Source organism: Bos javanicus, chromosome 28 (genome assembly GCF_032452875.1).
Source record: "Bos javanicus breed banteng chromosome 28, ARS-OSU_banteng_1.0, whole genome shotgun sequence".
NCBI lineage: Eukaryota > Metazoa > Chordata > Mammalia > Artiodactyla > Bovidae > Bos > Bos javanicus.
The window spans coordinates 12,955,271-13,099,449 of record NC_083895.1 but is presented as its reverse complement, the minus strand read 5'-3'; the positions used below and the strand labels follow the sequence as shown (position 1 = coordinate 13,099,449).

Sequence of the window (144,179 nt, the reverse complement as noted above, 5' to 3'; positions counted from 1 at the left end):
ATACTATCTTAATGGACTTCCCAGGGGTGCAGTGGTAAAGAATCTGCCTGCCAATGCAGGATATGCAAGAGACATGGGTTCAATCCCTGGGTTGGGAAGATCCCCTGGAGAAGGGAGTGGCAGCTCACTCCAGTATTCTTGCCTGGAAAATTCCATGGACAGTGGAGCCTAGTGGTCTATAGGCTATGGGGTCAAAAAGAGTCAGACATGACTGAGCAACTAAGCCCAAGCACAAGAACGAAACACAATACTCTCTTAATAGGGGATAAGGTGGGACACAGGGGAGAACAAATAACTTATTTGTAGGAGGGAAAAGGGTCACTTATGAAAAAACAAACAAACAAACAAACAAAAATTGGGGATATATAAATAAGCCCTTATAAGAAAAGATAGGTGATATGGTAGTTTTGTGACAATGTCTGTTTGGGTATAGCACTGATTTATCTTTGGGAAGAGAAAACTGAAGTTATTCTGAGGAAAGAGTTTTTGACAACTGAGTTGATTTGGAGTCTCTGCATTTAAGCAGTTAAGGATTTCAGGAACTCAAATCCCTTCAGCTCAAGGTAATTTTTATGCCAATTGGCTTATTCAGGACCCTTTCACAAGTCTTTCTATACCACACCATTAAAACAATTAAAATTGGATAGGGCTTTGCTGGTGGCTCAGCCATAAACAATCTGCCTGCCAATACATGTGAATGCAGGAGATACAGGTTCGATCCCTGAATCAGGAGAAACCCTAAAGAAGGAAATGGCAACACAATCCCATATTGTTGCCTGGGAAATCCTATGGGCTATAGCCCATGGACTCACAAAGAGGACATGACCTAGCGACTAAACAACAACAACAAAATGTTAGAGTAGCAACAATGACACGTATTGAAACTGGCAAAGAATACAAATGACCTCTGTAGAGAAAATAAAAATTAAAACTCCATACTCTCTACACAATTTTACACACCAATAATATAAAGTTTGAGATATCAAAATGGTGTAATTCATTAAATTGGCTGACAAGAGAAAGATGTATTCAATGTATTAATACATCTACTTTGGAAGGGATTATTTCTTTTCTGGTTCAGTTCCCTGCTGGCTCAGATGGTAAAGAATCCACCTGCAATGCAGGAGACCTGGCTACAATTCCTGAGTTGGGAAGATCCCCTGGAGGAGGGCATGGCAAGCCACGCCACTATTGTTGCCTGGAGAATCTCCATGGACAGAGGAGCCTGGTGGGCTATAGGCCATGGGGTTGCAAAGAGTTGGACATGACTGAGTGACTAAGCACAAAATGTGGTCCACTCCATGAAAATATGAAAAGGCAAAAAGATAAGACACTGAAAGATGAATTTCCCAGATTGGTAGGTGCCCAATATGCAACAAGAGATCAGTTCAATTCAGTTCAGTCGCTCAGTCCTGTCCGACTCTGCAACCCCATGAATTGCAGCATGCCAGGCCTCCCTGTCCATCACCAACTCCCGGAGTTCACTCAAACTCACATCCAACGAGTCGGTGATGCCATCCAGCCATCTCATCCTCTGCCATCCCCTTTTCCTCCTGCCCCCCGCCTTTTCCTCCTGCCCCCAAACCCTCCCAGCATCAGAGTCTTTTCCAATGAGTCAACTCTTTGCATGAGGTGGCCAAAGTACTGGTTTCAGCTTTAGCATCATTCCTTCCAAAGAACACAAAGGGCTGATCTCCTTTAGAATGGACTGGTTGGGTCTCCTTGCAGTCCAAGGGACTCTCAAGAGTCTTCTCCAACACTACAGTTCAAAAGCATCAATTCTTCAGTGCTCAGCTTTCTTTACAGTCCAACTCTCACATCCATACATGACCACTGAATGAACCATAGCCTTGACTAGACGGACCTTTGTTGGCAAAGTAATGTCTCTGCTTTTCAATATGCTGTCTAGGTTGGTCATAACTTTCCTTCCAAGGAGTAAGCGTCTTTTAATTTCATGGCTGCAATCACCATATGTGGTGATATTGGAGCCCCCCAAAATAAAGTCTGCCAGTGTTTCCACTGTTTCCCCATCTATTTCCCATGAAGTGATGGGACCAGATGCCATGATCTTCGTTTTCTGAATGTTGAGCTTTAAGCCAACTTTTTCACTCTCCACTTTCACTTTCATCAAGAGGCTTTCTAGTTCCTCTTCACTTTCTGCCATAAGGGTAGTGTCATCTGCGTATCTGAGGTTGATATTTCTCCTGGCAATCTTGATTCCAGCCTGTGCTTCTTCCAGCCCAGCGTTTTTCATGATGTATTCTGCATATAAGTTAAACAAAAGATCAGTCGAGAAATAACTCCAGATAGAATGAAGAGATGGAGCCAAAGCAAAAACAACGCACAGCTGTGGATCTGACTAGCGATGGAAGGAAGGTTCAATGTTGTAAAGAGCAATATTGCATAGGAACCTGGAATGTTAAGTCCATGAAACAAGGCATATTGGACGTGGCAAACAGGAGATGGCAAGAGTGAACACCAACACTTTAGGAATCAGTGAGCTAAAACGAACTGGAATGGGTAATTTTAACTCAGATGACCATTTTATCTACTACTGTGGGCAAGATCCCTTAGAGGAAATGGAGTAGCCATCATAGTCAACAAAAGAGTCTGAAAAGCAGTACTTGGATGCAATGTCAAAAATGACAGAATGATCTCTATTACTTTCCAAGGCAAACCATTCAATATCATGGTAATCCAAGTCTAGGCCCCAACCAGTAACGCTGAAGAAGCTGAAGTTGAACAGTTCTATGAAGACCTACAAGACTTTTAAAATTAACACCCCCAAAAGATGTCTTTTTCACTATAGGGGACTGGTATGCAAAAGTAGGAAGACAAGAAACACCTGGAGTAACAGGCAAGTTTGGCCTTGGAGTACAAAATGAAGCAGGGCAAAGGCTAATAGAGTTTTGCCAAGAGATCGCACTGGTCATAGCCAACACCCTCTTCCAACAACACAAGAAAATGCTTTACACATGGACATCACCAGATGGTCGACATCAAAATCAGATTGATTATTCTTTTTGGCCAAAGATGGAAAAGCTCTATACAGTCAGCAAAAATAAGACTGGGAGCTGACTGTGGTTTATATAATGAACTCCTTATTGCCAAATTCAGACTTAAATGGAAGAAAGTGGGGAAAACCACTAAGCCATTCAGGTATGACCTAAATCAAATCCCTTATGACTATACAGTGGAAGTGAGACATATATTTAAGGGACTAGAACTGATAGAGTGCCTGATGAAGTATGGGTGGAGGTTCATGACATTGTACAGCAGACAGGGATCAAGACCATCCTCAAGAAAAATAAATGCAAAAAAGCAAAATGGCTGTCAGAGGAGACCTTAAAAATAGGTGTGAAAAGAAGAGAAATGGAAAGCAAAGGAGAAAAGGAAAGGTATACCCATTTGAATGCAGAGTTCCAAAGAATAGCAAGGAGAGATAAGAAAGCCTTCCTCATTGATCAGTGCAAAGAAATAGAGGAAAATAATAGAAAGGGAAAGACTAGAGATCTCTTCAAGAAAATTACAGATACCAAGGGAACATTTCATGCAAAGATGGGCTCAATAAAGGACAGAAATGGTATAGATAACAGAAGCAGAAGATATTAAGAGGAGGTGGCAAGAATACACAGAAAGAATATTCAAACAGAATATACAAAAAAGATCTTCATGACCCAGATAACCAAGATGGTGTGATCACTCACCTAGAGCCAGACATCTTGGGATGCAAGGTCAAGTGGACCTTAGGAAGCATCAGTACAAACAAAGCTAGTGGAGGTGACAGAATTCCAGTTGAGCTCTTTCAAATCCTGAAAGATGATGCTGTGAAAGTGCTGCACTCAATATGTCAGCAAATTTGGAAAACTCAGCAGTGGCCACAGGACTGGAAAAGGTCAATTTTCATTCCAATTCTGAAGGAAAGGTGGCAAAGGAAAAGAATGTTCAAATTACTGCACAATTGCACTCATCTCACACACTAGCAAAGTAATGCTCAAAATTCTCCAAGCCAAGCTTCAACAAAATACATGAACTGAGAACTTCCAGATGTTCAAGCTGGATTTAGTAAAGCCAGAGGAGATCAAATTGCCAACATTCACTGGATCATCAAAAAAGCAAGAGAGTTCCAGAAAAACATCTATTTCTGCTTTATTGACTACGCCAAAACCTTTGACTTGTGGATCTCAATAAATTGTGGAAAATCTGAAAAAGATGGGAATACCAGACCACCTGATCTGACCTGACTCTTGAGAAATTTGTATGCAGGTCAGGAAGCAACAGTTAGAACTGGACATGGAAAAATAGACTGGTTCCAAATAGGCAAAGGAGTAAGTCAAGGCTGTATATTGTCACCCTGCTTTTTTAACTTCTATGCAGAGTACATCATGAGAAACACTGGGCTGGAGGAAGCACAAGCTGGAATCAAGATTGCTGGGAGAAATATCAATCACCTCAGATATGCAGATGACACCACCCTTATGGCAGAAAGTGAAGAGGAACTAAAAAGCCTCTTGATGAAAGTGAAAGTGGAGAGTGAAAAAGTTGGCTTAAAGCTCAACATTTAGAAAACTAACATCAAGGCATCCGGTCCCATCACTTCATGGCAAATAAATGGGGAAACAGTGGAAACAGTGACAGACTATTTGGGGGGCTCCAAAATCACTGCAGATGGTGACTGCTGCCGTGAAATTAAAAGACACTTCTTCTAAGGGAAGTTTTGGCCAACCTAGACACCATATTAGAAAGCAGAGACATCACTTTGCCAACAAAAATCCATCTAGTCAAGGCTATGGTTTTTCCAGTAGTCATGTATGGATGTGAGAGCTGGACTATAAAGAAAGCTGAGCGCCAAAGAATTGATGCTTTTGAACTGTGGTGTTTGAGAAGACTCTTGAAAGTCCCTTGGACTGCAAGGAGGTCCAACCAGTCCATCCTAAGGGAAATCAGTCTTGAATATTCATTGGAATGACTAATGCTGAAGCTGGAACTGCAATACTTTGGCAACCTGATGTGAAGAACTGACTCCTTGGAAAATACCTTGATGAGGAGAAGGGGATGACAGAGGATGAGTTTGGATGGCATCACTGACTCAAAGGACATGATTTTGAGTAGACTCCAGGAATTGGTGATGGACAGGGAAGCTTGGCATGCTGCAGTCCATGAAGTCCGAAAGAGTCGGACATGACTGAGCGACTGAACTCAATTCAACTGAGCAACTAAGCACACATAGTATAAAGTGGATAAAATTGCTTAAATGAGAAAATGCCTTTGTTTATAAATGAGGAAAGAATAAAGGAAGCAAAAGCATGACCAAATAATAATGCTGTAAGATGTTACATTAGTTATGTTTTCATACCTCTTTGATCCTAGAATACCAAAGAACTACTTAAGTGATTGTATTTGGATTTCCTGTCAGTTAGCAGCAGCAAAATAGAGACATGGTATATCAGAAATGGAAGAATCTGAAGCATCATTTAGGCCAACTGCTTCATTTCACAGGTAAGCAAATCAAGTTCTAGGGAGGCTAAGAAAGATCCATGAGGTGCCTCAGTGTGCTCAGATGCCCCAGGTGCTTAAAATCAAAGATCCAGTTCCCCTGCCTTTGGCTAGATTGAATCAGTTTTTAGGAAGAGTGTGTGTGTGTGTGTGTGTGTGAAAGTCACTCAGTTGCATCTGACTCTTTGCAACCCCATGGACTGTAGCCCACCGGCTCTTCTGTCCATGTGATTCTCCAGGCAAGAATACTGGAGTCAGCTCCCATAACCTCCTCCAGGGGACCTTCCCAACCCAAGAGTTGAACCCGTGTCTCCTATGTTTCCTGCATTGCAGATGGATTCTTTACTCCTGAGCCACCAGGGAAGTCCATTGTATGTAAGAAACACTCATTTTCTTTTAATGTTTTTGCTTTGATATATTCTGACATTTATATCTGTGATACTTTTGTCATCATATTCATCTTTTATACATTTACTGATAGGATCATATAATCTAACCTTTGAGTTTTCAGTTCAGTTCAGTTCAGTTCAGTCGCTCAGTCGTGTCCAACTATTTGTGACCCCATGAATCGCAGCACACCAGGCCTCCCTGTCCATCACCAACACCAGGAGTTCACTCAGACTCACATCCATCGAGTCGGTGATGCCATCCAGCCATCTCATCCTCTTTCGTCCCCTTCTCCTCTTGCCCCCAATCCCTCCCATCATCAGTCTTCCAATGAGTCAACACTTCGCGTGAGGTGGCCAAAGTACTGGAGTTTCAGCTTTAGCATCATTCCTTCCAAAGAAATCCCAGGGCTGATCTTCAGAATAGATTGGTTGGACCTCCTTGCAGTCCAAGGGACTCTCAAGAGTCTTATCCAACACCACAGTTCGAAAGCATGGAATTCTTCAGTGCTCAGCTTTCTTCACAGTCCAACTCTCACATCCATACATGACCCCTGGAAAACCATAGCCTTGACTAGACAGACCTTTGTTGGCAAAGTAATGTTTCTGCTTTTCAATATGCTGTCTAGGTTGGTCATAACTTTCCTTCCAAGGAGTAAACATCTTTTAATTTCATGGCTGCAGTCTCCATGTGCACTGATTTTGGAGCCCCCCAAAATAAAGTCTGACACTGTTTCCACTGTTTCCCCATCTATTTCCCATGAAGTGATGGGACCAGATGCCATGATCTTTGTTTTCTGAATGTTGAGGTTTAAGCCAACTTTTTCACTCTCCACTTTCACTTTCAAGAGGCTTTTTAGTTCCTCTTCACTTTCTGCCATAAGGGTGGTGTCATCTGCATATCTCAGGTTATTGATATTTCTCCCAGCAATCTTGATTCCAGCTTGTGCTTCTTCCAGCCCAGCGTTTCTCATGATGTACTCTGCATAGAAGTTAAAAAAGCAGGGTGACAATATACAGCCTTGATGTACTCATTTTCCTATTTGGAACCAGTCTCTTGTTCCATGTCCAGTTCTAACTGTTTCTTCCTGACCTGCATATAGGTTTCTCAAGAGGCAGGTCAGGTGGTCTGGTATTCCCATCTCTTTCAGAATTTTCCACAGTTTATTGTGATCTGCACATTCAAAGGCTTTGGCATTTGAGTTTTATCAAACTAATAATAATTATATAAAAATATTATGTTATTTTTCATGGGATTGTGATAAAAATGCAAAGGAATTTCAGAAGAGTTGTAACATTTAAATCATCTCTCCTTTCCATTATGTAAAACATAGCATCCCATGTAATTGTCTCCTATATTTCTAAGAAATCTGTTATTTCATACACTTAAATGTACCACTAAGAAGTATTATTTACTCAGTATTTAATTTTTATTATGAAAGATACCTCATTTTTTGGTTATAATTTGTACCTGGTGATCAGGAGAGTAAGGAAATTTCATACATATATATTTTATATTTTACAATTATATATATAACATACAATTATTTCATTATCATTTGAGGAGAAAATATAAAGATTAGTATCTTAGACTTAAAAGGCAAAGCAAAAATACACGTGGATTTGATTCAAATTGTTTATTGTTGCTACTAAATCCCCAGAGTGTGTGTGTGTAAGTGTGTGTAAATGTGCATGTGCTCAGTCGTGTCCGACTCTTTGCAACCCCACGGACTGTAGCCCACCTGGCTCCTCTGTCCATGGAATTTTTCAGGCAAGAATATTGCAGTGGGTTTCCATTTCCTTCTCCAGGGGATCTTCCCCACCTAGGGATTGAACCCACATTTCTTGAATCTCCTGCATTGGAAGGTGAACTCTTAAACCAGTGAGCTACCAAAGAAGACCCCATGGTATGATACCACGCCTATTAGGGGAAAATAGGAATACTAGATGTGTCATGTTTCTCTAGCTCACTATCTTCAGTGAAATGAGGATAGTTATATACAGTATGCAGTCCGTAATGACTGTGTTTTTTTCATTTAACTTCATATACTTGAGATTCATCTACAGTATTTTGTGTATATTTTTAATCATTTTTACTATAATAAAATATTTCTTTTTGTGGATATACTACAATTTATTTATTCTAATGTCAATGGACTACTTTGTGGTTTTCAATTTGGAGCTATTTTGATAATATTTCTGTGAACATATTTGTATGTATACGTTGTATACATTTTTACACATTTCTGTTGGTTTTTACTCAGGAATAGCACTGCTGAATCAAAGGTTAGGCATATGTTTAGCTTTAGGAAATTCTGCCAAGAAATTTGCTAAAATGATTTAACAATTTTGTTTCACAAATAATGTTATTCCACATCCTTACCAACACTACCATACATTTAAAATAGATTTTGTGTGTGTATTGTGTGATGTAGGGGGTCAAGGTTTGTGGTTTGTTCATTTTTTTCATATGGGATCCAAGTTTCATTACATCATTTTATAAAAACTGTTCTTCCTTCACTCTGTAGTTCACCTATGTCAAAAATCAGATGTTCAAAATATGTGTGAAACTGGTGTTGAGCCCTCTTTTATGCTCTTTTATACCTATCAACATTGCATTTATATAGCTTTGTCATAAACAATGGTTTCTGTCAGCATTAAATGTAAGTTCTCCAACTTTGTTTTTTAAAATCCTGGGCCATAAATCTAGCCTTTGTAAATTCAAAAAAATAGAAACCATTCCAAGCATCTTTTTTGACCACAATGCAGTAAGATTAGATCTCAATTACAGGAGAAAAACTATTAAAAATTCCAACATATGGAGGCTGAACAACACGCTGCTGAATAGCCAACAAATCACAGAAGAAATCAAAATTTGCATAGAAACAAATGAAAACGAAAACACAACAACCCAAAACCTGTGGGACACTGTAAAATCAGTGCTAAGGGGAAAGTTCATAGCAATACAGGCATACCTCAAGAAACAAGAAAAAAGTCAAATAAATAACCTAACTCTACACCTAAAACAACTAGAAAAGGAAGAAATGAAGAACCCCAGGGTTAGTAGAAGGGAAGAAATCTTAAAAATTAGGGAAGAAATAAATGCAAAAGAAACAAAAGAGACCATAGCAAAAATCAACAAAGCCAAAAGCTGGTTCTTTGAAAGGATAAATAAAATTGACAAACCATTAGCCAGACTCATCAAGAAACAAAGGGAGAAAAATCAAATCAATAAAATTAGAAATGAAAATGGAGAGATCACAGCAGACAACACAGAAATACAAAAGATCATAAGAGACTACTATCAGCGATTATATGCCAATAAAATGGACAATGTGGAAGAAATGGACAAATTCTTAGAAAAGTACAACTTTCCAAAACTGGACCAGGAAGAAATAGAAAATCTTAACAGGCCCATCACAAGCACAGTAATTGAAACTGTAATCAGAAATCTTCCAGCAAACAAAAGACCAGGTCCAGATGGCTTCACAGCTGAATTCTACCAAAAATTTATCCTGCTCAAACTCTGCCAGAACATTGCAGAGGAAGGTAAACTTCCAAACTCATTCTATGAGGCCACCATCACCCTAATACCAAAACCTGAAAAAGATCCCACAAAAAAAGAAAACTACAGGCCAATATCCCTGATGAACATAGATGCAAAAATCCTTAACAAAATTCTAGTAATCAGAATCCAACAACACATTAAAAAGATCATACACCATGACCAAGTGGGCTTTATCCCAGGGATCAAAGGAGTCTCAATATCTGCAAATCAATCAATGTAATATACCACATTAACAAATTGAAAAATAAAACCATATGATTATCTCAATAGATGCAGAGAAAGCCTTTGACAAAATTCAACATCCATTTATGATAAAAACTCTCCAGAAAGCAGGAATAGAAGGAACATGCCTTGACATAATAAAAGCTATATATGACAAACCCAAAGCAATATATCCTCAATGGTGAAAAATTGAAAGCATTTCCTCTAAAGTCAGGAACAAGACAAGGGTGCCCACTTTCACCATTACTATTCAACATAGTTTTGGAAGTTTGGGCCACAGCAATAAGAGCAGAAAAAGAAATAAAAGGAATCCATATTGGAAAAGAAGAAGTAAAACTCTCACTGTTTGCAGATGACATGACCCTCTAAATAGAAAACCCTAAACATTCCACCAGAAAACTTCTAGAGCTAATTAATGAATATAGTAAAGTTGCAGGATATAAAATCAACACACAGAAATCCCTTGCATTCCTATACACTAATAATGAGAAAATACACAAAGAAATTAAGGAAACAATTCCATTCACCATTGCAAAGAAAATAATAAAATACTTAGGAATATATCTAGCTAAAGAAACTAAAGACCTATATATAGAAAACTATAAAACACTGGTGAAACAAATCAAAGAGGACACAAATAGATGGAGAAATATACCATGTTCATGGATCGGAAGAATCAATATAGTGAAAATGAGTATACTACCCAGAGCAACTTATAGATTCCATGCAATCCCTATCAAGCTACCAACGGTATTCTTCACAGAGCTAGAATAAATAATTTCACAATTTGTATGGAAATACAAAAAACCTCGGATAGCCAAAGCAATCTTGAGAAAGAAGAATGGAACTGGAGGAATCAACCTGCCTGACTTCAGGCTCTACTACAAAGCTACAGTCATCAAGACAGTATGGTACTAGCACAAAGACAGAAATATAGATCAATGGAACAAAATAGAAAGCCCAGAGATAAATCCATGCACCTATGGACACCTTATCTTTGACAAAGGAGGCAAGAATATACAATGGAGAAAAGACAATCTCTTTAACAAGTGGTGCTGGGAAAATTGGTCAACCACTTGTAAAAGAATGAAACTAGAACACTTTCTAACACCATACACAAAAATAAACTCATTATGGATTAAAGATCTCAACGTAAGACCAGAAACGATAAAACTCCTAGAGGAAAACATAGGCAAAACACTCTCCGACATAAATCATAGCAGGATCCTCTATGACCCACCTCCCAGAATATTGGAAATAAAAGCAAAAATAACAAATGGGACCTAATTAAAATTAAAACCTTCTGCACAACAAAGGAAACTATAAGCAAGGTGAAAAGACAGCCTTCAGAATGGGAGAAAATAATAGCAAATTAAGCAAATGACAAAGAATTAATCTCAAAAATATACAAGCAACTCCTAGAGCTCAATTCCAGAAAAATAAATGACCCAATCAAAAAATGGGCCAAAGAAGTAAATAGACATTCCTCCAAAGAAGACATACAGATGGCTAACAAACACAAGAAAAGATGCTCAACATCACTCATTATCAGATCAGATCAGTCGCTCAGTCGTGTCTTACTCTTTGTGACCCCATGAATCGCAGCACGCCAGGCCTCCCTGTCTATCACCAACTCCCGGAGTTCACTCAGACTTACGTCCATCAGGTCAGTGATGCCATCCAGCCATCTCATCCTCTGTCATCCCCTTCTCCTCTTGCCCCCAATCCCTCTCAGCATCAGAGTCTTTTCCAATGAGTCAAATCTTCACATGAGGTGGCCAATGTACTGGAATTTCAGCTTTAGCATCATTCCTTCCAAAGAAATCCCAGGGCTGATCTCCTTCAGAATGGACTGGTTGGATCTCCTTGCAGTCCAAGGGACTCTCAAGAGTCTTCTCCAACACCACAGTTCAAAAGCATCAATTCTTTGGTGCTCAGCCTTCTTCACAGTCCAACTCTCACATCCATACCTGACCACACGAAAAACCATAGCCTTGACTAGATGAACCTTTGCTGGCAAAGTAATGTCTCTGCTTTTAAATACGCTATCTAGGTTGGTCATAACTGTCTTTCCAAGGAGTAAGCGTCTTTTAATTTCACGGCTGCAGTCACCATCTCCAGTGATTTTGGAGCCCAAAGAAATAAAGTCTGACACTGTTTCCCCATCTATTTCCCATGAAGTGATGGGACCGGATGCCATGTTCTCCGTTTTCTGAATGTTGAGCTTTAAACCAACTTTTTCACTCTCCACTTTCATTTTCATCAAGAGGCTTTTTAGTTCCTCTTCACTTTCTGCCATAATGGTGGTGTCATCTGCATATCTGAGGTTATTGATATTTCTCCTGGCAATCTTGATTCCAGCTTGTGCTTCTTCCAGTCCAGCATTTCTCATGATGTACTCTGCATATAAGTTAAATAAGCTGGGTGACAATATACAGCCTTGATGTACTCCTTTTCCTATTTGGACCAGTCTGTTGTTCCGTGTCCAGTTCTAACTGTTCCTTCCTGACCTGCATACAGATTTCTCAAGAGGCATATCAAGTGGTCTGTTATTCCCATCTCTTTCAGAATTTTCCACAGTTGATTGTGATCCACATAGTCAAAGGCTTTGCATAGTCAATAAAGCAGAAATAGATGTTTTTCTGGAACTCTCTTGCTTTTTCCATGATCCAGCGGATGTTGGCAATTTGATCACTGGTTCCTCTGCCTTTTCTAAAACCAGCTTGAACATCAGGAAGTTCACGGTTCACATATTGCTGAAGCCTGGCTTGGAGAATTTTGAGCATTACTTTACTAGCGTGTGAGATGAGTGCAATTGTGTGGTAGTTTGAGCATTCTTTGGCATTGCCTTTCTTGGGGATTGGAATGAAAACTGACCTTTTCCAGTCCTGTGGCCACTGCTGAGTTTTCCAAAAATGCTGGCATATTGAGTGCAGCACTTTCACAGCATCATCTTTCAGGATTTGGAATAGCTCTACTGGAATTCCATCACTTCCACTAGCTTTGTTCATAGTGATGCTTTCTAAGGCCCACTTGACTTCTCATTACAGGATGTCTGGTTCTAGGTCAGAGATCACACCATCATGATTATCTGGGTCATGACGGTCTTTTTTGTACAGTTCTTCTGTGTATTCTTGCCATCTCTTCTTAATAGCTTCTGCTTCTGTTAGGTCCATACAGTTTCTGTCCTTTATCAAGCCCATCTTTGCATGAAATGTTCCATTGGTATCTCTGACTTTCTTGAAGAGTTCTCTAGTCTTTCCCATTCTGTTGTTTTCCTCTATTTCTTTGCACTGATCGCTGAAGGAGGCTTTCTTATCTCTTCTTGCTTCTTTGGAACTCTGCATTCAGATGCTTATATCTTTCCTTTTCTCCTTTGCTTTTCGCTTCTCTTCTTTTCACAGCTATTTGTAAGGCCTCCCCAGACAGCCATTTTGCTTTTTGCCTTTCTTTTCCATGGGGATGGTCTTGTTCCCTGTCTCTTGTACAATGTCATGAACCTCATTCCATAATTCATCAGGCATGCTATCTATCAGATCTAGGCCCTTAAATCTATTTCTCACTTCCACTGTATAATCATAAGGGATTTGATTTAGGTCATAACTGAATGGTCTAGTGGTTTTCCCTACTTTCTTCAATCTAAGTCTGAATCTGGCAATAAGGAGTTCATGGTCTGAGCCACAGTCAGCTCCTGGTCTTGTTTTTGCTGACTGTATAGAGCTTCTCCATCTTTGGCTGCAAAGAATATAATCAATCTGATTTCGGTGTTTACCATCTGGTGATGTCCATGTATAGAGTCTTCTCTTGTGTTTTGGAAGAGGGTGTTTGTTATGACCAGTGCATTCTCTTCGAAAAACTCTATTAGTCTTTGCCCTGCTTCATTCCGTATTCCAGGGCCAAATATGCCTGTTACTCCAGGTGTTTCTTGACTTCCTACTTTTGCATTCCAGTGCCCTATAATGAAAAGGTCATCTTTTTGGGGTGTTAGTTCTAAAAGGTCTTGTAGGTCTTCATGGAACCGTTTAACTTCAGCTTCTTCATCGTTACTGGTTGGGGTTAGACCTGGATTACTGTGATATTAAATGGTTTGCCTTGGAAACGAACAGAGATCATTCTGTTGTTTTTGAGAGTGCATTGGAGTACTGCATTTCAGACTCTTTTGTTGACCATGATGGCTACTCCATTTCTTCTGAGTGATTCCTGCTTGCAGTAGTAGATATAATGGTCATTTGATATAAATTCACCCATTCCAGTCCATTTTAGTTCGCTGATTCCTAGAATGTCAACATTCACTCTTGACATCTCTTGTTTGACCACTTCCAATTTGCCTTGATTCATGGATCTGACATTCCAGGTTTCTATGCAATATTGCTCTTTACAGCATTGGACCTTGCTTCTATCACCAGTCACATCCACAGCTGGGTATTGTTTTTGCTTTGGCTCCATCCCTTCATTCTTTCTGGAGTTATTTCTCCACTGATCTCCAGTAGCATATTGGGCACCTACTGACCTGGGGAGTTTCTCTTTCAGTATCCTATCATTTTGCCTGTTCATACTGTTCATGGGGTTCTCAAGGCAAGAATACTGAAGTGGTTTGCCATTCCGTTCTCTAGTGGACCACATTCTGTCAGATCTCTCCACCATGACCCGCCCATCTTGGGTTGCCCCACGGGCATGGCTTAGTTTCATTGAGTTAGACAAGGCTGTGGTCCTAGTGTGATTAGATTAACCAGAGAAATGCAAGTCAAAACCACAATGAGGTATCATTTCATGCCAGTCAGAATGGTTGTGATCCAAAAGTCTATAAACCATAATGCTGGAGAGGATGTGGAGAAAAGGGAACCCTCTTACACCATTGGTGAGAATGCAAACTAGTACAGCCACTATGAACAGTGTGGAGATTCCTTAAAAAACTGGAAATAGAACTGCCTTATGTCCCAGCAATCCCACTGCTGGGCATACACACTGAGGCAACCAGAATTGAAAGAGACACGTGTACCCCAATGTTCATCGCAGCACTGTTTATAATAGCCAGGACATGGAAGCAACCTAGATGTCCATCAGCAGATGAATGGATAAGAAAGCTGTGGTACATATACACAATGGAGTATTACTCAGCCATTAAAAAGAATACATTTGAATCAGTTCTAATGAGGTGGATGAAACTGGAGCCTATTATACAGAGTGAAGTAAGCCAGAAAGAAAAAACATCAATACAGTATACTAACGCATATATATGGAATTTAAAAAGATGGTAACAATAACCCTGTATACGAGGCAGCAAAAGAGACACTGATGTATAGAACAGTCTTTTCGACTCTGTGGGAGAGGGAGAGGATGGGATTATTTGGGAGAATGGCATTGAAACATGTATATTATCATATATGAAATGAGTTGCCAGTCCATGTTCAATGAACCATACTGGATGCTTGGGGCTGGTGCACTGGGACGACCCAGAGGGATGGTAAGGGGAAGGAGGAGGGAGGAGGGTTCAGGGTATGGAACACATGTATACCTGTGGCAGATTCATGTTGATATATGGCAAAACCAATACAATATTGGAAAGTTAAAAAATAAAATTATATTGACTATTCTTAGGTATTCATACTTTTAAATTTTGAAATGAATCTTTTATCTTCCATTTTTCAGTGTGACATTGTGATTGAACTAACTACAGATCAATTTAAAATAATTGAAGATTTTTAATATACATTATTTCCATTTGTGAACATAGTCTAGTTCTCTAATTTTTTTTCTTAATTTCTCAAAGTAATATTTTATAATTTTCCCATACAGGCCTGAGGTGGGCAAAATTCAATGACCTTTACCCTTGCATAATAATTTTCTCATCATGAATGTAGGCAAAATCTGTATATATGATGAAAAATCACCTCTGTGGTTATGTTACACGGTATGGTAAAATGAATTTTTAAACAATTAAATTCCAAACTGTTAGACCTTAAAATCATGAGATCATTCAGAGGGGAATGATCTAATCACATCAGTGTTTAAATCTGGATCTAGAAGTCAGAAAAGGAGAAAGTCATAGATTCAAAGTTGGCTTCAGGTTCGAATGGGGACATGTGGCAAGATACGTGTGTGGCCTCTAGAAGCTGAGTATACATCCTGGCTGTCAGTCAGCAATGAAATATAAATCTGTTTTACAATCACAATGAGCAGAATTCTGAAAACAAAAATGGGCTTGGGGATGAATTTTCTTTTAGAGATTCCAGACAAAAATCCCACCTGGCTGACACCTTAATTTTGGCCTTGTTGGTACCATTAGAAAAGAAACCAGTCATGTCTATCCAGCTTTCAATAGAACTGTACGCTAATAAATTTGTGTTGCGTCAAGCAATGGCACCCCACTCCAGTACTCTTGCCTGGAAAATCCCATGGACGGAGGAGCCTGGAAGGCTGCAGTTCATGGGGTCGCTGAGGGTCGGACACGACTGAGCGACTTCACTTTGACTTTCCACTTTCATGCATTGGAGAAGGAAATGGCAACCCACTCCAGTATTCTTGCCTGGAGAATCCTAGGGACGGGGAAACCTGGTGGGCTGCCATCTATGGGGTCACACAGTGTCGGACACGACTGAAGTGACTTAGCAATAGCAATAGCAAGTTGACACTTTGTCCCTCAGCAATAGAAAAATGTGTACAAGACTTTTGAACATACCTTGTTAGATTTATTTCTGTTTATTTTAGTTTCTGAAAACATTTAGTTAATTTGAAATGGTATCATGCTTTTAAAACTTTATTATCTAAATGTTTATTATTGGATCTAGAAATACATTGACTTTTTATAATGATCTCATATCTACTGATCTTGTTTAATTTACCTATATATTCTAATACATTCTCTTCTATTTTTAAACCTTCTACATGTAAAGTCATGTCATTTATGAATAATAAATTTATTTGCTTCTAATTTATATACCATTTTCCTGAAAATGAACAAAGAATTGATGACAGCAGGTACTTGCTTAATTCATCTTACAGAAGGAAGTGTCAAGATTTTAACATTAAGCATGAAGTTTACTGTAGATTCCTTCTAGCAGAAGGAAATTCTATTTCTATTAGTTTTTTATTCTTCTATTTTGCTAGGAATTTTTTTAAAAAAAACATGACTTGGTATTGAAATGTTCACATACTTTTTCAGAATCTATCACAGGGAGGACTCCTATTACTCAGCAGATAATCGTACTCACAGCTGTTGTTTATTACAGTGAAGGATACAAAGAAAAGTCAGCTAAAGGAAAGGATACGTGGGGCAAATTCCAGATGAATCCAAGAACAAGTTTCCAGGAGTCCTTCCCAGTGCAGTCACACAGACATGCTTGATGCCTCCAACAACAAGTTGTGACAATACACATGAAATGTTGTCTACCAAGGAAGCTAATTAGTTATCAGTGCCCAGGAATTTTACTGGGGACTGGTCATGTTGGCATCCTCTACCCAGCATATACTAAACTGCCAGACTCCCAGAAAGAAAGCAGATGTTCAGTATAAACCATATTTTTTGTACTAACTGTTTGGACATAACAAGTCATTGTTATCAGAGAATGGTGGAAACCCTCTTGAAATGTAAGATCCTGGACATCAGCCAAGCAAAGACTAGACTATAAACAGGTGATCAGTTTTAGGCTTGCTATGTTAACTTCTTTCTCCACAAATGTTATAGATTCCTGGATTTGCTTTCCTAATATCTGTATAGGATTTTTTGCATTTATGTGTATAAGAGATAGGAGTATAATTTTCTTTCTTAACATATATTATCAAGTTGTAAATATCAAAGATATATTTATCTGAAGTCACTGGAAAGTGTTTCCATATTTTCTATCTTCTTAATGAATATATATGAGAATATGTCAACAGACTGCTGAAACAAGAAGCCAATGTCTGTCTTATTAATGGTCTTTTTGAGATAATTTTTTCTTTTTAACTTTAGTTGCTTTTAGGATTCTCTCATTCTCATTTTCACTTGTTTAACTGTGATATTTATATACATGGTTTCTTTCTTTTCATAATTCTATTTGATTTTTAACTCTTTATTTTCTTACTTAATGTATATATTTAGTTCAGGGAAATTCTTGAAAAATTATATTATTAATATTATAACAATTATTATTCTACCTAATTCTTGAAAATAATGATCATTTCTACTGAATTTCAGTCTCTTCTTTCTTTCTGATACTCCAGTTGCACATTGATTAACCTTTTCAGTGAGTTGAAATATCTCTTAATATCTTCTTTATATTTTCTTTCTTTAATATTTTTTCTTTGTAGTCTAAGTATTTTCTACTAACTTATCTTCCAATTCACTAATCATCTTTTCAACTATATCTAATTTTCCAGGTAACTGTCTAAGGATTTGGTTGTTTTAGTTATCACATTTCTCTGTTCTAGATTTTTTATTAGATCTTTATCACAGACTTCAGTGCTGAAATTCTTGATGTTTAAAAACCACTAAATTAGTTTTGATATGAGAAAAAGATATGAATTAGAAACCACTAAAACAGTTTTGATATGAGAAAGAGATATGAATATACGACATAAAAAATGTGGGGAGTTTTTAAGAATGCCAATGTCAATTTTCCATTTAGACAAACCAGATCAGAATTTCCACGAAAAGGGTTAAGGCATTTACATGCTCAACTGCATCCATTATGTGACTTAAGAACACACTTGGCTTAGATTAACTCTAATATATACTACATGTTGCTGTCAGGGTATCTTTCTAAAGCTTGGAAGAGATTTTGCTATTGACCTACCAAAATTTTTTCAAATCTTCCCATTTTCCATGTGAAAAAGATCAGTTGCTTTTGCAGGTTATCTATATTCTCCATAATCTGTTTTACTAGGGTTCTTTTTTCCTTTAACACAATCAGAGCCTATACCCCAGCTAATACAATCATCATGTTTCTCTAGCTCTTCTTAGCATCCCACAAGCTCTCCATACTCATATTTACAATATTTAAATTAACTGTGAAATCTTTTCTGAAGTTAACAAACTTTTTCTTTAAAGATCCAGATAGTAAGTATATTTGTAGTCCTGGCCTTGGTCCCAATTACTCAACTCTGATATTGCAGTACGAACACAGGTTTAGATAATATGTAATTGAATGGCTATGGCTCCCTCCCTCTGCATTCAACAGATTTAAAGAAACATTCTAGCTTATGTCAGATACTTTTATTCTACATTACCATCTCACTTTCAGATCCTGACACTTGAATATACTGTTGCTCTCCATCCATCCTTAAGGTATCTTATTTATAAGACTGTGGTTCCCTTGTCCCTTGGGGGATTTTGGTTATTCCCCTACCACCTTGCAAAGACTCCAGCCCTATTCAAATTCATGTTTGTTTATCCAACAAATAGATAATGGATGATTACTATTGCTTAGTTATGGTTAGAACTGTGGACAAAGTTGAAATAAGATCAGTATATTTCCCAAGCTTATGGACCCATGACATCTTTCCCTCTAATTGAGAAGTGAGGTTAGGTATATTAATTTATTCGTTCAAATCACTATTCGGACCAAAGTGCTTGGATTTATTAAATACTCTGTTGAGGCTCAAGTTACATATTTTCTGTGCTCAGAGGACGCTTACAGTTCAGGCTGGCAGTCAAACAACAAGAGGAAAAATTGTGGCCTGGTTTAGTAGAAGCAATATTGGGTGATACTGGATCATAAAAGGGTAAATGCTGGGTAGTGTTAATGATTATTCAATAGAATAAAATTTGACTTAAGACTTATAGAACAATTAATTAGGTGTTATCAATATGAGGAAATGAGAACACAGTTGAAAACTTGAAATACTCTTACTGTTCAACACATTATTCCATGAGGCTGAAGAGGAAATACTAACAGGAGATGAATCTAAATTATGTGCATTAACTAAACCACCAGGATGCCAACTGAGTGATTTATAAAATATATTATCTGTAGTAGGTAAATTATAAACACTCTTATATCAAAGAGACACCTTTTAGCTCCCCAAATTTACCATTTCTCTTTATATATTATAGAGCTGTTAAAAACAGCTTCCCATCCAGAGACTAAATTCTGAATTCTCCTTTAAATCTAGTTGATGCTATATAAGTACTTCTTACTACAAAACAGTAGTTGAGGTGATATGGGTCACCTTAGACCAAAGACTTAGTGCATGTTCATATTCACCTTCCATCACCCATCGCAGATGCAGAATATCCTTAATCCATTTGGTCACTTTAGACCAAAGAGTTAGAAAGTGCATGTTCAGTTTCACCCTCCCATCACTGATCCCTTTGATCAGTGATCCCTTTGGGGCAAGGTCACAGAGTAGGAGGAGCCTATGTCCCTAAACCACCACATGGAGGAGAACAGCAATGTCAACCACAGCTTTTGCTCTTACTAAATGGTATCTTAACACATATGTTATTTGGTGAGTCTATATAATATTCTAAATAAGTTAAAAGATGTGCTGCTGCTGCTAAGTCACTTCAGTCATGTCCGACTCTATGTGATCCCATAGACAGCAGCCCACCAGGCTCCGCTGTCCCTGGGATTCTCCAGGCAAGAACATGTGCAGATCAGATCAGATCAGTCACTCAGTGGTGTACGACTCTTTGCGACCCCATGAATCACAGCATGCCAGGCCTCCCTGTCCATCAGCAACTCCCAGAGTTCACTCAAACTCACATCCATCGAGTCAGTGATGCCATCCAGCCATCTCATCCTCTGTCGTCCCCTTCTCCTCTTGCCCCCAATCCCTCCCAGCATCAGAGTCTTTTTCAGTGAGTCAAGTCTTCGCATGAGGTGGCCAAAGTACTGGAGTTTCAGTTTTTGCATCATTCCTCCCAAAGAAATCCCAGGGCTGATCTCCTTCAGAATGGACTGGTTGGATCTTCTTGCATTTCAAGGGACTCTCAAGAGTCTTCTCCAACACCACAGTTCAAAAGCATCAATTCTTCGGCGCTGAGCCTTCTTTACAGTCCAACTCTCACATCCACACATGATCACAGGAAAAACCATAGCCTTGACTAGACGAACCTTTGTTGGCAAAGTAACGTCCCTGCTTTTGCTAAATAAATAGCAAGATATCAGTTCAGTTCTACATTCCATATCACTGCATAGTTCTTCTCAGAAAAGAAGGTATTCAGTTTCTTTTCCATGTAAATGCTATGCTACAAAACTAGAGTTCCTAATTACAGTGAAAATACATTTTTTTTTACCTATTTGTCCTCACATTTTCTATGCATCACATTGACCAATACTATTGCCTTCAGTGCAATAAACACTTGGGGATCCACAACCTTTACTGACAACCTCATACTTGAAAAGATTTAATATCCCTATATGAGTGATTTGGATTATAGCTGAAACTGAAAATATTTTTTGCTTTAAAAATTTTGTCTTTCCAAATAATTGTTAAGAGTCTATAAGGATATGAGTTTGGTATGCACTGGGGCAAGAATGGTTGCTTTGCACATCTCCAAATCATTATTCTTTATACTCTAAACAAGAATATCCTAGAAATGAGGATAAGTAAGCAATTTCCAGAACAGAAAGTACAAGTGGCTAATAAATATGAAAAAGGTTCAACATCATGAACTATTAGTTTCTAGACAAATTAAAATAGAAATGCAATTCCACATGTAACAAATTGGTATAAATACTGAAAATCTTATGTGGAAGTGTAGAATGCTCTGATAATTCTGGTGGGAGTATACACCGGTTCAACCACTTTGGAAAGCAATTTCCCAATATCAGGTCAACTTAATAAAGACATGAACCTCTTGAGTCAAGAAGTCCTGGTTTTTAGTATATACACTATAGAAACAATTGTACACAGCAATGCAGGTGCAAGAATGTATATTAGAATGTTATTGGGAATACAAGAAGGAAGGAAGGGAAATAAAAATTCTTCAAAAATAAATTGAGTAATTAAATAATGATATATTTACAAATGGAACACTAACCAACAGTATTGATAAAGTAAATTAATATATATGTTCCCTGATCCAAATTTTTAAAACAGCAAAAATATGATACATTAGTTGTGAATACATACCTATGTAGGAAAAGTATGAAAACACAAATAGAAAGAATAAACAATAAATTTAGTCCACTGATTATATATCTAGGAGGAAATAAAGGTTAATGAATTAGTCAAGTGGCCTCAATTTAACTGTAATGTAGTAGTCCTTTAAAAAACAGTAAAGTTTCTGAGATGCATTTTAAAAATATTAACGTTAAAAATTTCAATGTGAAGTACATGTCTGTGTCATTATTTTCTGCTATTTTTGGTTTATTTGCTTATGTCACTTAGCAATACATCTTTATAGTTTAAACATTCATGACAGATCCCATTTTTAACATAGATCTTTGTTTTTAAACTTAGTTACTGCTTAAACCATTTCACATCTTCCTAAGTGATACCCAAATTAGAGAGAGTCTGCTTGAGAAACTACTTGGATATTCACCATCTGTAAGCTCAGTAAGCTCTTCAGAGTGAAGAACTGTGTCCTTTTTATGCTGTGTAGCTAGCCTCTATCTAACAAAGTAAAAGCTTAGTTAAAAACTATTTCCAAGTGAACTCACTGATAACTGGTAGTCTCAACCAAGTGTTCATACTGTAATGGAGAGTTGATTAAATTTATCCCATTTCAAATATTTTTTAAACCAATTTCACAACATTCATTGTTATGTACTTCTGGCATGTGACAGACAAGGATCTGTGATGAACTAAAATGCATCAATATTTGAGATATTTATCCACTCCTGAATAAATGAGATAGAAACATGTATGTGCATGTGTCCTAAGTCACCTCAGTCATGTCTGACTCTTTGTGACCCTAAGGATTGTAGCCCACCATGCTCCTCTGTCCGTGGGATTCTTCAGGCAAGCATACTAGAGTGGGTTGCCATGACCTCCTCTAGGGGATCTTCCTAACCTAGGGATCAAACCCATGTGTCTTATGCTTTCTGCACTGGCAGATGGGTTCTTTACCTCTAGGGCCACCTGAGCAGCCCAGAAACATATAACGACAAAATACCTGCATGTGACACCTACTTGTTCTCCTATTTACTGTCAAACTCTCTTAACTGGGAATTCAGTCTTCTGTTGATAACTAGCTAGAAATCAGCTTTCAGGCTGCACCAGAGCCTGGCTGACTTTGCTTCATTTTGCCCTCTGGTTGGATTCCATGCTTGTCTTGGCAGGTCATTGCCTATTCATGTAGACATCTCTAAAGATGAACTGGCTGCAGGGATGCTGCAGGGGTTTAAGGCTTCAAATTGCAAAGCTTTCTGCCTAAAAGGCTCTTGCATCTATCCTGCTTCCACCTACCTCTCCAACTCATCTCTCACACAATCCACCTCACTCATGGTTTATGTTCTAGCAATACACACTACTTCAAATTCCCTGACAACTGTATTGATTCTTAACTCTGCACCTTGGCACAAGCTTCTTCCTATGCCAGGAATGCCATTCTCTGTTTCTTGTTTCTTTGTCAAGTATCTAAACCTACCTGGCAAGGCCGTACTCAGACATCACTCCTTCTCTCATAATGTCCCTGAGTTTTGCAATCCAGAATTCTCATGACCTAAAACAAAAAAGGACAAAATCCATTCAACTCATGCTAACATTCAGTATCTTCCACAAGATGTCCAACATATTAATTCATCAATTTGATGGAGTGTTTCTAAGTTTTAAGCAACATACAAGGTATTAAAGATAAAACGATGTCACCAATATGATCTGTCAATAAAGACCTTTGCTTGGTGTAGGTGAATCCAGCATCTTAGATGCACCATTTTGTTGTTGTTTTAGTCCTAAGTCATGAGTCACAGTTGTGGCTCAGTGGTAAAGAATCCACCTGTCAATGTAGGAGATGCCATTCAATCCCTGGGTTAGGAAAATCCCCTGGAGAAGGAAATGGCAACCCACACCAGTATTCTTCCCTGGGAAATCCCATGGCCAGAGGAGCCTGGTGGGCTACAAGTACATGGGATCTCAAAGAGTTGAACATGACTGAGCAACTACCAAGAATAAGGAACTCACTGGATAATGGAAAAGGCCAAACACCAAACAAGCAAGCAAAACACAACCTGTATAGCATAATGGGTTCATATATAAATTTAGTCTATGAGGCAATAAAAGAATACCAAGGATTAAGTAAAAAACAGACTGAATCATATATGGTTTTCAACAAAGGGAGGGAAGGAAGAATAGCAGGAGCAAGGCGACAAAGGAATGGGGAAGAAAGAAAAATAAAAGGAAGATATCTTTGAAAGGGAAATTTTCACGGAAGAGTTTTAATTTTAGAGTTAAGTTTGTACAATAGAAGACATTCACCAGGCAAGTAGTAACATCCAGAATTACCGAAAAGATTGGGAAAAATACATATTAAAAGAAAGGTTGGGACCAGGTATACCATTCACAATACATAAATAGGTAGGGCTCAGATCCTAGCTTTCACACAGGATTCTGTATATATGGCTCTGCTCTAATACTGACATAAAATGTGGAAACCAAAACCTTAGTGGACAATGACTACTTGGTCGGTGCCATTTTGCATGTGTGAAACTAAGTAAACAAAATGGCCAGAGATGACCACAACAAGGTAGCAAGAATGTACAGACTGACATTATCTAACACAGTGTGTGAATACTAATCTAGAGTGGAAGTTCTTGAGAGCAGATTTTTTTTTAATTTTGTTCAATGCTGAATTATTAGCCTCTATAATGAAAACTGGTATATAAAATGAATTTCAGAAATATTTATGAAAATAAATATAGCATGAAAAAAATACTAGCATGAATATAGCCAGTGGAAAATAAAAAGGAAACAAAAGTAAATATATTCATGTATATTATCCGAGAGTAATAACTGTAGTGCTTCCTTTTTTAAAATCCCTTTTTCCCATCTTTATTCAGATATAGTTGACACATAACATTATGTAAGTTTAAGGTGTATTACACTTTGATTTGACATACTAGTATTGCAAAATTACTATCACCATAGCTTTAGCTAACACCTGCTATTACACCACATAATTAGCATTTCTTTCTTGTTGGAACTTTTAAAATTTACTTTCTTAGCAACTTTCAAGTATATGACACAGTATTACTAACTATAATTACCACACATTATTAGATCACCAGCACTAATTCATCTTATAACTGAAATCTGTACTCTTTGACCAACATCTCCTCTTCTCCCCATACTACATTCCCTGTTAACCACAATTCTTGTCTCTGTTACTATGAATATGTGATTTTTAAAAAATTCCATACTGTCTTGATAACTGTGGCTTTGTAGTAGAGCCTGAAGTCAGGTAGGTTGATTCCTCCAGTTCCATTCTTCTTTCTCAAGATCGCTTTGGCTATTCGAGGTTTTTTGTATTTCCATACAAATTGTGAAATTATTTGTTCTAGCTCTGTGAAGAATACTGTTGGTAGCTTGATAGGGATTGCGTTGAATCTATAAATTGCTTTGGGTAGTATACTCATTTTCACTATATTGATTCTTCCAATCCATGAACATGGTATATTTCTCCATCTATTAGTGTCCTCTTTGATTTCTTTCACCAGTGTTTTATAGTTTTCTATGTATAGGTCTTTAGTTTCTTTAGGTAGATATATTCCTAAGTATTTCATTCTTTCCGTTGCAATGGTGAATGGAATTGTTTCCTTAATTTCTCTTTCTGTTTTCTCATTATTAGTGTATAGGAATGCAAGGGATTTCTGTGTGTTGATTTTATATCCTGCAACTTTACTATAGTCATTGATTATTTCTAGTAATTTTCTGGTGGACTCTTTAGGGTTTTCTATGTAGAGGATCATGTCATCTGCAAATAGTGAGAGTTTTACTTCTTCTTTTCCAATTTGGATTCCTTTTATTTCTTTTTCTGCTCTGATTGCTGTGGCCAAAACTTCCAAAACTATGTTGAATAGTAATGGTGAAAGTGGGCACCCTTGTCTTGTTCCTGACTTTAGAGGAAATGCTTTCAATTTTTCACCATTGAGGATAATGTTTGCTGTGGGTTTGTCATATATAGCTTTTATTATGTTGAGGTATGTTCCTTCTATTCCTGCTTTCTGGAGAGTTTTTATCATAAATGGATGTTGAATTTTGTCAAAGGCTTTCTCTGCATCTATTGAGATAATCATATGGTTTTTATTTTTCAATTTGTTAATGTGGTGTATTACATTGATTGATTTGCGGATATTGAAGAATCCTTGCATCCCTGGGATAAAGCCCACTTGATCATGGTGTATGATCTTTTTAATGTGTTGTTGGATTCTGATTGCTAGAATTTTGTTAAGGATTTTTGCATCTATGTTCATCAGTGATATTGGCCTGTAGTTTTCTTTTTTTGTGGGATCTTTGTCAGGTTTTGGTATTAGGGTGATGGTGGCCTCATAGAATGAGTTTGGAAGTTTACCTTCCTCTGCAATTTTCTGGAAGAGTTTGAGCAGGATAGGTGTTAGCTCTTCTCTAAATTTTTGGTAGAATTCAGCTGTGAAGCTGTCTGGACCGGGGCTTTTGTTTGCTGGAAGATTTTTGATTACAGTTTCAATTTCCATGCTTGTGATGGGTCTGTTAAGATTTTCTATTTCTTCCTGGTCCAGTTTTGGAAAGTTGTACTTTTCTAAGAATTTGTCCATTTCTTCCTCGTTGTGCATTTTATTGGGATATAATTGTTGATAGTAGTCTCTTATGATCCTTTGTATTTCTGTGTTGTCTGTTGTGATCTCTCCATTTTCGTTTCTAATTTTGTTGATTTGATTTTTCTCCCTTTGTTTCTTGATGAGTCTGGCTAATGGTTTGTCAATTTTATTTATCCTTTCAAAGAACCAGCTTTTGGCTTTGTTGATTTTTGCTATGGTCTCTTTTGTTTCTTTTGCATTTATTTCTGCTCTAATTTTTAAGATTTCTTTCCTTCTACTAACCCTGGCTCTACTACAAAGCCACAGTTATCAAGACAGTATGGTACTGGCACAAAGACAGAAATATTGATCAATGGAATAAAATAGAAAGCCCAGAGATAAATCCACGCACATATGGACACCTTATCTTCGACAAAGGAGGCAAGAATATACAATGGATTAAAGACAATCTCTTTAACAAGTGGCGCTGGGAAATCTGGTCAACCACTTGTAAAAGAATGAAACTGGACCACTTTCTAACACCATACACAAAAATAAACTCAAAATGGATTAAAGATCTAAACGTAAGACCAGAAACTATAAAACTCCTAGAGGAGAACATAGGCAAATACTCTCCGACATACATCACAGCAGGATCCTCTATGACCCACCTCCCAGAATATTGGAAATAAAAGCAAAAATAAACAAATGGGACCTAATTAACCTTAAAAGCTTCTGCACATCAAAGGTAACTATTAGCAAGGTGAAAAGACAGCCTTCAGAATGGGAGAAAATAATAGCAAATGAAGCAACCGACAAACAACTAATCTCAAAAATATACAAGCAACTCCTACAGCTCAACTCCAGAAAAATAAACGACCCAATCAAAAAATGGGCCAAAGAACTAAATAGACATTTCTCCAAAGAAGACATACAGATGGCTAACAAACACATGAAAAGATGCTCAACATCACTCATTATCAGAGAAATGCAAATCAAAACCACTATGAGGTACCATTTCACACCAGTCAGAATGGCTGCGATCCAAAAGTCTACAAATAATAAATGCTGGAGAGGGTGTGGAGAAAAGGGAACCCTCATACACTGTTGGTGGGAATGCAAACTAGTACAGCCACTATGGAGAACAGTGTGGAGATTCCTTAAAAAACTGGAAATAGAACTGACTTATTATCCAGCAACCCCACTGCTGGGCATACACACTGAGGAAACCAGAAGGGAAAGAGACACGTGTACCCCAATGTTCATCGCAGCACTGTTTATAATAGCCAAGACATGGAAGCAACCTAGATGTCCATCAGCAGATGAATGGATAAAGAAAGCAGTGGTACATATACACAATGGAGTATTACTCAGCCATTAAAAAGAATACATTTGAATCAGTTCTAATGAGGTGGATGAAACTGGAGCCTATTATACAGAGTGAAGTAAGCCAGAAGGAAAAACATAAATACAGTATACTAACGCATATATATGGAATTTAGAAAGATGGTAACAATAACCCGGTGTACGAGACAGCAAAAGAGACACTGATGTATAGAACAGTCTTATGGACTCTATGGGAGAGGGAGAGGGTGGGAAGATTTGGGAGAATGGCAATGAAACATGTAAAATATCATGTAGGAAACGAGTTGCCAGTCCAGGTTCGATGCATGTTGCTGGATGCTTGGGGCTGGTGCACTGGGATGGCCCAGAGGGATGGTATGGGAAGGGAGGAGGGAGGAGGGTTCGGGATGGGGAACACATGTATACCTGTGGCGGATTCATTTTGATATTTGGCAAAACTAATACAATTATGTAAAGTTTAAAAATAAAATAAAATTAGGAAAAAAAATAAAAAAATAAAAAATTCCACATATAAATGAGATCATGTTTATTTGTGTGAGACCTATTTTTCTGTCTGACTTATTTCATGTAGCATAATGCCCTTAAAGTCCATCTGGGTTGTCACAAATAGAAGGATATCCTTCTTGCTCATGTCTGAAAAATATTCTGTAGTGTATATAAACTGTGCTTCTCAGGTGGTGTTAGTGGTAAGGAACCTGCCTGCCAATACAGGAAGACAGGAGACTCAGGGGTCCTATCCCTGGGTCAGGAAGATCCCCTGGAGGAGGGCACTGCAACCCACTCCAGTATGCTTGCCTGGAGAATCCCATGAGACAGAGGAGCCTGGCGGGCTACAGACCTTGCCGTTGCAAAGAGTCAAACATGACTGAAGCAACTTAGCACGCACACATCTGTAAACCGTGTCTTTAATATAATTCATCCATTCACACACACTTAGGTTGTTTTCATAACCTGGCTATTGCAAATAATGCTGCTATGACTACAGGTGTGCAAATGTCTCAAGTTTCTATTTTTATTTCCTTTGAGTACGCAGTACTCCTACCTTATCCACGGTTTCACTTTCTTCAGTTCCAGTAACTCTTAGACAACCATGGTCAGAAAATATGGAAAATCCCAGAAATAAATACGTCATAAGTTTCACATTGCATGATACTCTGAGCAGCACCACAAAAACTCAGACTGTTCGGCTCCACTCTTCCTGCATGTGACTCAATCCCTTTGCCCCGGCACATGCCGCCTGTTAGTCAGTTAGCAGCCACCGGGTTATCAGATAGTCCAGGTCTCACAGTGCTTGTGTTCAAGCTGCCCTTATTTCATTAAATTGTCCCAAAACTCAAGAGTAGTGACACAGGTAATTCGCATACACCAAAGAGAAGCAATTAAGTGCTTCCTTTAAGTGAACAGGTGAATATGTTACTAGCAAAGGGCATTAACTCCTTGGGAATAAAAATAGAATCTGGGAAATAAAAAAGTCTGACTTTTTCTTTTTTTCAATTGTGCCACATGCAGAGGCCCCACACCTGGCACTTGAGACCAAAACTCCTTTGGCAAAATGGCAGTGCCTGATGCCTCAACAGGCAGGCTGAAAACCTGACTCCTCAGCTGGCAGGCTGTTCAAGCTCTGCGCATGACCCCTCAATCCAAGATGGCGGCAGCAAGCTGTCTGCCCGGACATTAAGACCTTGCATGTGGATCTTCAGCCATTAGCTACCCGTCTGCAAGAGCTGCGTGAGAACCCCGCCCCCTATCCCCGCTGTGGAGAAAGCTATAAAGCGGCTCTGGTGGCTGCCTACTCTACCCTGAAGAGACTGTGCTCTGGAGCAAGAGTTCGCAGGTGTCCACTTTTCATTCTTCTATCAGCAATGACAGCTTTCCATAATTTCTAAAGCGAATTCAGTCTCGTTCTATTGGATCCAAGGACACAGGCAGAAGGACCCTTGTTGGAGACCAACTCAGTAGGGTCCATAATAAAAGTCCTCGTCTGAATAAAGACGGGGGGGGGGGGGGAACAAAAAACATACCCTGAAGTAGCAAAGATTTCCAGTAAGAAAGAATCGTTCTATTGCTGAAATTGTGAGAAAGGAGAAAGAAATGGGTCCTAGTTTTTCTGTTGCACCTCACACCACAGAAGTTACAGCCACAGTGTGTGATAGCGCTTAGTTAACATAGAAAGGCATTCAATTAGTACAGTAAGGTATTTTGTGAGAAACTATATTCACATGGCTTTGCCCATAGATCAGTCAGTAAAAGAATCCACCTGCAATGCAGGAGTGGCACCGCAAATGCAGGAGTCCATTTGCAATGCAGGAGTTCACTTCAGTCATTCAATCGTATCTGACTCTTTGCGATCCCATGAACCGCAGCATGGTAGGCCTACCTGTCCATCACCAACTCCTGGAGTCTACCCAAAACCATGTCAATTGAGTCAGTGATGCTATCCAACCATGTCATCTTCTGTCGTCCCCTTCTCCTCCTGCCCTCAATCTTTCCTAGCATCAGGTGGCCAAAATATTGGAGTTTCAGCTTCAACATCAGTCCTTCCAAAGAACACCCAGGACTGATCTCCTTTAGGATGGACTGGATGGATCTTCTAGCAGTACAAGGGACTCTCAAGAGTCTTCTCCAACAACACAGTTCAAAAGCATCAATTCTTCAGTGCTCAGCTTTATTTACAGTCCAACTCTCACATCCATATATGACTACTGGAAAAACCATAGCCTTGACTAGATGGACCTTTGTTGACAAAGTAATGTCTCTGTTTTTAATTATGCTGTCCAGGTTGGTCATAACTTTCCTTCCAAGGAGTAAGCATCTTTTAATTTCATGGCTGCAAGCACCATCTGCAGTGATTTTGGAGCCCCTCAAAATAGTCAGCCACTGTTTCCCCATCTATTTGCCATGAAGTGATGGGACCAGATGCCATGATCTTAGTTTTCTGAATATTGAGTTTTAAGCCAACTTTTTCACTCTCCTCTTTCACTTTCATCAAGAGGCTCTTTAGTTCTTCTTCATGTGCTCCCATAAAGGTGGTGTCATTTGCATATCTGAGGTTATTGATATTTCTCCCGGCAATCTTGATTCCAGCTTGTGCTTCATCCAGCCCAGCATTTCTCATGATGTACTTTGCATAGAAGTTAAATAAGCAGGGTGACAATATACAGCCTTGACGTACTCCTTTTCCTATTTGGAAGCAGTCTATTGTTCCCTGTCCAGTTCGAACTGTTGCTTCCTGACCTGCATACAGATTTATCAAGAGGCAGGTCAGGGGGTCTGGTATTCTCATCTTTTTCAGAATTTTCCACAGTTTATTGTGATCCACACAGTCAAAGTCTTTGTATAGTCAATAAAGCAGAAATAGATTTTTTCCTGGAACTCTTTGATTTTTTGATAACCCAGCGAATGTTGACAATTTGATCTCTGGTTCCTCTACCTTTTCTAAAAGCAGCTTGAACATCTGGAAGTTCACAGTTCATATATTGCTGAAGCCCGGCTTGGAGAATTTTGAGCATTACTTTACTAGCGTGTGAGATGAGTGCAATTGTGCGGTAGTTTGAGCATTCTTTGGCATCGCCTTTCTTTGGGATTGGAATGAAAAGTGACCTTTTCCAGTCCTGTGGCCACTGCTGAGCTTTCCAAATTTGCTGACATATTGAGTGCAGCAGTTTCACAGCATCATCTTTTAGGATTTGAAATAGGTCAACTGGAATTCCGTCACCTCCACTAGCTTTGTTCTTAGTAATGCTTCCTAAGGCCTGCTTGACTTCACATTCCATGGTGTCTTGCTCTAGGTGAGTGATAACACCATCGTGATTATCTGGGTCATGAAGATTTTTTTGTGTGTAGTTCTGTGTATTCTTGCCACGTCTTCTTAATAGCTTCTGCTTCTGTTAGGCTCTACCATTCCTGTCCTTTATTGAGCCCATCTTTGCATGAAATGTTCCCTTGGTATCTAATTTTCTTGAAGAGGTCTCTAGTCTTTCCCATTCTATTGTTCTTCTCTATTTTTCTGCATTGATCTCTGAGGAAGGCTTTCTTATCTCTTGTTGCTATTCTTTGAAACTCTGAATTCAAATGGGTATATCTTTCCTTTTCTCCTTTGCGTTTTGCTTCTCTTCTTTTCACATCTATTTTAAAGGACTCCTCAGACAGCCATTTTGCTTTTTTGTATTTCTTATCCATGAGCATGGTCTTGATCCCTGTCTCCTGTACAATGTCATGAACCTCTGTCCATGGTTCATCAGGCACTATCAGCTCTAATCCCTTAAATCTATTTCTCACTTCTACTGTATAATCATAAGGGATTTGATTTAAGTCATACCTGAATGGCTTTGTGGTTTTCCCCACTTTCTTCCATTTAAATCTGAATTTGGCAATAAGGAGTTCATGAACTGAGCCACAGTCAGCTCCTGGTCTTGTTTTTGTTGACTGTATAGAGCTTCTCCATTTTTGGCTGCAAAGAATATAATCAATATAATTTCGGTGTTGACCATCTGGTGACGTCCATGTGTACAGTCTTCTCTTGTGTTGTTGGAAGAGGGTGTTTGCTGTGACCAGTGCATTCTCTTGGAAAAACTCTATTAGCCTTTCCCCTGCTTCATTCTGTATTCCAAGGACAAATTTGCCTTATACTCCAGCTATTTCTTGACTTCTTACTTTTGCATTCCAGTCCCCTATAATGAACAGGACATCGTTTTTGGTTGTTAGTTCTACAAGTCTTGTAGGTCTTCATAGAACCATTTAATGTCAGCTTCTTCAGTGTTACTGGTCTGGGCATAGACTTGGATTACCATGATATTGAGTGGTTTGCCTTGGAAATGAACAGAGTTCATTCTGTCGTTTTTGAGATTGCTGCATTGATTGCTGATGGTCGTTTTTGAGATCCAAGTACTGCATTTTGGACTTTTTTGTTGACTATGATAGCTACTCCATTTTTTTTTTCCTAAGGAATTCCTGCCCACAGTAGTAGCTATAATGGTCATCTGAGTTAAATTCACCCATGGACTGAGTTAAATTCAGTCCATCTTAGTTCACTGATTCCTAGAATGCCAACGTTCACTCATGCCATCTCCTGTTTGACCACTTCTAATTTGCTTTGATTCGTGGACATAACATTCCAGGTTCCTATGCAATATTGCTCTTTACATCATTGGACCTTACTTCTATCACCAGTCACATCCACAGCTGGGTGTTGTTTTTGCATTGGCTCCATCCCTTCATTCTTTCTGGAGTTATTTCTCCACTGGTCTCCAGTAGCATATTGGGCACCTACTGACCTGGGGAGTTCATCTTTCAGTGTCTTATCTTTTTGCCTTTTCATACTGTTCATGGGTTTCTCAACACAAGAATACTAAAGTGGTTTGCCATTCCCTTCTCCAGTGGACCACATTCTGTCAGACCTCTCCACCATGATGCCTCCATCTTGGGTGGCCCCAAGTGGCTTAGTTTCATTGAGTTAGACAAGCTGTGGCCCATGTGATCAGATTGGCTGGTTGTCTGTGATTGTGGTTTCAGTCTGTCTGCCCTCTGATGCCCTTTCTCAGTGCCTACTGTCTTATTTGGGTTTCTCTTACCTTGGACGTGGGGTATCTCTTCATGGCTGCTCCAGCAAAGCGCAGCCACTGCTCCTTACCTTGGACGTAGGGTAGCTCCTTTTGGCTGGTCCTGCAGCGTCGTATTGCAGGAGACTGGGGTTCAATTCCTGGGTCCAAAAGATCCTTTGGAGAAGGAAATGGTAACCCACTCCAGTATTCTTGCCTAGAAAATCCCATGAACAGAGGAGCCTGGCTGGCTACGGTCCATGCAGTTGCAAGAGTTGAACACGACTTAGCAACTAAACCACCACCATATTCACATAGCTTTTATTACAATATATTGTTATAATTGTTCTAGTTTATTATTAGTTATTATTATGAATCCCTACAATACCTAATTTATGAATTAAATTTTCTTAAGGTATGTTTGTATAGAAAAATATTATATATAGACAGTTTGGTACTGTTCTTGGTTTCGGGCATCCACTGGGGGTCTTGAAATATATCCCACACAGATAAGGCCACTACTGTATACCCAGAAGTGGAATTGCTAGATACTATGGCAGTTCTATTTTTAAGTCTCCGAGGAACACCCAGTGCTTTATAGTGACTGCACAAATTTATGTTTTCACCAATGGTGCAAAATTTGTCTTTTCTCCACAGCTTTGTCAACTCTTCAGTTCAGTTCAGTTACTCGGTCAAGTCCTAATCTTTGTGACCCCATGGACTGCAGTAAGGCAGATTTCCCTGCCCATCACCAGCTTCCAGAGATTACTCAAACTTGTGTCCATTGAGTCAGTGATGCCATCCAACCATCTCATCCTCTGTCACCCCCTTCTCCTCCTGCCTTCAGCATCAAGGTCTTTTCAAATGAGTCAGTTCTTTGCATCAGGTGGCCAAAGTATTGGAGTTTCAGCTTCAGCATCAGTCCTTGCAATGAATATTAAGGACTCAATTCCTTTAAGATGGACTGGTTTGATCTCCTTGCAGTCCAAGGGACTCTCCAACACCACAGTTCAAAAGCATCAATTCGTTGGCTCTCAGCTTTCTTTATAGTCCAACTCTCACATCCATACATGACTACTGGAAAAACCAAAGCTTTGACTAGATTGACATTTGTCAGCAAAGTAATGCCTCTGTTTTTTAATACACTGTCTAGGTTGGTCATAACTTTTCTTCCAAGGAGTAAGTGTCTTTTAATTTCATGGCTGCAGTCACCATCTGCAGTGATTTTGGAGCCCCCCAAAAGAAAGTCTGTCACTGTTTCCATTTTTTCCCCTTCTACTTGCCATGAAGTGATGGGACCAGATGCCATGATCTTATAAGGTCAACTTTTATTATCTGCTATTATTTTGATAATAGTCTCCCTGTACCATCCCTCTGGGTCGTCCCAGTGCACCAGCCCCAAGTATCCAGTATCGTGCATTGAACCTGGACTGGCGACTCATTTCATTTTGAAATAAAAATTTATTAAACATTTTTTTTTGTTTTTGCTTTAAATTGCCATAATGTTTTGTATTGGAATTTGGGGTCATTATTAAAATTATTAACTTGATAGAACACAAAGTAAAGAAGAAAATAGAAATAAGGTAGGAGGGACAGTATTTTCAAGAATAATGTGGATTATGGGTTAAATGTACTCCCGTGCACAGATTCATATACTGAAGTCTTAATCCTCAGTTCAATGGTATTTGGGGAATACTGAGATTTAGATGAGGTCATGAAGGTGAGGCCCTATGATGGGATAAGTGTCCTTATAAGAAGAGAGAGAGAGGGGGGGAAAAAAAAAAAAAAAAAAAAACAGAGCTCACTAATGTGCCCATGCTCACTCACTTGCTTTCTCTGATCTCTGCCAAGTGAGGACATAGCAAGAAGGCAGTCTTCTTCAAGCCAGGAAAAGTTCCCTCATCAAAAACTAGACCATGCTAGTACCCTGAACTCAGAAGTCCCAGTCTCTAGAACTGAGCAATAAATGTTTGTCGCTCAGTTTATGGTGTGTTGCTGTAGTAGCCAGAACTGACTACAACAGTGCCTGGAGATCCCTCAGAATTAATGAAAGAAACAAATTCATGGGTACAGGAAGTACAGAAGACACAAAGAAGGAAAGATAAACAATCCTTTCCTCACACATTGTATTGAAATCTCAGCAAACTACAGAAAAAGACCTATTTTAGGTAGCAGTATCAGGGAAGCTGGTTGAAGGAGGCTTTGACATTTGAATCACGAACTAAATGGTCAGAAAGAGGGAGCCATGCAGCCTACCTCAAGAAAGAGCTGCTGCTGCTAAGTCACTTCAGTAGTGTTCAACTCTGTGCGACCCCAGAGATGGCAGCCCACCAGGCTCCCCCTGTCCCTGGGATTCTCCAGGCAAGAACACTGGAGTGGGTTGCCATTTCCTTCTCCAATGCATGAAAGTGAAAAGTGACAGTGAAGTCACTCAGTCGTGTCCAACTCTTAGTGACCCCATGGACTGCAGCCTGCCAGGCTCCTCCGTCCATGGGATTTTCCAGGCAAGAGTACTGGAGTAGGGTGCCATTGCCTTCTCTGCAAGAAAAAGCAAGAAGCCAGTAATGTGGAACACATTTTCAGGAGAAAAAGGGGTGGGAAATGTGCTTGGAAATTTAGGTCAGTCGTGTAGATGTTAGAGGTTCTGCAGAGGAGGTTGTATTATTTTTCCCTAAGTGTGATGAAGTTACTGGAGAGTTTTGAGCATGTGGATGGTGTGAATGTTTACTGTTTTAAATGCCCACTCTGTCTTTTGAGGACTGCACTGTATTGGATCAAGTACTGTATTGGAGGTGCAAGAGCTGCTTGTATCAGTGGCATTGCCATCATCTGATGAGAATGGATTGGAATAATGTGAAAGCAGTAGAGAGGTGGCAAGGAGTAGAATTGGGGATAAGTTTTAAATGTATGGCATATAAGGCTTGTTCTTGATTTGGATGTGAGTATTGAGTAAATCACAGGAAAAAGAATAGCTCCTATGAGTTAGGAAGATTCAGGGGTACAGAGCAAGAATTCCCTTTGGAGTAATGCATTTGAAATTAATATTAAAGATTATTATATTAAGTTTGGGACTCTGGGTTTCTTGGACTTGGGTGATTATTTCCTTCCCCATTTTAGGGAAGTTTTCAACTATTATCTCCTCAAGTATTTTCTCATGGTCTTTCTTTTTGTCTTCTTCTTCTGGGACCCCTATGATTCAAATGTTGTAGCATTTAATATTGTCCTGGAGGTCTCTGAGATTGTCCTCATTTCTTTTAATTCGTTTTTCTTTTATCCTCTCTGATTCATTTATTTCTATCATTCTATCTTCTAATTCACTAATCCTATCTTCTGCCTCTGTTATTCTACTATTTGTTGCCTCCAGAGTGTTTTTAATTTCATTTATTGCATTATTCATTTTATATTGACTCTCTTTTATTTCTTCTAGGTCCTTGTTAAACCTTTCTTGCATCTTCTCAATCTTTGTCTCCAAGCTATTTATCTGTGATTCCATTTTGATTTCAAGATTTTGGATCAATTTCACTATCGTTATTCGGAATTCTTTATCAGGTAGATTCCCTATCTCTTCCTCTTTTGTTTGGTTTGGTGGGCTTTTATCCTGTTCCTTTGTCTGCTGGGTATTCCTCTGTCTCTTCATCTTGTTTAAATTGCTGAGTTTGGGGTGTCCTTTCTGTATTCTGGCAGTTTGTGGAGTTCTCTTTATTGTGGCATTTCCTCGCTCTGTGTGGGTTTGTACAGGTGGCTTGCCAAGGTTTCTTGGTTAAGGAAGCTTGTGTCGGTGTTCTGGTGAGTGGAGCTGTATTTCTTCTCTCTCCTTTCGAAAACTTGGGTTGCTTTTCTGGGTGCCTGATGTCCTCTGCCGGCATTCAGAAGTTGTTTTGTGGAATTTACTCGGTGTTTAAATGTTCTTTTGATGAATTTGTGGGGGAGAAAGTGTTCTCCCCGTCCTACTCCTCCGCCATCTGAGCTCCTCCCTCGTGGCAGGATTCTTTACCAGCTGAGCTACTAGGGAATTCCAGTTACTGCTTTTTGTCCTTTGTGCTCAGTCCAGTTTCACTCCCTCCTAGGGCGCTACATGCAAAGGCCTCCCAGCGGGAAGTTCAAATGAGAGTTTCTGGTGAAAACTGACTCTGCTTGAGCCCAGCAGCTGGAAAGAGAAACAAACTCACAATGCCTCCACTCAAGATGGCGGCAGCGGCATCGGGCCATGTGTACAGGGGATGCGCCCGCGCCGAGATCCATAACATGAGTCCCAAACAGGATAAACCCAAGGCGAAACACCCCAAGACACATATTAATCAAATTAACAAAGATCAAACACAAAGAACAAATATTAAAAGCAGCAAGGGAAAAACAACAAATAACACACAAGGGAATTCCCATTAGGATAACAGCTGATCTTTCAATAGAAACTCTTCAAGCCAGGAAGGAATGGCAAGACATACTTAAAGCGATGAAAGAAAATAACCTACAGCCCAGATTATTGTACCCAGCAAGGATCTCATTCAAATATGAAGGAGAAATCAAAAGCTTCTCAGACACGCAAAAGCTGAGAGAATTCAGCACCACCAAACCAGCTCTCCAACAAATACTAAAGGATATTCTCTAGACAGGAAACACAAAAACAGTGTATAAACTCGAACCCAAAACAATAAAGTAAATGGCAACGGGATCATACTTATCAGTAATTACCTTAAATGTAAATGGGTTGAATGCCCCAACCAAAAGACAAAGACTGGCTGAATGGATACAAAAACAAGACCCCTACATATGTTGTCTACAAGAGACCCACCTCAAAACAGGGGACACATACAGACTGAAAGTGAAAGGCTGGAAAAAGATTTTCCATGCAAATAGGGACCAAAAGAAAGCAGGAGTAGCAATACTTATATCAGATAAAATAGACTTTAAAACAAAGGCTGTAAAAAGAGACAAAGTTGGTCACTACCTAATGATCAAAGGATCAATCCAAGAAGAAGATATAACAATTATAAATATATATGCACCCAACACGGGAGTGCCGCAATATGTAAGACAAATGCTAACAAGTATGAAAGGAGAAATTAACGATAACACAATAATAGTGGGAGACTTTAATACCCTACTCACACCTATGGATAGATCAACTAAACAGAAAATAAACAAGGAAACACAAACTTTAAATGATACAATAGACCAGTTAGACCTAATTGATATCTATAGGACATTTCATCCCAAAACAATGAATTTCACCTTTTTCTCAAGCACACATGGAACCTTCTCCAGGATAGATCACATCCTGGGCCATAAATCTAGCCTTGGTAAATTCAGAAAAATTGAAATCATTCCAAGCATCTTTTCTGACCATAATGCAGTAAGATTAGATCTCAATTACAGAAGTAAAACTATTAAAAATTCCAACATATGGAGGCTGAACAACACGCTGCTGAATAGCCAACAAATCACAGAAGAAATCAAAAAAGAGATCAAAATTTGCATAGAAATGAATGAAAATGAAAACACAACAACTCAAAACCTGTGGGACACTTTAAAAGCAGTCCTAAGGGGAAAGTTCATAGCAATACAGGCATACCTCAAGAAACAAGAAAAAAGTCAAATAAATAACCTAACCCTACACCTAAAGCAACTAGAAAAGGAAGAAATGAAGAACCCCAGGGTTAGTAGAAGGAAAGAAATCTTAAAAATTAGGGCAGAAATAAGTGCAAAAGAAACAAAAGAGACCATAGCAAAAATCAACAAAGCCAAAAGCTGGTTCTTTGAAAGGATAAATAAAATTGACAAACCATTAGCCAGACTCATCAAGAAACAAAGGGAGAAAAATCAAATCAATAAAATTAGAAATGAAAATGGAGAGATCACAACAGACAACACAGAAATACAAAGGATCATAAGAGACTACTATCAACAATTATATGCCAATAAAATGGACAATGTGGAAGAAATGGACAAATTCTTAGAAAAGTACAACTTTCCAAAACTGGACCAGGAAGAAATAGAAAATCTTAACAGACCCATCACAAGCACGGAAATTGAAACTGTAATAAAAAATCTTCCAGCAAACAAAAGCCCAGGTCCAGACGGCTTCACAGCTGAATTCTACCAAAAATTTAGAGAAGAGCTAACACCTATCCTGCTCAAACTCTTCCAGAAAATTGCAGAGGAACGTAAACTTCCAAACTCATTCTATGAGGCCACCATCACCCTAATACCAAAACCTAACAAAGATCCCACAAAAAATAAAGATTATTATATTAAAAGTCATTTGGAAAGGGTATGTAGACAGTTGGGTAAATGTGTCTTAAGTTCAGGTCAAAGTCATGGCTAAACATTCATATTGTGGAAGTTTCACCTTATTTATGCTATGCGTACATGTGTGTGCTCAGTTACTCAGTCATGTCCAACTCTTTGTGAGCGGACTGTTGCCAGTTCTTCACATCTTGTGGCCAAAGTATTGGGAGTTTCAGCTTTAACAACAGTACTTCCAATGAATATTCAGGGTTGATTTCCTTTCAGATTGACTGGCTTGATATCTTTGCAGTCCAAGGGACTGTCAAGAGTCTTCTCCAACACCACAATTTGAAAGCATCAATTCTTCATCACTCAGCCTTCTTTATAGTCCAAATTTCACATCTGAGCATGAGTACTGGAAAAACAATAGTTTTAACTATACAGACCTTTATTGGCAAAGTAGTTGCCTTGTAAAACAGACCCAGGAGAGAGCTCCACTGCCCTTCTATATGAGATACAGTGAGAAAATGTCCATCTATGAACCAAGCCTTCACCAAATGCTGAATCTGCCTGTGCATGATCTTGGACTTCCCAGTCTCCAGACCACGAAAAATAAATTTCTGTTATTTGTAAGCCACCCGATCTGTAGTATTTTGTTATAGCAGCTTGAAGGAACTAAGATAACAACTGAAAACGATTTCTGTGAGAATCACCTTGTTTCAACCTGATATTTCTGATCATGCCTTGCAAGTATACTGAGGGCTACAAGGTAATTTAATTCAAATATTAAATATCAGTTTTACATTACAACTGTTTTATTAAATAGTTAATTAATAAGGTTCTGCTCTAATATTAAATATTTATTAATGTTTGTCTACTTCAAAATTCCCTTCCCAGTGGGCTTGGAGTAGTCTATGGAATTAGTTACAAAGAGACAGGGGAAGAAAAAAAAGAAGACCAAGCTTTCTATTCCCATTTTCTTATCCCTCAGAGAGATTGTCTGCTTTACTTTTCCTTTTAGCCAAGTTAATAAAAATGTAGCAAAATATTGAGTTTGTGAACCAATGTCATCTCCAGCTGGCATGGGGAGCATCTTTCTGTGGCCTCACTGCAAAATGACACAGGGAAGCTGTCCATTCTCATTAACTTTACAAGCCAGTCTGCTATAAGCATCTGGTTGTAAATTTGCCAATAATGAACAAGGCTGGGATATACCTCCTGGAAGCATCACTTTAAACATATTGGGTATTCAGTATACTCTTTCCTACATTTCTGATCTTTTGCCAGCATTCTAATTTTTAAAGAAGAGCAAGGGATGTCAGAAGGTAAAATGACAGGAAGTAATATTGGATTTTTTACAGACTAGTGTAGCACATTAGAACAGTTCAATTTCTTTACTTACAACAAAGTGTATCCAATGACTGATGAGCCTGGCAGCAACAAATTTTGTACTGGAAACCTTAGATTTCCTACACATCCAAACCAATCATCTGCTTGGATATCTTCACTATAATATCCATCATTGGTATTTCTGTAAATCGACTTCATCCCTCTTTTGGTAAGCCTATTCATTAGCAGTGAAATGTTTCATTCACAGTAAATGTTCATTGATGTTGAACTTGCAATCACTTTTAAATCCTATAATTTGACTGGGGACACTTTTATTTCAAATATAAGTAGATATATGGGTTTTCCTAGTGGCTCCATTGGTAAAGAATCCACCTGCAATGTTGGAGACCTAGATTTGATTCCTGGGTTGAAAAGATACTCTGGAGGAGGGCATGGCAACCCACTCCAATACTCTTGCCTGGAGAATCCCCATGGACAGAGGAGCCTGGTGAACTACAGGCCATGGGGTCACAAAGAGTTAGACATGACTGAGCAACTAAGCGCACACACACACACACACAATTTCATTGCAACAATGTTTACAGTAACCAAGATATGGAAACAACCTAAGTGAACAATGGAGAGATGAATGGATAAAAAAATATGATGTGACATATATGTATTTTCTCTCTTATATGCAAAGTTTAAAAACAAAACCAAACAGAAACCAAGCTTATCAATACAAAGAACAGATTTGTGGTTGCCAGAGGAGTAGGGTGGAGGTGGGCAAAATGAGTGAAGTGAAGGTAAAAGTTACAAACTGTTAGTTATAAAATAAGTCATGAGCTGTAAGGTACAGCATGGTAACTACAACTACTGTATTGCATATTTGAATGTTGCTATGAAAGTATATTGTAAAAGCCTTCATCACAACAAATGTTTAGTGTTTGTGATATCACTATGTTTAGTGATGTTAACCAGATCTGTTGTGATCATTTTGCAATATATACAAATATTGAATCATTATGTCATACACTTGAAACTAATATAATATTGTATATTGTATATGCCTCAATTTAAAAATATAATTCTTTTTGTTGCAATGGTGAATGGGATTGATTCTTTAATTTTTATTTTCAATTTTTCATTGGTAGTATATAGAAATGCAACTGATTTCTGCATATTGATTTTTTATCCTGCAACTTTGCTAAATTCACTGATTAGCTCCAGCAATTTTCGGATACTATCTTTAGGGTTTTCTATGTACAGTATCATGTCATCTGCAAACAGTGAGAGTTTTACTTGTTTTCTGATCTGGATTCCTTTAAATTATTTTTTTTTCTTCTTCTCTGATTGCTGTAGCTAGGACTTCCAGAACTATGTTGAATAATAGTGGTGAAAGTGGACACCCTTGTCTTGTCCCTGATCTTAGGGGGAATGCTTTCAGTTTTTCACCATTGAAAGTAATGTTCGCTTTAGGCTTATCATATATGGCTTTTACCATGTTGAGGTAGGTTCCTTCTATGCCCATTTTTTGAAAAGTTTTAATCATAAATGGGTGCTGAATTTTGTCAAAGGCTTTTTGGCATCTATTGAGATGATCATATCGTTTTTATCTTTCAATTTGTTAATATGGTGTATCACATTGATTTGCATATATTGAAAAATCCTTGCATTTTTGGAATAAACCCAAATTGATCATGATGTATGAGCTTTTCAATGTGCTGCTGAATAATGTTTGTTAAAATTTTGTTGAGGGTTTTTGCATCTATGTTTATCAGTGATATTGGCTTGTAGGTTTGTGTGTGTGTGTGTGTGTTGTGTGTGTGTGTGTGTTGTCTTTGTGTGGTTTTGGTATCAGGGTGATGGTAGCTTCGTAGAATGAGTTTGGAAGTGTTCCTTCCTCTTCAATTTTTTGAAAGAGTTTTAGAAGAATAGGCATTAGCTCTTCTCTAAATGTTAGATAGAATTCTCCTGTGAAGCCATCTGGTCTTGGGCTTTTGTTTTTTGGGAGATTTTTTTTTTTTTTTTTAATCACAGCTTCAATTTCAGTGCTTGTAATTGGGCTGTTCATAATTTCTATTTCCTCCTGATTCAGTCTTGGAAGATTGAACTTTTCTAAGAACCTGTCCATTTCTTCCAGATTATCCACTTTATTGCCATATAGTTGTTCATAATAGTCTCATATAATCCTTTGTACTTCTGCATTGTCTGTTGTAACCTCTCCTTTTTCTTTTCTAATGTTGTTAATTTGATTCTTCTCTCTTTTTTTCTTGATGAGTCTGGCTAAAGGTTTGTCAATTTGTTTATCTTCCAAAGAACCACCTTTTAGTTTTATTAATCTTTACTATTGTTTCTTTCATTTCTTTTTCATTTATTTCAGCTCAAATCGTTATGATTTCTTTTCTTCTACTATTTTTTTTCTTCTTTTTCCAGTTGTTTTAGGTGTAGGAATAAAACCACCATATGACCCGGCAATCCCACTCCTAGGCATATGCCCTGAGGAAACCAGGATTGAAAAAGACACATGTACCCCATTGTTCATTGCAGCACTATTTACAATAGCTAGAACATGGAACCAACCTAGATGTCCACTGACAAATGAATGGATAAAGAAGTTGTGACACATAGCACAATGGAATATTACTCAGCCATAAAAAGGAATGCATTTGAGTCAGTTCTGATGAAGTGGATGAAGCTAGAACAGAATGAAGTGAGTCAGAATGAGAATTCTAACACACATATTTAGAATATAGAAAAATGGTACTGAATAATTTATTCACATGGCAGCAATGGAGAAACAGACATAGAGAATAGACTTATGGACATGGGAGAAGGGAGAAGAGGGTGAGCTATATGGAAAGAGTAACATGGAAACTTACATTACCATATGTTAAATATATAACCAACAAAAATTTGTTGTATGGCTCAGGAAACTCAAACAGGCGCTCTGTATCAACGTAGAGGGTTAGGATGATGAGGAAAATAGGAGGGAGGTTCAAAAGGGAGGAGATGTACCTATGGCTGATTCATGTTGAGGTTTGATAGAAAACAACAAAATTCTGTAAAGCAATTATCTTTCAATAAACACATAAATTTTATATATATATATATATATATATATATATATATATATATATACACATATAATATAGTATAATGTGGGCTTCCCTAGTAGGTCAGATGGTAAAGAATCTGCCTGCAATACAGGAGACCCAGGTTCAATCCCTGGGTTGGGAAGACATCCCTGGAGAAGTGAATGACTACTCACTCCAGTATTCTTGCCTGGAGAATTTCATGGACAGAGGAATCTGGTGGGCTACAGTCCACGGAGTTGCAAGGAGTCAGACATGACTGAGTGGCTAACACACTTTCATAATAATAATGTAATACAATTTCTTAGCTTTTAGCAATATTATAGTAAACCAGGGCCAATGACTTGATACCAGAGGAAGCTGAGATGAATTCAGGCACAAGATAAAATTTCCATATAGGTGTTATGTTACTAGTACTGAAGAGTCATAATCAAAGTATCACTAAGAATCTCTTAGATTCACATGTCAAGCTGCTTTATCCAGGCTATTTTTTTTTAATCTTCATAATTCATTTTTTTTTCCTTTTCTTTCTGGCCTTGTAGGATAGCTTGCAGTATAGCTTGCATATCTTAGTTCCCCAACCAGGAATCAAACCTGGGCACCCTGCAGTAGTTCAGAGTCTTAACCTTTGGACCATTGAGGTACCCAACAAATTTCATAATTCCTAAATTAAATATAATACTGAATTCAAATCACATAAATCAAAAATTATATTTTAAGATAGAAAAATAAAACATAGTGCTTTTTGTACACTTTGTGCTTTAAGTGCTTACAATTGCAGTCTAGAAACTCTGATTTCTGCTAGTCAAAAGATTATTGCATATCATGAAAATAGAAGTTACACACAATCAAGAAACCACACCTAGTTATATTATTCATCTAGGTTTTTCTTGAGTGAACACAGAATAAAAAAATATATTCTCAAAACCAGAACCAAATACTCATCTGCTAAAAGGCATAGATAAGTTACTACTTCCTAATATTTAAAAATGCTTTCAAATATATCACATAACTGATTATTTTCAATAGACCTTTGAGATATATACTATTATATTCCTTTTAGAAATGAGGTTAAAAGAGATTCATACACATTGTAAATGTAAAAAAAAAAAAGTAGTCTCAGATCTTGTAGTAGCAGTTGTTCCCCATAACAAAGCTTCCATCGCTGGAGAATAGACATAATTTTATAAACCTTGATTATATTACTGACTCACTATTCTTGAAAAGTCTTAGTCACTTAGTCATGCTGATTCTTTGTGACCCCATGGACTATAGTCTGCCAGGCTCCTCTGTCCAAGGGATTCTCCAAGCAAGAATACTGGAGTGGGTTGCCCTTCCCTTCTCCAGGGGATCTTTCAAATCCAGGAATGGAACCCGAGTCCCCTGTATTGCAAGCAGATTCTTTACCATCTGAGCCACCAGGGAAGAGTAATATTCTTGAAACACAGACTGAATTGCTTTAGTTAATGTGGGTGTATGGATGATTTTTTACTATTCTATCCAGATATCTTACCCTGTTCCCTTATATCCAGCAATGCAAGGGGCATGGGGGAAACGAAGCTAATGCTATTGGGACAAGCTGTGACTATATTTTTAATTATTTATTTTGTAAATTAATTAATTTATTTTAATTGGAGATTAGTATCTTTACAATACTGTGATGGTTTTTCCATATATCAACATGAATTGGCCAAAAAGCTTATTTCCATGGTAACTGGAAAATTTTAAATTAAAACACATTCATATACATCCTAAGATAGAATGTTTGCCAATATTTGAATTATTCTGTTAATATATAATTATATTAGCTAATATAATTCCTTCCCCAAATATGAAATCTGTGAGCATCATAAGGAAAGATTCCCCACAGCAAATGTGTAGATCAGATTGAAATTGAAGATAAAATAGATCCACACATAACTTCAAATCCAGAGCTCTTTCCACTATGCAGTTAAACTCAAATATTAAAGATGTCATGAGTCCATTCAAATATTAAAGATTATGTCTTAGTTGAATCAGCTAAGAGATTTGAAAAGACTATGAGCTATATAAAAATATATGCAGTGCCAACTTTTCAATATTTCAAACTTGGTCATTCTGCTCAACCCATTTTAATAAGATTTAAAAACTTTTAATGGTCACCTCTGTTACTCCATTTTTTATTGTTTTCTCTGATGATTTATACCAAAAAGTGGGACAGATGGATATCATCAGTATTTCACCCCATAGGGATCCAGTGAAAATATTGTTTTTTGAGACACTTCTAAAAGTTATGGACTACTGGCAATTCTAAACACTTACTAGATTTGTTAAAATAAGTTGAATTGATCACCAAGTTAAGAAGAAAAGGCAATCATTGTTATATCTGGTATATCTTGGATTGCTGAATTTCTGCGTTTTTGAGCTTCTTAACATGAAAGATAAAATAGTGCTTGGCAAAAACAGAAAAACAAGACAGCATATTTTCTATATAGAAAACCTGGCATTATGCCCCATCTTGGAAAAATAAAAAAATGAGTATAATTAACCACATATAAAAATACAATTGCAAAAAAAAATTAGAAGTGAATCTTTTAAACCTCTAAACTTATAACTGTTTCTGTTTCCAAACTTACTAGGAAATCTTGAAAAAATGCATTTGCCTTACATTCCACTTCTGTTTATATCTCTAGTACTTAATCCACTACCTGAAATACAGTGCTTAAAAACATTTTCTCAATTTTAATGTTTCATAATGAATAGTATTGATTGCCACAACTTAAAACTGTAAGGTACTGAAAAGAGCATTACAGCCCAAACATAAAATGTTCCAAATGAACACTTTGCCATCCTGATAAAATCCTTCCAAGAAGGGGAAAATATCCATATGTTTTGTGATCCATTGGCTGAAAATATTACTTTGTGCTTTGTCATAACAGGCTGTTCTGCTGTAGAGACTTATGAATACTGGCTTATGTCCAGTTTGTATAAGAGATTAACTTTATCAAAGTCTCTGAAGATAAAAGGCTTAGGCCAATTCATGTGACTGTGGGCACATAGCATATCCAATATGAACAAGCTTACAAAGGAACAAAGACTGCCTCATTCATGGTGGAAGATATATGTACAGAACTACTGCAAGCCTCAGCAACACAAGGAAAATTTGGCACTTATTTCAATGTGGTCACCAAAACCAATTCCTTTTTTTTTTTCCCCTAAATGAAACTTCTGAACACTGATTAGATAAGTAGAGAAATACTGCCAGGACTTGGAGAAAAACATTCTCCATCAATTAATGGTGAAACAGGGCTAGAGCATGAAATACCCTTCTTTCTAAGAATATGCCTTTCAGTGGAGCAGAATCTCTTATCTCTTCCCATGATTCATTTCTTTGGTACTTCTCTTCTCGTTGGGGGGCTTTTCTGCAGCAGGATTTTGGCCATTGTGTATCAAGACTGTGAAGGGGAAAATGGAGCCAGATTTGGCAGAAGCTGTTAGGGCGGTGGCATTCATCTTAACCTTATGTTTAGAAATAGGTAATCAGGCTAAATGCCAGACATATTTGTTTGGTTTGTAGGAAAAGCCACTCAGTCACACAGTGGTGTTGGAAAGAAGGATGACATATCTGTCTTTTGGGGAGAATAAGGAGGGAAGAAGTCATGTGTCAATAATTCATAATTTGCTTTCTCAAAAATTAAAAATTTATATTTAAAGTCAAGTTCTTAGAGGAAAATCTCACTTCAAATGTGTATATATTAAAATGCAGAAAGCAAGATTTTTATTTTTTCCAAAATTCTCCATATTAATGATTGAGAATTCTGTCCTTTCATTGTATTTTCCCCTTTTACATTTATTAGGATATTGCATGATTATAAGAACTCCCCCATTATAACTACAAATTATATCCTTTTTATTTTACTTTGTGAAGACCCTAAAATGTATTTCTCATGACAAAATACATGTAAACTCTTAAGAGAAGGCCAAAATAAAATAATACCAAATTAGTTCAATTTTTAAATTTTTCTTTCCTTTTGTCAAATAAACTCCAAACTTGCAAAAACAGAGTTTTAGTTCAGGAGCCCTATTTAGCATACATATAAATGCAAAGATTGTCTTTTCTAGTGAAAATAATCTGAGTACTGGAAAATCTACCATCATAAATATTTGGTCCTTAGTCTCATGTATTTTATGTGGAATTTCTTCTATTGTATCTTGTATTTCACTTTTGCAAATCAAATCCTTCAGCAAATAACTCAGTTCCCACTCTAAGCAGTAAATACTTGAAGTATTGTAATGATGGATATCATAAACTTATGATATTGTTAATTATGAAGGAAACTTGCTCAATGATCATTTAGATTTAGGATTAGAATATCTTTTTAAAAATCATCTTCACTCTGATTCTAATTTTCACTTGAGAATTCTTGTGTAAATAATTTCAAGGGAAGCATAAAAAAGCAATTTTATTCCCTTGTTTGGTTAATGTATAAGGTAAACATATCTGAAAAATCAACCTTTAATGAGTGGGCACAAGTACTGTTAACTAAGTATGTAATTTTTATAAATTATTGCACTTTACTCTTATAGGAAGAAAGTTTTAATATTCTTATTTTACAGATGGAGAAGATTGTACATAATGATATTAAATAACTTACTTGAAGTAACACAACACAAGTGAATACTGGATCCAGAATACTGAAAATCTTTTATATCATATTTTGAACACCATTAAACTGATGGCAGAATTTCTCCTGTTCAGTGTCTTAGTGACAAACAGAGCTATCTTGTCCGCTTTTGAAATTACTTTCTCTGTAGTTTAACTCCCAGGACCTTTGTTACTTTTATGAGCCTTAAAGCAGTGTACCTTTATTGTAGACATTACAAGCTCGTCTTAATACTATTGGAGATTGTAAGTTTACATCAGGACCCATGCCTTTTTTATGTTAATAACAGTAGGTAATCAATAGTGAATGAATGTTTGTCAAAAGTTATTATCTTTTGTAAAGCATCACAAATATTTTCTAACACCCTGTTCATTGTATAAAGGCGACTTTTTAGATTAGTAAGCAAACATTGGATCAGTAACTCACCATATATTAACCATAATATTTTAAACTATTGCTTCTCTTTGCTCTATCACATTAAGACTTCTAAATTTGATCTCTTGGTTGTCCTATTTTGAAGATTTCCATTCAATTTTTATAAACATTTATTTCATAATTATTGTTTTACCATACTTAGGCTCAACAATCACCACCGCCTCTGCAGAGAAAGGCTTGTTTTCATCCTTTGCAATATCTATTTTCATTTTTTTGTTTTTTTAAATTTTTTATTTTATATTGGAGTATAGTTAATTTACAAAGTTATGTTAGTTTCAGGTGTATAGCAAAGTGATTCAGTTAAACATACACACACACACATATATATATATATGTGTGTGTGTGTATATATATATATTCTTTTTCCATTTAGGTTCGTACAGAATACTGAGTTCCCTGTGCTATACAGTAGGTCCTTGTTGGTTATCTATTTTAAATATAGCAGTGTGCACATCTCAATCCCACATTCCCAATCTACCTCTCACCCTTCCCCCATGGTAACCACAAATTCATTCTCTACATCTCTAGGTCTGTTTTATATTATAAATAAGTTCATTTGTATCATTTTTAAAATATTCTGAATATAAGTGATATCATTATATGAAAGACAAATATCTTTCTCTTTCTGACTTACTTCACTTATTATGATAATCTCTAGGTCCATTCATGTTGCTTCAAATGGCATTGTTGCACTATTTTTAACGGCTGAGTAATATTCCAGTGTGTGTGTGTGTGTGTGTGTGTGTGTGTGTGTGTGTGCATGTATCACATCTTTATGCATTTATCTGCTGATGGGCATTTAGGTTGCTTCCATGTCTTGGCTACTGTAAGCAGTGCTGCAGTGAAAATTGGGGTGCATGTATCCTTTTGAACCATGGTTTTCTCTGGATATATACCCACGAGTGGGATTGCTGGATCATATGGAACTCTATTTTTAGTTTTTTTAAGGGACCCCAATACCGTTCTCCATAGTGGCTATATTATGCTATGTTCTTGGATTGGAAAATGCAGTATCTGCTTTCAGTTACTCAAAACCCAATTTTAGACTTTCTGACCCCCATCTCAGTTATCAGTTTGGCTTCCCTTCAAACAAAAACATATGTCTCTATCTTTATCCATATTTCTATGTAAATATGTCCAATTCTTCCATATGTTTAGTTCTTGTCTAAACAAGACTCAAAATTTCTGAACGAGACATGATCTATCTTTTACATGCCCTTAATATTGATCTAAACTTGTAGTACTAGTAGAGGGTAGACCACTGGGAAATATTAAGCAAACATGGAAGTAGAAAATACTAAAATGATTAATTTCTATTGTTAGGCAAATTAGTGCCAGTTGCCCAGGCTTAAGAGCTCTATCACTTTTTTGCCAATGTTCTGAGTCAGTTACTCTAAATGTGTTTTATTAACATACTACATGATCAGCAGATGTTCACTTATACTGAATTGACAACAGGCTCATTCATGTCAAGGTTTATTTGTATAACCATCTTGTCCAACCATATGCATAACCATTTGATCTGTGGGAGTTATTAGTTCACTTATATTATTCTCAGGATGGTAGACAGCTAAAATAATGCTGGGCTTTTATGAAAGTGCTCCAGATGTTTAGCACCAAAAATTTAGAATTTGAAATTCAAATAGCACATTATACATTATTAGGTCTGTTAAGATCTGCTTCCAGAGGCTGTTAAATACTTGCTCTTTTCTTTCTATCTCCCTAGTGCACTATATTTCTTTGCCCCAAATGGAAATACTTCATTGACATTTGTAAGACATTAATGGCATTAATTCTTATTCTAAAATATATAATGCATTCATATAGAGTGAAATAGAACTACCAATTATTACTCACTTATATGAACCAATAAAACAAGTGTGAATAGTTTTAAAATAAGTGACATACAACTCTATCAAAATGCTGAGAAGCAAGCTACCATATTGCTAGGTTTCTAAAAATTGTATGTAAAAGCAAAATGATTATACTATAACCAGAAATTTGGGCTCATTTATATAAGGAAACTAGATGATATCTATAATTGGACACAGCTGGACATAACTGGACAGGTCATGGGTTATAATCCAAGGGAAAAAGCTTCCTGTTGCTACTTTGAATATCTAAAGGGAAGTTGGGAGAGGACAAGAAGCACTAGACTGGTTAATAACTTTCTTCTTTGGTTAGAAAGCATTGTTGAAGAGAGGAGCATCCTCTATAAAACAACACAGTTGCTACTATTTAAAAAAAAAATCCTGAGTGAGCGCTTTCCTGGTAACACAGGTCATTGCTGAGAAGGGGTCAAGGGGAATGGGGAAAACATAGCATAGCAGGAACCACTGAGCACCTTGTCTCCTCACCCAGCAGAGAAGGCTAACAAGGTGCAGAAGAAGAGGTGAGAAAAAAGCAGAGTGGAAGGTGGAAATTCTTCTTGATATACTGTATGCATCAAAGTTTGATCACTTACGCATAAAAGTTTGATCACTGTATGCATATACTGTATGCATAAAGTTTAATCAGTTAGTCAAGATTTTCCAGACAAAAATTACTTATTGTTTAAGTCTGCGTGTTCCCTCCACTGGGAGATCCTAGCTACCTTTTGCCTGTGGAGATCAGGGCAACCACCTGTGTGTTAGTTCCCATTCTGAAGAACAATCTTACAAAGACTAGCACCACGCATGGAGCTGCTTCATGTATTAACATGGTACATTGTATCATTAGTTTGCTTACTTGGCCTCCTTACATTTCTGTGGATATTCTAATGTCATTAATTAATGCCCAGGTAGTCAAAAGATTATAAATGACATCTATTATTACACAAGTAATAGATGCTCATTCTAAAAGAGAACTTTTAATGCAGATAAGATCACCTGATATCTTAAAGACAGATTCCCAAATGAAGTCAGTGGCGGAGGGGTCCCTTAGGCTCACAGCACTATTGGAATGTCTAAGCTACACCCAGGCAGACACTCACACAGCAAATTTCAATGGACTAGCTGATTGGCAGCTTAATCAATTTAAGGTATGCTATACTCTTTTGGAGAAGCTAATTTAAAACAATGTTTTTATGTGCATGTGATGCAAACTCAGAAAATATGTTAATATCAGACCTTTAACTCTATGCACAAATAACTTCCTACAGTGGCATTATTGGGAATAAGATATGAACATAAGAACAGATATGCACATTTCCTGATAGTAATCAGGCGATAATTTCCTCAAGGAAAAAAGTAGACCTAGGTTAACATAATATTGTTGGTGGATTCATTTCGATATTTGGCAAAACTTACACAATATTGTAAAGTTTAAAAATAAAATAAAATTTAAAACACACACACACACACAGGAACTGGATTGTATCTTTCTAATATATACATGTTGAAGTTCTAACCACTAGTGCTGAAAAATGTGACTGTATTTGGAAACAGAGCCTTTAAAAAAGTGATTCAGCTGAAATAAGATGGGACTTTCCTGGCAGTCCAGTGGTTAAGCCTTTGCCTTCCAATGCAGGGGATGCAGGTTTGATCCCTGGTTGGGGAACTAAGATCCCACATGCCTCATGGCCAAAAACCAAAATATAAAAAATAAGCAATACTGAAACAACTAAAGACTGTAAAAATGGTCCACAAAAAAATCTTTATAAAAAAATAAATGAAACAAGGTTATAAGGATACCTGGAGTAAAGTAAGTACTTTACTTAGAGAGTAAGGGACCAGTAAAGTTTGGTCTCAGAGTACAAAATCGCAAAGGCTAACAGAGTTTTGTCAGAAGAACACATGTCATAGCAAACACTCTTTCCCAACAACACAAGAGACGACTCTACACGTGGACATCATGAAATGGTCAATACTAAGATCAGATAGACTACATGTTGTATTCTTTGCAACCGAAGATGGAGAAGCTCTATGTAATTAGCAAAAACAAGACTAGAGGTGACTGTGGCTCAGATCATGAGCTCTTTACTGTAATAATCAGGCTTAAATTGGAAAAATTTAGGGAAAACCACTGGGCCATTCATATATGACCTACATCAAATCCCTTATGATTACAGTGGAGGTGACAAATAGATTTAAGGAATTAGATATGATAGAATGCTTGATGAACTATGGATGGAGGTTTGTAATGTTGTATGGGAGGCAGTGACCAAAATCATCCCAAAGAAAAAGAAATGCAAGAAGGCAAAGTGGCTGTCTGAAGAGGCTTTACAAATAGCTGACGAAAGTAGAGAAGCAAAACCAAGGGGAAAAGGGAATGATATACCCAACTGAATGCAGAGTTCTAGAGAATAGCAAGGAGAGATAAGAAAGGATTCTTAAATGAACAATAAAAAGAAGTAGGGGAAAATAATAGAATGGGAAAAGCTAGAGATCTTTTCAAGAAAACTGGAGGTATCAAGGGAACATTTCATGCAAAGATGAGCTCAATAAAGGACAGAAATGATATGGACCAAATAGAATCAGAAAGATTAAGAAGAGGTGGCAAGAATACCCAGAAGAACTATACAAAATAGTTCTTAATGACTGAGGTAACTATGATGGTGAAGTCACTCACCTAGAGCCAGACATCCTGGAGTGTGAAGTCAAGTGGGTCTTAGGAAGCACTACTACAAACAAAGCTAGCGGAGGTGATGGAATTTCAGTTGAGCTATTTCAAACCCTAAAAGATGATGCTGTGAAAGTGCTGCACTCAATATGCCAGCAAATTTAAAAAACTCAGCAGTGGCCACAGGATGGGAAAAGTCAGTTTTCATTTCAATCCCAAAGAAGGACAGTGCCAAATTTTTTTCAAACTACCAGACAATTGTGCTCAAAATCCTTCAAGCTAGGCTTCAGCAGTATGTGAACTGAGAACTTCCAGATGTACAAGCTAGGTTTAGAAAAGGCAAAGATATCAGAGATCAAATTGTCAATATTCGTTGGATCACAAAGAAAGCAAGGCAATGCCAGAAAAGCATCTACTTCTGCTTCTTTGACTACGCAAATTTTGACTGTGTGCATTACAACAAAATGTGGAAAATTCTTAAAGAGATGAGAACATCAGACCATAATACTTGTCTCCTGAGAAATCTGTGTACAGGTCAAGTAGCAACAGTTAGAACTGGACACGGAACAATGGACTTGTTCAAAATTGGGAAAGGAGTAAGACAAGAGTGTATGTTGTCATCCTGTTTATTTAACTTATATGCAGGCTACATCATGGGAAATGCAGAGGTGAATAAATCACAAGCTGGATTCAAGATTACCAGGAGAGATATCAATAACCTCAGATATGCAGATGATATTATTCTAATGGCAGAAAGTGAAGAACTAAAATGCCTCTTGATGAAAGTGAAAGAAGAAATTGAAAAATCTGGCTTAAAAGTCAACATTCTAAAAACAGAGATCATGGCATCTGGTTCCATCACTTCATGGCAAATAGAAGGGGAAAAAGAGGAAGCAGTGACAGACTTCGTTTTCTTGGGCTCCAAAACCATTGTGGATGGTGACTACAACCATGAAATTAAGATGCTTGATCCTTAGAAGGAAAGCTATGACAAACCTAAATGGTGTATTAAAAACCAGACATCACTTTGTCAACAAAGATCTGTATAGTAATAGCTGTAGTTTTTCCAGTAGTTATGTATGGATATGAGAGTTGGGCCATAAAGAAGGCTGAGCACTGAAGAACTGATGTTTTTGAATTGTGGTGCTGGAGAAGACTTTTGAGAGTCCCTTGGCCTGTAAGGATATCAAACAAGTCAATCCTAAAGGAAGTCAACCTTGACTATTCATTGAAAGTAATGATGTTGAAGCTGAAGCTCCAATATTCTGGCCACCTTTTGAGAAGAGTTAACTCATTGGAAAAGACCCTGATGCTGGGAAAGATTGAAGTCAAAAGGAGGAGAGCTGGCAGAGGCTGAGATGGTTAGATAGAATCACCAACTCAATGGACATGAATTTGAGCAAACTCCGGGATGTAGTGAAGGACATGGAAGCCTGGAGTTCTGCAGTCCGTGAGGTCACAAAGAGTCAGACAGAACTTAGCAACTGAACAACAACAACAAGGTTGTAACGATGGGTCCTAATCCAATCCTACTGGTGTCCTTGGAAGAAGAAGACCTCTGGACCTACATACCTACAGAAAAAAAAGGTAATTTGAATATACAGGGAGAAGATAGCCATCTACAAGCCAAAATCAGAAACCTCAGAAGAAACCAATCCTGCCAATTCCTGGATGTTAAACTTTTAGCCTCCAGAGTTGCGAGAAATTAATGTCTGTTGTTTAAACCACCCAGTCTGTGATATTTAGTTGTGCCCTCTCAGACTAAGGCACATGCTAGCACCCCAGTGGCTGGAGTGTATGAAGCCATATATGCCTTCTGTTCAGATGACTCAGAAGCTTTCCTGGGTCAAGTCAGTTCTCTCTGAGGTGCTGTATTGGTGTTTGAGTTTTCCATGCCAAAAGTACAAAGAAATATGGGACTGAGCCTTACATAATGACTTTGAATTGTCTGCTGATCTCAGGGAGTTGTGCCACCTGAATTCTAGGATTACAGCCAGGTTTCTGCCTGTAGGCAGATGCTATCTGTTATAGCTCTGCATGGCTATGGTTCAGCCCTTGTTAATAGATTTATTACTTTTGCCTCTCTGTTGATGACAGGGAAACAATTAAAAAGAGAATATCATTATGTTCTGCGAAAGGATTCATAGGGATCTGCGTATGCTTGACCCCCATGGTGGTAGACTGTGAAACAGGCTTACTAGAAACCTTATGCTACTGATTCAAACCAAAGTCCCAGTACTACCAAGGAGCTTCTGATCAGGAATAAGATGTTACTCGATAAATTTGGCATGAAGTGAAGTGAAGTGAAATTCGCTCAGTTGTGTCTGACTCTTTGCGACCCCATGGACTATACAGTCCATGGACATTTGGCATAGCAAATGTGTTTGTAAACTCGTTTCAACTCTGAAAGTTGGAGGAGAAGATATGACAAACTATTGTAAGTAAAATTCACTAAGTACCCTGGGAAGGCACCTAGGAGCATCCCTGATCTTGCCAAGGGATGCTTTCATAGGAACCTTTGTGTGTGTGCTTAGTCGCTCAGTCGTGTCTGACTCTTTGCAACCTTGTGGATTGTAGCCTGCCTGGCTCCTCTGTCCATGGGATTCTCCAGGCAAGAATACTGGATTGGGTTGCCATGTTATCCTCCAAGGGATCTTCTTTACCCAGGGATCAACCTGTGCCTCCTGCATTGCAGAAAGGTTCTTTACCTGCTGAGCCATCAAGGAAGCCCATAGGAACTTGAAGCAGGGTCAAAGGGACACAGTGTCAGGCAGATTCCATCCAGCTAAGGAAGCCTTATCTCTCATGGCAGGAGGATTGAGGAGAGATGATAGGAACTCATAAATCAGGGTTTGTGGATCTTCTAGGCTACTGGTGGCACAGGCTTCCTGGTTTGTTTCCAGGATACATAGAACTTCAGTAGTAAGCAAATAAAATGGAAAAACAGAAAGGGTGTCAGAGAGCTGATCCAGTTGGAAGCCACTAGAAGTGGTACTAGTCAAGCCAGGATACATAAGTGCACATTTTATGCTTGGCCTGTCATAACATTCTACACTCACAGGGAAAATAATAGCAATTCATAGCACAGGCAACTCAAGGAAACCTTGTGCAAAGAAATCATAAATTAATATAAACCTTTTGTGCGGCTAAAGAAAATGGTTACTGCTACTCAGGGTTAGAGATAATAGCAGTAGCAAAGCCACAAAAACAAACAGAGAAAGGCATTAAATAAGTGTCGTGTGTGGGTGCCTAGCTACTCAGCTGTGTCCTACTCTTTGTGACCCTTTGGACTGTAGCCTTTCAGGTTCCTCAGTCCATGGGATTCTCCAGGCAAGAATACTGGAGTAGAGTGCCATGCCCTTCTCCAGGGGATCTTCCTGACCCGGGAATGGAACCCAGGTCTCCTGTGTCTCCTACATAAATAACTGCCATCAACCTATTACCTGAGCATGGTTTGAATACACATCACGCTTGTAGAAATATTCGGGAATGACATAGATTTTTTTTTTCCCTGCACACTGTCCCTGAAAGGAGCAGTAACTATGGCCTTTCACCTTGTGAGGGTACTATTATCACCCAGGCCCCATAAACTAAAGTATAATTAGAGATCCACAGGCCAGAGAGTCTAGAATGTAATAAAAGTTAAGGCTACCATTCCAGTTAATGTTGCCTCTGAAGGAATTCATTATTTATGGCCCATTTAGGGCAAAGTAATCATAACCACATTAATAATTTTCTTCTTATAGCTCATTGGGCAGTATTCTTCTATAGGTTAATACATTTAAAGGACAGTGTGCTAATTTTTTAGTATCAAAGATAAAGCTAATAGCTGGTTATTTTCCTCTAACAGAATTGACCTTTGAACACAGAAAATATCTCCAGGTATTTTTCAAACTGAATCATTTTTCATTACTACCTCTCTGAACCTTGGGCCAACTGGGGAGAAAGTTGAGTTTCCTAGTCCTGTGAGCATAAAGTTTGTATTTCTCAAGTCTCCAGCAATATGGTACATGTTAGTCATACCTAAATATGAAATTGTGTCACATCACCCAATCAGAGGAGGAAGTACAGTTATGTGAGTTGATTAAAGCATAGATAAAAACAAAAATTTGAACTAAAGTATGCATCCATTATATCAGGGCACATCATATGACATGGTTAGCTAGTCATAGGCCTTATCATGTAAGGTATACTTTACAGGTTACACTTTCAGCATAATTTCCTAAATGTCTCAAGTTCTATCATCAAAACCCAATGACAATGACATTACCATAAAATGGTAAGGTAAAGGCCTTTGAAAATGAGCTTCTGCAAAACAAAAAATTTTTTGAATATAAATATTGTTTATTTCAGAACTCTGAAAATCAACCAAAGATTTGCAGCAATCCATGCAAAATTTATTCAAGAAAATCAGTTGACTCTCAGTTAAGCACAGCTTTTGGGGCATTTTAACTTGTCCGATTCCCATTCCTTGCTCTCCAGCTCTGTGGCAGCCTTGAAAAATAGCAATCCCAGTGCAGCCTGGTAGCCATTGGAGGGAGCAGAACAGGACTGCATTACTTTCAAAGCCTCATTACCAAAGAACTGTCATTATTTAATTTGCTGATAGTTCCCTAGAAGATCCCACTTACAAGATTGCCTGTATTGACCTAATTTGGAGCTCACTCGGAGCAAAAAATTCTTCACCTAGGGGATGTTTGTCAAAAGCAATTACAGGCAAGTGTCTTTACTTCATACCCCTTGGCATAACATAGGATAATGGCTGATGCAGACAACAGACCAATCAAAAAGATCAAAAAGAAAGCTGAGGAATGAGATGTCCATAATATTTCTGAAAAGTTGTGCCATATTCTGAGAACCTAGGAGACCATACACAGATGTACTTGCCCAGGCAAGACTTGGGAGAACCTAAGCTGTCATATCTAGCTAACTTTGAAGCTCTACATAAGCATGCAATGAAGGAAAATGCAGAAGAGTTAACTGCTTTATGGTGTGCTGAAAACAGGCCTGGACATAAACACAAAGCCACTCAGCAAAGACTGGGAGATTTGTTGGTTCATGACATTTAAGGAAATATCTGTTCAAACATTAGCCAAGCCAAAGTAAAGTTAACAGAGTAGAGATATCAGTGATCACATACAAGAAAAAATACTGAATTTACAGAGTTAATTCAGAAGTCCCTACCGATAAAAAAAAAAAAGATAGCAATAACAGCAGACTCTGGAAAAGGGAGAATTTGGTTTCTAGAGTTACCACACTGTATTATTTTTAAATTTCCAGTTAACCACAACAACAACAAGAAAAATAGAGACATGCAGATAAATGGATAAACATGTTATCCATATATAGGGGGGAAAAATCAATAAATAGATATGACTCTTAAGGATGCCTAGACATTGGGATATCAAATAGAGAATATCATTAAATATTATTAAAACACAAAAATTACATATAGACATACACATATACGTATGTATTTTTGTGTTTTAATAATATTTAATATATATATGTATGAATATATTTTTGAGTGTGTATATATATATATATATATATATATAGTAGAAATTTTTAATTTCAAAGTATGATAGCTGAAGTAAAAACATTCACTAGAGGGGCCCAAGAGCATGTTGGGTAAAAGAAAGAATTGAGGAACTCGAATGTAGCCCATTTGAGATTATCCTGTCTGAGGAATCGAAACAAAATATGATGAAGGAAATTTGCCAGAGTCTCAGATATGTGTAAGAGCACATTTTCAGTTTTCAGTTACACAATGGGATTCCCAGAAGGAGAGAAAGGAGGGAAAGGGGCAGAGCCTTTTGAAAGGATATTATGCCTCAGTAAATTGAGTATAAAAATTATACAAATTGTATACTTTAATCACAGTGTATTCCAAATCCTGAAAGATGATGCTATGAAAGTGCTGCACTCAATATGTCAGCAAATTTGGAAAACTCAGCAGTGGCCACAGGACTGGAAAAGGTCAGTTTTCATTCCAATCCCAAAGAAAGGCAATGCCAAAGAATGCTCAAACTACCGCACAATTGCACTCATCTCACACACTAGTAAAGTAATGCTCAAAATTCTCCAAGCCAGGCTTCAGCAATATGTGAACCGTGAACTTCCTGATGTTCAAGCTGCTTTTAGAAAAGGCAGAGGAACCAGAGATCAAATTGCCAACATCCTCTGGATCATGGAAAAAGCAAGAGAGTTCCAGAAAAACATCTATTTCTGCTTTATTGACTATGCCAAAGCCTTTGACTGTGTGGATTACAAGAAAGTGTGGAAAATTCTGAAAGAGATGGGAATACCAGACCACCTGACCTGCCTCTTGAGAAACCTATATGCAGGTCAGGAAGCAACAGTTAGAACTGGACATGGAACAACAGACTGGTTCCAAATAGGAAAAGTAGTACATCAAAGCTGTAAATTGTCACCCTGCTTATTTAACTTATATGCAGAGTACCTCATGAGAAACGCTGGACTGAAAGAAGCACAAGCTGGAATCAAGATTGCTGGGAGAAATATCAATAACCTCAGATATGCAGATGACACTACCCTTAGGGCAGAAAGTGAAGAGGAACTCAAAAGCCTCTTGATGAAGGTGAAAGTGGAGAGTGAAGAAGTTGGCTTAAAGCTCAACATTCAGAAAACTAAGATCATAGCATCTGGTCCCATCATTTCATGGGAAATAGATGGGGAAACAGTGGAAACAGTGTCAGACTTTATTTTTCTGGGCTCCAAAATCACTGCAGATGGTGACTGCAGCCATGAAATTAAAAGACACTTACTCCTTGGAAGGAAACTTATGACCAACCTAGATAGCATATTCAAAAGCAGAGACATTACTTTCCCAACAAAGGTCCATCTAGTCAAGGCTGTGGTTTTTCCTGTGATCATGTATGGATGTGAGAGTTGGACTGTGAAGAGAGCTGAGCACCAAAGAATTGATGCTTTTGAACTGTGGTGTTTGAGAAGACTCTTGAGAGTCCCTTGGACTGCAAGGAGATCCAACCAGTCCATTCTGAAGGAGATCAGCCCTGGGATTTCTTTGGAAGGAATGATGCTAAAGCTGAAACTCCAGTTCTTTGGCCACCTCATGGGAAGAGTTGACTCATTGGAAAAGACTCTGATGCTGGGAGGGCTTGGGGGCAGGAGGAGAAGGGGACGACAGAGGATGAGATGGCTGGATGGCATCACTGACTCAATGGACGTCAGTTTCAGTGAATTATGGGAGTTGATGATGGACAGGGAGGCCTGGCATGCTGCAATTCATGGGGTCGCAAAGAGTCGGATATGACTGAGTGACTGATCTGATCTGATCTGAACAAAGTTTGAAATCAATAATAGAAAAAAAGTTGAGAACTTACAATATTTAGTGTAAATTAAATATATCCTCCTAAATAGCCAATGAATCAAAGAAAAAAAAATTGAAAATATCTTGAGATTAATGAAAATGAAAACAGAGGCAAAGCTTATTCTAAAACTACACAAAACTTATGAGATGGAGTGAAACAGGATTTAGAAGGAAATTAACATCTGTAAATGCGTATATCAAAACATTAAGTTCCTCAAGAAAAGAAGTTGAATTTCCACCTTAAAAAGATTGAAACAGAAAAGCAAATAAATTCCAAACCAAGCAGAAAGAAGGAAACAATAAAAATAGAACAGAAATTAATGAAATAGGAAATTAAAAAATAGAGGAAAAAAAGTCTTTTTCTTTAATTTTAATTTTATATTGAAGTATATTTGATTAACAATGTTTTGTTAGTTTCAGATGTTCAACAAATTAATTCAGTTATATATATGCATGTATCTATTCGTTTTCAAATTAGTTTCCCATTTCTGTTATTACAAAGTATGAATCAGAGTTCCTTGAGTTAGGCATAGGTCTATATTGGTTATCTCTTTTAAATATAGCAGTGTGTACATGTTAGTCCCTTAGACAAAGACAGGTATCAATGATATCACTTATATGTGCTCTCTCAAAGAAATGATACAAATGAACTTATTTACAAAATAGAAACAGACTCACAAATTTAGAGAAATTTTTGTTTTAAAGGAAAGTGTCCCGTTGAAAGAATGAATGGTGGATAAACTTTAGTTAGACTAACTAAAAAAGGAAAAAGTGAAGAGATACCAATTATTATGATGAGAAATGAAAGAGGGAGATTATAACCAACCTTAAAGGGAAAAAAATGAATTATAAAGAAAGAGTAGTTAACCTGGATATAATAAGTAAATTCCTGGAGAGACACAAACTACCAAAATTGATTCAAGAAGACACGAAAAATCCAAGTAGCTATAACAAGTATTCTACTGGGCAGCAAACAAAAACTTCCAACAATGAAGAGGTCAGGACTGAATACATTCTCTGGAATTCTACAAATGTTTAAAAAAGAATTATACCAATTGGTCTTAAAATATTCCAAAAAGAAAAAAAAAAGAAGAGCAGGGAACTTGTCATAATTTATTCTAGGAGGCTGATTTTGTCTTAATACCCAAACCAGAAAATACCTTATTTTTACTTATAATAGCATTGAGCATTGAATCTCTGGCCTACCTCATATAAGAATTAACTCAAAATTGATTGAAGACATAAATGTAGGGGGTAAAACAATAAAATTATTAGAAGGGAAAATAAGTATAAATATTTGTGAGTTTAAATTAGGCAATGATTTCTTAAATATGACATCAAAGCACAGGCAATCAAGAATAAAATATAAATTGGATATTTTCAAATTAAAAAAAAAGTGTGCTTCACAGGACACTCTCAAGAAAGTGAAAAGATGACACACAGAGAAAGAGAATATATTTGCAAATCATGTATCTGATAAGGGTCTAATATTCAGAATATAAAAAAATCTCATAACTCAGTGTTAAAGAGAAAACTAGATTACAAATAGACAAAGATTTGATTAGAAATTTTCCCAAAGATTTTATACAATGGCCATGAGCAGATGCTCAACATTATTAGTCACTAGGTAAATTAAAATAAAAACCAAAATGAGGTATTTTATAGCTGCTACAATAGCTATAATCAGAAATGGAAAATAGCAAGTGTTGAGGAGGATATGGACAAGTTGGTCCTGAGAAACTGATGGTAGGAATGTAAGTTATTGTAGCAACTTTGAAAAGCAGTTTGGCAATTCCTCAAAGGTTAACAACAAAATAACCATGTGACTTAGCAATTTCACACTCAAATATGAATCCAAGATAAATAAACATATATTTGCACAAAAAACTTGTATACGATGTTAGAGCGATATTATTCATAATAACCAAATATGGAAACTACCCAAAAAGGATAAATGGATAAATGATACATGCTATATCTATATAATGGAGTATTACTCATTCATAAAAAGGAGTGAAGTATTGATATGCTACAACATGGGTGAACCTTGAAAATACACTGCTAAAATAAAGAATCCAGACATAAAGGCCACATATTGTATGTTGTCATTTATATTGAATGTCCAGAACAGGAAAATCCATAGAGACAGAAAGTAGTTTACTGGTGTCCAGGGGCCAGAGGAAGGCAGAAATGGAGAGTGACAGATAATAGGTATAAGGTTTCTTTTTGAGGGTAATGGAAAATACTCTGGGTAGTGGTGATGATTGCACAACTTTTGGACTGTACAATAGACCTCTGAATGGTTTAAAGGGTGAATTTTATGATAGGCTAATTAAATTTCAATTAAAATATCTACACACAATGTTTTAAAAGGCCAAAGCAAAAAAATCATGGGAACTTTTTCCCATTATTTCCAAAAAATAATTTTTAAAAGGTATAGCTATTAACCCAATGAATGAATTGCATGGTATATGAATTATATCTTCATAAAGCTGTTTTTTAAAAGTATAAATACGTGAAAGTAAAGAAAACAGAAACAATGTGGATGGACAAGGTTTGTGAACAAATTTTTGAAGATTAGACAGCTGGCAAAAGAAGGCAACTAAGTTAACTGTAAAAAAAAAAAAAAAAAAGCTGAAATCTAAGGGCTTGCAGAAGGCAATATAAAGAGAAGCAAACTAATCCATACTATGAATCTAGGAAATGATCAGGAATAGGGACATCTAGTTACCCTAGAAGGGATAGGGGAACTGTGGCACTGAAAATAAGATAATTGATTAGACTTCTGTATAAAGGACCAGCCAAAGTTTCAAATTCCTTTTTACACCCTAGCAGAGACCATCTTTAATCCTTTGGAGAAACTGAACTGAAAGTCTCCAGAGATAACACACGCAGAGAGTGTGCATGAAGGGCTGCACGAAAAACAGGGAGATACCCAGAAATTCTATGCAATATTGGTGACAGCATGTTCCCCAGCCCTTGATTAGCTCCCAGACTAAAGGGACACTTGCTAACTGTCTTCAGGCAAAAGATTAGAGAGCTTTCCCCTGGAATAACTTCAGTAAAAGAAAGAATACTTACTGTTTGTTACTTATATTTAGGTATCCCACTGTGAGGCTTAATTTTATGTGTCAATTTTGCTGGGCCATAGCTAGTCAAACATTTTTCATTATTCAGATATGTCTGTGAGGATGTTTTAGATGAAACTAACATTTTATTTGGTGGACTAATTTAAAAGCAGATTTTCCACCATAATGTGGATAGGCCTTATACAATGAGTTAAAGGCTTGAATAGAACAAAAGACTGACCTTCCCATGGGCAAGAGGAAGCTGCCAGCAAAGGCGTTTAGACTTAACTACAGCACTGCTCTTCTCTGGGTCTCCAGCCTCCCAGGCCATCCTGCAGATTTCGGATTTGCTAGCCTTCATAATATCTTGAGCCAATTCCTTAAAATAAATCTATCTCTGTCTCTCTGTTTCTAATTATATATAATGTGTGTGTGTGTGTGTGTGTGTGTGTATGCACGTGTGTGTGCTTAGTTGCTCAGCTGTGTCCGACTCTTTGCGACCCCATGGACTATAGCCTGCCACATTCCTCTGTCCATGGGATTCTCCAGGCAAGAATACTAGAGTGGGTTGCCATGCTCTCCTCCAGGGGAGCTTCCCAAACCAGGGATCAAACCCAGTTCCCCCGCATTGCAGGTGGATTCTTTACCATCTGAGCCACTGGGGAAGCCCTATATATATATAATATACTTATATATTAATATACTGATATGCTAGTATACTAATAATATGATAAAAAATGTATATGTGTTATATATATATATATGTAATATCTTTACCAATGGCTCAATGGTAAAGAATCCACTTGCAGTTCAGGAGCCACAGGAGATGCAGGTTTGATCCCTGGGTTAGGAAGATCCCCTGGAGGAGGAAATGGCAATGCTATATATATATATATATACACACACACACATATGCTAATTCTCTCTAGAGTAATCTGACAATACTTCGCTGAAGAAAAGCCCAGATCATCATCCTATCTATTATGATGAGGATATGTTAGCCGTATGTTGCTTTGTTTCATTGTTTTTTTAAACTGAGTAGCTACATAATTGTTCATATTATCCTCTATACCTCTAGGTATACTAGAATTATTTTTTTAATTTTGAAAAATGGGTAAGTAGATGATGAAGAAATTGATATTTGATGGATTAATGTAAATGTATGGCAAAACCAATACAATATTGTAAAGTAATTAGCCTCTAATTAAAATAAATAAATTTATATTAAAAAAAAAAGAAATTGATATTTGTATCAAACCAATCTGAAAAGTAATGAGATGGAAGGACAGAGTGGGATGAGATTGAAGTAGATTGAAAGGGAAAAATGAGCTAATGAAATAATATGAAGTTCAGTGAAAAGGCAGGTGAACATTTCAGACCAAGAAGAACACAATGTGGGAATCAATAGGAAATGGCTCCAAGGTCTCAAGTGTTGGAGTGAGACTTAGGAAGATGCAAACTAATTTCCCCTCAACAATGCCTTTGGTGACAGAAGAATCAGGGACCTGAGTTCTTCTCATGGCTCTGGCCTTCTGTAGGGAGGTTAGTGGGCTTACCTGATAGCTCAGCAGGTAAAGAATCCACCTGCAATGAAGGACACAGAAGAGAAAAAGAGAAGCGGGTTCAATCCTTGGGTCAGGAAGATCCCCTGGGGGAGGAAATGGCAACCCACTCCAGTATTCTTGCCTGAAAAATCCCATGGACAGAGGAGCCTGGTGGGCTACAGTCCAAAGGGTCACAAAGAATTAGACATGACTGAGAGACTAAGCACGCGTGCAGGGAGGTTAGCATGAGTCAGTGTCTGCCCCACGACAATTTCTTCATCTGTAAAAGACTAGAACTACATACATTTCAGTCACATTTTCATCAAAAGCTTTGGTGAAAGCTTTTACTTCTATAGTGCATAGGATTACTCTTGTTTTCTAGTTGTAATATTTTATTCTTAAAAATAAAATAGAAAAAGTCTCCCCCTACCCAAGCTACGATGGCATTTTACCTTTCATGTATCTCGGATCAACATCTTTGGACCTTTTTTTTTTTTCTTTAATATTCTGGTCTCTCTTAATTTTCAAACATTTCCTTTAATTCTTAGTTTTATCACACTAAACACAATCCATTTTCCTATTCTTTTGCTAAATGTTATTTTCCAGTGAATTTCATTCATTAATAAGAGAATTTCCAGGAATGTCTGAGAAAAAAAAATGTAAGAAACAGAGTCAAAATATGATTATACTAATTATCACTGCTGAAATTTACTCAGATTCTCTAATCCGTAGCTAAAAAAGAACCATAAACACTTGTTATATTTACATAAGGTGTTTCCCATTTCAAAGGTAAAATAAGAATCAGGAAAATAAAAGTCCTAATAATTTATTTGATTCAAAAGTAAAGCAAAATCACTTAAACATCAAATAACTTAAATAACATTAGAAGAAATGTCTTTTACAACTGAAGTATTGTTCAGGACTAGACCATTTTACTTGGGAAAGCCAACTTAGGTAATGTAATAGAGAATCTTGACAGAATTTTCCCCAAAGTTTCATTTTAATAATTGCTTTACATTAAATATTTACCAAGTCAACTGTATTGTTCCGGTAATGCTCTTTTACTAGAATATATATATATGTGTGTCTGTGTGTCTGTGTGTGTGTGTACATATAGTTATGTATGTGTATGGGTGTGTGTATGTGTGTAATATACAAAAGTATTTAAATATATGTATGCCAGCCTGCTAGAATGCTTCAGTCGTGTCCAACTCTTCGCAACCCTATGGACTGTAGCCTACCAGGCTCCTCTATCCATGTGATTCTCCAGGAAAGAATACTGGAATGGGTTGCCATGCCCTGCTCCAGGGGATCCTCCTGACCCTGGGATTGAACCCATGTCTCCCTCAATGTAGGCAGATGCTTTACTGCTAAGCCACCAGGGAAGCCCCATATTTAATATTTAATTTAGCTGTGTTAAATGTCAGTATATTTATCTAGTAAGCTTTTTGTAGAGTTCTGCTTAGAGTTTTCACATCTCCAGTGTTAGGCACTTTGGAAATCAAAAGCAAAGAAGTGAAAAAAGAGGAAATACAAACTAATAGGATGAAAGGATGAATGAAGCCTTTGAATAGAGGCTAAACCCCAATGAAATAAATAAAAATAAGTAAAAGTAAAAAGTCCAAAATTCTGTATAAACATGTTATTTTTACATTCCTTTGTTTTGGTAATCATGAGAAAAAGATATGAGTTTAATATATCAAATCCTTCAGATTGTATCATCGTAGTGCAATGCCTTCCAACTTAACTCCATGTCTCTTTAAACATCTGTCCATTAGCAACAGTAAGCACCTCACTGAAAAAACTGAACTATTAGGTAAATGAATTAAAGAGAAACATAACTGTAAGTTGGATGTAAAATGAGAAAAGTAGTAAATTGTTAAACAAATAAAAATAAAAATACTCTTCACTGCTGAATATCACATCAACTCAGCCTTCAGGAATACTGACCATCAAACAACTCTTGGAAAAACAGACAATGTGTTCATTCAGGACACTCAGAGAACTTATAGAGTTGGGAGCCAGTTAGGTGGCCTAATACCAATCTTAGTTATATTCTAGCATGTCTGATCTTTTAGATGAAACAAAAGACCAGGAATCTCAGGGCAGTGACAATCCTTAGGAGGATTGTAACAAAGGTTATTTGTTTCAGAACAGAACCTACCCATAGCCTGGTAATACAAGGGAGAGAATCAGCCAAGTTAACTACAGCTGCTCTTGTCCAGTACAGCAGCCGCTAGCTATAGGTGAATTTGAATGTTTTAAAAATAAATAAAATAAAGATGCGGTTCCTCAGTAGCTCTTGCCACATGTAAGTACTCAGTGGCTGATGTACTATACAACACAGATATGGGACATTCACACCATCTCCATGAATAAACAGCATTGGCATCACTCAGAAGTTTTCAGAAATGCAGGAACCTGGGTCCTAGTACATCTTCATGTGATCTGTGTGCACAGTCAAAATTCCAAGGAGCTCATTCCAGGGGTCTAGTCATTAAAACATAAATGGAATACAAGTCAGAAAGCTGAGACAGAATAGCTCAGTAGATGACTGTTCAAGAACTATCTCGATTCATCCAAATAGCCTTGGTTGTGTAATCTCTTTTTGTGGAGATAAGATGACTAAAATTATATTCTAGTTAAGATTGGGTAGATAACAAATATACTGGCAAATGAATATCAATAACAAATTCTAATAGTACTTACTATGTGTCTGACACTTTGCTGGGTATATTAGATATTTTCTAAATTATTCCACATAAGTGATCTTTAAATGTTTTGAGTGATGATATAATTTAGCCTCAACAAGTATAAAAATCATGCTCAGGGTCACACAGCTAATAAATAAAAGCCAAATTTGAAGAAAATGAGAATAAAGGATTTTTTCCGTTAATCAACAGAAAATTAAGAAATATGTGCTGTTTTTTTATTTCAAGACTTAGAACTTTTAACCATAATTACTACTGTGGCAGCAATTATCAATAAATAAATCTTATCTGAGATTCAACTAAGAGAATATGACTAAGAAAGATTTTTGCCCAGACTCAGCAGTGGTGAAAAGAAATATTTATAATTTCCTTAAAAGCTTTTAGTCTTTTGGAGAGGCTGTAATCTACATTAGCAGAGGTTGTACCCTTGACGTGACATTAAGTGTTATCCTCTATGCATTTGGAAACCTGAACTTCAGTTTCTTTCTGCCTCGCTTAGTTGAAGGACAATTTTCTGCATGCAGTATTAACTGTTAACTCCTACTGTTGCTTCCCCAGAATCAGACAGCTCTATGATCTCTCGTTAGCTATGAGAACAAGCTGCAAATTTCTTAGTAAAGCAGGAAAAATTGAATGTTCTACTGATACACATAGAATTCCATAGTGCATCGAAGCTATCATATCAAGGCAACAGTTAAGAAAACATGATTTGAACAGTTTCTATACTGACCAGCACAAGCAGCTGCTTGTTCACTAGATTTATTGCCACAGGCTGCCCATACACAAGTTAAAGTATATGAATTCTTTAAATCATATCCAAAATTGCAAAAGCAGCAGAAAACACTGGTATTTAACAAGGGAATTTTTCATTTTAAGCAGACAATGCAAGCAATTCTTTCCTTAGTGTAGATTTTAAAGAAAATTGTAGCCTAGAGAGTGAAAAGAAAATTCAATGAAGATTAGCCAAAAGCAACTATTCTCCAATAAAATTAATAAAAATGAAAGAAAAAATGTTAGTCAAAGGAATTCTCATTAAGTATATAGACTAGTTCCATGTATAGTCCTTTGATATCAACTATTTATTACTTATTTACCAGTTTGCCCTATCTTAAAAATTTTAACACATTTCCTACATTCTAAGTTGGCTTATGTATTTAAACAGGCTGCAAATATCTATTTAATATTTAAATACAAATGGATGATTTGTATCAAAAAATGATAAAAGAGCACATATACTTTCACATTTTGTTCAGTTCAGTCACTCAGTCGTGTCTGACTCTTTGTGGCCCCAGGGAGTGCAGTACACCAGGCTTCCTTGTCCATCACCAACTCCCAGAGCTTGCTCAAACTCACATCCGTCGAGTCAGTTATGCCATCCAATCATCTCATCCTCTGTCATGCCCTTCTCCTCCTGCCTTCAATCTTTCCCAGCTTCAGGGTCCTTTCCAAGGAGTCAGTTATTTGCATCAGCTGGCCAAACTATTGGAGTTTCAGCCTCAGCATCAGTCCTTCCAATGAATGTTCAGGACTGATTTCCTTTAGGATTGACTGGTTTGGTTTCCTTGCAGTCCCAGGGACTCTCAAGAGTCTTCTCCAACACCACAGTTCAAAAGCATCAATTCTTCAACACTCAGCTTTCTTTACAGTCCAACTCTCACATCCATACATTACTACTAGAAAAATCATAGCTTTGACTAGATGGACCTTTGTCGGCAAAGTAATGTCTCTGCTTTTTAATGTCCTGTCTAGGTTGGTCACAACTTTTCTTCCAAGGAGCAAGCATCTTTAAATTTCATGGCTGCAGTCACCATCTACAGTGATTTTGGAACCCAAGAAAAAAAAGTGTCACTGTTTCCATTGTTTCCCCATCTATTTGCCACGAAGTGATGGGACCAAATGCCATGATCTTAGTCTTTTGAATGTTGAGTTTTAAGCCAAAATTTTCACTCTCTTTCAGTTCAACAAGAGGCTCTTTAGTCCTTCTTTGCTTTCTGCCATAAGGGTGGTGTCATCTGTGTATCTGAAGTTACTGATATTTCTCCTGGCAATCTTGATTCCAGCTTCAGTTCAGTTCAGGTGCTCAGTCGTGTCTTACTCTTTGCAACCCCATGGACTTTAGCACACCAGGCTTCCCTGTCCTTCACCAATTCCTGGAGCTTTCTCAAACTCATGTCCATTGAGTCAGGGATGCCATCCAACCATCTCATCCTCTGTCATCCCCTTCTCCTCCTGCCTTCAATCTTTCCCAGCATCAGGGTATTTTCCAAGGAGTCAGTTCTTCACATCAGGTGGCCAATGTGTTGGATTTTCAGCTTCAGCTTCAGTCCTTCCAATGAACATTCAGAACTGATTTCCTTTAGGATTGACTGGTTTTATTTCTTTGCAGTCCAAGAGACTCTCAAGAGTCTTCTCCAACACCACAGTTCAAAAGCCTCAATTCTTCGTCACTCAGCTTTCTTTCTTTATAGTTCAACTCTCACATCCATACATGACTACTGGGAAAAGGAAAAACCATAGCTTTGACTAGACCGACCTTTGTTGGCAAAGTAATACCTCTGCTTTTTAATATGCTGTCTAGGTTGATTAAAGCTTTTCTTCCAAGGAACAAGCATCTTTGAATTTCATGGCTGCAGTCACCATCTGCAGAAATTTTGGAACCCAAGAAAAAAAAGTGTCACTATTTCCATTGTTTCCCCATCTATTTGCCATGAAGTGATGGGACCAGATACCATGATCTTAGTCTTTTGCATCTTGAGTTTTAAGCCAAAATTTTCACTCTCTTCATTCACTTTTTATCAAAAGGCTCTTTAGTTCTTCTTCACTTTTTGCTATAAGAGTGGTGTCATCTTCACATCTGAGGTTATTGATATTTCTCCTGGCAGTCTTGATTTCAGCTTGTTCTTCATCCAGCCCTGCATTTTGTATGATGTACTCTGCATATAAGTTAAAAAAGCAGGGTGACAAATACAGCCTTGATGTTCTCCTTTCTCGATTTGGATTCCAGCTTGGAGGAAACCAAATTTCAGAAACTATCATTTGTCCATTTAAGGTGGTCAGATTTGTTGATGAGCTTGGAGGAGTGACTGGGAGAATCAAGTATCCTTAGGCTAAAGAAAAGAAGTTTAATTACTGAATTTTCATGTGTAGAAATTGTGTATATCAGCATAATGCAGATCTAGTGTCAGAAAATGATTAAACAATGCTGGAAACACAGTATAAAGCAATAAATTCTAACAACATCCTTTTGGAAAAAAATATAAAAATAATAAGAAAGAAGGATTTTGGGTTGTAGGTAACCAGCTAACCTCTTGGGGGAGGTCACTTCATTCCATCCTCAAGAAGTTCTATAGGTGAATCAAGGGGAAATGGAAGTTCTGAAAGATTCCCAATCAGCAAGCTACATGGGTGGGATTTTAGGAGCCATATTAATGGAGTTCTAAGTGTTCTTACTTTTACAGTTTTTTTTTTTTCCCCTCTCCTGTTGCAGTTGTGATAAGGTAGCCTGAAGATTACTTCTGCCTGTAGGTGTTCTTACATTTGGAAGATAAACCAATGTTTACAATACAGAAGCCCAATGTACTGGAAATTAGTTTAGGCAAGCTTAACTCTCAACCAAAAAGAAAAGATGTCCATAGCTTTTGTGTCCTTCAGGGGAACTGGCATGGAGTACTTTTCCCTAGCTAATAACTCTTTGGGGCCTAAAGATGAAGGCAAAGAATAGCCATCCAAGTTTTTTTTTTTTTTTTATTGTTTAGTAATATGAAATATTGACAGTATCTTGTCAATATTCAAAAAGTAATAAATAAATGAAAGTTTATTCTTTTATATTAGTTCCTTCTAAAATATGTGTTAGCTTCTTATGAAGGTACAGTGTCAATATTCAATAAATATCATAAATAAATTTTATAACTTAACTTAGGCAACACATTTAGCAGCTCAGAACAAAGTATTATGAATATTACTCCTTATTACATTGTTTAACATACAAATGGAAGATATAAATATATCATTGTAATATTGTATGTTCTTCCCCTTTATAAATGACATTACCATTTCAATGCATTTGCCTTAGCAAAATGTGTAAATTTACATGCTTCTGTTTTAAAAATAATCAGTTGAAGTTATCAGTTATTCATTATATTCACTGAAGAGTTGGTTAATTCATTTAGTAAATCATCCTATGATTCATTAAGCCAAAGTTTTGACAAAGAATTAAATAAAAAGTAACTATGTTGATTTTTCTTTAAAACATTGTAACCATTTTCTCAGTTGCCTTTCATCTGTATGTCTGTCAAATTGATTTAGACATACTTGAGTTGGTGATACTTGGATAGGCAAATAAGTTCCTTGTTTTAGCAGCAGACCATCCACTGGAACACATCTAAATTCGCATTAGATAATTTGACAGTGAAAAAACAAAAGATAATAATAGAGTGACAGGTGTAAGAAAATAGAAGACATTTACAGGAATGTAGAACAATAATAGGACTTATTACTCAGTGCTTACTATGCACCAGACATGCAATACATTTCACAGGAGATGATTTATGTAACTCTCATAACAACTAAAAGAAGAAACTACTATTAGCTTCACCATTTTCAGATGAGACCAAAGTCAGATCAGTATTATACGGCAGTCCTGGACTCCAACCCAAATCGCCCATCACCAAAATTCATACTCTCAAAAGAAACGTACTGCTCTCATGCAATCAATAATACAGTTAATGATATCATTAACAAATATGGACATTTTTCAAGATAAGTAAATAAACTGGGCAAAATCTTGGTAATATAACCTTAATACTGTGGAAAATATTACAAGATATACACTGAAATATTAACAAAATTTAGAGATTCATGTTTTTCGAAAAAGCTACTTGGGTTTCCACTGCCAATTAGGATGTAGGAGTACATGAAATAATTTAACTCCTATAGTAGAAGCAAGACAAAATAGACATCATGCTAAGATGTATAATTTTTATGATGTTACTGAAGAACAGTGGACATTAAGATGTCTTAATGAACTAAATTCCAGAAGAGAGATGAGCCCTTTATAGGTTATCAAAGTGCCACTTCTACCCCTGGGGTCAAGCGCCCAGTGTGGGAATAGTTAAATGGGGAAGTGGGCCTGTCATTGAGAGATAGCCTAGTAGAGAAAATGTAAAATCAACCAGTTACTAATGGAAGACAGAAGATTGGTAATAAAAAATTTCAATATCTCAGCCTGGCAAGCCTCTCACTTCCTTTCGCAGAATACCACTGGGTGAAGGCAGTGGAGGTGAGGGTAAAAAGCAGAAAGTCTTCCAGCAGACATGCACAGCTCCACAGTGCTTAATATTCCAAAGGGTCAGCTAGAGAAGACTCCAAAAATGAGCCCAAACTACCAAAAATTGCAGTCTGAATCACTTCCAGCTCAAGTCTGACAAAATCAAAGGATTAGCTAAAGAGTAAAAAGAAGGCATTAATCCAATTTCAAGCCACAGCTGAATGCAATTAATTTATGGTAACAAGGTCATACAAACTCAACCGAATTCTTCATGGAATCTGAAAAATCATTCCTTTGTACCATTTGCTGCCTGATAGAGGAATACAACTTGAGCTCTCTAGGAAACATAATAACACAAGATGAAAACAAATTCTTTCATAGTTTTATCTCTGTTTAATGAAAATGCCCAGAATTAAAATTTTTATAAAAGCAAAAAAGCAGGGAAAGTTACCATAATTAAGAGAAAAGAACGGCAACAGAGGAAGAGCAACAGATGACCTAGATATTATAATGAGTCAGAAAAGTTTAAAACGACTATGATAACTATGTTAAGAATAGGGGCTTCCCCGGTGGCTCAGTGGTAAAGAATCCACTTGCCAATGCGGGAGACACAGGTTTGAACTCTGATCCCACCTGCCACAGACCAACTAAGTCCACGTGCCACAACTGTTGAGCCTGTGCTCTGGAGCCTAGGAGCCACAACTACTGAGCCATGTGCCACAGCTACTGAAACTTCTGTGCCCTTAGCCCATACTCCACAACAAGGGAAGCCGCTACAATAAGAAGCCCACCCACCACAACTATAGGGCAGCCCCAGCTCACTACAACTACAGCAAAGCCCACACAGCAACAAAGACCCAGCACAGCTAAAAAAATAAACAAAATACTTTTAAAGGTATTGCAAAAAATGAAAATAAAAACAAAAAACAGTTTGGGAAAAGAAATGGAAAATTATGGTAGAAAAGAATATATATGGTATATGAAAGAAAAATTCTAAAACATAAATGTATGACAGCTCAAATGTAAAATTTATTTAAAATAAGAAATTTAAAGCAGTATAAACCTATTCCCACATATTATCTTTTATGATAATTTTGGACACAATTCATACATAGCAGAAGAAACGATTAGTTACCCTTATGCAGGTTAGTAGAAATTATCCAAATTGAGGCACAGAGACAAAAATAGATTAAAAAAAAATGAAGAGATAACTAGTGACCTATAGAAAAACATCCAATTTCTAATCTACTTATAGTTGGAGTCAAAAAAGAAGAGAAAGAATATGATAGAGAAAAGTATTTTATGAAAAAATAGTTTGAAAGGTTCATATTTTTTGTAAAAATTCAATATACATTTCCAAGAAACAAAGCAAGCCTATGCTCAATAAATACAAAAATAACCACCTTTAGATCCATAAAAGCCAAGTTACTGAAAACCTAAGGTAATTTTAAAATATTGAATGCAGACTGAGAGAAAAGATATATTGCACTGAAGGAAATACAGTATAAGAATTGAAGTAGACTTATCAGGCATAACAGAAGGTAGTAGACCACAAAAAGAGTTGTCTAGTGTGCAAAGGGAAAAAAGACAGGCTTCCTTTCAATAGTCAACAAAAATGCTCTTTAAAAATGAAGGCAAAAATAAAGAAATATTTAGATAATCAAGAGCTGAGTGAATTCATTGGTTCAAAATCACTTTAAAAACCTTAAAGGAAAGTCCTCAAGTGAACATAGAATCCAAAAGTATCGTTTAAAAACTGCTGGAAAGGCCAGGAAACATGAGGTCAGTTTACAAAATTTAACTACATTTCTATATAATGTGGATGAATAATTGAAAAATGATATTTTTCAAACTGTAATTTAGTATCAAAAACATAAGACCCTTAGAAATACATTTACTAAATAAAATATAATTATTTATATTTATAAATATATAAAGCATTTATATATGGTATATTAATATTATAATAAATATAGTAAGTATATAAAATGTTTTTATTTTATAAAATTTTATAAAATTATAGTTAATTTTATAAAATATTGTAATAAACATAGTAAATATAAAATATTTAGTAATTATTATGAATATTTAATAAATCATGGAAAAAGAAAGAGAGTTCCAGAAAAACATCTATTTCTGCTTTATTGACTATGCCAAAGCCTTTGACTGTGTGGATCACAAGAAAATGTGGAAAATTCTGAAAGAGATGGGAATACCAGACCACCTGACCTGCCTCTTGAGAAACCTATATGCAGGTGAGGAAGCAACAGTTAGAACTGGACATGGAACAACAGACTGGTTCCAAATAGGAAAAGGAGTACGTCAAGGCTGTATATTGTCACCCTGCTTATTTAACTTCTATGTAGAGTACATCATGAGAAATGCTGGACTGGAAGAAACACAAGCTGGAATCAAGACTTCCAGGAGAAATCTCAATAACCTCAGATATGCAGATGACACCACCCTTATGGCAGAAAGTGAAGAGGAACTAAAAAGCCTCTTGATGAAAGTGAAAGAGGAGAGTGAAAAAGTTGGCTTAAAGCTCCACATTCAGAAAATGAAGATCATGACATCCGCTCCCTTCCTTCATGGGAAATAGAGGGGAAACAGTGGAAACAGTGTCAGACTTTATTTTTCTGGGCTCCAAAATCACTACAGATGGTGACTGTAGCCATGAAATTAAAAGATGCTTACTCCTTGGAAGGAAAGTTATGACCAAACTAGACAGCATACTGAAAAGCAGAGACATTACTTTGCCAACAATGGTTCGTCTAGTCAAGGCTATGGTTTTTCCAGTGGTCATGTATGGATGTGAGAGTTGGATTGTGAAGAAGGCTGAGTGCCGAAGAATTGATGCTTTTGAACTGTGGTGTTGGAGAAGACTCTTGAGAGTCCCTTGGACTGCAAGGAGATCCAACCAGTCTATTCTGAAGGAGATCAGTCCTGGAATTTCTTTGGAAGGAATGATGCTAAAGCTGAAACTCCAGTACTTTGGCCACCTCATGCGAAGAGTTGACTCATTGGAAAAGACTCTGATGCAGGGAGGGATTGGGGGCAGGAGGAGAAGGGGACGACAGAGGATGAGAGGGCTGGATGGCATCACCGACTCGATGGATGTGAGTCTGAGTGAACTCCGGGAGTTGGAGATGGACAGGGAGGCCTGGCATGCTGCGATTCATGGGGTCTCAAAGAGTCGGACAAGACTGAGTGACTGAATTGAACTGAATCAAATGTTTAGTAAATAAGAACTCTACAATGAAATATAAACCATATTGAGTTGTATTAAAGATGACTTGGACTTCCCAGGTGACTCAAGGTAAAGAATCCACTTGCCAGTGCAGGAGACACAGGAGATATAGGTTCCATCCCTGGGTAGCGAAGATCCCTGGAGAAGGCAACCAATTCCAGTATTCTTGCCTGGAAAATCCCATGGACTGAGGAGCCTGGCAGGCTACAGTCCATGGGGTTGCAAAGAGTCGGACACGACTTAGCGACAGCACACACTCAAAGATGACTTAAATATAAGAAACACACCACATTCATAAAGTGGAATTAATATTGGTAAGATTTCAACTCTCAAGTTAAACTAGTGATTCAATGTTATCTGGATGAAAATATCAGCATCTTTTTGGTAAAAATTGACAAGAAGTTTCTAAAGTATACGGAATTGAAAAGGATCTAGCATAGCCAAAGCAATCTAGAAAAGAGGGGGAAAAAAAAGCAATTTGTGAGGGCTTTCACTTGGTTTCAAGGTAATATACTATATCATAAGATATACTTACTTCCTAATTGTAAAACTTACAATAAAGCTACATTAATTTTAGTAACATAGTATCAAGAGAACGATAGGCAAATAGATTAATGGAATAAAATAGTCAGGAGAAAATGCAATTCAGTGGAGAAACAGTCTTTACGATAAATGGTGCTGAAACAAGTCTTTACAATAAATGACACTGAAGCAAGTGGAACAATGCACCTTGACCCTCCTTCACCCTATTCAAAACTTTAATTCCAAATGTCTCATAGACCTGAACAATAAAAGTTAAACTATAAAGCTATTAAAAGCTTACAACAGAAAATATTTTCTCAACCCTGGAGTAGACAAATATTTCTTAGACTTGTCATAAAATGTTCTATCTATTAGAGAAAGAAACAATAAATTGAACTATTGTCCATCAAAAGACACCATTCTAGAAAATGAAAGGAAAAGCCAGAGACTGGGAGAAAATATAATATAATAGGTCTAACAGGGGCTTATATTTAAATTAGACAAAGAAATCCTATAACTCAATAATATAGAGTAAACAATCCAAATACAACTGGCAGAACAGAAACAGACACTTCCTAAAAGAAGATACTTGAATGACTCAGTTCAGTTCAGTCACTCAGTTGTGTCTGACTCAGTTGTGCCAGGCCTCCCTGTCCATCACCAACTCCTGGAGTTCACTCAGACTCACGTCCATCAAGTCAGTGATGCCATCCAGCCATCTCATCCTCTGTCGGCCCTTCTCTTCCTGTCCCCAATCCATCCCAGCATCAGAGTCTTTTCCAGTGAGTCAACTCTTCGCATGAGGTGGCCAAAGTATTGGAGTTTCAGCTTTAGCATCATTTCTTCCGAAGAAAACCCAGGGCTGATCTCCTTCAGAATGGACTGGTTGGATCTCCTTGCAGTCCAAGGGACTCTCAAGAGTCTTCTCCAACACCACAGTTCAAAAGCATCAATTCTTTGGCGCTCAGCCTTTTTCACAATCCAACTCTCACATCCATACATGACCACTGGGAAAACCATAGCTTTGACTAGACGGACCTTTGTTGGCAAAGTAAGTACTTAAAGATGCTCAATATCATTAATCATTAGGGAAACACAGACATACAATGACTTGCTGCTTCATATCAACTAAAATGATAATAATAAAAAGCCTGACAATGCCCACTGTTATTAAGGAGATGGAGCTACAGGAGCTCTCAGTGTGTTTCTGATGGAGTGTAAAATAGTGCAGCCACTTCAGAAAACTGATAGGCAATTTTATTTAAAGTTTTATATTTATATGTCCTAGAAGTTCCTCTTCTCATGCGATAAATACAAGCAAGATAAAAGCATGTAATGACAAATAAAACAAATACAAAAATGTTCACAGCAGAAAATATTAGACAAGAGAATAATAGTTAATCAACTAAGTAGGATATTCTATTTAACAATAAAAAGAACAAACTATTTATATACATAGAGAATGTTAGTCACTCAGTCCCCATGGACTGCAGCCCACCACACTCCTCTGTCCATGAAATTCTCCAGACAAGAATACTGGAGTGGGTAAACATTCACTTCTCCAGGAGATCTTCCTGACCTAGGGATTGAACCCAGGTCTCCCGCATTGCAGGCAGTTTCTTTACAGTCTGAGCCATCAGGGAAGCCCACATAGAGCATGAATGGATCTTAAATGCATTATGTTGACTAAAAGAGTGCAGAAATAAAACATATGTTCCATGATTCCATTTACATCAAATTCTATAAAGAGCAAAATTTAACTATGCTGACAAAAATTAAAGTAGTTTTTGTTTCAGGAGAGGTTTGAGCATTGACTGAAAATAGGCATGAAGTTGATAGTACTATTCTGTTTCTTGACAAAGAATTTTAGTTACATGTGTGTATACATTTGCCAGAATTCATCAGACCATATCCTTAAGATCAGTTACTTGGATAAAGGAAAAAACGATACACATGTAGGTCAACAAAAGCAAGAGTGCTTCCTTACAAAAAGTTGAGAACTAATCAAATCTTATTCTTTATTATGTGCATCCTCAGTCCACTTGTTTAAAACTAATTTAGAAAAAAAAAAAAAACAGTAGGTTAACAAACTATAAGAAGCCAGTACTTGTAAAGTAGAAGCAGAAAAATTTTCTCACTGCAAAATTATTCCACCTATACATTTAAGATCACTAGGCTTACCCTGAAGGTCCAGGATCCATTAGAGCTCTTGATTAGTATAAATTTGATTTTTTGAGGAACTCAGGGTTAACATTGTTCAATCTCTGATCCCAGTTTGGGGTGGTTTTGGTATTCTACCTATTTGTCTTTGAATATGACTCGTGGCCTATCTTATACATTCAGTTTTTAAGCATTTACCCAATTTCTGACTATATTGATCTTCCCTACTTGGTGCTCAAGTTTTATCAGGACTGAAATTCTCTCCACAGCTTATACAACAACTGTTTATTTGGAGTTTACCATGTAGATACTATATGATAAGCATAGGGTATACTACAAGATTGCCTGGAAAAAAGCAATACCACCATTTTCTACTTTTGGAGAGATTTAGAATTGTGCTTTTGAATGGAGTGGATATCAATTTGAATAACTCATTAACATTATATTAATAGAACACAAAAAATGTAGTGCTTCCTAATGGGAAAAATTGTAAAATCAAAGTTAAAATTTATTTAAGTATTTATACTTAAATACATGAACCATTGTTACCTGTAGTTGTCAATTTGGTATTCACAAGACTTTATTTTATCAAGAATTTGTAGTTTAAATTTTTATGCTACAAAACTTACCAGGTTTATACTATGATTAAAGACAGTCTATTGCCAGTTGTATACTAAAGGTTTTCATTTGGACATATTTTTGAATTAATAAACATAGATTTTTTTTAAAGTTCATAGAAAGTTTTAATATGGAATACAGATTTTTTTCAATATGTCTTCTATGATGTGTGAATTGGGGTAGACTATGCTGGAGTAACAAATAGGCCCCAAAATAGAATGAGTCAACAAATTCAGTTCAGTTCAGTCACTCAGTCGTGTCCGACTCTTTGCCACTCCATGAATCACAGGACTCTAGGCCTCCCTGTCCATCACCAACTCCCGGAGTTCACTCAGACTCATGTCCATCAAGTCAGTGATGCCATCCAGCCCTCTCATCCTCTGTTGTCCCCTTCTCCTCCTGCCCCCAATCCCTCCCAGCATCAGAGTCTTTTCCAATGAGTCAACTCTTCACATGAGGGGGCCAAAGTACTGGAGTTTCAGCTTTAGGATCATTCCTTCCAAAGAAATCCCAGGACTGATCTCCTTCAAAATGGACTGGTTGGATCTCCTTGCAGTCCAAGGGACTCTCAAGAGCCTTCTCCAACATCACAATTCAAAAGCATCAATTTTTTGGTGCTCAGCTTTCTTCGGAGTCCAACTCTCACATCCATACATGACCACTGGGAAAACCATAGCCTTGACTAGACCGACCATTGTTGGCAAAGTAATGTCTCTGCTTTTCAATATGCTATCTAGGTTGGTCATGACTTTTCTTCCAAGCAGTAAGCGTCTTTTAATTTCATGGCTGCAGTCACCATCTGCAGTGATTTTGGAGTCCAAAAAAATAAAGTTTGACACTGTTTCCACGGTTCCCATCTATTTCCCATGAAGGGAGGGCCAGATGACATGATCTTCATTTTCTTAAACTCTGAAAAAGTTTAAGCCAACTTTTTCACTCTCCTCCTTCACTTTCATCAAGAGGCTTTCTAGTTCTTCACTTTCTGCCATAAGGGTGGTGTCATCTGCATATCTGAGGTTATTGAGATTTCTCCCAGCAATCTTGATTCCAGCTTGTGCTTCTTCCAGTCCAGAGTTTCTCATGATGTACTCTATGTATAAGTTAAATAAGCAGTGTAACAACATACAGCCTTGACGTACTCCTTTTCCTATTTGGAACCAGTCTGTTGTTCCATGTCCAGTTCTAACTGTTGCTTCCTGACCTGCATATAGGTTTCTCAAGAGGCAGGTCAGGTGGTCTGGTATTCCCATCTCTTTCAGAATTTTCCACACTTTCTTGTGATCCACACAGTCAAAGTCTTTGGCATAGTCAATAAAGCAGAAATAGATCTTTTTCTGGAACTCTCTTGCTTTTTCAATGACCCAGCAGATGTTGGCACTTTGATCTCTGGTTCCTCTGCCTTTTCTAAAACCAGTTGAACATCTGGAAGTTCAGGGCTCACGTATTGCTGAGTCCTGGCTTGGAGAATTTTGAGCATTACTTTACTAGCGTGTGAGATGAGTGCAATTCTGCGGTAGTTTGAGCATTCTCTGGCATTTCCTTTCTTTGGAATTGGAATGAAAACTGACCTTTTCCAGTCCTGTGGCCTCTGCTGAGTTTTCCAAATTTGCTGGCATATTGAGTTCAGCACTTTCACAGCATCATCTTTTAGGATTTGGAATAGCTCAACTGGAATTCCATCACCTCCACTAGCTTTGTTCGTAGTGATGCTTTCTAAGTCCCATTTGACTTCACATTCCAGGATGTCTGGCTCAAGGTCAGTGATCACACCATTGTGATTATCTTGGTCTTGAAGATCTTTTTTGTACAGTTCTTCTGTGTGTTCTTGCCACCTCTTCTTAATATCTTCTGCTTCTGTTAGGTCCATACCATTTCTGTCCTTTATCGAGCCCATCTTTGCATGAAGTGTTCCCTTGGTATCTCTAATTTTCTTGAAGAGATCTCTAGTCTTTCCCATTTTCTTGTTTTCCTCTATTTCTTTACATTGATTGCTGAGGAAGGCTTTCTTATCTCTCTTGCTATTCTTTGGAACTCCGCATTCAGATGTTTATGTCTTTCCTTTTCTCATTTGCTTTTCGCTTCTCTTCTTTTCACAGCTATTTGTAAGGCCTCCTCAGACAGCCATTTTGCTTTTTTGCATTTCTTTTCCATGAGGATGGTCTTGATCCCTGTCTCCTGTACAATGTCATGAACCTCAGTCCATAGTTCATCAGGCACTCTATCTATCAGATCTAGGCCCTTAAATCTATTTGTCACTTCCACTGTATAATCATAAGGGATTTGATTTAGATTATACCTGAATAGTCTAGTGGTCAACAAACTAGAACTGTTTACCTCTCACACATGTAACAGTCTATGGTGCGTGGGTTCATGTTAGTAGAAAGTGGGGCTGGGAGGAGTCAAAATTCCACTTTATTGGAGCAGAGTAGGAACACAGTCCATGGGGTCGCTACGAGTTGGACACGGCTGAGCTGCTTCACTTTCACTTTTCACTTTCATGCACTGGAGAAGGAAATGGCAAACCACTCCACTGTTGTTGCCTGGAGAATCCCAGGGATGGAGGAGCCTGGTGGGCTATCATCTATGGCGTTGCACAAAGTTGGACATGACTGAAGTGTCTTAGCAGCAGCAGCAGCAGCAGCAGGAACAATGGGTTAATCACGTCCATTGGTATTCTTTATGGCATGCATTACTCTGACCCATTTTCCATTGAGTAGAGTTTGGTCATATGGCTGTGCATAGGTGGAGACTTTGGAGACTAGATAAAAGAATAGAAGATGAAGTATGGTGAACAACTTATCAGTTTCTTGGTCAAGGAATGCCTTAGAGATAATGAAGATTCCCTTACTGTTTGTTACCACCCCTTTTAAAATCATGCCTTTGCTTATTATCTATTATGTCTTAGACATTATTCCAATAGAATTTTACTTTAAGTAAATGACTACAATGAATACTCATTTTACAACACAGATATTTTGTCCAACTCTTTTTATAACAAAAGTACCTCTTGGGTTTTGTTTTCCTTACTGAAACGTGGGAAAATTAATTTCTTCAAAATAGTTATTTTACATTATCACTAAGTGAAAATAACTTAAATATCCTCATGCTACCTTAACTGAATCCATCAACTTAAACTCAAATCAGTGTAAAATATGACTGCATTTTATACTTGTATTTTCTCCTTAGACTCTAGCATGGGACCTTATGCCCATAGTAAGTGTTACTGCATGTTTGTTAAACAAGTTAGAGTTGCTGTGCCTGAAGAAAAGCAAGGTGCATGATATATTCAAGAATTTTATGCAGTAAAACTGCCTTGAAAGATTTGTTGGCTGTTTTCAAAGATGATCAAATATTACTTTTCCTACACAGTCCCTTTATTGCTTGTTGTCTCTAATGTGAAAGTCAGTATACTTGGTCCTATGAGAATTACAGATATTTTCAAGACACTGGTCCTTGATTTCAAAATGCTCACGTAGAAACAAGAAAGAAAATGATGATTATGACAGTGAATGAGTATTAGATAAGACTAATTAGAGACTGAACAATTGAAAAGAATATTTTTGAAGAAGACTATACCTGCCAATGCAGCAGATGCAAGAGAGCCAGGTTCAGTCCCCAGGTTGGGGAGATCCCCTGTAGAAGGAAATTGTTACCTACTCCAGTATTCTTGCCTGGAAAAATCTCATGGACAGAGGAGCTTGGTGGGCTGTAGCACATGGGGTTACAAAGAGTCAGACATGACTGAACGCTTGTCCACAGCAATAAAACACCTAGCTTTGGATTTTTAGTCATTTGTTTCTCTGGAGGTCCCAAAACAAAACCAGTCAACTTTTGAATATCTCCTTTAGATCGTTAACTTTAAATATCATAATGTGCTATTTCAATCATACTTTTAAAATTTATTTCCCCAACTGTTCTCATGGTTGTAGCATTATAAAGGTTAAATTTACAAACCCATAAACTTACAAACCCACTAACCTCAATTATTCTATTAACTTTAAACATATAAGGGGCAAGTATGTTTAACAAAGTTATCACAAGAGACTACTAATAGAGCAGTACTTCATACAAATGCTTTTGAAATTATTCCTCATTTCTTAAAGTGCTCATTGCCTTTGGTTTGGAAGGAATAAAATTGACTCACAAGAGTGGTCCTTATTCAATTTATCCTTAGTGGCATTCCATTAGCAGTAAGATGTGTGTGTGTGTGTGTGGGGGGGTACTTCTCAATAGCTTAGTCACTTTATGAATCTCCATGAATGCCTACTTATGATCTTTCTGTTAACTCTAGGTAATACTGGTCAATGCAGGCATCCCTAGTCTAAACACAGATACAACTAAAACTCATAATATATAGAAATTAGAGGTGGCTGAAAATTCTTAGTCTTCTCTTCAAGAGGTTAAATCTAATTCCCTACCCCTTGAATCTGGACTGACCCTGTGATACGTTTAACAGATAAAAAGTGAAAGAACTTCAATGGATGCTACAAATGAACTTATTTACAAAACAAACACATCCACAGACTTAAAGAATGAATTTATGGTTATCAGGGAGGAAAGGTGTTGGGGGTGATAGAAAGTTTGGGATTGGAATGTATACACTGCTATATTTAAAAAGGATAACCAACAAGGACCTACCGTATAGCACCGGGAACTCTGCTAAATATTATGTAGCAACTTATATGAGAAAAAAATCTGAAAAAAGAATAAACACATATATAGGTATAACTGAATCACTTTATCTTATACCTGAACTTAATACAACATTGTTAATCAACTATATTCTAATATAAAATAAAAAAGATAGAAAGAACTAAGTAACGTTGTATGATTTCCAAGGCTGAGTTTTATGAATAACAACTCCTGCTTGGTTATTTTAGAATACCTGCTCTTGGACTTCTGAGAACCCAGCCATCAGGTAGAATCCCAAGCCACAAGATGAGCACTTACGTAGACACTCCAATCAACAGCCATAGTTGAGCTCTGCCTAGAGCCAACTGAGCCTAGATCCAGCATCAAATTTCAGTCATGTGAGTGACCCATCTACCACAAGCAACTAGTGAAAGCTTCAGCTGACTGCAGCTTCATCTACAACATGGGAGAGCCCAAGTGACAACCATCCAGCTAAGGTCAGTACAGTCGTTCCTTGGTATCCACAGGAGATTGATCTCAGAACCCTCCTCAGATATGAAAATCTGAGGATGATCAAGTGTCTTCTATAAAATGGCAAATTATTTTCTTATAACTTATACACATCTTCTCATACACTTTACATTATCTCTATAACTTATAACATCTAATACAAAGTCAATGCTATAGGAAGAGTTGTAAGCACAATGTAATTGCTTTATAGATAGTTGCCCAATCTGGCAAAATCAAGTGTTACTTTTTGGAACCTTCTGGATTTTTTCCAAATATTTTTGACCTTCATTTGGTTAAATCCAGGGCTCAGGAAGCTATGGATATGGAGTGTTGACTGACTATAGTCTGCAAAGCTGAGAAAATAATAAGTGAAGCCCCTAAATTCAGTGGTTATTTATTGCAAAACAATAGGTAACCACAAGCCAATGAATTCAGAAACCAGTATTTCAGGCTAATTTTGTTCTCTGTTTCAAACCCAGAATAGCTATGATAAAAACAAATAACTCATACTTTGAAGAAGTACTTTCCTACTCTGGGGAACAGTCATCTTGGTATAATTTTATATAACTAGGAATAGAAAAATTCAAATGATCTTTGAGTTGTTTCTTTTAGGTTGGAATTACGCTTTATAAGGGAGGTTTTCATGCAAGTACTTACAAATTTGGAGCTACCTTTCAATTTTAAAAAATTAAAAATTTTAAATATTTATTATTAATAGATAAGTTATCTGGTAAAATTGAGAGTTTATTGTGTTTTATCTAAGTGTACTGTATATATAAAGAGACACTCCTTTCCCCAAGACCTAGGCAAAATTAATCTAAATCACCAGATAATGATTAGTAAAAAAATCCAATTCCTTCCTTCAAATTTCACTGAAGTAACTGAAGAGCTTCCCTGGTGGCTCAGCAGTAAAGAATCTGCCTGCCAATGCAGAAGATGTGGGTTGCATCCCCAGGTGGGAAAGAGTCCCTGGAGAAGGAAATGGCAAACCACTCCAGTATTCTTGCCTGTGAAATCCCATGGGCAGAGGAGCCTGGTGGGCTACAGTCCATGGTGTGGCAAAAGGGTCAGACATGACTTCGTGACTAAACAAGAACACCACCACTTGGGCTGAAGGCGGGTAGTTCTTATGTTCTCAAAGCTTCTTCTCATTTTAAGTTCCTGCTTCTTCTGAATTTCATCAATTTCAGTGTCTTATTCATATAGTCCTTATGCCAAGTTCTGTAGACTAGATAGAATCCAGTTCCTTAATTTCCTTCTAGAAAATCTACATAGATTTTACTGAGCACTTAGGGGAGATATAGACACACTTCAAACTAAACAACAGGTATGCCTGTTTTCTTAAAAGTGAAAAACATTTCGGCATACTAGGAAATGGATAATAGTAAAGTCATGGGACTGGATGAGAGTACAGGGTCAGTGAGGTAAGAAGAGAAGTCTAATGCAGGATCCATGGGGCATGGTAATATGGTCAAGAAAATGCGGCAGAATCAACCAAAAAGGGTGAAAAGGGACAGCCAGTGAATTGAGAAGTTGTTATCTTGGGTCGGGAAGATCTGCTGGAGAAGGGATAGGCTACCCACTCCAGTATTCTTGGGCTTCCATTGTGGCTCAGCTGGTAAAGAATCTGCTCACAATGCAGGAGACCTGGGTTCGATCCTTGGGTTGGGAAGATCCCCTGGAGAAGGGAAAAGATACACTCTCCAGTATTCTGGCTTGGAGAATTCCATGCACAGTAAAGTCCATGGGGTTGCAAAGAGTCGAACACGACTGAGCGACTTTCACTTTCACTTCACTATCCTGAAATAAAATGTCTAAAGGACAATGATATTTTTGCATGCTACAGAGAGCTCAAGTAATACAGAAGCTTACAGTTGTGAACTATATTTAGAAATCTGCAACCAAAATGAAAGTGATAGGAATCTCAGTGAAATGATATAATCTTATTAGGATAAGAAAGACTGGGAAGTAAGAGAGTATAAATGCAGTGAAGACATTTTTTCCTCTAGCTTTATTGAAATACAGTTGATGTTTTTGTTGTTGTTTAGTTGTGCTTGACTCTGCAACCCCACGGATTGTGTCCTGCCAGGCTCCTCTGTCCATAGGATTTCCCAGGCAAGAATATTGGAGTGGGCTGCCATTTCCTTCCCAGGGGATCTTCTTGACCTAGGGACTGAACCTGTGTCTCCTGGATTGCTGGCGAATTGTTTACTGCTGAGCTGACCACCATATAAGATTGAATTATATAGCATAGTGACTTAACTTACATATATTTTGAAATGATTACCACAGTAAGTTAAGTTAGCATGCACCATCTCCAATAGATACAAAAAAAGAAAAAATATTTTCTTCTGATAACTCATGGCGTCTATTCTCTTTACAATTTTCAACTATGCCATACACCAGTGTCAGCTATAGTCATTGTGCTCTATGTTATATCCTTAGCAATTATTTATATTTTAACGGAAAGTTTGTACCTTTTGACCACCTTCATTCAATCTCTGTCCTCCCTAGCTCCCATCTCTGATAATACCAAATTTTATCTTACTTTCCATGAGTTTGTTTTGTTGTTAAGGTTCCACAAATAAGTGGTGATCATACCGTATTTCTCTTTCTCTATCTGTTTCACTTCCTTATGTCACTTAACATAGAGCCCGCAGAGTCCATCCCTGTTGTTGCAAATGACAGGATGTCCTTCTTCTATGGTTAAACAGTATTCCATTTTTTGAATATACCACAACTTCTTTAGCTACTCATTTTTCAGTTGAACCCTTAGGTTATTTCCTTTTCTTGGCTATTATAAATAATGCTGCAAAGGGCACAAGGTTGCAGATACATCTCATATTTGTGTTTTTGTATTCCCAGAAGTGGAATTGCTGGACAATATGGTAGTTCTCTTTTTAATTTCTTGAGGAACCTCCATGCTATTTTCCATAGTGAGTGTACTAATAGTGTACAAAGGTTCCCTTTTTTCCAAATTGTCATCAGACTTTGTTATCTCTTGTCTTTTTGATGATCACCATGCTAAAGAAAATAGTAACACTCTCATTGTATTTTGGTTTATATTCACCTGATCATTAGTGATGTGGAGTACTTTTCATGCATTTTCTGACTATTTGGCTGCTTTCTTAGGAAAATGTCTATTCAGTTCCTCTGCTCATTAAAATGGGCTTCCCTGATAGTTCAGTTGGTAAAGAATCTGCCTGCACTACAGGAGACCCTGGTTTGATTCCTAGGTTGGAAAGATTCAATTAAATATAAAATAATAAAATTGCCTTCTATTGAGAGTTCTTTATATGTTTTACATACTAACCACTTATCAGAAATAAGATTTGCAAATGTTTTTGATATAACATACTAATATGGTATGTTATATTTTCATTTTGCTGACTGTTTCCTTTGCTATACAGAAACTTTTTAGTTTGATGTACTCGTGTTTGTTTATTTTTTTACTTTGTTGCCCATGCTTTCAGTTCAGTTCAGTCACTGAGTTGTGTCCGACTTTTTGCAATCCCATGGACTGCAGCACACCAGGCCTTCCTGTCCATCACCAACTCCCAGCGTTTACTCAAAGGCATTTCCATTGAGTCAGTGATGCCATCCAATCATCTTATCCTCTGTTGTCCCCTTCTCTTCCTGCCTTCAATCTTTCCCAGCATCAGGGTTTTTTCAAATGAGTCAGTTCTTTGCATCAGGTGGCCAAAGTATTGGAGTTTCAGTCCTTCCAATGAACATTCAGGACTGATTTCCTTTAGGATGGACTGGTTGGATCTCCTTGAAATCCCAGGGACTCTCAAGAGTCTTCTCCAACACCACAGTTCAAAACCATCAATACTTTGGTGCTCAGCTTTCTTTATAGTCCAACTCTCAATCCATATGTGACTACTGGAAAAACTGTAGCTTTAACAAGATGGACTATGTCGGCAAAGTAATGTCTCTGGTTTTTAATATGCTATCCAGGTTGGTCATAGCTTTTATTGCAAGGAGCAAGCATCTTTGAATTTAATGGCTGCAGTCACCATCTGCAGTGATTTTGAAACCCAAAAAAATAAAGTCTGTCACTGCTTCCACATCTATTTGTTATGAAGTGATGGCACCAGATGCCATGACCTTAGTTTTCTGAATGTTGAGCTTTAAGCCAACTTTTTAACTCTCCTCTTTCACTTTTATCAAGAGGCTCTTTGCACGATACTGGATGCTTGGGGCTAGTGCACTGGGACGACCCAGAGGGATGGTATGGGGAGGGAGGAGGGAGGAGGGTTCAGGATGGGGAACACATGTATACCTGTGGCGGATTCATTTTGATATTTGGCAAAACTAATACAATTATGTAAAGTTTAAAAATAAAATAAAATTAGAAAAAAAAAAAAAAAAGAGGCTCTTTAGTTCTTGGCTTTCTGCCATAAGGGTGGTGTCATCTGCATATTTTAGGTTATTGAGATTTCTCCCAGCAATCTTGATTCCAGCTTGTGCTTCATCTAGCCCAGCATTTCTCATGATGTACTCAGCATATAAATTAAATAAACAGGGTGACAATATACAGCCTTGATATAATCCCTTCCTGATATGGAACCAGTCTGTTGTTTCAGGTCTGTTGCTTCTTGACCTTCATACAGATTTCTCAAGAGGCAGGTCAGGTGGTCTGGTATTCCCATCTCTTAATATTTTCCACAGTTTGTTGTGATCCACACAGTCTAAGGCATTGGCATTGTCAATAAAGCAGAAATAGATTTTTTTTCTGGAACTCTCTTGCTTTTTCGATGATTCATAGGATGTTGTCAGTTTGATCTCTGGTTCCTCTTCCTTTTCTAAATCCAACTTGAACATCTGGAAGTTCACAGTTCACATACTGTTGAAGGCTGGCTTGGACAATTTTGAGCATTACTTTGCTAGTGTGTGAGATGAGTGCAATTGTGTGGAAGTTTGTGCATTATTTGGCATTGCCTTTCTTTGGGATCGGAATGAAAACTGAACTTTTCCAGTTTTCAGTGTAGAAATCTTTTATGTCTTTGGTTAAATTTATTCCTAAGTTTTGGCACCCTACTCCAGTACTCTTGCCTGGAAAATCCCATGGATGGAGGAGCCTGGTGGGCTGCAGTCCATGGGGTCGCTGAGGGTCTGACACGACTGAGTGACTTCACTTTCACTTTTCACTTTCATTCATTGGAGAAGGAAATGGCAACCCACTCCAGTGTTCTTGCCTGGAGAATCCCAGGGACAGGGGAGCCTGGTGGGCTGCCGTCTATGGGGTTGCACAGAGTTGGATATGACTGAAGTGACTTAGCAGCAGCAGCAGTAGCATTCCTAAGTTTATGTATTTATTTATTTTGATGATTTTTGTTTGGAATCATTTTCTTTGTTTCTTTTTCAAATAATGAGTAGTGTACAGAAATTTTACTATTTTGCTTGCTAATTTTCTGTTCTCCATATTTACTTAATTCATTAAGTAGATTTAGGATTTTGGGTGTGATCTTTAATAATTTCACCTGTAAATAGTGACCATTTACTTCTTCCTTTCTTATTCTAATGCCTTTTATTCCTCCTTCTTGCCTGAATGCTCTGACTAGGGTTTCAGTACTCTGTTGCATAGGAGTGGTGAGAGTGGGCAACCTTGTTTTTCCCCTATTTTAAAGAAAAAGCTATTAACCTTTTAGTACTGAGTACAATGTTAGCCATGCGCTCCTCATGTATGACCTTTATTATATTGAATTATATTCCTTCTATTGTTAATTTGTTAAGAGTTTGTGTTTTTTTTTTTTTTAATTCATAAACACATGTTGAGCTTTGTCAAGTGCTTTTACTGCATCCAACATTCAGAAAACGAAGATCGTGGCATCTGGTTCCATCACTTCATGGGAGATAGATGGGAAAACAGTGGAAACAGTGTCAGACTTTATTTTTTGGGGCTCTAAAATCACTGCAGATGGTGACTGTAGCCATGAAGTTAAAAGACGCTTACTCCTTGGAAGGAAAGTTATGATCAACCTAGATAGCATATTCCAAAGCAGAGACATTACTTTGCCAACAAAGGTCCGTCTAGTCAAGGCTATGGTTTTTCCAGTGGTCATGTATGGATGTGAGAGTTGGACTGTGAATAAAGCTGAGGGCTGAAGAATTGATGCTTTTGAACTGTGGTGTTGGAGAAGACTCTTGAGCATCCCTTGGACTGCAAGGAGATCCAACCAGTCCATTCTAAAGGAGTTCAGCCCTGGGTGTTCTTTGGAAGAAATGATGCTAAAGCTGCAACTTCAGTACTTTGGCCATCTCATGTGAAGAGCTGACTCGTTGGAAAAGACTCTGATGCTGGGAGGGATTGGGGGCAGGAGGAGAAGGGGACTACAGAGGATGAGATGGCTGCATGGTGTCACTGACTTGATAGACGTGAGTTTGAGTGAACTCCGGGAGTTGGTGATGGACAGGGAGGCCTGGCGTGCTGCGATTCATGGGGTCGCAAAGTGTTGGACACGACTGAGCAACTGAACTGAACTGAACTGATTAACATGATTTTCATATCCTTTTCATGTGATATATCACAATTATTGATTTGTTTATGTGAACCAGCATTTTGTTACAGGAATAAATTCACTTTATCATGATGGATAGTTCTTTTAATGTGCTACTAATTTCAGTTTACTAGTATTTTATTGAGAATTTTTATACCTATAGTCATCAGGGATATTGGCCTGTAGTTTTCTTTTCGTGTACTCTCCCTTTATGGCTTTAGTATCACAGTAATTCTGGCCTCATAAAATGAATTTAGGAATGGTCGATAACTTTTATATTTTGGAAAATTTTGAGAAGAATTTTCATAGATTTTTCTTTAAATATTTGGTAAAACTTTTTATTGAAGCCATCTGGTCCTGAGAGTTTTTTTTCCAGGTGGTAGTTTTTTGATTACTGATTCAATCTCCTTACTAATAATTGGTCTGTTCAACTTTTCTACTTGTTCCTGGTATAGTCTTGGTTGGCCATCTATTTTAATAATTTTCCTATTTCTTCTAGGTTGTTCAGTTTATTGGCATATAGTTAGTCACAGTAAATTCTTAAGATCTTTCTTTTTATTTTTTCAAAGTTTAAAATCAAATTTATTTTTTACTGATAGCTTTTTTGTGGATAGTGATATGAAATGAAATGATAGCTCATTTCATTTACATGAGCTTTTAACTCTTCAGTTGATCCCTTGTGAGCCATCTCCACGGGCCACACTGATTTCATGTGGTTCCCTAAGTATCTTTCATATTTCTGTGCTATCAATCGAAATATCTCCTCTTTCACTTATAATTTTGTTAATCTGGATCCACTCTCTTTTTTCCCTTGATTAGTCTAGCTGAAGTTTTGTCAATTTTGTTTGCCTTTTCAAAGAACCAACACTTAGTTTTGTTAATAACCAAACCATTTTTAAAGGTCATTGATTTTAAAGGGTAGAAGACACTAGATCAGTATGTACAGTGCCAGGAGTTTGGGGTTTGGTTTGGTTTTGTTTTTATTCTAGAGATATCATAGTTGTTCTGAATTTACTCACCCCTGGCTCATTTACATTATTAGTGTGAAACTAAACATACACACACACAAAATTAGAATAAAATCATAAATAAATATTTTTGAACTGTAAGACTTCTATTATCTTACCTTGTTCAACCTATTCTACATGTCATTTCTTACCTCATTCATTCTGTGATTAAGCAGGGAATGAGTTTTCCCTTTTCTTTCACTTGCCTCATCCTGTCAATGAGTCAACAAATCAAGCACAACTTGTCAGGCTCCCTTGCCAACAGAAAAACCAAGAAAAAGAAGTCACGATTATTTTCATCTACTGAAGTCATCAAGCTCTAGTAGCTGAAACTTAACAAAATTCTTGCTAAAATCCTATTTTACAGTAGAGCACAAGCAACACAATTAGCAGCATGCAGCAAGTGTCAGGTGAGTTGTCATTCAGTCGCTAAGTCATGTCTGACTCTTTGCAACCCCGTGGACTGCAGCACACAAGGCCTCCCTGTCCATCACCGTCTTCTGCAGTTCATGTCCATTGAATCAGTGATGCCATCCAGCCATCTCATCCTCGATCACCCTCTTCTCCTTCTGCCTTCAATCTTTCCCAGCATCAGGGTCTTTTCCACAGCTGTTCATCAGAGGACAGGAAAGGTCTATTAAGATAGATGAGGTCAAGAAGAGAGAATAGCATCAGAAGCTGTAGTGCATGGGTGTTCACTCTCTAGCCATTCTACTAATAATTTCTCTTTGAGCCCTTTATGGTTGAGGCTTACTACAGGTTATCAACTTTATTAACATTTTCAAAAACTCAACTTTTGGCTTTGTTAATTGTGTTTGTTATTTATCTGCTTTCAATTCCATTGTTTTCCTATTTTTTTAACTTTTCTACATTTAATCCCTTTTACTTTAATTTTCTATTCTTTTTCAAATTTCTTATGGTGGAAGGTTTTCAAGCTTCATTAATTGAAATTTTCTTCATCTTAATAAACATATAAAGCTATACATTTTTTACAAAACACTAATTTTTATATTTTCCACAAATTTTGATGTATTTTTTTCTTAAACATTCATTCAGTTCAGTTCAGTTGCTCAGTCATGTCCGAGTCTTTGTGACCCCAAGGACTGCAGCATTCCAATCCTCCCTGTCCATCACCAACTCCCAGAGTTCACTCAGACTCACGTCCATCAAGTCAGTGATGCCATCCAGCCATCTCATCCTCTGTCGTAGCTTTTTCCTCCGTCCCTCAATCTTTCCCAGCATCAGGGTCTTTTGAAATGAGTCAGCTCATCATATCAGGTGGCCAAAGAATTGGAGTTTAGCTTCAACATCAGTCCTTCCAATGAACACCTAGGACTAATCTCCTTTAGGACAGACTGGTTGGTTTGCCTTGCAGTCCAAGGGACTCTCGAGAGTCTTCTCCAACACCACAGTTCAAAAGCATCAATTCTTCGGTGCTCAGCTTTCTTTATAGTCCAACTCTCACATCCATACAGGGCTACTGGAAAAACCATAGCCTTGACTAGATGGACCTTTGTTAATAAAGTAATGTCTCTGCTTTTTAATAAGCTATCTAGGTTGGTCATAACTTTCCTCCCAAGGAGTAAGTGTCTTTTAATTTCATGGCTGCAGTCACCATCTGCAGTGATTTTGGAGCCCCCAAAAATAAAGTCAGCCATTGTTTCCACTGTTTCCCCATCTATTTGCCATAAAGTGATGGGACTGGATGGCATGATCTTAGTTTTCTGAATGTTGAGTTTTAAGCCAACTTTTTCAGTCTCTTCTTTCACTTTCATCAAGAGGCTCATTAGTTCTTCTTCACATTCTGCCATAAGGGTGGTTCATCTGCATATCTGAGGTTATTGATATTACTCCCGGCAATCTTGATTCCAGATTGTGCTTCTTCCAGCCCAGCATTTCTCATGATGTACTCTGCATGTAAGTTAAATAAGCAGGGTGACAGTATACAGCCATGATGTACTTTTTTTCCTGTTTGAAACCTGTCTGTTATTCCATGTCCAGGTCTAACTGTTGCTTCCTGATTTGCATACAGGTTTCTCAAGAGGCAGGTCGGGTGGTCTGGTATTCCCGTCTCTTTCAGAATTTTACACAGTTTATTATGATCCATTCAGTCAAAGGCATTGGCATAGTCAATAAATCAGAAATAGATATTTTTCTGGAACTCTCTTGCTTTTTTGATGATCCAGTGGATGTTGGCAATTTAATCTCTGGTTTCTCTGCCTTTTCTAAAACCAGCTTGAACATCTGGAAGTTCATGGTTCAAGTATTGCTAAGCCTGGCTTGGAGAATTTTGAGCTTTACTTTACTAGTGTGTGAAATGAGTGCAATTGTAAGGAAGTTTGAGCATCCTTTGGCATTGCCTTTCTTTGGGATTGGAATGAAAACTGACCTTTACAGTCTGTGGCCACTGCTGAGTTTTCCAAATTTGCTGACATATTGAGTGCAGCACTTTTACAGCATCATCTTTTAGGATTTGAAATAGCCTAACTGGAATTCTGTCACCTGCACTAGGTTTGTTTATAGTGATGCTTCCTAAGTCCCACTTGACTTCACATTCCAGGATATCTGGCTCTAGGTGAGTGATCATAACATTGTGATTATCGGATCATGAAGATCTTTTTTGTACAGTTCTTCTGTGTATTCTAGCCACCTCTTCTTAATATCCTCTGCTGCTGTTAGGTCCATACCATTTCTGTCTTTTATTGAGCCCATCTTTGCATGAAATGTTCCCTTGGTATCTCTAATTTTCTTGACGAGATCTCTAGTTTTTCTCATTCTATTGTTTTCTTCTAGTTCTTTGCTTTGATCGCTGAGGAAGGCTTTCTTATCTCTCCTTGCTATTCCTTGAAATTCTGCATTCAGATGCTTATATCTTTCCTTTTCTCCTTTGCTCTTTGCTTCTCTTCTTTTCACAGCTATTTGTAAGCCATTCAACGTCATGGTAATCCAAGTCTATGCTCTAACCAGTAATGCTGAAGAAGCTGAAGTTTCACAGTTGTATGAAAATATACATGACTTTTTAGAACTAACACCCCCAAAAGACGTTTCATTATAGGGGACTGGAATTCCAAAGTTAGAAATCAAGAAACACCTGGAGTAACAGGCAAATTTGGCCTTGGAGTACAGAATTATGTAGCACAAAGGCTAATAGAGTTTTGCCAAGTGGACACACTGGTCATAGCAAACACCCTCTTCTAACAACACAAGAGAAGACTCTCCACATGGACATCACCAGATGGCCAACACCTAAATCAGATTAATTATATTCTTTGCAGCTAAAGATGGAGAAGCTCTATACAGTCGGTAAAAACAAGACTGGGTGCTGACTGTGGCTCAGATCATGAACTCCTTATTGCCAAATTCAGACTTAAATTGAAGAAAGTGGGGAAACCACTAGACCAATCAGGTATGGCCTAAGTCAAATCCCTTATGATTACACAGTGGAAGTGAGATATAGATTTACGGGATTAGATTTGATAGACAGAGTGCTTGATGAACTATGGATAGAGGTTTGTGACATTGTACAGGAGACAGGAATCAAGACCATCCTCCAAAAAAAGGAAATGCAAAATGGCAGAGATAAGTATTATTCCTCAATATTAATTAAAGGTTAAATAATTTATCAAAGTTACATCTTTTCATGCAATTCTCATTCAAGGCAATAAGTTTGTTATTTTCTGTGTCCTTTGGTACTTAATAGAGAAAAAATAAAGGCATATGTTCCCAGGTTTTAGCCAAATTTCTTAACAGCCAATTTAATCATACTTTATCTGTTCTTTTTATTTCCTGGACTCAAAATAATGCATTGCTTTGCTGGCAGCATGACAAAAGACAGGATCAACTGGAGCAGTGTATCCATTATTAAATTAACTCTCATCAGTAATCAGCTTCTAAAAACACTCCTGGGAGAATAAAAGTTGTAAAAGTTGACATGTAGTCCAAAAAAAACCCCCAAATAAATGTAAAAGACCTTTAGAAAAATACTACTTTGGTCAATAAAAGTTTAATAGGATTGTTAGGAAGGGTGCTGTCCTCAAGTTTCTAGGCTGCCAGTAGACATCAAAGGCATTTTTGAAAGCCTTTTTATCTTTTTTCTGTACCTGCTATTTCAAAGAATCATACGGTTCATTCTCATGTCCTTGCACTATTTTTTCCTAGCAGGGAATGTCCTTCAAAGATAATATGAGCCCCACCTCCATGAGATGGAGTAATAAGATGTATGTTTTTCTTTTTGTAGCACAGAGGAAAAGTTCAGATGAATTCAAGCATACGTAGGTGGCAAGCTCTTCATATAATATCCAGAGCAGGGAATTACAAATAAGTGTAGTGAGGTTGCAGAAAGTCTACATGGGCATTTAGTAAGGTAATCTCAATTAAAGGAAAACACTTAGTAAAGGGCTTAGACACTTTCCATAGAGATTTTCAACAGAGCAACAGTTTTGTATCAAGATTTGTGAATATGGTTTATGGTTAAAAATAATTATGTATAACAGAGTACAGTATATCTCCTATTGATAGTGGAGAAAGACTCAACTGGCAAATTTGAAATTGAGTTTTGGTTATCTTATAATAAGCATGTTGTTGTTTCGTTGCTAAGTCGTGTCCGACTCTGCAACCACATGGACTGTAGCATAGCAGGCTTCCCTGTCCTTCACTGTCTCCTGGAGTTGGTTCAGCTCTTGTCCTTGAAGTCAGTGATGCCATCCAACCATCTCATCCTCTGTTTCCCCCTTCCAATTCTACCCTTAATCTTGGTCAGCATCAGGTTTTTTCCCAGTGAATTGGCTGTTTGCATCAGGTGGCCAAAGTATTGGAACTTCAGTTCTTTTAATGAATATTCAGTTCAGTTCAGTAGTTCAGTCGTGTCCGACTCTTTGGGACCCTATGAACTGCAGCATGCCAGGCCTCCCTGTCCATCACCAACTCCCGGAGTTCACTCAAACTCACGTTCATCGAGTCAGTGATGCCATCCAGCCATCTCATCCTCTGTCGTCCACTTTTCCTCCTGCCCCCAATCCCTCCCAGCATCAGAGTCTTTTCCAATGATTCAACTCTTCACATGAAGTGGCCAAAGTACTGGAGTTTCAGCTTTAGCATCATTCCTTCCAAAGAACACCCAAGACTGATCTCCTTTAGAATGGACTGTTTGGATCTCCTTGCAGTCCAAGGAACTCTCAAGAGTCTTCTCCAACACCACAGTTCAAAAGTGTCAATTCTTCAGCAATCAGCTTTCTTCACAGTCCAACTCTCACATTCATTCATGACTACTGGAAAAACCACAGCCTTGACTAGACAGACCTTTGTTGGCAAAGTAATGTCTCTGCTTTGGAATATGCTATCTAGGTTGGTCATAACTTTCCTTCCAAGGAGTAAGCATCTTTTAATTTCATGGCTGCCATAACCTTCTGCAGTGATTTTGGAGCCCAAAAAAATAAAGTCTGACATTTTCCCCATCTATTGCCATGAAGTGATGTAAACGGATGTCATGATCTTCGTTTTCTGAATGTTGAGCTTTAAGCCAACTTTTTCACTATCCTCTTTCACTTTCATCAAGAGGCTTTTTAGTTCCTCTTCACTTTCTGCCATAAGGGTGGTGTCATCTGCATATCTGAGGTTATTGAGATTTATCCTGGCAATCTTGATTCCAGCTTGTGCTTCTTCCAGCCCAGCATTTCTCATGATGTGTTCTGCATATAAGTTAAATAATCAGGGTGACAATATACAGCCTTGAGGTACTCCTAGGTAGGTTTATGCTTAAATTCAGTTAAAAATACAAGCTCTATTACCCAGGAATTATTATTAGTTCCTCAAGACATGAAGAAGGAAAGAATGTTCTCCTATAGCTATAATATACAATAATACAGTGGTGATAAAAAAGACATTAATGTGCTGCACCTGCAGGCAAAATCCTGCCCTTATTGATGGAGCTGGCATGTTGATGGACTGTGAAAGAGACAATTCCTTAAGTATTCTTTCAGTGGCCAAATCTCGTTTGTTTCATTAATAGTCTTACTGTAAACTGAATATTTAGGTCCCCTCAAAATTAACACATTACAGCTTACCTACCAATATGATGGTGGTGTTCAGATGTAGAGCTTTTGGGAGGTTATTAGGTCATGCATGTGTGTTTGAGACTTGTGTCTTTATAAAATAGACCTCAAGAGGTTGTTCTTCCTCCCAGAATGTGAGGACATACACAGTTAAAAGATTTAAACAACTAAAATGAGTGTAAATGCTGGGATCTGGCAGAAATGCTATTGAGACAACAGGTTCTCAACAAGAAATAGAGTTCAACATGGAATAGGAGGGGAGCAGTGACAAGTACAAATAAAACCTTTTCTTGTTTATACCACATTGCATTGAGATTCCTCATTAAACATAAACTTATGCTAGAAGGTGATAAATAAATCAGTAGTTTTATACATCAATATGTGATCCTAAATAGGTGTGGAATTCAAGGAAACAGAGTTTATTTTATTTTATTTCTTTAACTGGATGTTACTACAGCAAAATATGCTTCACTCTGCTGTAAATATATCATTTAATTTATTAATATTCTTTCCTGCTTCACCAAAGTCATATTTCATGATCCTTTCTCTATTTCCTTTCCAAAATATGTGATATCACTACAATACAATAAAGCAAAAAAAAAAGTGATTTATGGAATCAGTCTCAGCATTTTATTTTCATTACTTATTTTTTTACCACCTTGGATATACATAAAGACTTTAATGGATATTTTTGGCTTTTGAATCAAAGGAAGGACTCAACTAGAAGGACTTCAGATTTTACTGTAAAAAAATCCAAAAGTCAGTTTAAAAGTCAGAGTTGGTCCCTTGTTTATTTAGTCACCAAATAGATTTTTATTCATAAAGCAAATACACTGTACTAGAACCTGTGGTACCTTTAGTGAAGGAGAAGATGATGTCTAACAAATTACCACAAATTAGCAGCTTAAAACTGCACAAATTTATAATTTTCCTGGCCTAGGCTTCTACCAGCTGAGGTCAAGATTTTGATCAGGGCTGTGTTCTTATCTGGAGCTCAGAATCCTCTTCCAAATTCACTTCTTGTCTTCAGGATTCAGCTCCTTGGAATTGTAGAACTGTGTTTTCCATCTTCTTGCTGGCTCTTGGTGGAGTCAGTCTTAGCTCTGAGAAGCTGCCCTCAGGTCCTAACCACAAGACTCTCTCCTCCTGCAGTGTATGTATTAATCACTCAGTCATGTCCAACTCTTTGTGACCCCATGAACTGTAGCCCACCAGGCTCCTCTGGTCCATGGGATTTCCCAGCAAGAATATACTGGAGTAGGTTGCAATTTCCTTCTCCAGGGGATCTTCCTGACCCAGGGATCCAACCCTAGTGTCCTGCATTTCAGGCAGATTCTTTACTGTCTGAGCCACCAGGGAACCTACTCCTGCAGTAGGACAGCTCACTTTTTCAAGGCCAAAAAGAGAAACTCTTTCTTTTAGAATTTATCTCTGCAGTCTAAGACAGTCTTATGTAATTCAACCTAATAGAGTGATTGCTCCATGTTCATAGGCCCCACTCACACCGGGAGGGAATTATACAATATGTATACACCAGGAGCCAGGAATCTTAGAAGTCATCTCAGAATTTCTACAAGGACACCAACTCTCAAAGATCTTTTCCAGCAAGGAGAGAAGATGTATTTCGGATGGCATCACTGACTCGATGGACGTGAGTCTCAGTGAACTCTGGGAGTTGGTGATGGACAGGGAGACCTAGCGTGCTGCCATTCATGGGGTCGCACAGAGTCAGACACGACTGATCTGATCTGATGATATGGAATTCAGCCCCTCTATTGACCTATCCTTCCTACATTTCAAATAGAGCATCTGAATATTAGGATTAAATATTTAAAATCTATTACTATACAGTAAATGTACTATAGTAGAGTCGGAGTTGACATATCTAATTAGCATACCACTTTTTCAAGCTGACAATAAAATAAATCAGGTGTATATTTTATATAGTTTACAAATATGATGTATATATTTTGGAGAACTGTTTTTCTTATCTGACCTTGTTATGTGTGCTGAGTTGCTTCAGTTGTGTCCAACTTTTTGCGGCCCCATGGACTGTGGCCTGCCAGGCTCCTCTGTCCATGGGATTTTCCAGGCAAGAATCCTGGAGTGGGTTGCCATGCCCTCCTCTAGGGGATCTTATGGACCCAGGTATCTAACTCCTGTCTCTTACATCTCCTGCATTGGCCAGCAGGTTTTTTACAACTAGTGACACTTGGGACACTCATTTGACCCATTATGAACATTTTCTATTGTATTATTGTTTCTCATGAGAATTTTATGAGAAATTTATTGCATCCATTGCTATACTTATAATGACTCATAGGAATACTTTAGGTTGGTATGTCATCACATTGATTTTTCCTATTAAACAAACAGTAAGCTTTTTCCACTCAAATGTTACCATTTTTGATAATATGATTGATATTTTGTGTTTACATATGCTATATATGAAATATAGTTTTATCTTATAATTTAAGTATTCACTCAGATATATTTTATTTTGTGGCTATGCATTGATAAAATTGCTTCACAAAGTACAGTACCAATTAGAACCCTAGTTTTTGTTTAAGAGAACTAATAGATTGTTATTTAAGCTTGAAACAACTACACTGAAACTTATTTGATTTTGTAAACATTAAAAATGTTTGAATGCTAAATCCTATAGAAGCATTGAAAGACATCTAGGAATTCATCAGTATAAATGTCTGAATTTTACAGATGAAGAAACTGAATTCTCTAGAGGTTTCTTTGAGGCTGTTCTAGGTCACATGGCTAATAATTGTCAGAAACGGATGAAAAACAGCTCTCATATCCAGCACAATCCTTTTGCATTGTAGATGTGCTTCTTAGAATTTGATGGCTTTCAGATCATTTCCTTGGGGACTATGAAAAAACAAATTAAGAGGCCCACTTTTGTGGATTCTGAATCAATCTATTTTTATTCTGTAAAAGCACTCATTTGATTCTGACACAGGCTATTTGGGAGGCTATCATACTCAGCAAACTACTAACAAATCTGTTATATATATAAAGAAATTTTTTAAAAGAGAAAAGAGAAAAAAATATGAAGATTTGGAGTCTGCCCTTGCTTAAAGCTGAGAGTTTCTGTTTTCCCTAATGAATCTGAGACAGACTCAATATACTTATTTATTGTTCTTGTCTTTAAAGGCAATACAATTTCTAGTTTTATGAGAAATTTATGAGAAATTTTATGAGAAATTTAAAGGTCACATGTCAGTTATAAAAAATCTCAGCACCATAAAAAGATATAGAGTGAAAAAAAAACCTTCCCTATCACTCCAAGGACACTTCCCAAAGATAACTTCAGGGAATGGAGTATCCATTTTTTTTTTTCTAGGCAATTTTTTAAGTGTTTAAGCATAAATCTATGAGTGAATTTTTCTTATGTGAATGTCAATGTATATTGATATTATATGAACTGTTCTGCGATTTCCTTTTTCCACTTAGTATATCGGGCTTCATTCCAGTATCACAGGTCTATATGTATATTTATATTTATATATATATATATATTTTTTTTTTAATGGTTGCATAGCATCTTTGGCAACCCACTCCAGTGTTCTTGCCTGGAGAATACCAGGGACTGGGGAGCCTGGTGGGCTGCTGTCTATGGGGTCGCATAGAGTTGGACATGACTGAAGCGACTTAGCAGCAGCAGCATCTTATTACACAGCTACATCAATACTTTCTTAATCAATGCCCTACAACAACATACTCAAGCATCTGTCCTACTTTTGTGCTATTACAAACAATGCTTTAGTGAACTCCACTTTGGACATTTACTGTTTTGTCTTTCTATGGCTATTTTTTTAAGGTAGACTGCCTATAGATCAAAATATATTTTCATTTAAAATTTCCATTAAAAAGCCATTTACTTTCAGTAGGATTTAATAGTGTATTTTTCCATCTTTACTAGTACAGAATACTGTCAATCTCTTTAATATTTATCATTATAGTAGATAAACTGTAACATCATAGTAATAGATAATATATATGTAGTGCTTACTGTGGCTAAACATCTCATGAATGCTTAAGAAGTTTAATTTAATTAATCCTGGAATCAATCTATGAATTGCAACTATCTTCATTCTTCAGATGAGGAAATTGAGGCACAGAAAGGTTAACTGATGGGTCTGAGGCCACAAGACCAGCCAGGTTTTAGAGTTGAGATTTGTACATAGATTGTCTGATTGTGTAACTCTAGAGTCCTGGTTTTCAAAAGGAGCACTCAACTACTTCAGCATTCATAAATTTTAGGGTAATGTTTAATATTCTGTAAGTTTTAAAGGTTCAGTAAGTATAAACTTATTCATCAAGTTTTGTATTTAAAATTCTAGGTCATGCCCTTGCCCAGCAAGCTCCTGTTATTTATGAGTTATTTGTAAAAAAGGAAATTAGAAAATATATTTCCATTGTATTATATCTCTTTTTCAGGTGATTTAAGCTAATTTTCTACAATACAGTCATTTTAATCTTATTTAATCAGTCTTTCAATTTGGGCATCTGAGTATGGCTTAGCATTATAAATATACTCATTTATATATTAAGTTAATATTTTCAGAATAATTTCTAATTTGATTATAAGTAGACATTAAAAGACATGTATATGTATTTTGATTTCTATCAAATTTATTTTGGTAATTCTTTTTAAATGTGTTACAAAAGGTTATTATACCAAATATTAGTGTTGTTATGGCCAAAAAGAGAATTTGATGTAAAGTGAGTAATATTTCAATAGCAAATTCAATATAAATTTTAATCTACTTTAATTTAATCATGTAAGGTATATTATTGGGAATAAAAATGTTAGAAGAAAATATACAAACATTGTTATTATAACTTAGAGTGATAGAATCATGGACTGTTTTTACTTTTTTCTTTTCTCCAACAAACCATCTCTACTACTTTGAAATTCTCTTCATTTTTGTCAGTTAATTTTACACTGTAATATAGGGCCAGAAAAAAAAGAGATTATTTTCCTTAGCTTGTAATAAATGCCATAGAAATATATGTACTTATTCTCTATTGCATGAATCTAAAATACCTAATTTTTTCTTAAAATGTCTGGGATATGAGGAATAGTGTTACATCATTTTCTTGTTGCTTTTCTGTATTCCCTTAAATTAAAAGTCTGGTCATGCATATTTTTAAAGATGAAGCATAATTTCCTAAGAAGGAAAACATAACTCATTAATAAATTATAATTTAAGGTAATGTAAGAGCTGTATGTCAGAGTGAGAATGCAGCAGATCTGGCTTCCAAGGTGAGACCCAAGCAGACGGTGTGTAAAAACAGTATGTCAGCCTTGACATGAGCTGGTCCGTACCACGCACACAAGCAAAGGAGAGAACTTAACAATGATAAGGCACAGTGCGGCTTTCCAGCATCACAAAATAGCATGTTCAGGAAGACCATATTTATTGTGAAGTAGGAAGATGCCTTCCCATTCTCAAAGCTGCAACTCTGTTGATAGGAGTATTGTTTTTAGAGATCATTCTTAAAGAATCTTAAAGGATCTTCAAATATTTGGTAGAGCAGCATCATTTTAAAATATTTTACACATTTACAAAAAGGCTTTCCTTTTTACCTCCCTTCATTTTATAACTCCATTTTTGTAGGTTTAAGCAACTTCTTCCTCATCTATAAAACTCTGTGTGTGTTTATAGGTATGTGTTCTACTCTACATTTTTTAGTGTTTTTTCTTATGTGGCCTTATTAATTTTTTCCCTGTGGATCATTGACTCTTATTATTAAGTAGGATACCTATACCTGTGTTATGATGAGAATAAAGATTAAAAAAAGTTAGTGAAACAAAGCAAACCAAATATTAGCACAATCACTGCCATTGTATTTTTCCATTTAAGTTTTTCACGTTTGACTGGATAGTTAGAAGTTCTTTTATAATCAATATAAATTTCTTCTATCACTGGAAAGAACCATAAGACTTTGGATTCACCTGTTTTATAAGAAAAATACTTGGACTATAGAAGCCAAATCTCCTGGCTTTAAACTAATCCATGTCAACATGATAACAAATGTTCTAGGACAGCAAAATAGCAACTGCTCATTTGGCCAAGACGGCGGAAAACATTGCAGATTTCAAATCCCTCACATATGTCTTCCTTCATTAAAATGTAGCTGCTTTGAGTCTTAAGTCCCCTGGTACTCTGTGCCTCAGTCATTTAAGTCAACTTGACATCTGCTCAGAATTAGTCGCTGTGCCCACTTGGTCTAATGGGATTCACTCATGTGGAAAGTAAGCAGCACGCTTAGAATGAGAGCCTAATGTTTTCCTGCCCAAACTACAGGGCAGAAATGCCTCCCAATCTCAGAATATACCATTCCCAAAGGCTTATGGAAATATGCAAACCTACAAGTTAGATGAGTCAAATTGCAATTTTTCCATGAGTATGTCATATCTTGAAACTATACTCCATAACAAACATTTTAAAGATTTTTTTCTTCTCTTACCCAGTACAGTACAGTGTTAATCACTCATTCGAGTCTGACTCTTTGCAACCCCAAGGACTGTAGCCCATCAACCTCCTCCATCTACGGAATTCTCCAGGCAAGAATACTGGAGTGGGTAATCATTTCCTCTCTTACCCAAATTCACTGAAAATAGTGAGAAGTGGGAAAAAAATCAGAAATAAGCAGAAACCATATAACAGACAGATGTTTCATAGCCAGATTAACTAAAGCAATCTTGTAGACTAGTTAAATAAACCACAGAGCATTTGACAGTCTGAGGCCTTTACCTTGATGGAGTTATTTTTTCCAATAGGTAGTAATATAGACTTTGGCTTAAACGTTTCCTTGCCAACAATGATTATCTCAGTCATTAGTCAATATTATTGCTTGCTTTTCTTTGAAGTCTGGACGTTATCAATTCTTATGGATTCTTCATTGAAAAGGCATAGAATACAAATCTAGATGAAACAAAAAGTCTATAGGATGGAGCAAAAGTTTTGAGAAATGGAGGAATCAATGGCAAATGACTGACTATGCAAGATGCCTACTATGTGATATGTAGCTTGTATATGATCCAACCCTAATATCCAGGAGATTGAAACACTTAATAATTAAAATCTTATCAGACCAAGTTACTACACATATCTATTTATACTTGTAGTATGGTTAGTGAGACCAGAAGGTGCCCAAAAGGATCACTTGGGTTCTGCAGCTATTTCTCTCTATCTTTATTGTGTAAAACCAGCTCTGCTATCCTCTGATATGGATCAGTCATAAGTGACAATACGGCATTTTCTCTTTTCACCTCCTGTTTCTTAAACACAAGATATTGAACATTTCCTGAGGGCCACTCTTCCGATTCAGTGGGACTCTTGCTATGTCCCCTAGCAAGAGTGTCCTCCCTTTGGAGGCCAGGACTTCTAAATCTTTAGAGATTAGAGTTGCAGTCCTGAGAAAGACTAAATATACCAGTAGGTCATTGGGAAGGATGGTCAGCATAGCCACTCCTGCTCCAATTCCTTGGTTCCTGAACCTACCTATTCTTATTGAGAAAAGAAAAGCATCACACAATGCTCTTTAATTTGAAAAGTCACTCTGTCCTAGACTTTGGTATTTCTTGCTTTCAACATGATTCCTCCAGGAGGAATCAGGCTTCATTATTCTAAGAAACTGTGGTACATGAGATGATCTTTTGTTTGCATGGTCATAGGCTTGGTGCTACCCCTCCTTCTCTAGTCAAAGCCTGTGCTGTGTGGGATTCCATGTCTACAGATCAGTCACTCCATGAGTCCCTGCATTATGGTGATGGCTGATGCTCTGCAGGAAGCAAAGGTGATTCCATACCAGGAAAAAAGTGTCTATATCTGTGAAGATAAATCACCAGTACTTTCAGGAGGGAAAATACTCCATTTTCCCTGAATACAGGGAAAATACTGTATTCAATTTGATAGCAAGTTGCTGATTGGTTTTCTTGATGAACAGCATCTTATCAAGGGTCCAGAGTTAGTTTCATTGCTGAAAAGTTGCACACTCAGGAGCAGCAATATCTGTTTTTGCTAAGCAGGGTTCCATCTCTTAAGTCCATGCGTAAGTTTTCTTTCTACTTTCACTACTTTCACTCTGTTCATGTGATCATCTTATCACTTATGGAGAGTCCTGTAATGGAATTTGGCTATTGTCATTGGCTGAACCATTTCTTCTTTGGTATTTCAATGTTTTTCTGTGAGAGATCCTGGGTTTTAATAACATATGATAGAAGCATCTTTACACTATATGCCCATTCTCTTATGTCCATTCACAAGCCTCTTCCACACATCGCCTTGTTTGTAATGCAACTGCCCTATTCTTTTTTTTTTTCCAGTGCATTGGCTATGTAACTTTTTATTTCATGTAGGTGTTGAACAGCACTTTTCCTGGCTGCCTATCTCCTTCATCCTATGGACACTGTGCTTTATCCATCATTTCCACCACTCCCCATTTCAAGGTCCCTTAGATGGTGATGGTAGTTGAGGCCACCTAACTTCTGTTGTTGAAATTCCTTTATTATTTCTGGGCTCCATCAGTCCCATGGTCATTAATGAGCTTAGATCTATGTCTAGGATTATAGCTTCAGGAACTAGAGACATGGTTACTTACTGGAATTTAATATTGAAAAATAATCACCTCAATTTTCTTTTTCTCTCTTATACTAAATCATAGTTTTCCGGTAGTAAAGTAAAGTGCATATCCTGTCATGTTTTCTACAAGTAAAATTACGAAGTCTTATGACTTGAAGAGTCCTCAGGAGACCTATTTTCTCTATTTTACTTGCTATTCAGAACCACTATTTCTGTGGTTCAGAATCTTTTCCATGTAATGGCACACAAAGAAAATGAAAATACTCTAAAGAGACTGAATATAGTAGATGGAGAAGGCTGTTCACAACCTGATGTTACAGAATCACAGTTCTGATTCCACAGATCCCGCTCAGCTGTGCTGACAGGGTATCAGTAAGTTGATACATATAATCCACATGTCATGGTGCCAGTGATTGAGAAACTATGCCCAGCAAGACCATATCAGTCATTTCACAAACATCAGGTAACACATTTTAAGACTGTCCCAACATTTTTTTTTCCAACTTTTTAACGCAAAAATTTTTCCCTTAATTTTTTAAGTTTATTTATTTTAATTGAAGGATAATTGATTTACAATATTGTGTTGGTTTCTGCCATACATCAACATGAATCAATCTTAGGTATACCTATGTCTCCTCCCTCTTGAACATCCCTCCCACCTCCCATCCCATCCCACCCATCTAGGTTGTCACAGAGGCCAGGTTTGAGTTCCCTGAATCACACAGCAAATTCCAACCGGCTATCTATTTTACACATGGTAGTATATGTGTTTCCATGCTACTCTCTCCATTGTCCCACCGTCTCCCTCCCCCACCTGCCCATGTCCATAAATCTGTTCTCTACATCTGTATCTCCAGTGATGCCCTGAAAATAGGTTCATAAGTACCATCTTTCTAGTTTCCATATATATGAATTAACATACAATATTTGTTTTTCTCTTTCTGACTTACTTCACTCTGTATAATAGACTCTAAGTTTATCTACCTCATTAGCACTGACCCAGGTATGTTCCTTTTTATGACTGAGTAATATTCCATTGGAAGTTTCATGCTGAAGCTGAAACTCCAATTCTTTAGGCACCTCATGCGAAGAGTTGACTCAATGGAAAAGACCCTGATGCTGGGAGGGATTGGGGGCAGGAGGAGAAGGGGACGACAGAGGATGAGATGGCTGGATGGCATCACCAACTCGATGGACATGAGTTTGGGTAAACTCCAGGAATTGATGATGGACAGGGAAGCCTGGCATGCTACAATTCATGGGGTCGCAAAGAGTTGGACACAACTGAGTGACTCAACTGAACTGAATTGAATATTCCATTGTATGTATGTACCACAGTTTCTTTATCCATTTATCTGTCCATGGACAACTAGGTTTCTTCTATGTCCTGCTGCCGCTGCTAAGTCGCTTCAGTCGTGTCCGACTCTGTGCGACCCCAGAGACGGCAGTCCAACAGGCCCCCCCTTCCCTGAGATTCTCCAGGCAAGAACACTGGAGTGGGTTGCCATTTCCTTCTCCAATGCATGAAAGTGAAAAGTGAAAGGGAAGTTGCTCAGTCGTGTCCGACTCCTAGTGACCCCATGGACTGCAGCCCACCAGGCTCCTCCGTCCGTAAGATTTTCCTAGCTATTGTAAATAGTGCTGCAATGAACATTGGGGTACACATGTCTTTTTCAATTTTTGTTTCCTCAGTAGTAGGATTGTATCCCGATATTATTAATTCAATAAGCATCTATGTAGTAGACACTTTCATACCCTGGACAGTGACAATGATACTACAGTGAAACTATCCATGTTCAATTGTCTGGATCTCCCTGATGACCTCATCTTTCTCCAGCTCCTGGGAAGGTTAGCAGTTCACAGCTCATAGATGAGTCTGTCTTCAGGGAATTTCCCTCAGCACAAGGGGGATAGCTTACTCATAGTTAAGTCACTCCTTCCCTAGGGGCAACTCAAATACAGTGTTCAATAAGGGAAGCAGCTAAGAAGCTATCGACTTGAGTGAGCTCTGAAGAGTCATCCTGGCTCCACGGCTCTCTGTGGGATCAGCAGAGGGCTCTGTTACAACTTCTGTCTGGTTCAACATCTCCCTCTTCTTAGACTCACTCACCTCCGCAACAAAGCTTTAAGTGAGGAAGATCTCTGTTTCAGTGTCTGTTCCCATCTTAGGCTCACTTCCCAGGAAACAAAAATAAATAAGGCTTAGAGTGACCCCCAGGGAGCTTAGAATACAGAGGAGGGAGTAGCATGCAGAGATGTCAATATTATCAACATGAAGGATGCCATAGTGAATGTATAAATAAGATATATCAAAGCTCAAGATTTGAGAGAGCAATACAACCTAAGATATTGTAAGAAAGGTGACACTGAAGGCCTCTGGGAAGCAGAACAGTTCTATACTCTGTGTTACTGTTCTCCTGGCCAGGTTATGAGATGTGTGTATGCTAAGTCACTTCAGCTGGATGACTCTTTGAGACCCTATGGATTGTAACTCAGATGACCATTATATGTACTACTGTGAGCAAGAATCCCTTAGAAGAAATGGTGTAGCCCTCATAGTCAATGAAAGAGTCTGAAATGCAGTTCTTGGGCGCAGTCTCAAAAATTACAGAATGATCTCTGTTTGTTTCCAAGTAAACCCATTCAATTTCACAGTAATCCAAGTCTGTTCCCCAGTCAGGAATGCTGAAGAAGCTGAAGTTGAGCAGTTTTATGAAGACCTACAAAATCTTCTAGAACTAACAACCAAAAAAATATGTCCTTTTCATCAAAGGGGACTGGAATGAAAAAATAGGAAGTCAAGAGATACCTGGAGTAACAGGCAAGTTTGGCCTTAGAGTACAAAATGATACAGGTCAAAGGCTAACAGAGTTTTTCCAAGAGAATGCACTGGTCAGAGCAAACACCCTCTTCCAACAACACAAGATACAACTCTACACATTGACATCACCAGATGGTCAAGACTGAAATCAGATTGATTATATTCTTTGCAGTCAAAGAAGGAAAAGCTCTATACAGTCAGCAAAAATACATCCAGGAGCTGACTGTGGCTCAGATCATGAACTCCTTATTGCAAAATTCAGACTTAAATTGCAGAAAGTATGGAAAACCATTAAGCCATTCAGGTATGACCTAAATCAAATCCCTTACAATTATACAGTGGAAGTGACAAATAGATTCAAGGGATTAGATCTGATAGAGAGTCCCTGAAGAACTTGGGACAGAGGATCATGACATTTTACAGAAGGCAGTCATCAAGACCATCCCCAAGAAAAAGAAGTGCAAAAAGGCAGAATGGTTGTTTGATAAGGCCTTACAAATAGCTGAGAAAAGAAGAGAAGCTAAAGATGAAGAGAAAAGTAAAAATATACCCATCTGAATGCAGAGTTAAAAAGAACGGCAAGGAGAGATAAGAAAGCCTTCCTCAGTGATCAATGCAAAGAAATAAAGGAAAACAATAGAATGGGAAAGACTAAAGATGTCTTCAAGAAAATTAGAGATACCGAGGGAAATTTTCATGAAAAGATGGACACAGTGAAAGACAGAAATAGTATGGACCTAACATAAGCAGAGGATAATAAGAAGAGGTGGCAACAATACAAAAAAGAACTATACAAAAAAGATCATCATGACCTAGATAACCATGATGGTGTGATCACTCACCTAGAGCCAGATGCCCTGGAATGCAAAGTCAAGTGGGCCTTAGGAAGCATCACTATGAACAAAGCTAGTGGAGGTTATGGGATTTCAGTTAAGCCATTTCAAATCTTAAAAGATGATGCTGTTATAGTGCTACACTCAAAATGCCAGCAAATTTGGAAAACTCAGTAGTGGCCACAGGACTGGAAAAGGTCAGGTTTCATCCAAACCCCAAAGAAAGTCAATGCCAAAGAATGTTCAAACTACTACACAACTGCACTCATCTCACACACTAGCATGGAGAAGGCGATGGCACCTCACTCCAGTACTCTTGCCTGGAAAATCCCATGGACAGAGGAGCCTGGTGGGCTGCAGTCCATGGGGTCGCACAGAGTTGGACATGACTGAAGTGACTTAGCAGCAGCAGCACACCCTAACAAAATAATGCTCAAAATTCTCCAAACCAGGCTTCAACAGTATGTGAAGGTGGATTTAGAAAAGGCAGAGGAGCCAGAGATCAAATTGTCAACATCCGTTGGATCATCAAAAAAGCAAAAGAGTTCCAGAAAAACATTTCCTTCCACTTTATTGACTATGCCAATGCCTTTTACTATGTAGATCACAACAAACTGTGGAAATTCTTCAAGAGATGGGAATATCAGACCACCTGACCTGCTTCCTGAGAAATCTGTATGCAGGTCAAGAAGCAACAGTTAGAACTGGACATGCAACAACAGACTGGTTTCAAATAGGGAAAGGAGTACATCAAGGCTGTGTATTGTTACCCTGCTTATTTAACTTATATGCAGAGCACATCATGCAAAATGCCGGGATGGATGGAACACAAACTGGAATCAAGATTTCCAGGAGAAATGTCAATAACCACAAATACACAGATGACACCGCCCTTATGGCAGAAAGTAAAGAATAACTAAAGAGTCTCTTGATGAAAATGAAAGAGAAGAGTGAAAAAGTTGGCTTAAAGCTCAACATTCAGAAAACTAAGGTCATGGTAACTGGTCCCATCACTTCATGGCAAATAGATAAGTAAGCAGTGGAAACAATGTCAGATTTTCTTTTCTTGGGCTCCATAATCACTGCAGATTGTGACACTAGCCCTTAAATTCAAAGACACTTACTCCTTGGAATAAAATCTATGACCAACCTAGACAACATATTAAATAGCAGAGACATTACTTTGCCAACACAGGTCCCTCTAGTCAAAGCTATGGTTTTTCCACTAGTCATGTATGGATGTGAGAGTTGGACCATAAAGAAAGCTGAGCACCAAAGAATTGATGCTTTTGAAATGTGGTGGGGAGAAGTCTCTTGAGAGACCCTTGGACTGCAAGGAGATCCAACCATTCCATCCTAAAGGAAATCAGTCTTGAATATCCTTTGGAAGGACTGATGCTGAAGCTGAAACTCCAATGCTTTGGCTACCTGATGTGACAAACTGACTCAATGGAAAATACTCTGATGCTTGGAAAGATTAAAGGAAGTAGGATAAGGGCACGATAGAGGATAAGATTGTTGGGTGGCATCACTGACTCTATGGACATGAGTTTGAGCAAATCCTGGGAGTGGTGAAGGATAGGTAAGCCTGGCATACTGCAATCCATTGGGTCGCAAAGAATCAGATATGGCTGAGTGACTGAACTAACTGAACTAGTGGATTGTAGCCTGCCAGGCTCCTTTGTCCACTAGATTCTCCAGTCAAGAATACTGGAATAGATTTCCATTCCCTCCTCTAGGGGGTTCTCCCAACGCAGGGATCAAATTAGTGTCTCTTATGTCTCCTGCATTGGCAGGCAGGTTCTTTACTACTAGCTCCACCTAGGACACCCAGGGTATGACAGTGCAAGCTAAAAAAAATATTCAATGAATTGATGATGTTGGGGTAGTCTTAAAATTTATCATTTTATTATTTAGCATTTAAGTCATGTTATCAGTTTAAGGGAAAGTCTGACGATATGAGATGTTGGTGGTTAGTCTTAAATAATAAAGAAAAGTGAAAGTGTTAGTTGCTTAGTTGTGTCAGACTCTTTGCCACCCCACTGACTGTAGCCCACCAGGCTACTCAGTCCATGGGATTCTTCAGGCAAGAATACTGGAGTCGATTGCCATTTCCTTCTCCAGGGATCTTCTTGACCCAGATATTGAACCTGATTGCAGGAAGATTCTTTACCATCTGAGCCACCAGGGAATCCCTAAATAATAAATAGGACTTCAGCAGACAGAAAGTGGTAAAAACCCATTTCAAGCATTGAGTACAACATATTTAAAACCCCATTTTGAGGTATTTTTAGAGAGATACTGTAGTTTGGTATTACTCCATCGAGGAAATGAAACTGGTGTGGGAGGTAAGGGCTAGACTGGAAATACTGGCCTATCATGTCAATTTACACACCAAGAGATGTTTTTTTAAATTATTTCCATCACAAACTTTTAAAATACACATTAAATGAGTTATAGTGTTAGTTTAAGTAATTGTTTTCTGTAGTAACACAGAGTTCTCAAAATAAATTGGCTTAAGTGGGTTTGAAATGCTTCCTTCTCAGTATCAGTTCAAGGTCAGTGGTACAGACTGGCAAAATGTCTGGCCTTTAGAAACACAGCTTCCTTCATATTTTTGCTCTGCTTTCCCCTAATTTATATACTGGAAGCTGGGACAATGCCATGTCTGTGATATAGCATAGGAAAGAGGGACTAGAGGAAGAACAAAAATTTTAAAAATGCTTTAAGTTTAAACCTAAAGTGGGCAGTCATTTCTGCTCACACGCTTTGTGACGTTGAACCCAAGGACATGACGTGTATTTGTGCGAGCTTATGGATGACCATGGCCCTAACCTACTAAGGTAGAGATAGAGGTGTTAAATTTTTTAAAATAATGGAGAAAGAGGAAAAAGGACACCATTTAAAATTCAGTGGGTTCCATCCTGGCTGTCAATGTTTTAAAACGTGTGGATTTCATGTCTTAAGTGAGATTTCTGGCCTCTATTGAAGAGTGTGTGTTAGTTTCTCAGTCATGTCTGACTGCAATCCCATGGACTATAGTCCCCCAAGATCCTCTGTTCATGGAATTTTCCAGGCAAGAATACTGGAGTGGATTGCCATTCCCTTCTCCAGGGGATCTTCCTGACCCAGGGTTTGAACCTGGGTCCTCTGCATTACAGGCAGAGTATTTATTGTCTGAGCCACCAGAGAAGTCCTATTGAAAAATAGGCCAGCATTTTTGTTCAGCATAAGCCAGCTAGTTCTGGTAGATGTCATCAACCTCAAGGTATACAGTTCTTGGTTTAACATGGGCATAAGTAAAGAAAAAAGTAGATAGGTAAAGCAAATCTTTATATAGTTAAAAGACAATGCATAAATCTTTTAAAACTAGGACATAAAATTTGCTTATAAACCATACTATAACCAAAATTGTAATAAATGAATAAATAATCTTTAATAAAATTTTGTGAATTAAAAAAGTCTAGCTTACCAAACAGTGTTTTAAAAAATGCAGTTATGTATTAATTTAAGACACATAAAGTAAAAAAGGAAGAGAAAATACATTTTTAAATCATGGAGCATTTATAGTAGTATTTTTAATCCCCCCCAAACTATGTATCTTTAGCAAGAATAGGCATTTGGAAATATAAGTTAAATTATAAATAGCATTGCTCAGAATGTGAAGATACAGTTTAATTTTTACTAGACATGTTAAAACATTTAAACTATCTGTGTCATTTACTCTAGCAAATAATGATAGCACAGATAAAAAAATCTGTGCATGACTTTCACGCCTACTCTACATAACATAGGAGAGAGCTGCAGATACGGCTTGGCATTTTCCTTCACACAACTATGGGCCATAATCTGGTACCATGTTCACTTTAGTTTTGTACAAAGATATGGGCAAGAATCCCAACATAACTGGCAGTTACAGGAATGCTGTCTTCAAGAGGAATCTTTACAGTACTTAAGAACATGATGTATAGGCCACCCAAGCATCAGTTGTTTTGTAAAGTATGAACCCGTGTGGGTTGATGCAGAAGCAGTCCTGAATTTGATTAGGCTCCCTCAACATTGGACCAGTATCTTGTAACATCCTTGAGCAAAGTTTTCATGTCCCTCAAGGAACAATTTGATGAAAAGTTCTCCACCTCACACAGGAATCTGAGGTCTATGCATCAACAGGTTTTAATAGCTCACTCTCAGCCCAGCAAGCCCAAATACAGTTGACCAAATTTGAATCAGTTTTGCAATAAACATCATTTCTTAGTGGCTGTGCTTATGTCCTACGTTTAACTTAAACCATTCGGTTTCCAGGGAAACAATGCTAAGAGAGGTAATTCTGAGGTCATTCTTTCCACAGAAAAATAATTTAGACTTGCTGTTAACTCTTCTCTTCAAACACCCATTTAACTATATATGTGTAGCTGTAGTTTTGACAAGACTTGTGGTGTTAAAAATACTTTATAAATGGAACCTAAGACAGTCTGAGCAACATGAATCTTGAATCATCTTATAATTCTGATGAGAAGAATGTTTTTTATTTTATTTTTAAAATTAATTAATTTTAATTGGAGACTAATTACTTTACAATATTGTGTTGATTTTTGCCATACATTGACATGAATCAGCCATGTCTGTACATGTTTCCCCCTTCCCAAATCCCCCTGCCACCTCCCTCCTCATCCCAACCCTCTGGGTTGTCCCAGTGCACTGACTTTGAGTGCCCTGTTTCATGCATCAAACTTGGATTGGTGATCTATTTCATATATGGTAACATACATGTTTCAATGCTATTCTCTCAAACCATCCCACCCTTGCCTTCTCCCACAGAGTCCAAAAGTCTGTTCTTTATATCTGTGTCTCTTTTGCTTTCTCACGTATAGGGTCCTCGTTACCATCTTTCTAAATTCCATATATATGTGTTAATATACTGTATTGGTGTTTTTATTTCTGACTTACTTCTTTCTGTAAAATAGGTTCCAGTTTCATCCAACTCATTAGAACTGATTCAAATGCATTATTTTTAATGGTGAGTAATATTCCACTGTGTACATGAAGAATCTTGAAAATATTAGGACACATCAGTCAAAATTTTGGATGTGTCTAAATAACCTCCTGTGTTCCTCATTACCTCATACTACTTGTGCAAAATCATCATCATGGACTTCTTTGTTTCATTGTGTTTGGTAGATAATAACCATGATGTTATTTAGGACTAAGATCAAAGTACATTTGATTCTTTACTGTTAGCAGTAAAGCCAAACCATTTTATTCTCTACTTACTCTCCTTCTACCATAATTGCGTTGCCAGGGTGTGTGCATGTATGTGTGGGTACTTAGCAAATTAAGGTAATATTTAATCAAATAAAGAAGATTCAGGAGTTCTGAAGTTTAGTTTTAACTTTTCTCAGACTTAGAAGATGACTTCTGACAAAAAGGTATCCCTGTTTTAAGGTACTTTGGACTACATTGGGAAAAACTGATTCTCAGGCCAAGTTTCTGAGATGAGTGTGAGAACACTGATGGAGCAAGGAAAACAACCTGGAACATCCTCTGTGTTGTTATATATAAATTTAACCTGAGTTAAATTCAGTACTTTGTGTACTAGGAGGGTTAGAGAGGCAATTGTTGAGTGTGTTTGCAAGCCTGCCCAAACATAGGCACACATGTTTCTGCAACGTTCTGTCTTCTTTATTATGTTCTGTGGTCTGTATGGGCAGGTGCTTTATGCTGAGGTCAGTCTCTCCCTTGCAAGATTGCTGCAACAGCTTTTTAACAGAATCTAACATTTGGCAATGATTGCAGCTGGCTGTTTCATTTTAACTGCCTTTTGATATTCCAGGAATCACTGCCCCCAGAAGAATCTGCTGCTAACGTACTTACCACTTTCAGAACACAGCACTTGAATGAAGGGAATAAGGTACCCTGTGGTGCTTGTATATCTGTGAACTCCTTCTTAAAGTGAGTCTAATAAAGGGGAAGATACACAAAGAGGATGAAATTAGGTGAAGAAAAGAGACTAATGTTATAATAGTTTTCCTTCCCGCAGTGTACCCAACCATTGAGACTTGCTTTGCTTTCTCTGTCAGCTTAATTTGGAAGGGGAGTCTCGTTGATCACTTTACTTGACTTCTGAATCAGCTGGGTTAAGCTAACTGCTGGAAAATATCAACCACAAAATCAAATGGATTTATTTAGTCCTTGTTTGCATCAACTCCCCGCAGTGGTGAGAGAAGGCTCTGCTTCACACATTCATACGGGGACCCATTCTGGATGTCACTGTTCAGGACAAAAGGCCCCAGAGAGGAAGAGAGACCATGGGCGCAAGCATGGATGGTTTTTATGGGGGCTGATTCCCAGACCACATGCCTCTGTGGGTCTAAGGCACAGTGGCCATGAATTGCAAGGTCTCTGGAAAATGTGCTCTAGTTTGTGCCCAGAAGGAAAAGAAAATGTGTTTTGGCTAACATGGAAATCTCTGCTCCAAATGTTGTGACATGCTTTATTGAATTTCTTCTTCAGTTAATGGTTACTCCTTCAGAATGTTGACGGCTGCTTCTTTTGAAAACCTACTCTAAACGTCAGTTATCTGGATGATACTTCTGTTCTTCACTACAGCGTTTAATTATAGTTTTTACAATTATTTATTCGTTTGGCTGCATCAGGTCTTAGTTGCGGCACATAGGATCTTCCTTGCATCATGTGGGATCTTTCATTCCAACACGTGGACTCTCTAGTTGTGGCACGTGGCATCCGGAGAATGCAGGCTCCGCAGTCGTGGCGTGAGGGCTGAGTTGCTCTGCAGCATGTGGGAACCCAGTTCCTGACCAGAGACTGAACCTGCGCTCCTTTCACTGCAAGGCAGTCTCCCAAACACTGGACCATCAGGGAAGTCCCCTAATTATTTTTGAAATTTTTTGCTGAATCACACATCATGTCTTTCTTCTCTCCCTCCTTGCTTCCTCCCTTTCTCTTTTTCTTCCCTTATTTTATTTTTTAAAATCTCTGTCTTACACATAGATGGTGATGTTTGTGCGTACTTAGTCATGTCCGATTCTTTGTGACCAAATGAACTGTAGCCCACCAGGCTCCTCTGTTCACTGGGTTCTCCAAGCAAGTATACTGGAGTAGGTTGCCATTTCCTCCTCCAGGGTATCTTCTTGACTTAGGGATTGAACTTGTGTCTCTTGTGTCTTTTTGCATTGGCAGGTAGATTCTTTACCACTGTGCCACCTGGGAAGCCCTACATGTAGAAGGCTTGCTCAAATATTTGATCATTTTTGTTTGTCAATTCGTGCTTAAGGCTAAGTTACTAAAAGCCAGTTGGATTCTGTACATCTGCATGGACCATTAACTGGGAGACTGTAAGGAACTCTGTCAGAAAACAAACATGACTGTGTGTGTGTGTGTTTGTGTGTGTGTGCAATGTTTGTATGCATGTGCATTAGTAAGAGGGTTTTGCAGCTTTCTATTATCCTTGGAAAGAAATGGAGCCAATGGGTAAGAATGGGGGTGTGATCATCCTATATCTAGACATTTTGTAAACCTCCTCTTTGAAGTATGGCATCTTTCAACTACTTTATCTGTAAGGGAAATTACTCTGGCCTTTTTAAGCTGAAGGAATTTAACACAGACAGATTTTTGTTTAGAAAAATACATTGGGAAGATTGGAGAAATAGTTCCAGGTAAGGTTCTCAAAAATGATCCCTAGGAAAACACTCCAGAACTAGCCTGTGAAAGAATGCACAATATATGTTACTCTTAAGAAGGTTAGGAATCAGGGATTTATCACTGGCCCTGTTGACCCCAAGACTAAACTCTCTAACAGCACCCTGGGATCAGGAAAACAGAGCCCATAGACTTTATTGCAATATCAAGAAGCAGGAATCAAGAGGGCACCTCACTGTTGATTCTAGAACCATCTTTACCTGCTGGGCTAACATGACATTCACACAGCCAGTGACTGGACATGGAAGCTAGTTAGCAGCCTTGGGAAATCACTAACTTCTTCTGCCTATGCGTGTCATCAGAGGTGAAGAAGCAGGATAGCTTTGGCCTTTACAATGAACCTCAGCTGCAAGGAAGTCTAGCAGAGGTATTTTCTAGCTTCTCAACTTCTGAAATGCAAGATGGTATGTGTACTAACTAAATCCTCTCTAATCTGTGTAGCTTCCTAGTTAAACTTTTCTAGAACAGGCTGAGGAAGTGTTGTGAAGTTCTTAATTTTTTAAAATGGTATTTTAACAACTTAGCAGTCACTTATTTTATTTTGGCCATGCCGCATGGTTAGCAGGATCTTAGTTCCACACTGTGCCCCTGCAGTGGAATCACAGTGTCTTAACCACTGGACCTCCAGGGAAGTCCCAAGATGTGAAGTTCTAGCTGCTCTTCTATCCAGGAGAATTTCACCAGTCTTCCTATTTCAACTTGCTGTTTCACCTGTAAATTTTGCAGTAAATGATTTTGTGGTATTTTTCCTAGAGTTCTCTACAGGAATAAATTGTTCTTATTGACCTCACCCTTATGGCACTTAGGATCCAGTTTCCCAGCCTCCTACCTCTTTCATGTGCTTTCTATCTTCCAAAAGTTATTGACCACACTTGCACTTGCCACTTGCTATTTATCTCTTGATAGTGTTGTCCTGGTACAGAGAAAGAATTTTAACTACATTACCCTTATTTAGTGGGGCTTTAAAAGAAAACAGAGATAAATGTGTTCAACAAAATAAGTTTAATCTAAAGTACAGTCAAATTTTTTTTGCTATCTTTACTTTTTCTTAGGTGATCTATTTTTAGTTAACAGGTCGTAAATATCATACACATGCCAATATCACCTAAATGTATATCTTCACCCCTGAGTTCACCACAGAATTTCCAATTCATATATCCCTCTGCTTACTCGGCATGCCCTGCTGAATATTTAAGAGATATAATGAATATAACAGCATAAAAATAGAGTTCTTGATTATGTTCTATTCTTTCCTGTTTTATTTCCTAACATCTAAAAGATGTACAAACAGACAGTGAAGGGGGCTTGGATCCCAGCTCCTTTGCTAAAACTTACTAATTATTACAATATGAATCTTCCTATTTCCCAATGGGAAAATATTCCTTGTGTTTCAGCTTGAGATATATATTTTAGTGTTTAAAATTCCTCAAAGCCAATCTTTTCAAAAGACACGCACCTTGAACATTTTGCTTTTGCATTTTTTACTCAAGGTAAAAGAAATATCCTTCATCTATAAAATAAGTCACAATTCTGTAGATAATTAACACCCTTTGGCCACCTCATGCGAAGAGTTGACTCATTGGAAAAGACCCTGATGCTGGGAGGGATTGGGGGCAGGAGGAGAAGGGGACGACAGAGGATGAGATGGCTGGATGGCATCACTGACTCAATGGACATGAGCTTGAGTGAACTCCGGGAGTTGGTGGTGGACAGAGAGGCCTGGCGTGCTGAGATTCATGGGGTCACAAAGAGTCAGACACGACTGAGTGACTGAACTGAACTGAACTGACAAATTATTGTTTTTCATTTCATTTAAAATTTAATTTTATTTTATTCATTTTTACTTTTTAAAGGTTTGTTTCTCATTTATTTAACTGTTGAGTGTGTTCTGGTATATACATTTTTATGGAGTACAGTTGATTAACAGTGTTGTGTTGGTTTCATGTATACAGCAAAATGAAATCAGTTATGCATATACGTATATCAACTCTTTTTCATATTATTTTCCTATATAGATCATTAGAGTATTGAGTAAAGTTCCCTCTGCTATACAGTAGGTTCTAATTAGTTTTCTATTTTATATACAGTGGTGTGTATATGTCAATCCCAATAAAAACAGTGGTTAGATGTCACATCGTAGGTGGCAGTGCCTTAACCATATGCTTATTGTCAGGCGTCAAGGGGAGTGCCAACCTTCTCCTTTCACGCAACACTAAATCTAATTTTAAAAAAAGCTTGTTTTTTATCTTCTGTTCAATGTTACAGAATGATCCCTAGATTTATAGTGAGGACAATTGTTTTATTGCTCTTATTTATTTTGGTCCTGATATCCATGGGAATGAGACTTTGGGTTACAAGCCTCAAGTAAATATTGCATAATTATTTTTTATTACATAAAGTCGTACCATCAATAAACAATATTCTCATTTAAAAAAATGTGCTTGAAGTCAGAAATAATCTAAAAACTCTATATTTTATAGGTTAGGTAAACTTGTACTTGGAGAAGGCAATGGCACCCCACTCCAGTACTTTTGCCCGGAAAATCCCATGGATGGAGGAGCCTGGTAGGTTGCACTACATGGAGTCGCTAGAGTCGGACATGACTGAGCAACTTCCCTTTCACTTTTAACTTTCATGCATTGGAGAAGGAAATGGCAACCCACTCCAGTGTTCTTGCCTGGAGAATCCCAGGGATGGGGAAGCCTGGTGGCCTGCCCTCTATGGGATCGCACAGAGTCGGACACGACTGAAGCGACTTAGCAGCAGCAGCAAGCTTGTAATTAAGTTATAAATTTAGTAATGTGAATATAATATAGTGGTTATATTAAGAAACATATTGTCATATTTTGGAAAGAATGTTTCCACTAAATGATAAAATTACCTTCATGGTAAGGATGCTGCATAAGTAAGTTTGGCTAGAATTTCTTCATGATGTTAAAAAACAACATAAGAAGTGCTAAAATATTACATGAAGAAAATCAAGTCAAATGAGTAGTCAAGATTTTAACGTATTTAAAATTTTATCTGAAAATGATGGCAATCTGATTCAAATGGTATCTTTTTAATGGAGCCGCACAAGATTTTAACGTATTTAAAATTTTATCTGAAAATGATGGCAATCTGATTCAAATGGTATCTTTTTAATGGAGCCGCACTGTTTCCTCTAAAACTCTAATTAAAATTCTTCTGCAGACCTGCCTGGAGGGAGACAAAATTTTAAAACTATCGAAAGTAAAGACTGGCAAAACACCTACTGGTAAAATCTTGGATGATTCAATAGTATTTATGAGGCAAACAGATATAGATTGAAAATAATCTTCCAAGACTTGAGCACAAAGTGCACTTTGAGTCTACCTGGAAAAAGTAGGAGGATGCTGAACACTTTCTTCACCGTATAGTATCAGGCGTAAAAACACAGGGTGAGCACTCGCCTGTGTTTCTCACCTATGAAAATAATTTTAAATCCAGGCAAAGAATAAGAGACACTTTAGATAACTAAGGGAAGAATCAGGTGAACTGCTGGTTTATTCTGGGAGCACAGTTCCTTGAGAAAAGGCAGGCATGTGCCTTCAGGGAAATCTATGATAGCAATGCATGCTGGAAAATTACAGTTTTAATTTACTATATATATACCCAGCGGACTGGGGTGTCATCCCATTGGCAATGAGGCAATGAGGCAATGAGGCAATGAGATGACTGTCAGAAGTTCCATTAGCACAGAATCTTTGTTTTCTTCATTGCTTCAACTCAGTGACTCAAACAGTACCTGGTACATAGTAGTTACTGGTTATGTAGATATAGAGAATTGACAGGAAATGTTATTTTCAGCTTCATCCCACTGTATCTTGAAGTAAATCTAAAGGATATGGGACAAACCATGCAATAATTATCATCATTATTATAAGCATCATAATTAGCATAATTACCTAATATTCCTAGAGCTCATGCCTTTGTTTTCCTCTAGGAGTTTTATGGTTTCTGGTCTTACATTTAGATCTTTAATCCATTTTGAGTTTATTTTTGTGTATGGTGTTAGAAAGTGTTCTAGTTTCATTCTTTTGCAAGTGGTTGACCAGTTTTTCCAGCACCACTTGTTAAAGAGATTGTCTTTTCTCCATTGTATGTTCTTGCCTCCTTTGTCAAAACACTCTGTGACATAAATCACAGCAGGATCCTCTATGATCCACCTCCCAGAGTAATGGAAATAAAAGCAAAAATAAACAAATGGGACCCATTTAAACTTAAAAGCTTTTGCACAAAGGAAACTATAAGCAAGGTGAAAAGACAGCATTCAGAAAGGGAAAAATAATAGCAAATTAAGCAACTGACAAAGGATTAATCTCAAAAATATACAAGCAACTCCTACAGCTCAATTCCAGAAAAATAAGCAACCCAATCAAAAAACGGGCCAAAGAACTAAACAGACATTTCTCCAAAGAAGACATACAAATAGCTAACAAACACATAAAAAGATGCTCAACATCACTCATTATCAGAGAAATGCAAATCAAAACCACTATGAGGTACCATCACACGCTGGTCAGAATGGCTGCTATCAAAAAGTCTATAAGCAATAAATGCTGGAGAGGGTACAGAGAAAAAGGATCCCTCTTACACTGTAAACTAGTACAGCCACTATGGAGAACAGTGTGGAGGTTCCTTAAAAAGCTGGAAATAGAACTGCCATATGACCCAGCAATCCCACTGCTATGCATACACACCAAGGAAACCAGAAATGAAAGAGACACATGTACCCCAATGTTCATTGCAGCACTGTTTCCAATAGCCAGGACACGGAAGCAACCTAGATGTCCATCAACAGATGAATGGATAAGAAAGCTGTGGTACATATACACAATGGAATATTACTCAGCTATTAAAAATAATGCGTTTGAATCAGTTCTAATGAGGTGGATGAAATTGGAGCATTTATACAAAGCGAAGTAAGTCAGAAAGAGAAACACCAATACAGTATCTTTAACACATATATATGGAATTTAGAAAGATGGTAATGATGACCCTATATGCGAGACAGCAAAAGGGACACAGATGTAAAGAACATACTGTTGGACTCTGTGGGAGAAGGCGAGGGTGGGATGATTTGAGAAAATAGTATTGAAACATGTATATTATCATATGTGAAATAGATCACCAGTCCAGGTTTGATGCATGAGGCAGGGTGCTCAGGGCTGGTGCACTGGGATGACCCAGAGGGATGGGATGGGGAGGGAGGTGTGAGGGAGGGTCTGGATGGGGAACACATGTACACCCATGGCTGATTCATATCAATGTATGGCAAAACCCACCACAATATTGTAAAGTAATTAGCATCCAATTAAATAAAAAAAAATTAAAAAAAATTCCTAAAGTTCTGTGGAGAAGGAAATGGCAACCCACTCCAGTGTTCTTGCCTAGAGAATCCCAGGGACGGGGGAGACTGGTGGGCTGCTGTCTATGGGGTCGCACAGAGTTGGACGTGACTGAAGCGACTTAGCAGCAGAAGCAGCAGCAGAGCTCTGTAGTTAGTGCTAGACACTCTGCTGACATTATTTTTTAATGTTTTTGTTGTGGTGGTAAAAATCATATGATATAAAACACTATTTTAGACATATTTAACTGTGCAGTTCAATGACACTAAGGATATTCACATTGCTCAACTCTTGCCATCATCCATCTCCCAAATTTTTACTTTCCTTAACTGAAACCATCTCCCCATTAAACACTAAATCCCCATTCCCTCCCTGCGTCCTCACCCCAGCCCCTGGCATCTACCAATGTATTTTCTGAATCTATGAATTTGACTATTCTAGGTAAATTGTACAGCATTTTGCTAACATTATGTTATTCATATGACAACTCTGAAGGATAGGCAATAACATTATCCTTATTTGAAACAAACTTGACAGAGGTTACTAGAAATAGCAGATCTAGAGCTTGAACTCAAGCATTGGCTCCATGACCCAAGCTCTTATTTGGGCTAAAAACAAAGAAGTCATCTGATGGCAGATACTGCCCTTTGAATGTTTTTCTCCTCACTTACAGTGTAATAAACCCCCCAAGCTTTCTTTTGGCATATGGTTGCCAGAAATAAAGTGACCTTTTGACTGGCTCTGTTAAAGGTGAGTATGGTCATATGAATATGTTCTATCTGATACAATGAAGTGGAACTGACATGTACAGTACTTGAAACCTTAATGGAAGAGACCTCAGAAAATATTCTTTACTCCTCCCTTCTTCCTAGTAGTAGCTCTCTAGTTGCACTTTTCAGCAGCAGGTAGGTACCTTCACTGGTTAAGAGTTTCTTTCCCCTTACGCAAGTCTCCCAAAAGGAGAGACAAAGTTAGCTTATTGTCTTTCTACCCAAGACTATTGTTTTGTAACTAAGGGATATAGCTTCTTTGGTAAAAACAAAACAAAACAAAAAACCACAAACATGGGATTAAAAAGGCTTGGGGCTTCCCTGGTGGCTCAATGGTAAAGAATCCACCTGCAATATAGGAGCTACAGGAAATGGAGTTTTGATCCCTGGGTTGGTAAGATCCCCTGGAGGAGGTCATGGTAACCCACTCCAGTATTCTTGCCTGGACAATCCCATGGACAGAGGAACTTGGTGGGCTATAGCCCATAGGTTTGCAAAGAGTCAGACATGACTGAAGTGACTTAGTACACATGAAAGAGAAGGGTTCAGGAAACAGTATACATGAAATCAGCTTTTAGGGTTAAAAACTGTCTAGGCAAAAACAATTGGTTATGCTTTCTTGTACCTGAAACCAAGTAAACACATCAAAATCTTCTAATGGGACATTATTGTTAGCAAAAAAAAAAAAAAAATCACAAAAATTGTGAAAATTCAAACTTTAAAATCAACTTACTTTTGAAAGGGCTCCCAAATCTGCACCATCTGTAGCTCTGAAAACTCTAAGGGCACTTTCAGGTGGGGCCTTGGAGGCTATTGGACAGGGGACAGCTTCCCAAGAACAGAGACTGTGACTATAGAAAACAAAGGAGTTTTCCCCAGAAAGTTGAATCAAGGGCTGCCAGTTGGACAAGCTTAAGAATTTACTGTACCACCAGCTGCTAATCACTTATTATTCGAAAAATTTTATGATTATTACTCATGTTTTTCCACAGTTGTATAAATAACTAGCACATCAAAAGTCAAATCCTAGCTTGATGAAAAGAAATGAACATCCCTAGACATCCTGGACTTGAAGTTGGGTACAGCAATTGGAGATAACTTTGGAATTGCTTATTTGGGAGTGAAAATGATGATTCTTCCCCAGTTTCTATGTATTATTCTTCACTAATAGGATCTTTGAATATAAATTAGGCACAAGATTAGCTAGCATAAAGCTGGCATTTTCTAACACCTTGAGGCTAAGTGTTGCAATGTGACAGTTTTCTGGTCATGGCAAATGTCATATGAGTAGAGTTAGTGTATATACCCTATGACAAAAGCAGGGTCCCAGTGTTATCTTTTTCTGTTGGGTTTAGTTCCAATGTGATAGTTGAAGCTAACATGGCTGTCTTGTACTGTGAAGTAGAAATCTGATGTGGAGAATCCTAGGTCCCTGATGATATTGAAGCCAGCATACCTGTCTTAGAATGTCTATGTTACATAACAGAGGTAAGCTTCTGTCTTCTTTAAGCCCGTAAAAACTACTCTTATTTGGACTTTAAAAAATTCTTTCCAAACTTTATCTTACCAATTCATGTTGAACGACAGACAGTTTAATGAAATAGACTCATCTTGATAAACCTGGGAAAACGTGAAGTCAATAATTAGGAGATAAATAAAGAGAAAAATATGTGAGTAGCTTTGTATACTAAGAACTAAATTAATTTACTATTTTAAAAATACTGTATACTAAATGATGAGAGGGACTTCGTTTTTGAGAATACACCTAGATATACTGTCAGAGGCAGAAAGATTCATCTTCCTAAATACATACCTGAGGTGATGTGAAAGAAAAGAAATTATTCAGACGTGATAAACTTTAACTCCACTGGGGCAAAGAGAACCTTGGGGTTATTCTGACACATTTGCTCATTCCGGTTGGAACCACTGAGAGTCCATATTCACAGTGGGCTGATTAACATAAAAAAACTCTACAAAGGGCAATAATGTGATCTATAATTATCTTGGCCTTTACAGAGTAGAAAAAATTTCATGTGAAAGCCTCTAAAGAAAAGCTTACTCTTACTTGAATTTGGGTCAAGAAAATGTCTTGTGGTCAGAAAAAATCCAACTTAAAATGTACATTTTAATTGTCCCCATGTTTCAGTGCTTTTCCTGGTGGAGGGAATAGCAGCCCAGTCCAGTATTCTTGCCTGGAGAATTCCATGGACAGAGGAGCCTGGTGGACTATAGTCCATGAGGTCCCAAAGAGTCAGACATGACTGAGCAACTAACACTTTCACTTTTCTTTAAGTGCTATTAGGATATCAGCACAAGAAAACTAAAGTCTTCTTTAGGGGGTGCATTTTAATTGCAGACACCTCAAAATTCCTTTAAATAAGGTGTCAAGAAACAAAAACTAACAACCAAAAGTCTTTAAATGCACAAGAGAAAAAATGATCATTAAAACCAGCAAAATATACTATCACAGATAAGAATGAATTTTTGTTGTTAAACTATAAAAAAGAAAATAAAAATTATGATGAAAAATAAATATCAATGTGATCAGACATATTTGATTAAAATCAAATAGAACTTTAAGAAATTAAAAATGTAAGAACTAGCTTTAAATCATCCAGTGGATGGGATAAGCCAAAGATAAGGAGGTAAGGACTTCCCTGGTGGTCCAGTGATTAAGAATCTACATGCCAATGCAGGGGACACAGGTTCGATCCTTGGTCCAGGAAGACTCCACATGGCTGAACCAATTAAGCCCACGAACCACAACAGTTGAAGCTCTAGGGCCTGTGCTCCTCAGGAAGAGAAGTCACGGAAATGTGAAGCCCACACACTGTAAGAAAGAGAAGCCCACTTTCACCACAACTAGAGAAAGCCTGTGCACAGCAATGAAGGCCCTGAATAAATAAATAAGATGAGGAGAGAGTAAACTGGATGACACATCTGAAAAAAAGAAAACCTAAGATAGGAGATAGGGACAAGAGATGAGAAATGTGAAGGAGAGTAAAACTAGGAAAGGAAACTGAGAAAGAAATATTTTGATATAAAATGCAAAACATCCATATAAAAATATACAAAAGCAAAAATAAGAGGATAGAGAGAATGGAAGAAGTGGAATTTTGAAAATACAAAATAGCTGACACTGCTCCAGTATTGATGAAAGACATAGGTCCTCAGTTTCAGAAAGCTTGATGGTTTGCAAGCAGGCATAACAAACACAGATCTATCCCCAGAGATATAATGAGAAAACTCAGAAGATAAATCAAATCAAAGAGAAGATTCTAAAAGTCACCAAAATTAAGAGCTGAATGCCTGCAAAGAAAGGGCAATCAGGTCATAATTTCTTGTTAAAAAACAAGAATAATAAAGGCAATAACAAAGGCAGACAGAAGACAATGGGAGATAACTTTGAATTATGAGAGAAAATTGTCCCCCACATAGAACCTATGCAGAAGCACACTATCTTTCAGAAGCTAATACTTTTTGTATAAAAGCTTATTATTAAAAGATCCTTTTTGAAAACCTTGTAAAGATTTGTTTTAAAAGGAGAGATTTTTTAAAGAAGGAAAGGATGGTATGAAAATTGGTGAGGTAATAAAATGTTATTTTTTGTGTAAATCTAAAAAAAAAAAGTGATGGTTTCAGTTTTTGAAGAAGCAGTTTCTTAAAATTAGTAGAGCCACACTAATAAAGTTTAGAAAAAGATTAACATTCCAGAGGTAAATCACAGTTTTTAAATGTATAAAGCTATAGAATGATCTTTTAACCCTACCAAAAAATCCTACCAAAAAAAATTTAGCAAGTATAGGTAAGAATGAGAAAGCCAGGGTATAAAAAGTAGTCTATATGTACTTAAATCATTTAAACTAGAAATGAGATAAAATAACTCATAAATATTACTGTAAAGAAAAGGCAAATGTAAAATTCTTCAAAATTATATGAATAGCATACTATGAATAAAAGATTAAAAGTAACAGGTGAGATGAAAGCCATAGGGATTAAGGAAAAACTTGATATTTACCTAATTAGTTGGAACATAAAGCATGTTTTATATTTGACTCTAAAATATAAAAGCTTCAAATCATAACTACTTCTGAAAATGTAATTATTAATAAAGTGGAAAACACCGTATAAATACATTCTAGAGACAGATAATGAAAGCTAAAAATTATATCACAGGAAAATTATAAAGCAATAGAAGGAAAATAATAAAAAGAAAAAAACAGAATGCAATAAATAAAATATACCTAACATATCACTTACAAGGACTGGCTACTATATAAAGAATTCTTTAGTATTGCTGCTCTTTAATTCATTTACTCCACAATCATTTGCTAATTTAAGGTTTTTGGTTTTTTTACAAAATCAAGAAAAATTGCTAAGTAAACTAAAAAAGTGGGAATTATTAAAACATTTGTATTTTACATAGCAATTATAGAATCTGAATAATTAATAAAATTTTTGATATTAACACTTATAATATACATATATATGTATGTTGTTGTTCAGTCGCTAAGGCATGTCCAACTCTTTGGTGATGCTATGGACTATAGACTGCCAGGCTCCTCTGTCCATGGGATTTCCCAGGCAAGAATGCTGGAGTGGGTTGCCATTTCCTTTTCCAGGTGCCCTTCCTGACCCAGGGATTGAACCAAGTCTCCTGCATTGGCATGCGGCCTCATTACCACTGAGCAACTAGGGAAGCCCACAAGTTTCTCTTGTTGTTGTTCAGTCGCTAAGTCATGTTAGACTCTTTGTGACTCTATGGATTGTAGCACACCAGGCTTCCCTGTCCTGCGCCATCTCCCGGAGTTTGCTCAAACTCATGCCCATTGAGTCAGTGATGCCATCCACCAATCTCATCCTCTGTCACCCCATTCTCATTTGCCCTCAGTCTTTCCCAGCATCAGGGTCTTTTCCAATTAGTTGGCTCTTCACATCAGGTGGTCAAAGTATTGGAGCTTCAGCCTTAACATCAGTCCTTCCAATGAATATTCAGGGTTGATTTCCTTAGGTTTAATCTCCCTGCAGTCTAAGGGACTCTCAAGAGTCTCCTCCAACACCACAGTTCGAAAAGAATCAATTCCTCAGCACTCAGCCTTCTTTGTGGTCCAACTCTCACATCCATACATGACTACTGAAAAAACATATCTTTGACTCTACAGACCTTTGTTTGCAAAGTGATGTCTTTGCTTTTTAATATGATGTCTAGATTTGTCATTGCTTTTCTTCCAAGGAGTAAGCATTTTTTAATTTTGTGACTGCAGTCACTGTCCACAGTGATTTTGGAGCCCAAGAAAGTAAAATCTATCATTGTTTCCACTTTTTCCCCTTCTATTTGCTGTGAAGTGATGGTATTCTTCTGTTCCCTGGGTTTTATTCTATTGGAATAAGTGTTCCTCATAGTTTATTGGTCATAGTGTGATATGAATGTTAGTCTGTCATCTTACCAAGAGGGTGTGGCTTTCCCTTTTTCTCTCTTTTCTGGCTTCTTACTCTGTTAACACATTTTGATGAACTCTTGATTATTGTCTACTCTGATGCTAACAGATTTAGTAGCTGCCTCCTTTTTTCAGCTCATCCATTAACAAAACCAAACATTAAAACAAAAGATTAAACCATTTAGATGACTTTCACCAGTTGAATTCCCAGGCGATTAAAGTATTTTAGATAGATAAAAAGAATTTTGGTGATCATGGCTTGAATCCTTTTAGCCACATCATTTTAAAATACCATGTCTCCTTAGTGAAAAGTAATATATGTCACATTCAGAGAAGTTGTTATATATGTGTAATATTGTAGGTTGCAATTCTGTCCACATCATATGCTAAAGAAGAGAGTTATAAATTGAGTCACTAGAGTAGCTACAACAGCTGTTACTTGCCATTTATTAAATTTGTTTAATAAACTATGTTTTAATAAACATGAAGTTATACAACTATAGTGCAACAATATAATACAATGTAGAGCTAACTCAGGTTTTTATTGTACATATATATTTTAATATTTGACTTTCAATATGTAAAAACATCTGTCAGTTTCTGTCTAATAAAATTCATAATACTGATACCAAAATTTTAATCAGTTTCCTATAGTTAGACGGTGATATATTTCATCAAATATTTTTACACAGATGGCCTGATATATGAGATTGTTTTTATAACAGTGTGAAAGTAGCATTTTAAATACAAAATGTTTTTGGTTGGGAATTGGAACGTAAGATAGAATCTAGGATTATTTTTCAACTACAAAAGAAAAATATAATAATAAAATCAGAGTACAGCCACAAAAGAAACTCAATTTTTTAACTATGTAGGGCAAATTCTTTTCAATTTCCCTCTAGTAACATAAAAGAGCTGTAGCATGAACTGTTATCAGAATGCTTGCTGAGATTTTTCTTTTTTAATGAACTCTTTTGATTCACACTGCCACACATGGTGGGAAAAAAAGAAGTTGGATTAAGAACCATTTCCAGCTTTCTGCTCTTATTTCTTTACAGATATCTGCTTACATTCCTGGCTTTGGATCTCAAGATATGATACTAGATTTACTTTGAAAAGAAAATAGTACCAGCACTTCCACATTTCTGAGGAATACTATCTTAACACATAGACCCCTGACACTGTTTTATCCATGTAAGTCATTCAGTATCCTAGGCGATGGCCTTTAAAAAACTCTAACACCCTGATTAACCGTTAACTGTAGTTAAATATTTGACAAAAGGTAATCATCAAATTTAAACTCATATCATTGCTTATTAGATATTTATGATTTGTCCACTTAATTTAAAAAAATATTTTTAAAGATGCAAGTAATTTTATGAAAAAATATATTTTGGAGGAATTTAGTTTTGAAGACAAAATTACTGAGATTTTGTCTCAGTAATTACAAAATTACATCTGTCTACTGAATTTCAGGGCTTCCCTGGTGGCCCAGTCGATAAAGAATCTGCCTGCATTGCAGGGGACCTGGGTTGTATCCCTGAGTCAGTAAGATCCCCTGGAGAAGGAAATGGCAACCCACTCCAGTATTCTTGCCTAGGAAATCCCATGGACAGAGGAGCCTGACTGGCTACAATCCATGGGGTCACAGAGTCAGAAACAACTGAAGAACTAAACCACCACCACCATTGAATTTCATGTTGAGTTGATAGCCAGCTGTTTTGATTTAAATCATTTTTCTAAGTAGTTTACTTACCATAAAATTTTTAGTTATAAACTTAAATTTTGTCTCACTCAAGGAAATTTACAATGAACTAAGGAGTTCCCTGGTGGCCCAGAGGTTAGAACTTCCCTGGTGGCTCAGACGGTAAAAGTGCCTACAATGCGGGTAGACCTGGGTTCGATCCCTGGGTCGGGAAGATTCCATGGAGAAGGAAATGGCAACCCACTCCCGTACTCTTGCCTGGAAAATCCCATGGACTGAGAAGCCTGGTAGGCTACAGTCCGTGGGGTCACAAAGAGTCGGACACGACTGAGTGACTTCACTTTCACTTGGGGAACTAAGGAGACATGTGCCCTCATGCCTCCTGGGCACAACCGCCAAAAAAAAAAAAAGAAAAATGGAATCAAGGCCTAAAAACTTATCATTGCTTCTTTACCTTCAACTAGAGCCTTTCTCAGTTAAATGAATGGTAAAATGATCTTCAACTTGAGATAATAGTAAATACTCTAACAGAAATAACAGTCATTTCTAACTATATTTAATGTCAACCAAATATTACTGGTGCTTATTATTAATATTGGATAACAAAATCTGCACACACTAGAAAAAACTCTTCCTATTTTTAATATATTTGCATAATCTCTGGTCAGTTGGTTCTTAAAACTCTAAGAGGAAAATTCATATTTATGTTCAACATTATATTGTTGTTGTTTAGTCACTCAGTCCTCTTCAATTCTTTTGTGACCCCAGGGACTGTAGCACACCAGGCTCCTCTGTCCATGGGATTTTCCAAGCAAGAATATTGAAGTGGATTGCCCTTTTCTCCTCCAGGGGATCTTCCTGACCTGGGGATTGAACCTGTATCTCCTACATTGGCAGGCAGATTCTTTACAAGAGAACCATCAGGGAAGCTCAAACATATCATCAACTCCTTTGTAGCACCTATATTCTAGAAGATAAAACATAGAAAAAGACTCCAGTTGAAAAACTTATATTTATTCTATAAGCTCATTATGTGAAGGGAAAATAAGATCATTTTTTCTTCTTGTCAGTATTATTGGAATTTTCTCTAGTTGGTGTACATATAAAATAATATATCTACATATATATATATATATATATATATATATATATATATTTAATTTGTGGTCCTCTTTGTGTTTGTATTTTTGTTCTCAGCAAATTATGCCTGGTCAGCTAGTTTAGACTAGTTGCTATAGTTCTTACTTTAAATGTTGCACATTATCACTCAGTGATTTTATGACTTCAGCAATGCATCAAGAGCACAATCCCACCCTTTCAAACATTCTGACTACTTTGGAACAATAAAAACAATAAAAGCATCAAGAATGGTAATGACAATGATATCTAATATCTATTGTTAAAAATCTCCAAAGTCTTCAATTAGCTAAACATGAATCATGTTTTACTGAACTATTTTATTGTAGGTTTACTACATTGCAGAAACTAGCCAGGAATTTGAACTTTAGGAAATCTTTGAAACCTTACAGCAATGCCATGAGGAAAATACTATCATTATCAGTCTTCAGTTGTTTCTGCTCTGGTTGTTGAAGGATCCACTCTGCAACCCTTGATAAGGTCAGAAGAGACCAGCTAGTCACCAAGAAAGAAAAGCATTTTCAGTCCTTGTCAACTTGGACTATCCATTTGCTTCCTCCTTCCCCTCCTGCCCTCTCTCCCCTCTTGTATCTTCTCTCATTTCCTCTCTCTCTTTCTCATTTTTTTCCCTTCATTTTTATCTTTTTTGCTGGGAAGTGAGTCTAAGCCTTTATGCCTTTCCAAAATACAAAAGTAGCAAAATTAACACAAAAGTTGGGGTTTTCTTCTTATAGTTTAATGTCAGGGAATACTTCATTTGGTAACATGGAACACAGCCTTTCTCTCCTTTGTCTTCTCTCAGCATTTTTGTCTTTCTCTTTTAAAATGAGCAAATTTCAATTCTAGGACAGATTATACTGTTAGCTGTGGATTGTTTTTTTTCATTTAATATTGTTTCAATCTACATTTATGAGAACAGTACTGGTCTCTGTTCACTTGAGGGGCCACAGTGCAAATCCAATAACATTGTTTCCCCTACAGGCCTTACGAATTTTGTTCAGCTCTTCCTTTGAACTGAGATCAGTTTTGAGAAGAAAGGAGCATCTAATGAAACACATTAACCCAGACTAAGGGATTTAAGAAACTCATTGTTTTTGAACTGGTACCTAGTGAAGGAATTGAGAGGAGCTTTCCATACAGCAGAGGAAGCTGTTTGCATTTTCTATACATGCAGCATTCTCATTTAAAGTATATATTTATTTAACATTTCTGCTCTCACAGGTTGCAAGCTAGTTCTTTAAAAATAGTGGGAATATATGTGAAGCATATCATGTAGTATTTGTTTCAATTGTATCTTTGTATGTTGTCATTTTCCTTACTTCTTTATCCCAGATTTAAGGTATGGGTGTTGCCTCCAGGTTCTTAATAACTAGCTTACATGTCAAAAAGCTTTCTGTCAAGTTGCATTTCCAGATTATATGAATATTAATACATTAAAAGGAATGAAGCACTAAAAAGCAGAAAACCACAGAAGAAAGAACAATAATATTGCCTTTTTAAAATTGAGGCATACTTGATTTACACTGTTGTGTTACTTTTAGGTATACAGCAAAGTGAATAGTATGTATATGTTAATCCCAAACTCCTCATTTATTCCTCCCTTCCCTTTTCTCCTTTGATAACCTTAAATTCTTTTTTATGTCTGTGGGAATACTCGTGTTGTATAATTAAGTTCTTTTGTATCATTACTTTAAGATTCCCCATATAAGTTGCATTATATGATATCTGTCTTTATCTGGATTACTTCATTTAGTATAATAATCTCTGTCCATCCATGTTGCTGCAATTAGCATTTTTCATTCTTTTTCGTGGCTGAATACTATTCCATTATATATCAGACCATGAACTCCTTATTGCCAAATTCAGGCTTAAATTGAAGAAAGTAGGGAAAACCACTAGACAATTCAGGTATGACCTAAATCAAATCCCTTATGATTATACAGTGGAAGTGAGAAATAGATTTAAGGGCCTAGATCTGATACATAGAGTGCCTGATGAACTATGGAATGAGGTTCATGACATTGTACAGGAGACAGGGATCAAGACCATCCCCATGGAAAAGAAATGCAAAAAAACAAAATGGCTGTCTGGGGAGGCCTTACAAATAGCTGTGAAAAGAAGACGAGTGAAAAGCAAAGGAGCAAAGGAAAGATATACCCATTTGAATGCAGAGTTCCAAAGAATAGCAAGGAGAGATAAGAAAGCCTTCCCCAGTGATCAATGCAAAGAAATAGAGGAAAACAACAGAATGGGAAAGACTAGGGATCTCTTCAAGAAAATCAGAGATACCAAGGGAACATTTCATGCAAAGATGGGCTCAATAAAGGACAGAAATGGTATGAACCGAACAGAAGCAGAAGATATTAAGAAGAGGTGGCAAGAATACACAGAAGAACTGTACAAAAAAGATCTTCACGACCCAGATAATCACAATGGTGTGATCATTGACCTAGAGCCAGACATCCTGGAATGTGAAGTCAAGTGGGCCTTAAAAAGCATCACTACGAACAAAGCTAGTGCAGGTGATAGAATTCCAGTTGAGCTGTTCCAGGTCCTAAAAGATGATGCTGTGAAAGTGCTGCACTCAATATGCCAGCAAATTTGGAAAACTCAGCAGTGGCCATAGGACTGGAAAAGGTCAGTTTTCATTCCAATCCCAAAGAAAGGCAATGCCAAAGAATGCTCAAACTACCACACAATTTCACTCATCTCACATGCTAGTAAAGTAATGCTCAAAATTCTCCAAGCCAGGCTTCAACAATATGTGAACCGTCAACTTCCTGATGTTCAAGCTGGTTTTAGAAAAGGCAGAGGAACCAGAGATCAAATTTCCAACATCCACTGGATCATGGAAAAAGCAAGAGAATTCCAGAAAAGCATCTATTTCTGCTTTATTGACTATGCCAAAGCCTTTGACTGTGTGGATCACAAGAAAGTGTGGAAAATTCTGAAAGAGATGGGAATACCAGACCACCTGATCTGCCTCTTGAGAAATTTGTATGCAGGTCAGGAAGAACTGTTAGAACTGGACATGGAACAACAGACTGGTTCCAAATAGGAAAAGGAGTACGTCAAGGCTGTATATTGTCACCCTGCTTATTTAACTTATATGCAGAGTACATCATGAGAAATGCTGGACTGGAAGAAACACAAGCTGCAATCAAGACTGCTGGGAGAAATATCAATATCCTCAGATATGCAGATGACACCACCCTTATGGCAGAAAGTGAAGAGGAACTAACTCTTGATGAAAGTGAAAGTGGAGAGTGAAAAAGTTGGCTTAAAGCTCAACATTCAGAAAATGAAGATCATGGCATCCAGTCCCATCACTTCACGGGAAATAGATAGGGAAACAGTGGAAACAGTGTCAGACTTTATTTTTCTGGGCTCCAAAATCACTACAGATGGTGACTGCAGCCATGAAATTAAAAGACGCTTACTCCTTGGAAGGAAAGTTATGACCAACCTAGATAGCATATTCAAAAGCAGAGACATTACTTTACCAACAAAGGTTCATCTAGTCAAGGCTATGGTTTTTCCTGTGGTCATGTATGGATGTGAGAGTTGGACTGTGAAGAAGGCTGAGCGCAGAAGAATTGATGCTTTTGAACTGTGGTGTTGGAGAAGACTCTTGAGAGTCCCTTGGACTGCAAGGAGATCCAACCAGTCCATTCTGAAGGAGATCAGCCCTGGGATTTCTTTGAAAAGAATGATGCTAAAGCTAAAACTCCAATACTTTGGCCACCTCATGTGAAGAGTTGACTCATTGGAAGAGACTCTGATGCTGGGAGGGATTGGGGGCAAGAGGAGAAGGGGACGACAGAGGATGAGGTGGCTGGATGGCATCACTGACTCATTGGACGTGAGTCTGAGTGAACTCCGGGAGTTGGTGATGGACAGGGAGGCCTGGCGTGCTGCGATTCATGGGGTCGCAAAGAGTCGGACATGACCGAGCGACTGATCTGATCTGATCTGATATATATATATACACATCACATCATCTTCATTCATTTATCTATCTATGGACATTTAAATTGTTTCCATGTTTTAGTTATTGTAAATAGTGCTGCAGTGAACACTGGGGTGCAAGTATCTTTTCAAATTAGAGTTTTCTCTGAAGATATGCCCGGGAGTTAGATCATATGGTAAATAATATGATGGGTGGTCAAAACCAAATTTTTGTTGAGTAGAGTCTACCCTTATCAGAAGAAAATATACTACATCCATTCTATGGTCCTTGGACCAAAAAAGGAAATACAACTTGTATTATTTTAATGATCTTCTCTCCAATATAATTTTTACTATTATTGATAAAAGCATTGTAAAATAGCACTTAAGTGAGTTCTTGAATTCATTTTGGAAGTAATTTGGAAGAAATTTGGAAGAAAATTAAGAATTAAACTCTTGGTTAAATTGGGGAAAAAATGAACTCTCTTCATTTCATGCCTATATCTGTTAGGGTCTGGTAAGTATCATACAATATATAACTTACTATAGGCTTGATACCTTACAGAATTATGGAACAAGTACAGGAAATCAAGCTCTGAATGGGAGAGGTCGGTGGATAGGATGACAGGGGCAACTGCAGCAGTCTCTGAAGTGCTTTGATCTCTGTTTTTGCTGATGAGCAGCCCTGAATTAAATTCAGCAAGGCAGGCCATTTTCAGGCTGTGTTAAAGGAGAAAATCAGCAACAAACTGAGACCTGCAAAAATAAATTGTAATCTTCAGGGAAAATCAGAAACACACAAGCATAATTTGAAATCTCTGTCTAACTCTTACTGCATCTAATCCCTACTACATAGGTGACCTGCAGAAGTTGCTGCCTTTCATGCTAGGGTTGCACTCACACACCTGGCCCCAAGCTCTGAGAAATGTAATGAAGAACCATGGGGAATCATGGCTCTTTCATGTCGCTGAGATGAGCCAGCCAATCAACAACAATGTGCTGGATTTTGCCTACAGTATAAGGCTCACTGCTTCACTCCTGCCTTCCAAATCTCCTGCTTATTTCTCTTCTGAGCAACACTAACCCAGAACCATAGAAGGAATAGAATTTGGAAAATGTAGCTTCACCTTAGCAAAAATGACACATTAAAAAAATCACATCAACACCTTAAAGATAAAGCCAGTAAATTCTGTTGATTTTACTGTAACAAATTGAGCAACTCAATCAAGAATAGAGGCTTTAATCATAAGAGCTGTACTTGAATAAATTTGATACACATTTTAGTTTCCTATTCTTTCTTTCTGGTCACTCTATTTTCTTTTGTACTGTACTCATGTCAGAGAATTCCATAAGAGACTTCCCTGGCAGTCCAGTGGTTGAGCATCTGCACTTCCACTGCAGGAATACAGGTTTGACCCCTGGCTAGGGAATTAAAATCCCATATGCTGTGTGGCAAAAAAAAAAAAAAAAAAAGAAAGAAAGGAAGTTCCTCAAGACTTTCTGATAGTTCAGTTCCATCAACTATAATCTCTTTCATTAAAGGCTCAGAGTGAAACTCAGAGATGCTCTGAAGCTAGAATAACATGGGATGAATCTCAGAGCTCCACTTTCATGTATATCATAGTAAGTAAGCTCATTGTTTCCAGTTTCCTAATTTATAAAACAGAAGTATAGCATCCTTTGAATCTTTAAAATATTGTTTGATTTTTATTGTATTTCATCACAGTTAAGCAGATATAATCACTGCTTTTTGCTCCCAATGTTCCAGTTTCCTTCTTCGTCTCTATGCTGGAAACTAGTTCATCCTTCCCATATCACGAATTTCAGGTCAGATCTTTTTATGTCTAACCAAGCTACAAATTCTTGTGGAAAGAAACATGCTTTCATTATTTTACGTCTGACCTTACTTATCATGGAGATAGGCAGAATGATCCCTTAATAGAGGTTTATGAAAGGATGAGTGAAACGAGCAGAAGCCTCTGTGGGAATCTGTCCTGGACTTCTTTAGTAAATGCACACATAGGGGCTTTCTGCTTTCATTTGTCCTTGCTTGCAGCTGTGCAAATATTTCAAAATCTCTTCCCAGGGTATCTGCATTTATAAGGATCATTGGCTTCTTCCAATAGCATCATTACATTCTTGAGCTTTGAACAGTATCTTCTGATTTTATTTTTCCATTTTGATTTCCTTTGATCCCATGTTGGTACAGAATGAATGGTTGGCACATTCTAGTCTTTGTCTTTTTATTTACTTCAAATACTAATTGTGTGCAAATAAAGGGTTGATTTTCTAGGAGGATATTACCATGTTTTTAACAATTAGCTGAACTTTCTCCATTTTACAAACATTCCTTGGAATTTAACGTTGTTATCTTATTCCAGCTCTTATAAATAGATAAAGAAAAATGCTTTTCAAGTTTTGCTCAACTTGGTCATTGGTTTAGTAAAACTTAGCTTCTAGGAAGACTACTAAGGATTTGTTTTCAATTCTAGAAAGAATCAAATTTAAAAATATTCTATTATTTTAAATAATCCTTAAATTTTAGCAGTTAACAGTATTATTCCCTTGGTTATACAAATCCTCCAAATGCTAATTTCCCTTTTATTGGCTTATATAACCCACTCAGCATTTCAGTGTGTTCTCCAGATTAATCTAAATTGGAATAGTTAGAAGGTAAAGCTGTGTGATAAATTTGATGAAGTCAAGGAAGTCTTGATTCATATTGATTTTATACCATTCACTTTTACACCACCTGTTTCAGTAGCTGCCACTCTTTTAAATCCAGATTATAGAAACTACTCCTTGATTTTATTTAGCTTCTTTAGCACAGCTCCAAGGAAAAGTGTTGTCTTGTTCTTATTGGTAGTAATCTGGGAATATAAAAAAGGAAATATTTGAAACTAAAATGTAGTGCAAATTACTCAGTGATTCATCTAACATATGATATATACTTAAAATAAGTTTTTCTGCTGCTGAATATTGTAGAACAAAGAAAGAAGATTTGCCTAAAATGGGATTTCAAAAGATAGAAAATTATGTGGTTCATACCTTTTAACAGTAACAAAACCTATAATTGAGAAAATATATCCCTGAAAATAGACTAAAGAATTTTTCTAGCATGCTTGTGATCATGGCCACTGAAATGAAATATAGAATTTCAAACATGTGATATTTTCCAGTTTTAATTAAATTGACCTTAACAGTGCCAATATGTCTCTATCTTTAAATTAAGCAGAATTTAATATGTATGTCTCTACAGTAATGACCTCTTATGAGTAATGCTTAAACCTTCTCATCTGCATCCTATGACCTACATGGCTTTATCTTTAGAGACACATTCTACTTCATTTGATTCATTTTCTCCCCTTTCTCAACTCTTATTCACCAAAAATCAAAAGTTTGGAGTCTCAGTGGTTATAGAAAAAATATATTAATGTAAATGAATGAGGATATCTCTTATGATCTTATTCTGACATTTCTCTCATCACCTTTCATTTAAAAATCACATTTGGGACTATCCTGGTGGTCAGTGGCTAAGACTCTGTACTTCCAATGCAGGGGACCTAAGTTCAATCCCTGGTCAGGGTACTAGATCCCATATGCAGCAACTCTAGATCCCGAGTGATGCAACTAAGACCCAGCACAGCCAAATAAAGAAGTAAAATAAATAAATATATTTAAAATGCATCCATTTAAATCCATAGCTTGAACCAGGATCTCAGAGTGAGTGATTCTGCTTCCACAAAACCCGCTGAAAACATTTGCCGGTGATGATTGACTTCTCTACTCCTCTTAGCACCTGAGTGTTCTCGAGCTTTACTACTCTAAGAGAGTAATAAACATCAGTGATCAAATCATAGTGTCTTCTTTTACCCGCTGCAAAGTCTCTCCTATTTTTCTTTAGGAGTCCCTGCAGATTGTCATATGCAGTTTTGGACAAGTTTACTCATGGTCATCGATGCATCCTAGGACCCTCCCACCAAACTACCTCACCACCTCTGTTGCCAGTGCCAGCTTCTCCTTGAGAAGCCCAGCCATCTGGGCCCAGGCACTCCTGTTCAGACCTCAGGGAGCACCACTGGCACTGTGGCTTCAAGGGTTTGTGACAGAGTAGTGGGGAAATTAGAACTCTAGTCAATCCATTTGCAGCTTATGCACCAAAAATCTATGCTGGTTCCTAGATATTTAGACATCCATGGATTCAGCTCCTTTTTTTTTTTTTTTTAATTTAGTTTTTATTTTATGTTGGAGTACAACTGATTTACAATGTTTTGTTAGTTTCAGGTGTACAGCAAAGTGATTCAGTTACACATAAACATATATCCATTCTTTTCAAAATTCTTTTCTCACATAGGTTATTACAGCATATTGAGTAGAGTTCCCGGTGCTATACAGTAGGGCCTGGTTGATTAAGGAGTGGGTTGTCATTTCCTTCTCCAGGGGATCTTCCCAATCCAGGGGATTGAACCCTTATCTCCAGCACTGCAGGTGGATCCTTTACTGACTGAACCACTAGGGCGGCCCAGATTCCACCATAATCTGATCCTATCAGATTCGGGCTTCCTTTAAGAATTGGCCTTTGGGATTTATATTAATACTAGAAGGGCTCATTCTGATTCTTTTTGGTGAACTACATGGACTAAGGTATAGCCTATTGCTCTTATTCTTTACTCCCCAAATCTCCATTGTTTTGGGAGTTCTCTTAGGCTTGAACTTTACCACACTCTTTGTCAAATAAAGGCATTTTCCATGGGAGATCTCAGAGTTCTCTTCTATTATGGACTTCCTATTCCCCTGGGAAAAAATTCTGAATCTTTGTCTAGAGCTTGGGGAGGGAACAATGGCCCCATTCTCTTGGAATAATACCTCTGTTCTAGAGTACAGTGGTAAGTTGGAACAGTAGCTATTAATATTTTTTCCTGTTTGCTTGCCTCTCACAGAATAGAAGATTACCCCATGGGTAAACAGGAATGAGAATGAGCAGACCCCCAATATTCTCAGCCTGCCATTCCTGGGGATATATCTCAGCCTTATGAATGGCAGGTATGCAGTGGAAGGAAACCCCTATTTTTTTGGCAATACTTACTGAGAATTTAGCCTCTGCAAATGGGAATTTAGGGGGATGAGAAATCCCTGATACTCCTGGGGGCTGAGAAATGGAGTATTTCCTGCCATGTCAATAAACAAGGAGGTCACAAACAGTAGCAATTCTAGCCCTCCAAATGTGAATTTCTGAGCCCAGTGGGTGCTCAGAACAAAACAGCACCTAAGGCAGCTATAGGCTGCCACCACTCCCAACTGTGAGCCAGGAACTAAGGATGTGAAAAATCAAATCTCAGGATACTGGCCCCAGATAGCTGAGAGGCATATAAAAGTAATTAATTCAGTAAGCATCTTCCCATACATAGAAAAGTGGTAAATTCCTTAACTTGAGATATGTGTTTGTCTTTAACAATAGTTTTTGATGTTCATACTATCTTTTTGCCAACTTCTATATAACCTGACTCTTCCTTCCACCTCCTCAGGTTACTTAAAATGCTGTCTCTCAGGTTTGAAGTCCTAAAAATTCCCACCATATAAAATATGACTCATGAACAACTTTTTGCAAAGTTCAGACTTGAAGAAAGTAGGGAAAACCACTAGGCCATTCAGATATGACCTAAATCAAATCTCTTATGATTATACAGTGGAAGTGACAAATATATTCAAGGAATTCGATCTGATAGAGTGCCTGAAGAACTATGGGTGAAGGTTTGCAACACTGTAAAGGAGTCAGTGATCAAAAACATCCCCAAGAAAAAGACATACAAAAAGGCAAAATGGTTTGTCTGAGGAGGCCTTACAAATAGCTGAGAAAAGAAAAGAAACAAAAGGCAAAGGAGGAAAGGAAAAATATATTCATCTGAATGCAGAGTTCCAAAGAACAGCAAGAAGGGATACAAAAGCTATCTTAAGAGAACAATGCAAAGAAATAGAGGAAAACAGTAGAATAGGAAAGACTAGAGATCTCTTCAAGAAAATTAGATACCAAGGGAACATTTCATGCAAAGATGGGCACAATAAAGGACAGAAATGATATGGACCTAACAGAAGCAGAAGTTATTAAGAACAGGTAGAAAGAACACACAGGAGAACTATACAAAAAAGATCGTAATGACCCAGATAAACATGATGGTTTGATCATTCACCTAGAGCCAGATATCCTGGTGTGCGTAGTCAAGTGGGCCTTAGGAAATATCACTATGAACAAAACTAGTGGGTGTGATGAAATTCCAGTTGAGCTATTTCAAATCCTGAAAGATGATGCTGTGAAAGCACTGCACCCAATATGCCAGTAATTTTGGAAAACTCATCAGAGGCCACAGGACTGGAAAAGTTCAGTTTTCATTCCAATCCCAATGAAGGACAATGCCAAAGAATGTTCAAACTATCACAAAATTGCACTTATTTCACATGCTAGTAAGGTAATGCTCAAAATACTTCAAGCTAGGCTTCAACAGTCCTGGAGTAGGGCATGGCAACCCACTCCAGTACTCTTGCCTGGAGAATCCCCATGGACAGAGGAACCTGGTGGGCTACAGCACATGAGGTCACAAAGAGTTGGACAAACTGAGAAACTAAGCACAACACAGCACAAGCTTCAACAGTATGTGAACTGAGAACTTACAGATGTTCAAGCCGGATTTAGAAAAGTCAGAGGAACCAGAGATCAAATAGTAAACATCCACTGAATCACAGAAAAAGGAAGAGAATTCCAGAAAAAAAAAAAATCTCCTTCTGCTTCACCAACTATGCTAAAACCTGTGACTTTATGGATCACAACAAACTGTGGGAAATTCTTAAAGACATGGGAATACCAAACCACCTTTCCTGCCTCCTGAGAAACATGTATGCAGGCCAAGAAAAAACAGGTAGAACCAGACATGGAACAACTAACTGGTTCAAAATTGGGGAAGGAGTATGTCAAGGTTTTACATTGTCACTCTGCTTATTTAACTTATTTGCAGAGTACATGATGAAAGTTGCTGGGCTGGATGAAACACAAGCTGGAATCAAGAATGCTGAGAGAAATATCAATAACCTCAGATATGCAGATGACACCACTCTAATGTCAGAAAGTGAAGGGGAACTAATGTGCCTCTTGATGAAAGTGAAAGA

At 37.4% G+C, this 144,179-nt stretch overlaps 1 long non-coding RNA gene and 1 pseudogene across 1 annotated transcript; one reads left to right on the top strand and one right to left on the bottom strand.

Annotated features, from left to right (window-relative positions):
- Positions 1-54,817: 54,817 nt before the first annotated feature.
- On the top strand, positions 54,818-100,489 carry LOC133240681 (uncharacterized). The gene is made up of 3 exons (XR_009734296.1): positions 54,818-55,070; positions 84,854-85,102; positions 100,168-100,489. It is a non-coding gene; the product is annotated as an uncharacterized LOC133240681 (long non-coding RNA).
- A 20,275-nt stretch (positions 100,490-120,764) lies between these two features.
- LOC133240823 (U6atac minor spliceosomal RNA) lies at positions 120,765-120,867 on the bottom strand (annotated as a pseudogene).
- Positions 120,868-144,179: the final 23,312 nt, after the last annotated feature.